Source organism: Betta splendens, chromosome 21, assembly GCF_900634795.4.
Source record: "Betta splendens chromosome 21, fBetSpl5.4, whole genome shotgun sequence".
NCBI lineage: Eukaryota > Metazoa > Chordata > Actinopteri > Anabantiformes > Osphronemidae > Betta > Betta splendens.
Genome location: NC_040899.1, coordinates 2,134,991 through 2,270,775, shown reverse-complemented (window position 1 = coordinate 2,270,775; position 135,785 = coordinate 2,134,991). Strand labels below are relative to the sequence as shown.

Below are 135,785 nucleotides of genomic sequence, written 5' to 3'. Positions count from 1 at the left end.
CCTCGGATTTATCATTTTCCAGGGGCAGATCAACATGTATCTCGCAAAGACCTGGGCGGTGGAGGCCTGGCCCACACCACAGAGCCGACGGGACATTCAGCGGTTCCTGGGATTTGCAAACTTTTATAGACGTTCATCCGCAGGATAAGCACTATCGCAGCTCCCTTATCTCTGCCAAACTCAGGTTCCAGTGGACCTCGGAGGCTGATACCGCCTTCCACCAGCTGAAAAAGAGTTTCTCGTCGGCACCCATCCTTCGGATGCTGGTGGAGGTGGACGCCTTCCAGTCTGGGGTGGGTGCATAGGATGGCATGTTGCATCCGTGTGCCTTTATGTCCCGCAAAATGTCGCAGGCCAAGAGAAACTACGACATTAGAGACCGGGAGCTATTGGCAGTGAAAGCGCACTAGAGTATTGGAGGCACTGGCTGGAGGGGGCGGAACAGCCGTTTGTGATTTTTACCAACCATAAAAACCTGGAGTACCTCAGGACGGCTAAACACCTGAACTCTCGCCAGGTGCGGTAGTGAATGTGTCGGAGCCAGCACCGATCCTGCCTCCCGGATGTGTGGTGGGAGCATTGACCTGGTCGATCGAGGCCCAGGTAAAGGCAGCAAGCCGAGACAGGCCAGTATTGCCAGCATGTTCCTTTAACCAGTTATTCATGCCTCCAGAGTTACAAGAAGTGGTGATCCACTGAGCGCACACCTCCCGCATCAGTGGGCATCCAAGAGGAGGCCGTACAGCGTTTGTGGTGGGGAGCCAGTTCTGGTGGCTTGGGTTCAAGAAGGACATCCAGGAGTCCTCACTGTGCTGCCCACAAATCATCCCATCAGCGTCCGGCGGGCCTCCTGCATCCGCTCTCGGTGCCCCATCGTCCATGGTTGCACATCGCTCCAACAGGGGTCCTCAGTTTGTCTCTTCGTTCTGGCGGGGGTTCTGCGCGTTGCTGGGGGCAGAGGTCAGTCTGTAGTCCGGTTATCACCTGGAATCTAGTGGGCAAACGGAGAGAACCAATCAGCAGTTAGAGACAGGACCTCGGATACTCTCATCCAAGAACCTGTTTAACTGGGCGTCAAGCCCGGCAGGTCATGTTGAGGGCACAAAGCATGGCATAAGGTGGCGGCGGACCGTAAGCCCTTTTCCGAGCCTCTGTATGCTTTGGGCGACAAGGTGTGGCCACAAAGGACCTGCCGTTGCGGGTGGAATCACGTACGTTGGCACAGAGATTAATTCGGCCATTTGCAATAACCAAAGTCATGCGAATCCACTCCACATTTCACGTCAGTCGCCTGTCTGCATCTTTCCACTGATTCCTCCGGCTCCTTCACAACCTCGTCCACTGGTCATTGATGACCCATTGACCCTGCTCAGGGCTCTCCTGGCTTGACGACGACGAGGCTGGGGTTGTCAGTACCTCGTCGACTGGTACAGGCCAGAGGAACACTCATGGGTTCCGGTCCAGGACATCTTGGACGCCAACCTAATCGAAGATTTTCTTTAGGCTCATCCGGACCTCCCTGGTACGTCTGAATGCTGAGTTGGTTCTCATGGCTAATTCCAATTCTTTAATTTCTTACTTTGTGATGTTACAATAATTGGTACTATATACATAGTATATTGTATGGCATAGTTACAGTATGTCTAGTTGGGAGTTGCATTACAATTGAGGCTTCTGTATATTATATTCAAATGACTGATGCATGAGAAAACATGTTCTACTGGCTCTTTTTGGTAAGGCAAGATTAAGGATTAACACTAACCCAAGTTGTTCTTTCATTATTTAAAATTGAAAGACTGTTCCCACCGAGACTCAAACCTGGGACAAAAGCATTGAAAGGAGGTGCATTAACCACTACACTACTGTACCTAAGACTTGCATAGACTAGCAGTATCTACTCATTGGTTTCAAGGTGTGTTTCTCATGCCTTCCCCTGTGGTTACGTATTAATGTGTAAACACATATTTTCCACTTTGGCTAGCCAAAGAGACTGTTGAGAACATCTGATTAATTTTCATGATTTGCAACAAAAAAGAGAGAAAGAAAAAGCAAACGCACACGGCTGCATTCTGTACCATGTCCATCAGCAGCTTGTCCGACACAAATCAAATGCTGCACGTGAGAGTGCGCACCGCTAAGTAAAGCCCCGTCTGTCTAAGCATACAGCTGCTTATTTCGGTTTTAAACTGCCATAACTTGTAAATACTTAACATTTATTAATTGGATAAACCAACTAAAATGTATTCATTCACTTTTTTTAAGTGCCTCTATTACAATTTAGTTCTGTGTTGTATGAAAGAACGATTTAAATAAATGTAGCACTATTTGTACAGGCATTGGTCCTAAACTGGATCTCACTTTACAGACGTGCTGCATGTGCACAAAGTCTTCAGCAGTGCAATTCAATGAAAGTATTATACAAATCAATTTGTTTCCAACCAATTTGAAATTCTGGTTGTACACAGCTGAGCACAGCTGGGCACTCAAATTCTAAATATGTCATAATTATTATTATTCATAAGTATTTGAATTAGACACTTTCTATCTTCAACTTCAACTCAACTTTAGCTAAGATCACAAGATACAAATACATATAGTACATATGTATTTATATGTATATGTGTATATATATATATATATTTGTATACAAATATATTTGTATACAAATAGTCTTCCCATATACTATGTATGAATGCAAATTTCCTCCCCTTCCTCCCGTTCATACAGTATAAAAAGCAAAACACTTTTTGCAGGCAATACTTTACAGTATATCATTATACATAAAGTTATACTGTATGTGACTCTGCAGAAAAAATATCACTGTGTCTACAATTTTTTGATTTGTGTAAAGATTCCCGCATTTCCCTAAATGAATGAAATGTCTCCTCAGATGTTATGCGACTCTTTATATTATGTTGGCCTCACAGGAGCCTGTCTGCAATATCTCAAGTGTGACAATTGTTTTGATGGATTTTCTGAACCAGGGGTAAAATAATGAATAGATTATAGGGTTTACACAAGAGTTAAAATACAACAAACAAATTGCAAAAGCTGACAATGAAGTGTTGAATAGTGTGTCCTGGCCTGAAAGTGTGGCACTAAAGTAAGGGCACAGGCAAATTAGAAACCCGAGTATTACAACACCCAGAGTCCTGGCTGCTTTGATTTCAGACTTCTTTGCCATTACAGTCTCTGAGCCCTGAGGACACACAGTCTTAGTGTGAGATCGCATGGCACGAGCCTGAGAGACAGCCTCTATGAACACTCTCATATACAAAACTACGATCACAGTGATGGGGCCGATTAAGGACAAAAACAGATCAACACGCCCAGAAATGTAATCCACAACAAACACACACTCTCCATAGCAGGACTTGTACATGCCTGGGTGTTCCAGGCTGTCCTTCTGCAGAAGACTGTTACTCAGAGCTGAACACGTCCAACAAAGACAAATGCAAACTTGAGCTTTTTTTTGATTGACTTTGGAGGGATAATGCAGAGGGTAGCATATAGCCACATAGCGGTCCATAGATATGAGAACCATGTTTCCTATGGAGGCAGAGGTTGTAATACAGGCCAGAACATAATACAGAGAACACATCAGGTCACCCAGGAGCCAGCAGCCACTTATTGTCATCATTTGAAACAGCATGAGAAATCCAATGATGAAATCTGAGACAGCCAGAGAGAGGAGGAGGAGGTTGGTGGGAGTGCGGAGCTGCCTGGAGAATACAACACATACGGTGTCATAAATTGTATAATGAATCAAAATACCAGTAGGTAAAGAGAATGCCTGGAGTCAAAACACACTTATACAATGATATAAAATATATATCACTACTTGAAGTGTGAGATGGAGATGATGACCAGGAGGTTGAGAGTCATAGTAAGCACAGAGATAAACGACAGCAGAGTGTAAGTGAGCAGGGTTGCAGACTGAGAGCTCTTAGCGATCCTGCACGAGGTATTGGGGAAATGCGGAAAACAGAGCTCAGTTTCCTCGAGGAGCTCCATCCCCAGAAAAAACGACGAAGCTGCTGAGCTCTGTCAGCCTTCTGATAGAAACTGTGTTGTGTGGCTCCTTTATCTATTTTCTCCCTCCTCCCTCTTGTTCGGAAGTGTTTCTCAGTGACAGGGACAGAATCTACTTGTCTAACAGTAGGTGTCCCATTTTACAAACCATAATGAAATCCACACAGTTTGTGTAGCTACAGTATATACTATAGCTTATGCTGTGACCAATTTAACCTAAAAAAAAATATCAATTTGCGATTTCAACTAACTTCTACTTTCTTAGATGTAGATTCATTTGTGAACTTCAGTAAATCATGCCCTTCCATGGCTTGAAAGACTGTAGTAATCTGTTATATTGTGCATGCTTTGATGGTCTAAAGGGACAATAACCCAAAAATAGCATTTTTATTAAAATGAAAAGAAAACGTTATGTTTACAATTCAAGTATTTTGTATTAAGTAGTGTATCAAAGATGTTGATAATCATATACTGTACATACATGTTTCACAATTTATTTTATTGTCCCTGTATTTGATGTTGGCATCAAGAAGTTTTTATTTCTGAAATATATTTAAAAAATTAAAATGTATAAAAGCATATTTATTATGTTATATCAGCCTCACAGTACTCAAGATGTGGTATGATTTAAGCAGTAGCCTGTCTTCAGTGTTGGGTTGGGTTAAGTTGTTTGCTGTTGTAAACAAAGATCACAGGACCTAAACCAGACTTAAAAGAGAATAAACACACTGTAAAAGCACAGGAGGAAGCATTTAATGTGACAGATAAAGTGCAAATACTGATCAAGACATCCAGCATTGTAATGAGTTTAACACAGAGCAGTAGTTATGCCTGCCTGGTGCTACAAAAGTGTAAACCCCCCAATGAATATAGTCCATTTTCATCATTCCATCAATGACAGCACTGTGATATTATACACATGCACTTACAGTCTATGCATATGTTATTTATTTAAACTATGTGTGTTTAGAGGGCACATTCTCCCAGTCTACAGTAACATTTCGTGTAGAGAACCGTCCATACTTTATGTTAACATTTATCTTTATCAGGATACCCATGTTATCTAACTGCATGGATTCCAGGGCTAAGTTATGTTGGTCTCACAGGAGTCAGGCTGCAGTATCCTGAGTGTAACAATTAGTTTAACAGATTTTCTGAACCAGGGGTAAAAAAAAGCATAAATCACAGGGTTTAGACAGGAGTTAAAAGAGAACAACCAAATTACAAAGGCCGAAGAGGAAGAATTCAGCAAAGTGTCCTGGCCTGTAAGAGTAACACTAAAGTATGGACAGAGACATATTAGAAATGTGACCACAACTACACCCAGTGTTCTGGCTGCTTTAATTTCTGATTTCTTAGCAGTTACACTCACTGAATGTGTGACTGTAACTACGTGCGAGCGCATGGCCCGGGCCTGAGACACAGCTATTATAAATACTCTCATATACAAAATTATTATGACAGTGACTGGACCGATGAAGGACAAAAACAGATCAATGCGTCCATTAATGTAATCGATAACAAACACACATTCTCCAAAGCAGATGCTGTACCTGCTTGGATGCTTCAGGTCAAGACCCAAAACTCCAACTACAGCAGAACACATCCACAACACCCACACACAGACCTGAACTCGTGTTTGTGTGATTTTAGTGGAATATTGCAGAGGGTCACAAATAGCCACATAGCGGTCCATGGATATGAGAACCATGTTTCCTATGGAGGTGGAGGTAACAATGCAGGCCATAAGATAATACAAAGCACACATGAGGTTACCCAGGAGCCAGCAGCCATTTATGAGCATAATCTGAAAAAGCATGACGAAGCCAATGAAGAGATCGGAGACAGCCAGAGAGAGGAGGAGGAGGCTGGTGGGTGTGTGGAGCTGCCTGAAGAGGAAGAACAGCAACGTTGACCATTATCTATTAAACGTCATCACTGAAAAACATGAAACAGGACTGATTAGGTAATAAACAGTTTCTCTACTTAAAGTGAGATATGGAGATGATGACTAGCAGGTTCAGGGTCACAGTGAGCAAAGAGATGGATGACAGCAGAGTGTAAATGAGCAGGGACAGAGAGGAAGAACGCTTGGCAATCCTGCAGGAAGAGTTGGGGAGCTGTGGAAAGCAGAGCTCAGTTTCCTCACTCGGATTCATCATCACAACCGTGCGGGCCTCTGCTACAAGCTGTATGTCACTGGTTAATATGTATTACCCTACCTTCTTCCTCCACCTGTCCCTGTGGCGTCAGGTTTGCTGTTTCATACTGTACTTGGTCACCCATCATCATCATCGTCATCATCATGAAATGAACCAATGAGGCTAAACAGATCCTTAAGTAAGTGGAGCTGCTGTATTTGCAGTCACTAACGTTGATTAACTCCCTGATCCTTATGCATATTTGAACACATTTTTCACACACCATCATTTTTAGCCAAAATTCTTAATCAGCTGTAATTTCTGTAATATGTTTTTGGCTAGCAGTAAGCTTTCAAAGGAACTTGGTTTATATCCTTTTGTACAGAATCGTCAATGATTATCTGCAGTGGTCTTATTCTCACTCATTTAATCCTCTCACTGTCTGAAAGTGGGAAATCTCATTGAAATTTGTGTTGATTATACATGTAGTCAGCGCAGTGAACGTCACTGGCAGAAGTAACAGGGGCAGCAAGTGTTTAACTGTTGTTACACTTGGCTTCAGGTGACAGAATATCTGTATCTTGCTGTGTGTTGTCAGGTCCTATAGCGACTTAAAAGACCATTATGAACTATAAATAGAACTTTCTACAAAAATAGTGGTTGGGCAAGTAAGGACAGATTTACACGCTCTCTATGTCACCTTGGCCTCACATGAGTCAGGTTGCAGTATTTTAAGTGTAAATATACATTTTACAGATTTTCTAAACCAGGGGTAACAAAAGGCATAAATGACAGGATTCAGGCAGGAGTTAAAGTAAAACAAACATATTACAAAAGCAGAAGATGAAGTGTTCTGGCCTGTGACTGAAAAACAGAAGAAAGGGCAAAGACATATAAGAAACACAAGGATAACAACACCCAGAGTCCTGGCTGCTTTTAGCTCAAAACTCTTTGCTGTTACACTGATGGAACCCTGAGGCGACACTGCTACAACGTGGGAACGAACGGCACGAGCCTGAGACAGAGCTTCCATAAACACTCTAAGATACAAACCCATGATTAGGGTGATGGGTCCAATGAAGGACAAGAACAGATCGAAAACTCCAGCTACGTAATCAATAACAACCACACACTCACCATAGCAGGAGTTATACTTGCCTGGATGCTCCAGGTTATCTCTCAGCAGAAAACTGTTACTCAGAGCTGAACACGTCCAACAAGCACAAATACACACTTGGACTCGCTTCTCAGTGACTTTGTTAGAATAATGCAAAGGGTAGCATATAGCCACATAGCGGTCTATGGATATGAGAACCATGTTTCCTATAGAGGTGGAGGTAATAATCCAGTCCACAACATAATACAGTGAACACATGAGGTCACCCAGGAGCCAGCAGCCGTTTATGAGCATAATTTGGATGAGCATGAGGAAGCCAATGAAGAAATCAGAGACAGCCAGAGAGAGGAGGAGGAGGTTGGTGGGAGTGTGGAGCTGCCTGGGGAGGAAGAAAAGTATTCCTAATTTATTTTAACCCCTATTATTTAACACTTTTTCTTTTTTACAATTAATCAAAAATTTGACTACCTGAAGTGGGAAATGGAGATTATAACCAGTAGGTTAAGAGTCACCGTAAGCAGAGAAATGCAGGACAGCCCAATGTAAGCAAGCAGAGATACAAAGTAGGAATGTGTGGCTGTCCTGCAGGAGGTGTTGAGGAGGTGTGGGAAGCACAGAGCTGTTTCTTCAAGGGAATCCATCATGTGAGAGAGCAGAGATGAGAAGCTGCTGAGCCCTGCCACTTGCCTGCCAGACACTTTATCATATTGCTGCTTTACTGTATGTCTCCTGGTCTTTCTAATCCCTCCTATTTTTTCCCTCTGGTGACACCAGATCCAACATCCATTTAGCCATAGGAACTCATTTTATTTCATTCATCAACTTGTCTATGTACATATCATTAATTTGTTAATGTCCACATTATTTTAACTTTACATTGTTACATTTTAACTTTATAAAATGAACATAAGCTAATGGTCAAAATAACAAACTGTGTATTCTATGGATAGAAGTTGTTTGCCAAGGCAGCCTCGTCTAAAAGTCACTACTAATAGCTTTTGATCGGTTTCATTGTGTATGATGGAGAAGTGGTTTCATTTCGTCTTTTAGTGATTCCTTTACACATTTCTGATGATGGAGGAAGTGACTTCCTGTAACTCTGCATTAGTGAAATGCTTTGTTTTATGTTTGTTTTCTATTCTCTATTTGATTGACTTTGTTATCTACAGTTCTGTTATCTCAGTTCTCTGTGAGGGAGGGACCTAGAAAATGTAAATGACTCAGTAGGAGGGATTTTGGTTGGGTTGGCTGAAGTAGGCTAAGGAAAGGCGAGTGAGGGAAGAGAAACAGGATAAATGACCAGACCATATGACAGATTTGCCAGGGCTCAGTAGCGTCTCTTAACATTCTGTCTGGTAATGGAGACTCCAAAAGAAACCGAGCTTTGCTTTCCACTTTTCCTGAACTCCTCCTGCAGCAAGCTGAAACGCCCACATGCTGAGGTTGTGTTTATTTACATTGTGTTGTCGTCCATTTCTCTGCTCACTGCGACTCTCAACTTGCTGGTCATTATCTCCATCTCTCACTTCAAGTAGGAAGAAATATTTGATGCTGCTCAGAATTGTAAACACTGCTTTTAGGCTTATATCTGTCTAGTACTACAGTGATTGCAGGATAATCCACATTACTCCTGTTTTTCTCCAGGCAGCTCCACACCCCCACCAACCTCCTTCTCCTCTCTCTGGCTGTATCCGATTTTTCTGTGGGCATCATTATGTGTTTTCAGATTATCCTCACGAATGACTGCTGGTTCCTGGGGGACCTCATTTGCACTCTGTATTGTACTTTAGAGTTTGTTATAACCTCTTCCTCCGTGGGTAACATGGTTCTCATATCAGTCGACCGTTATGTAGCCATTTGTGACCCTCTGCATTACCACACTAAAGTCACTATACGTGGAGTGACCAATTGCACCTGCCTCTGTTGGCTCTGCTCTGTCCTGTACAACAGTTTCATCATGAGGGACAACCTGAAGCAGCCTGGCAAGTACAATTCCTGCTCTGGAGAATGTGTGACTGTCATTGACTATATTGCGGGGGTTTTTGACCTGTTTCTTACGTTCATTGGTCCGGTCACTGTCATCATAGTTCTGTATTTGAGAGTGTTTGTGGTGGCTGTGTCTCATGCTCGAGCTATGAATCCTCATGTTAAAACTCTCATGTTTCAACAGTCAGTAGCTGTGCATATTAAGAAATCGGAGATAAAAGCAGCCAGAACTCTGGGTGTTGTCATTGTTGTGTTTCTGACCTGTCTTTCTCCGTATTACTGCTCCTCTCTTGTCGGCAGGAACACTTTGTTTGGCATCACATCTGTTCCCTTGGAGACCTGGCTATTCTATTTCAACTCTTGCCTGAACCCAGTGATTTATGCATTTTGTTATCCGTGGTTTCTAAAGTCTGTTAAACTCATTGCTACTTTTGAGATCCTTCAACCTGACTCCTGTAATGCCAACATACTGTAGACTGACACTGTGTAGTTCATGATTGTTGTATATTCTGTTGAACAGCATGAGAGCTCAAATCCATTCTAATAGAATGTTGAAAAATGCACCAGCAACGTTGTTTCTGTATGATACAATCCAAACTTTGATAATATTAACTGCTTTTTAGTTTTCAGTTTTTGGCACTCATTTAGAAATACAAACTTTACAATTAAAATATTAACCCTTTGTCACGATTCATGTCAGTTCCTGCTTTATTCTGAAAGGACTTCCTGTTCACATCTCACCTCAGCTGTTTCTGTCATCACCGGTTCCCATTACCCACACCTGTCCGTAATTAGTAAATCAACACCAGTATTTAGTCTCCACCTCTAACACACTCTAGCTGCCAGATTGTTGAATCATAGCACCACTATCCAGCGTTCTAGTCTTGTAGTTTCATGTTGCTGGTCTTGCCTGCTTTTGACCGCTTTGCTGTTTGCTCGCCTCCGGGTATAACCACGCACCGGAGCGATGGAGTTTTTTTTCCCCGAGCTTACCGGAGGAAATCCGCGGCGATTTCCAGAGACTGGCTAAGAAATATGCGGAAGCGGGCAGTCCCAAGGCGTTGTAAACGTGGCCATTGAAATTCTGGAGGACGAGTTTTGGTGGCGTGAGTACCCCGGAGTGCAGGCACTCTTTGACAGGCTCCAGCTGATGCGGAGGGATTTGGCACTCGCGCTGCGCGCTCCGGCGGCCCACGTCTCCGTTCCTGCCGCCAAACCAGCGGATCATGTTCACGTTCCTGTCGCCGCTCCGGCGGTTCACGTCTCCGTTCCTGCCGCCAATCCAGCGGATCATGTTCCCGTTCCTGTCGCCGCTCTGGCGGTTCACGTTCCTGTCACCGCTCCGGCGCCTCCAACCCAAGCTTTAAACGCCGCCGCCTCTGTTCGCCACTCGGACCCAGCTACAGAGACCCAGCCCCCGCCGCTCTTAGCGCCTCAGACGACGGTCAGCCGCAGGCGCTCCAGACGGTGTCTGCGAGGGCACGGTTCCGGGGTCCAGGGTCCAGAGACCTCGGTCGCGGTGGCCGAGCAGCTCTCCTCCCCGGCAAAGGATTCCCTCGGTTTCCCTACTGACTGTGTCATGTCGATTGCAGGCATCCCAGATAGCGTCGCACAGCGGATCCACCTCCACTGTTCTCCCCCGGTTGCGTTCCTTTTTGCCCACCTGATGGGCACTGCTGATTCGACAGCAGACCAGGGCACGAAGAAACAACTGTTCGAGGAGGCAGCTGCCCTCATCCTGAGGGAACCTGCCCTGCGTGAGGCCCTGCAACTCCCAGGCCTGCAGCCAGCAGCCACGCCTGCTCCTGAGCCAGGTCAGTCTTGTCACGCTCAGGTTCCAGTGCAGCGCTGTCACGCTCAGGTTCCAGTGCAGCCCTGTCACGCTCAGGTTCCAGTGCAGCCCTGTCATGCGTTTAGGTTCCAGTGCAGCCCTGTCATGCGTTTAGGCTCCAGTGCAGCCCTGTCACGCTCGGGCCCCAGCCCCAGTTCAGTCGTGCTCTGCTCAGCCTCCAGCCCCAGTTCAGTCGTGCTCTGCTCGGGCCCCAGCCCCAGTTCAGTCGTGCTCTGCTCAGCCTCCAGCCCCAGTTCAGTCGTGCTCTGCTCGGGCTCCAGCCCCAGTTCAGTCGTGCTCTGCTCAGGCTCCAGCCCCAGTTCAGTCGTGCTCTGCTCAGCCTCCAGCCCCAGTTCAGTCGTGCTCTGCTCAGCCTCCAGCCCCAGTTCAGTCGTGCTCTGCTCAGGCTCCAGCTCCAGTTCAGTCGTGCTCTGCTCAGGCTCCAGCTCCAGTTCAGTCGTGCTCTGCTCAGGCTCCAGCCCCAGTTCAGTCGTGCTCTGCTCATGGTCCAGCCCCAGTTCAGTCGTGCTCTGCTCATGGTCCAGCCCCAGTTCAGTCGTGCTCTGCTCAGGCTCCAGCCCCAGTTCAGTCGTGCTCTGCTCAGGCTCCAGCCCCAGTTCAGTCGTGCTCTGCTCAGGCTCCAGCCCCAGTTCAGTCGTTCTCTGCTCAGGCTCCAGCCCCAGCTCAGTCGTGCTCCGCTCAGGCTCCAGCCCCAGCTCAGTCGTGCTCCGCTCAGGGTCCCGCTCAGCCTTGTCGTGTCCAGGTCCCAGCCCAGTCCACTCACGCCCAGGTTCCAGTCCAGTCCAGTCACGCCCAGGTTCCAGTCCAGTCCAATCATGCCCAGGTTCCAGTCCAGTCCAGTCACGCCCATGTTCCAGTCCAGTCCAGTCACGCCCAGGTCCCAGTCCAGTCCAGTCACGTCCAGGTCCCAGTCCAGTCGAGTCACGTCCAGGTCCCAGTCCAGTCGAGTCACGTCCAGGCTCCAGTCCAGTCGAGTCACATTCAGGTTCCAGTCCAGTCAAGTCACGCTCAGGCCTTGTCCCAGCCAGAGGGCACCACCCGACAAACAAGTGCTATTTACACCCAATCAGGCTCGACGTCTACTCAGTCGAGCTCGGCAGCTGCAAGCAGCCATGCCGGCTCCAGGGAGGACGTCGTCTCAGTCGCTGCCGACTCCAGTGAGGAGTCCGAGAGCAGCGCTGCCGGCTCCAGTGAGGAGTCCGAGAGCAGCGCTGCCGGCTCCAATGAGGAGTCTGAGAGCAGCACTGCCGACTCCAGTGAGGACGCCGCTCCAATTCCCGTCAATCCTGTAGAGGTCGTTCCTGTTCCTGTCGGCTCCGGTAAGGACGCCGTTCCTGTTCCTGTCGGCCCTGTAGAGGCCGTTCCTGTTCCTGTCGGCTCCAGTAAGGACGCCGTTCTAGTTCCTGTCGGCCCTGTAGAGGTCGTTCCAGTTCCTGTCGCCCTGTAGAGGTCGTTCCAGTCACTGTTCCTGTCGGCTCCCGCGAGGACGCCGTTCTAGTTCCTGTTCCTGTCGGCTCCCGCGAGGACGCCGTTCTAGTTCCTGTCAGCCTCGGAGCTTCTGCCGCAGTCCCCGCCGACCTCCAGGAGGAGGTCGCGCCAGCTGGAGTTCCTGTCGCAGTCCCCGCCGACCTCCAGGAGGAGGTTGCGCCACCTGGAGTTCCTGTCGCAGTCCCCGCCGACCTCCAGGAGGAGCTTGCGCCAGCCGGAGTTCCTGTCGCAGTCCCCGCCGACCTCCAGGAGGAGGTCGCGCCAGCTGCAGTTCCTGTCGCAGTTCCGGCTGCAGTCCCCCACGACCTCCAGGAGGAGGTTGCGCCTGCCGCAGTTCCTGTCGCAGTTCCGGCTGCAGTCCCCCACAACCGCCAGGAGGAGGTCGCGCCTGTCTTGTAGCTCTGTCTTGTAGCTCTGTCACTTGTTCTTATTTAAAAGTCGTGTAATATTGTTTACACTGCTTTAAGTTAAAACGTAATGTTGATTCCTTCATGTCCGCTTTGTTGCTTTTGTCAAGATGTGGTACTTTTGTAAGTTCATATCACATCAGGACCAACACACTATAAGAAATGCAGTTCTCATGACTGTGAAAAGTGACCTACCAGCTCACCCAAGACAGGGTAATGTCAGAAAACGATGGAATAAAAACAGGGTGGCTCAATTGCTGTTAGGTGTCATTTTAATTAAAGCACCAATACTGTAAACCCACAGTGCATTTTTTTAAAGGTGACAAAAACCCCTACCTCTGCCTAACAGTAATAATAAGAAACTAAAAACAAGGGAGGAACAAAACCAAGCTATATAAACTGGCATCCTAACTCACCTACAATATCGGCATGCTTCTTGCATGCCTTGAGTCAGAAAAAAGCGGCCAAACTGTGAGCCTGGCCTCCTTGATGTGCACTTAGCCATATGTGTGTTGTTTATGTTAAACTCACAGTTCTGTAGTGAGAGGAAACAGTGTCCTGTGGAATAGACAAGAATTCCCTGTATTCTTATCTTCTGGTGAATTGCAGCTTTGTCTCTGTGGAAGCTTACACGTGGATTGCTACATATATGTCTATTGCATCTTAACTAAGAAATTATCCATATGACCTGAACCATCTCCAACTATAAGCTTTATCAAAAAGGAAGGTTTTATTCTTGCTCCTAAAGGTGGAGAGAGTGTCAGCTTCTCGGACCTAAAGAGGGCGCTGGTTCCACAGGAGAGGAGCTTGGTAGCTAAAAGCTCTGCCTCCCATTCTACATTTAAAGACTCTAGGAATCACAAGTAGCCCAGCGCTCTATTGTCATGATGACAATAAGTAAGACACAATAAATCAGTCAGCCTTATTGGTGACATAATATCATGATTTAACCAGTAAATCAAATTTAACAACTCACACCCTAGAAGGTAATAATAATAATAATACAATCTCCAAGGCCCACACTCTTTCTTCATTGCAGAGTAGCAAGCCTCCCTTGGCAACAACGAGTGGCTACATGGTACATGATTGGCTTCTCACCCTTATTCAGCACAATAGTCAAAAGAGTTTCCATTGACGCAAAGTTTGTGACTGTACAAGCCCACCAGGTCTAGGAACGACCTCACATCCTTTTTCATCTTTGGATTTGGACTTTGGCAGATGGCTTCAACCTTGCTGACTTGGAGACGTAGCTGTCCATTACCCAGGTACTGTACCTCTTGTTTGGCCCACTCACATTTCCCCACTTTCAATGTCAACTTCGATTTCATGAATGACATAGAGTAACCAGTGTCCAACAATGCCTAAAAGTTATATATTACATGTGGATGGGTTTCCTGTCACACAGCCCTGTTCCACGTTCCCCTCTCTTGGGACATGATCCATGATCTGACTGTCCAGGATGACCCCTCTCTGCCCCAAAGTGACTGTTGTATAGTGTCACGCAGCCCCCAGATCTCCTGGAGATCTCTCTCCTCCTTCTGCTAACGTCCATGCAGGAACTTTGTCATCTTCCCCAGCTGTGCCCCCTGGAGTAGTCGAGTTAACTTTTCCTCCATTACCCTCTCTGCGTCATCGTCACTGCCTTTACTGTACCTGTAAACTCAAACCCAGACTGGGTTTTCTGCAGTTTGGTGCCATTCGACAAGTAGCCATTCCACTTCCGACATCCATTCTGAAAAGTGAGCCCTACCAGCTCACCCGAAGATGGGGTAATGTCCGAAGACAACATTACCCATCTTTTTTACATCGTTTCCAGTCATTACCCCGTCTCAGGTGAGCTGGTAGGTCTCACTTCTCACATAGCAGAATGAAAGATGAGTAAGACTTTATTTAACTGAACATTTTCTTCTCTTATTAAAACTTTATTTCGAATCCTTTGAAAATGTTATTTCAATAAATTCAACAAATTTTAATGTGTGGATGATGAAGCAGTAATGATGCATGAGTAATGGAGGATGGACTTTCTTAGCATGGGAGGAAAATTACAAAACTCTAAAGGTCAGAGCTTCCAGCTTCTCTCTGATGATGATGATGGAGGAGGCTGAGCTCTGCTTTCCACAGCTCAACACCTCCTGCTGGAAGACAAAGCGCCCTCACTCTCAGACTTTGTTTATTTACACAGTGCTGTCCTGCGTCTCTCTGCTCACTGTGACTCTCAACCTTCTGGTCATTATCTCCATCTCCCACTTCATGTTTGCACATATTTATTGTGTCTCTCTATTTCAGACTTATATTTATCCTGCTGAAATAACTCATATGCTTCTCTATTCTCTCCAGACAGCTCCACACTTGTACCAACATCCTCCTCCTCTCTCTGGCTATTTCAGATTTCTTCGTGGGTTTCCTCTGGATGTTTCAAATAATGCTAATAGATGGTTGCTGGTTACTCGGGGATCTTATGTGTACTATTTATTATGTCTTAGACTATATCTGTACCTCTACATCAGTAGGAATTTTAGTGCTTATATCTATTGACCGGTATGTGGCCATCTGTGACCCTCTGCATTACTCCACCAAGGTCACACCTAAAAGAGTTCAGGCGTGCGTGTCTTTGTGCTGGTTTCTCTCCCTCTTTGTCCTCGGTGTGCTGCTTAAGGACAACCTTAGATCACCAGGCAGGTTTAATTCCTGTGTTGGAGAGTGCGTGATAATCTCAAATGTGTCTGAACGTGTTGCAGATCTTATTTTGACCTTTATTATTCCTATCACTGTCATCATAGTTCTGTATATGCGCGTGTTTATGGTGGCTGTGTCTCAGGCTCGTGCTGTGAAATCTAATATTGGAGCTTTATCACTGCAAAATCCACAGAATACTGCTATGAAATCAGAGATCAAAGCAGCCAGGACTCTTGGTATTGTTATAGCCGTGTTTCTATTATGTATTTGTCCGTACTTCTGTATCACCCTCCTTGACCACCTCTCCCTACTCAACACTTCCTCTGTATCATTTGTAATATGTTTAGTCTATTTTAACTCCTGCCTTAATCCGCTGATCTATGTCTTTCTTTACCCCTGGTTTAGAAAAGCGATTACACTTCTTGTCACACTTAAAATTCTGAAGCCTGGGTCTCGTAACACCAATATGTGTTAAAGGGGTTCTGTAATGTGACAAAGTAAGGCTTTATTACTTCTGAGCCAATAACTTTATATCTTACATACTCTAAAGTCAGTCCATAATAATAATAAGAGGAAATATTATTATTATTAGAAATAATAATAATATTTCCTATTATTCTTCTTCTTATGTATGTAGAACACATTGTGTTTTTGAGTGAGGCAGCATGTATAACACAATATATTTTGAATATTTGATGTCAGGTAAGCCACGTAAGATTACAAGACTACAGTATATATGTCACAGTCTCAGCATCGTTGTCTGGTTTCCTGTTTTATTTTGTCCACTTCCTGTTTAGTTCCTGGTCTGCTCTGGTTCCCTCCTGTCTCCCTCTCCATTCTTATGATTCATCAGCTGTAGTCAATCAGTAATCAGTCAGGTATTTAAACTCCAGTACTCACCACACTTGCTGCCAGATTGTTAGTTCATGTACCCATGCCTACTCTTCAGCGTTCATCAGTAAGTCCGGCTGTGTACCAGTTCTCTGACCTCTGTCTTGTCCCTGCCTGTACCTTCGCTGGAGTGTGTGGATGTTCTGTGTACTGACCTCCGCCTGCCTGATGACGCTCAAAATAAATCCCTTCAAGTCAAGTTCTGTCTGTGCTGTGCGTTTGGGTCTATATAAAACACTGCAGGTTTTGTCAGTGTCTTCAGTTTTCACTTTACTCCGCTTGCTTCTTACCAAGAAACACTAAGAAAATTCATTCTAGTTGTCTGTCACATGTAGAGAACTTTTTCTGGTGTTTTTCAACATTTGCACTTTCTATGTAAATATATAATGCACTATATGTGCTTTGGTTTGAATATAGTAATACATAAGATGTCACTCCCCTTTATACACCCCAGAGCTCCAAATCTGAATATGTATCAGTTAGTTTGGTGAGGCGGTGACCTACTGGGGCACAGGGTTAGTAATGCAATTGCTTCATTGGAGAGTTGTATGTTGTGTGATTTTAAGTTAATAATTAATGAACGCAATATTATTGCTAACTGAGTAAAAAAGGCAGAGGCCCTTGGCTCAGGACTGAGCCAAGATCCTGTAGGACTTCTAGATACAGACTGACAAACTGGTAATGACCAACCAACCGACCCAACTTAGTAGTGGTGGACAAATAAGAGAACAAGGCTGTAGGGATAGATGTAGCAATCCCAGGTGATAGCAACATCAGGAAGAAGGAGCACAAGAAGATCCAGAAGTAGCAAGGGCTAAAAGTAGAGATAAAGAAGATGTGGAGGGTGAGGGCACAAGTGTTACCCATGGTGATAGGAACACTCTGTCCAGAAGAGTGTAGTCCTAGGAACAGCTAAGATACTGTGCAGGACCCTCAAGCTCCCAGGCCTCTGGTAGATGACCCGAGCTTGTAGGAGTAAGACCGCCCTAAGGAAAAAGGGGGTGAGTGGGGAAATTTTATTTGTGCGTGTGTGTATACAAACACGGCCCGGAGGAGACCACGCATGCCCTTGTTCCTGGTCCTGTTTCTTGTGGTGGTCCAAGGAGGACCCCTTCTGCTCAGCTGTCACGGTGTGTCCTAGTGGTCCCCGGGAAGGGGGCTGAGCCAAGATCGTGTGTCCAAGCAATCCAGGAGTTGACCAGTCTTTTGTTTTGTGTTTATTTTTATTTTAAAACTACTGCTTTCCTAGAGCAACAGTTGTGAGAGCAACAGTTGGTATGTGGTAACGTTGTTGTTTTTATAGTCCTTTTCTTGTGTATCCTTCTTTTGATGGTGCGTCTTGAGAGAGGCGCACAAGTGCCGTCACTCACACACACACACACACACACACACACACACACACACACACACACACACACACACACACACACACATATACATATGTATATGCACGCACATCTTCCATGAAGGCTCGTGGTCAGGCAGGCAAAAGTCGGTACACAGATTGACAAGATCAAGGCAACGGTACAGACAGGGAGCAGGCAAGACTAGATCAAAATACGATCCACAATCGGTACACGGCAGGACTTACATGACATGAGCGCTGGAGGGTTGAACAGGTGAAATGAACAAGTGAAAAACAACGATCTGGCAGGGAACAAAGCTAAGTGCTGGTGGTTATATTCTAAACTAAAGACTGGATTGAAAACAGCTGTGTGGTCACGTGACAAAAACATAAAGCAGGAAAAGGCATGATGGAACAGAAACCAGGAATACTACAAAATGAAACAGGAAATGCAGGAACCCAGACCCCCCCCACAAAGCCGCCATCAGCCCCCTAACCGGCAGGGAGGAGGGAGGACAGGAGGAGGGCTTGAGGCACCCTGAACAGGGTGGGCGGAGGGAGGACAGGCGGAGGGCCACCACAAACAATCCTCAAAACGACCCCTGCAGAAACCAGACAAAACTCAAACAAAAGTCAAAACAGAGTCCAGAGCAAGTGTCCACTTCATACAAGACACACAAAGTTCAGATACTCCCTCAAGGAGGGTAGTGGCGAGAAGAGTCTCGGCTCAACAGCCGCTAGGCAGGAATGACAAACTCAGTGCCCAAGGACAAAACTGTAATCCTAGGAGGCCGGCGACTGAGCAAGGCGCCTCCAATGGCCCAACACGAGTGACGACGCCCTCCAGGTGGACGACGCTCCAAGAGGCAGAGAGACCAGGAGCTGATGCAGACGTGACCAGGACCAGGCCACCAGGAGCTGATGCAGATGTGGTCGGTACCAGACCATCAGGAACCGAGACAGACGTGGTCAAGACCGGACTACCAGGAACCGATGCAGACGCGGCCGGAGCCGAGCCCCCAGACACCGATGCGGCCGAGACCGGGACCAGACCACCAGGGACTGCAAAAGCTGCACCTGCACACAGGGAAGCAGAGGACTCAGGGATCCCGGCGGTCGTACTTGTCCTCGGTCCCCAGGAGGCGGAGGCTGGCGTGCCTTCCCTAGTACCACCAGGGGTGAGAGCAACCAGGCTCCTCTGGGGAACACCAGAACCTCCGGGGAAGACACCTGCACACAAGAAAGCCGAAGGCCCCGGATCCAGGACCGGAGTGACTCAGTTTGAACCACCAGGACGGGGAACTTGGATGTCTTCTTCATGGTCAGCGGGGACTGAGACAGAAGGCGTCTGCTCGGACCCGCCACAGGGAACGGGGCTATAAATGGCCTCCCCTTTAGAGCCGAAACAGGACAAAATGGCCTTCTCTTCGGAGCCAACACAGGGCAGAATGGCCTCCTCTTCGGAGCCAACACAGGGCAGAATGGCCTCCTCTTCGGAGCCAATACTGGGCAGAATGGCCTCCTCTTCGGAGCCAATACTGGGTAGAATGGCCTCCCCTCCTTAGCCAACACTGGGCAGAATGGAGACCTGGCTTGGCGGAACTGCAGCCATAGCAGGGGCCAGATGCGCGTGCTTTCCGGGACTGGGTTGGGGCAGGAACTTGGGTCTGAGCATCTGCCGCTGGAGCAGTAGGGTTCTTGTATGGCAGGGACACCGTTGCAGCAGAAGTCCGACATAGCAGGAGATCCGGTGCAACCTGGGTCTGACATGGCGGGAGAGCTGCGGTAGCGGCCAGGCGCCAGGGGCCTGGAACTGGCTGCGGTGCCGGCCAGTTAACAGACTGTGGTTCTGTGGCAGGACCTGGATGCGATCCTGTGACTGGATCTGCCCACGTTTCTGTGACTGGAGCGGGCTGCAATTCCGTGACGGGCTGCGGCTCTGTGACTGGAGCGGGCTGCGTTTCTGTGATTGGAGCGGGCTGCGGTACTAAGGCAGGCTGTGGTTCTGTGACTGGAGCGGGGCTGCGGCTCTGTGACTGGAGTGGGCTGCGGTTCTGTGACTGCACCGGTGCAAAAAGTCCTTCCAGAAAACTGGAGTTTGAGCTGGGCAAATCTCCAGTATTTCTTTGAGCTGGGCAGGCAGGTGCAGGCTGGGCCTAAGTCTGGCCAGATCGTACAGTCACGGTTTAAGGTGAAGGACCCACACGCACATCTTGCAGGAACTCTGGTTAGTCAAGGTTTATTCAGGCTCGTGGTCAGGCAAGGCAAAAGTCAGTACACAGATTGACAAGATCAAGGCAACTGTACAGACGGGGAGCAGGCAAAACTAGATCAAAATATGACCCACAATCGGTACACGGCAGGACTTACATGACATGAGCGCTGGAGGGTTGAACAGGTGAAATGAACAAGTGAAAAACAACGATCTGGTGACAAAAACAGAAACGAGGAATACTACAAAATAAAACAGGAATTGCAGGACACATATATACGTACATCATATATATTGACAGCATAGACATTGGAGTAATCCAGAGAGTGAATGTTAGAGGAGGGACTACAGATTACAGATTAGAACTACTACTCTATACAGTAAGTAGGAGCTTTGGTCAGAGCTGCCAGAGCTCAGCAGCTTCTCTCTGATGATGATGGAGGAGGAGGCTGAGCTCTGCTTTCCACAGCTCAACACCTCCTGCTGGAAGACAAAGCGCCCACGCTCTCATACTCTACTCTTTTACACGGTGCTTTCCTGGATTTTTCTGCTCACTGTGACTCTCAACCTCCTTGTCATTGTCTCCATCTCCCACTTCAGGTAGGCTCATTTCATTCATTATGGTGTAAATTTATTTTTGACCCAGAAACCTGGCCATAGGCTTCAATAATACCTGTTTTCTCTCCTCTCCAGGCAGCTTCGCACCCCCACTAACTTTCTCCTACTCTCTCTGGCTGTGTCAGATTTCTTCGTGGGCCTTGTTATGTTGTTTCAAATTATGCTCATCAATGGCTGCTGGCTTCTGGGTGACCACATGTGTACCCTTTATTTTGCTTTAGACTACATTTCTTCCTGTACTTCAATAGGAATCATGCTGCTTATATCAGTGGATCGTTATCTTGCCATCTGTGACCCTCTGCATTACACGACCAAAGTCACACCTAAAAGAGTTCATGTCTGTGTTTTGCTGTGTTGGATCTATTCTCTCATCTATGTCAGCATAGTGATGAATGATGATTTTAAACAACCAGGCAGGTTCAAATCCTGCGATGGGGAGTGTGTGCTCAATAACAATCTCATTCATCAGTTTACAGATTTTATTTTCATCTTCCTCATTCCCATTACTGTTACTATGGTTCTGTATGTCAGAGTATTTGTGGTGGCTATGGCTCAGGCTCGTGCTATGCGGTCTCATATTGCAGCCGCCCCACACCTGCGTTCAGTGACTGTAACAGCAAGGAAGTCTGAGATCAAAGCAGCCAGGACTCTGGGAGTTGTTATACTTGTGTTTGTTTTATGCATTTGCCCATATTTTTGCGTCACAGTCACAGGCCAGAATGCTGTGGTCAGCGCTTACTCAGCCTCTTTCGTTTTATGTCTTTATTACTTTAACTCCTGCCTGAACCCGCTGGTTTATGCTCTTTTTCACCCCTGGTTTAGAAAATCTATCAAACTAATTTTAACACTTCAGATTCTGAAGCCTGGCTCCTGTGAGGCAAATATGCTGCACTGAGACATAGAAAAGTAAACTGACCTTTTCTGTTAGAGAGACACTAATAAGATTTCTGTAAAATGACAGCTTTGCATTTTTCTGTTTTACCTTTTAGCTTTTGGATGTAAAGTGTATTTAGAGTAATGGTAATATAGTAATAAAGCAAAGTAACTTTTCATGCCATTCCTTTGTAAAACAAAATAAACTAAGCATGTTAAAATATCAAGGAATGTGTATTTAGTGTTTTATATACACAAAAAAACCCACCAGCCACGACACCGTGGATTATTATCTAGAGAGCGCTGCAAGCTGGATAAAGGTAAGGTACGTGTCCTTAACAGAGGAGGGGTTAAGGACACGTACTTTACCTTAAGACAGAGATTGTTGGTCAGAGCTGCCAGAGCTCAGCAGCTTCTCTCTGATGATGATGGAGGAGGAGGCTGAGCTCTGCTTCCCACAGCTCAACACCTCCTGCTGGAAACCAAAGCGTCCCCGCTCTCATTCTGTGCTCATCTACACTGTTCTGTGCTTCATCTCTGTGCTGACTTTGACTCTGAACCTGCTGGTCATTGTCTCCATCTCACACTTCAAGTACTCACTGTTACTAACCTATATTTCCACATATTTCCACATACTTCCACACGTTAAAGAAGTTGATATGTTTATAGGCTTCTTGCTGCTGGAATGATAACTTGTTGTCTCTCTCACAGGCAGCTCCGTACTTCCACCAACTTCCTCATTCTCTCTCTGGCTGTGTCAGATTTCTTCGTGGGCCTCAACATGTCAAATCAAATTAGGCTTGTAAATGGTTGCTGGCTCTTCAATGACCACATGTGCACTCTGTATTTTGTCTTAGACTATATTGGCACCTGTACATCAATAGGAATAATGGTGCTCATATCTATTGACCGTTATGTGGCCATCTGTCACCCTCTGCATTACTCCACCCAGGTCACACCTAAAAGAGTTCAGGCGTGTGTGTCACTGTGCTGGTTCTGGTCTCTGGTCTATGTCAGCATAGTAATGAAGGATGACATACAACAACCAGGCAGGTTTAAATCCTGTGATGGAGAATGTGTTTTTTATAATAGTATTATTCACCAACTGACAGACTTTATTTTTATCTTTCTTCTTCCTATTACTATTATTGTTGTTCTGTATATCAGAGTATTTGTAGTGGCTATAGCTCAGGCTCGAGCCTTGAGGTCTCACATTGCAGCCGTCTCACATCAGAATTTAGTGAGTGTAACAGCTGCAAAGTCTGAGTTGAAGGCAGCCAGGACTCTGGGTGTCGTTATAGTTGTGTTTATAATATGCATTTTTCCATATTTCTGTGTCACGGTCACAGGTCAGGATGCTGTGGTCAATGCTTCATCTGCGTCCCTTGTTTTATGTCTGTATGACTCCAACTCCTGCTTCAACCCCCTGCTGTATGCCTGCTTTTACCCCTGGTTTAGAAAATCTATCAAGCTTATTGTTACACTTCAGATTGTGAAGCCTGGCTCCTCTGAGATAAACATGCAGTAGAGTGAAGAGATTAGAATAAACCAGAATTCCACAGCAGCCGTAGTGTCCACCAAAGCACTGTTGCTCGTCTTTTTGGTGATAACACGTATGTTAATCCACTGCCCAGTTCTGCATCCTCTGTTTGAGAGTGTGTGGGGGTGTTTAACGTAACAGAACAGATGTTCGTGGTGGCTCAGTGTCAGGCCTGTGTGATAAGGACTTGTATTGTGGCTGTATCACTTTAACGTCAGTAAATCCTCCAGCTAAATAACCTACGAGGATGCAGCTACACTTGTGTTTCTATACGTGTTTGTGTCAGCGTGACAGTAAAAGTCTGTGTTGGATCTACTCTCTCATCTACTGTATGTCAGCATAGTGCTAAAAAATGGTTTTGAACAACCAGGCATGTTTAAATCCTGCGACGGGAGTGTGTGCTCACCAGCAATAATATTCATCAAGATACAGGTTTAATTTTCTTTTCTTCTTTTTGGTGATAACACGCATGTTAATCCACTGCCCAGGTCTGCATTCTATACTTGAGAGTGTGTGGGGGTGTTTAATGTAACAGAACAGATGTTCGTGGTGGCTCAGTGTCAGGCCTGTGTGATGAAGACTTGTATTGTGGCTGTATTACTTTAACGTCAGTAAATCTTCCAGCTCAATAGTCTACACGGATGCAGCTACACTTTTGTTTCTATACGTGTTTGTGTTAGTGTGACAGTAAAAGCATGTGTTGTATATATTCTCTCATCCATGTCAGCATAGTGATGAAAAATTGCTTCAAACATCCAGGCCTCCATCCCTGTAAGAATATTTAAAACTATGCTTGACTCTTGTGTTAAATCTGTGGTTTCATCTATTAGTGTCTGGTGAAGATTTAATATATAAATTTAAAGTTAAGCCACATTTTAAAGCAAGCTGTGCAGAGACAATAATAAGATTTCAGTAAAATAAAAACTGTACATTTTTCTGTTTTTGCTCTTAGCTTTGGAATGGAAAGTGAATTTTAGAGTAATAACTAATCAGGAACCAACATCACCTACTCTTAACAATATACTTTTATTATGACAAAATAAAAAAACATGTTCAAATATCAAAGAACACGTTATGTATTTAGAGTTTTGTGAGTCCATTGATAGTTATAGTATATAATTATATTAGAAACAGTAGTGGGGAACGATAGAGTGTCATGATTCATGTTACCTGTCACATCCGGTTTTATTTTGTTAGACTTCCTGTTACTCTCCGGTTCTCAGTATTCACACCTGTACGTAATCAGCAATCACGCTTCAGTATTTAACCTCCAGCTCTCACAGACACTAGCCGCCAGATTGTTAGTTCATGTACTCTTTCCTGCATTCTATAGTTAGCCATTCGTGTTTTGACCGTGACCGTCTCGACCATTGATTCTTGCCTGAACCCTGTTTATCCTGCTACCTGTGAAAGACCTGTGCCTGATAATCTGACCGTGAGTTTTTGCCTGATCCTTGTCTGTACTGTTGCCAAGTCTGCTCGTGTACCGAACCCTGCCTGGACCTTGACGCTGAGATTGCCTGCTCCATTGTGTATTGTCTACGGGAACGAACTGTGTATGACCTGGACCGCCTGACTCTGTATCACCGAATAAACCTGCACTTAATCACATCTGTGTTTCTGCGCCGTGCATGTGGGTCCGACACCTGCCCAAGCCTGACATAGAGGAGGGGTTAAGGACACGTACCTTACCTTAAGAGAGAGATTGTTGGTCAGAGCTGCCAGAGCTCAGCAGCTTCTCTCTGATGATGATGGAGGAGGAGGCTGAGCTCTGCTTCCCACAGCTCAACACCTCCTGCTGGAAACCAAAGCGTCCCCGCTCTCATTCTGTGCTCATCTACACTGTTCTGTGCTTCATTTCTGTGCTGACTTTGACTCTGAACCTGTTGGTCATCGTCTCCATCTCACACTTCAAGTACTCACTGTTACTAACCTATATTTCCACACGTTAATGAAGCTGATATGTTTATAGACTTCTTGCTGCTGGAATCATATCTTGCTGTCTTTCTCTCGCAGGCAGCTCCGTACTTCCACCAACTTCCTCATTCTCTCTCTGGCTGTGTCAGATTTCCTAGTGGGCCTCAACATGTTACATCAAATTAATCTTGTAAATGGTTGCTGGCTCTTCAGTGACCACATGTGCACTTTATATTTTGTTGTAGACTGGCTTGGTCCCGCTGCGTCAACAGGTGTCATGGTGCTCATATCTATTGACCGTTATGTGGCCATCTGTCACCCTCTGCATTACTCCACCGAAGTCACACCTAAAAGAGTTCAGGCGTGTGTGTTACTGTGTTGGTTCTGGTCTCTGGTCTATGTCAGCATAAGGATGAAAGATGAAATACAACAACCAGGCAGGTTGAAGTCCTGTTTTGGAGAGTGTGTTTGTTCTAATAGTGTTATTTACCAGCTGATGGACTTTATTATTAACTTCTGTTTTCCTATTACTATTATTGTTGTTCTTTATATCAGAGTATTTGTAGTGGCTATAGCTCAGGCTCGAGCCATGAGGTCCCACATTGCAGCCTTCTCACACCAGCATTCAGTGAGTGTAACAGCTACAAAGTCTGAGTTGAAGGCAGCCTGGACTTTAGGTATTGTTATAGTTGTGTTTATAATATGCATGTTTCCATATTTTTGTGTTACAGTCACAGGAAAGGACGATGTGGTCAGTGCTTCATCAGCCTCCTCTTTTTTATTCCTGTATGACTCCAACTCCTGCTTTAACCCCCTGCTGTATGCCTGCTTTTACCCCTGGTTTAGAAAATCTGTCAAGCTTATTGTTACACTTCAAATTGTGAAGCCTGGCTCTTCTGAGATGAACATGCAGTAGAGTGAAGAGATTAGATTAAACCAGAATTCCACAGCAGCCGTAGTGTCCACCAGAGCACTATTGCTCGTCTTTTTGGTGATAACACGTATGTTAATCCACTGCCCAGTTCTGCATCCTCTGTTTGACAGTGTGTGGGGGTGTTTAATGTAACAGAACAGATGTTCGTGGTGGCTCAGTGTCAGGCCTGTGTGATAAAGACTTGTATTGTGGCTGTATCACTTTAACGTCAGTAAATCCTCCAGTTAAATAACCTACGAGGATGCAGCTACACTTGTGTTTCTATACGTGTTTGTGTCAGCGTGACAGTAAAAGTCTGTGTTGGATCTACTCTCTCATCTACTGTATGTCAGCATAGTGCTGAAAAATGGTTTTGAACAACCAGGCAGGTTCAAATTCTGTGACGGAAGTGTGTGCTCACCAGCAATAATATTCATCAAGATACAGGTTTAATTTTCATATTCATCATTTCTATTACTGTTACTGTGGTTTCTATATATGCGAGTATTTCTTTTGGCTTAGACACTCTGTTTCCTAGTCAATTTAACTGCGGTAAATATTTCCTGCTTTGTTCACGCCAACACTCTGCTGTTTTCTGCGTTCCCTCATTTCTTTCTTTGCAAATCTAGATGTCCTGCTCAATGATACATTTGTCCGTAATTGTACCAGTATTTTACATTATGTCTAAATCTAATGGGTCAGATCTTGGTATTAAATCCCTGGTTTCATCCATTAGACTTAGCGTCAATTCAATTCAATTCAATTCAATTCAATTCAATTCAATTCAATTCAATTCAATTCAATTCAATTCAATTCAATTCATATAACGCCAACTCACAACAAAATTATCTCAAGGCAAGGTAAGGTTTAAAACCATACATAACTAAACCCAACAATTTAATCCTCAACACTGTTGAAGATTAAAAGTATGAACTTAATGTCAAGCCACCTTTTGAAACAAGTTGTGCAGAGACAATCATAATATTTCAGCAAAATAAAAACTTTATGTTTTTCTGTGTTCGCTTTTGAATGGAAAGTGGTTTTTAGAATAATAACTGCAAACAGGAACCATCATTACCAACCCTTCACAATATCCTTTTAGTATGGCAAAATAAACAAAATATATGAAAATATCAAGGAATGTTGTGTATTTAGTGTTTTATATTTACACACAAACCACCAGCAGAGAGCTGCCCCTAGGGAAGCGTTCGCAAAAGCAGGGGTCGAGGGGAGGAGCTGCCCAGTCGAGGCACTGCCAACAGGTACGACACGGAGGAGACCTGGAGACACCAAAGCAGAGGAGACAGGAATCAAGGCTGACGTGGTCTCCCCCTGGACTATCAGCCGGCGCGGCACTCTCTGGACTGCCCGGAACTGAGGCAGACACGGCCAGGAGCCCGAGGCAGGTTTGGTCGTCAGCGGACTGCCAGGAACCCCTGGGGAAACACAGAAGAGCAGAGGGCATAGGGACAGGAGCAGGCGTGGTCATCTCCAGACCACCAAGACACGAGGCAGGCGTGGTCTCCACCGGACCACCAGGAGCTGAAGCAGGTGTGGCCCACTTCGGACGAACGGAAACTGGATGTAAATATCCTGCCTGTGTGTTGTTGCTTGTTGTTGTTGCTGTGCTTTTCTCTCTCTCTCTCCCCTCACCCCAACCGGTCGAGGCAGATGGCCGCCCACATCCAGTCTGGTTCTGCTGGAGGTTTCTTCCTCGTTAGAGAGGGATTTTTTCCTCTCCAATGTTGCTGTCAAATTAAATGCTTGCTGTATGTGGGATTTGTTGGGTTTAGTTGTGTGAGGTCTTACATATTTGCCACATCAAGGCTACTGATATATTATTATTCACAGATCAATAATTATTTGATTAGAAAATTTTATTTGAGAATAAAACATGGACTGTGATTCTGAACAACCGCATATTAGCGAGGGTTTGATGGTCAGTTTGCTCTGATGCAGTTCTCACACACAACAAGCAGATGTCGTTGTTCTGACTGTGTCAAATGGTGTTGAGCAATGTGTCGATTTCAAACCCAACTGTGTCATAGTTGCTCAGTGATTCATGATTCGATTTCGCCATCTCTAGTTCAGCAACAAAAGCAGAGTCCCAGATTCAGAACAAAGGGAGCAGGCATTTGGGATTGGTACACAACAGGACTTACTGATAACAATTTCCCAAGCTTTGAACATCTCACGGACCACTGTTCAGTCCATCATCTTGCCTGAAGAGTATGGCACAACTGCAAACGTACGGAGACATCTGTATAATGTCCAATACTAAACGAACAGGCTGAACAATGAGAGCACTGATCAGAGATGCAGCCAAGAGGCCCATGGTGACTCTAGATGAACTGCAGAGATCTACAACTCAGGTGGGGTAGTCTGTCCATAGGACAACTATCAGTCATGCAATGCACAAATCTGGGCTTTATGCAAGAGTGGCAAGAAAAAAGCCATTGATAAAACTGCAAACAGGACTTTTTGTAGTTTTCTTTTAACAAAGGTCATGTGAATGACCCAGCAAATTTGCAGATAGGCAGGCATGCACATTCCCAGCTTTTATTCTGGGGGGGGGGGTCAAACTGTTAGAACGTACACGGACAGTATTCTTGTTTCTCTTTATAAACGTGACAAACGGCATTTAAACAAAGCATTGTGTTAAAAACGAATAAACGAGCTGAAAACAGTGTTTTCGAAACCATCTTGTTTTCCCAGCTTTTACTCTGGTGGGGTAATCAAACTGTTAAAACGTACACGGACCCGACTCACCCGACAGTACTTAAACACGAGGACATACTGTATAAAGACAGCAGCAACTTCAGCAATTGACAACAAACACTAGCGTGCATTGACAACTTGATCCAAGTCATCTGCCTATGAATAAGTTGCTCCTCAGCACCAAATCGTTGGAACGTCACATCTCTGTCTGCTTTAGATGGTGATGCCACTTCCAAGATTCTCTCGTTGCCTGCATTTGCACTTGCATACATTTCTGGTTTAGCTCTGTCTGGGCACATCATCTGTCATTTGGGCTCTTACGTTTCATTCAGTCGGAGCAAACTACAGGTCATTGCGGTCTGAGTAAATTTTAAGATTTTGGTTTCTCCACCGACTTAAAAGCTGCTTTAACGAGAGAACGACTTATTTTTTTTTTCTCTGCTTTCTTCTCAAAATGAAAAATCAACTTTAAATCCAACTCCGTGTCTTGTGTCTAAAAAACAACTCCTCTTGATTTCTGTATGTCGCTCATATCAAGAGAAACGAAAATTCAGTTTGTTTTATATTTTTTCTTCATGACCAAAAAAACAGAAGACAAGTACAGATATACATATAAAATCCATTTATAACACAGATTGATAAATAAATAAATATAGATTCCTATTTCATGTTATTATACTTATATTGTCTTATTGGATTGGCTGGAGGAGGGACTGTGTCTCTCGGCTGGCCTGGGAACTGTGTAAAAACATCAGCAGCTTCGGCAATTGACAACAAACACTAGTGCGCACTAGCGAGCAAAGACGCATAATAATCTATTATATTTAAAAATTAACTACTCTACATTTAATGATACAATAAACATGACATCGTCTTTTGTGCTTAATAATCACCACACAATGGAATTTTATCTGTACAGACACAGATAGAAATGAACAGTTGGACCTCACATTTTTGCGCCACCTGGTGGTTAAAACGAGACTAGCACCCTGATTTTTTTCAGCTGGCTGCAGGATTAAAAATCCTTATTCGGGGACACACACGTTGTGCGTTGGCGACGCACACGTACTGCGGTAAAAAAGGTGGTCGCTTTGAAGTGCTATGACTGTACGTGGTGCAGTGTAAAGAGGTCTCGACTATCCCCCCTGTATACACAATTTGCCTGTGTGACACACAACACCACTACGCTCTCTCTGCCGTCAACTGTTTCTCTTGATTCTCTTCTCTTGATCTCTCTCTTGCCACGTGTCTCCTTCTCTTCCTGCATCCACGTGGGGTTCTTTATAGACGCCACGGCACAGATTTAAATGTATGACGTGACTCTGCCCCGGAACTTCACACAAAGATCAGGACACATATCCATGCACAGAAAACACAGTGCCACGTATTGGCACGTAACACCCAATCTTTTAACAACTCCGGCTGCTGCTGATGCATGTTCTCTTCTCTTCGAGGAGGTCAAAGCTTAAACTTGTTTTCAACTTTTTTGAGGATCAAATATAAGCAGTAGACGGCTGCAGGTGGTTACGGCCTCCCTCCCGGGGGAGGGTTCGCCTCCCCTGTCGCTGAAACATGGGGTTCGCGTTGCGGCTAATCCCACTTACTCGCTATAATAAGTTCTCCTGGCTATCAGGTTGGCTTTGCCAATATTATGTAAGGTTCGCATATGAGCAGAGCCAGTGGTGGCTTTTGTTAGGGAAGAGCGAATGGTGACCAACTGGTGGAAAGTGGCATTGTGCTTTGTGATGAGTATGTTTGCGTTTCGCTGATTTTGCACCGGCCACTAGAGTTACAGTTTCAGGTGTTCCCCCCTTCATTCCCGACAAACTGCTGGGGAAGGAACTCCTTTGGTTTGGGAAGTTCGCCAGCAAGTTCAATGTGAGTTGTTCCTCATACTTAGCCACATACACATACATTTAGGGCTAGGGGTGGGCTCTTTCACTGGGGCCTGGGGCTGAGGCCAGTTGTGGCCTCGCCAACTGGCCCTGGTGGAGAAATCACCACCCAGTTTTAACTGCAAAAAGACATTAATTGTGGGGTGGGGGGCACTGTCCGGGGGACACACCGTCAGCCAGCAGTCGTGCTCCTGGAGGTGTCATCCACTTTCAGTGCACTCTCGTTCCACACACTCACGTCCAAGCTGGGTTGCAGGGTGCCTTTTCCGCTGCCCTCTGCTTCTCCCGGGTTGGGGGAGTTGGGCGGGGCTCAGGAGGAGCTGCGGTCCCTGCCAGGGGCCATGTGGGCGGCAGGCCAGAGACCTACCCACCCCACAAATGAGATCAAGCGAATGGTGTGGGTGCGAGAATGTATTTAAGATTGACTAGTTTGTTGTGAGAGAGTTTATGGTGTGTGTGTGTGTTGATGTGCGTGTGGGTGGGTGTATGCGTCTGTGTTTGTGTGAGTCTATGCGTGTGGTTGGAGTGTGGGGGGTCCGGTTTTCCGCCCAGGGTATGTTGATTGTCTGCCTGGGTGGTCTCTTTTCTGCTGACCCCCACCAATTGCTGGCCTTGTGCATGGCCGGTGTGGTGCCAGGGGGTGAGGTCGGGCCGATGGGGTGGGCCCCACTCTGCTCGTGTGGGGGTGGTGGACTGGGGGTGGGCCCCACTCTGGGCGCAGGGGCATCTCCTAGCGGGCTCCCTACGGACCATGGGTCCTCGGGCTCCACTCTTTAAGGCCGACCCTTCCACTGGGGGGAGTGTTTGCCCCTGGTTCTCATGGAGTGGGGGCTCTGTGTGGGCGGCTTGGGTCGCAACACCTGCCCTCCTGGACCTGAAGGTGTGTGGGCTCCCTGGCTGCTAGGATTCTTTCCTCTGCTTGTTGGATGGGCGTAGTGGCCGAGCTCCTCACATCACCCTGGCTTTCACAAGTGGCATTGTTCATGCACCAACGTCTGTCTCACCCTTTGGGTGAACATTGTTAAGCTACAGCTCTACTAACCTTGTAGTGGGACACTCAACACCTGAGCTGATAAACAGGCTTTCCAAACCCAACTGTAAGTATTGCTGGTACTTATCACTACCAATATCAATAATGTGTGCATATGGAAATTGTGGTGTTGTATGTCATGACTATTATTAAGTAGTATGGGATATGTATAACAATACACATGTGTATGTATATGATATGTATATGTTTGTATGAGTATGTGCACATACCTTAACACTATTATTGATATTAGTATTAATCTCCAAGGTAAACCACAGTACAACAGTTGTTTAGTTATGAATGTGTTAGCCTGAGGTACATCCCTGCTTATGTCACAGCCTGGACTCACTTCCTGTTTTATTTTCTTGTTTTTCCGGTTTTGTCTTGTCACCGTAGTTTAGCTTTACTTTGCAGTCACATGAGCAACAGCTGTTTTCCATCAACCATTATTCACTTAGTATTTAAACAATTGTACGCCATAGCACCTTGCCAGATCGTAAATCGTGTTCCCGTGTGCCTCAGCTAGCTCTGTATTCGCGGTGCGTGTGGGTCCGCTACCTTGAACGCCATGACAGCTTATTTATTTTGCACCGATTTTTTACTTAACAGATTTGCTTGGTTTCAGCAGCTGGTTGCACCCCCACCCCCCTCCCGCACACACCCCAAAGCAGAAACTTAACCTGTCCAACAACACAGCAACATCACACATATTTGGGAAAGAAAAAAAAAAGAGTTGTCGTTTAGAGTGATGTACGGCGGAGCATTTTTAGCAGTTTATGCAAGTTCAGGAAGCCTAAAATGCTTTGAGTGTGGTGATGTGGGACATAAGTGGACGTCCTGTCCGCAAAGAGTGAGGGACAGACAGTCGGAGGAGCAGCATGAATGTGATGGTAAGCGACAAGTCTTAGGCGGTCAGCAGAGGTTGAGGATTGGGACACTCAATATTAATGGAGGGAGGGACAGGGACAGCCACCGTCTTCAAGCTAATTAAGGCCAAAAGCATAGATGAACTCATTTTTCAAGAGACACAATACAACTGAAAATGAAACTGATCAGGCAGCCGAGTGGAAAGGGCAGGTTCTCCTGAGCCATGGCTCTAACTTAAGTGCAGGGGTGGCTGCCCCTTTTTCTCCATTTGTAAAGTTAACAGAGGTGCGAGTGCGTGAAGTTGTATCCGGCAGGGTTCAGGTAGTGGAGGCCAAAATTAGAGGGTTATCTTTTATGTTTTATGCACATAATTGTGGTTCACGTAAGTTGGAGCAGTTTCAGAAGCTGCGCGACACCCATGAGCAGCTCGGTGGCAGTTCTAAAGTCATTTTAGGGGGTGATTAGAACTGTACTACACACACTCAGGTAGATAGGAATACGGGGGGAACCACATTTTCCATCTGCCTCCCTGTTGTTGGGGATAATTAGTGAAGAAGACATGGTGGACTTATGGAGGGTTTTCAACCCAGACATTAAGCAATATACATGGGTCAGGGTACATGGGTGTTAGAGGGGCTAGGTTTACATATATAAGACCTACTGTAATCTGCTGACAGCATCCACAATATCACCGGTGGGGATTTGGATCACCAAAGAGAGAGGTGAGAACAGACCTGTAGCTGGTCGCACATGCTAAAGTTTTGGAGTCAGTGGAAGCTGAGAAGGGGGATCTTGAGAATCTGGGCCTCTGGTGGGGGGTTTGGAAGTCCCAGATCAAAACCTGTTGTGAACAATATACGAACACATACCTAAATTCTAGAAAGAAATTAGATAAACAAGTTGGAGAAAGAGATAAGGGTGCTGGAGGAAGAGTTAATAAGTGGGGTGAGGGAAAATGGCAAAACATTGAAGACCACAAATTATGCAAGTTTATGCATGAGAAAGCTAAGAGGGCTTTAATTAGGAATAGAATTTTAACTGTTAAGGATATGGATGCCCTGACAGCTTTTTTCTTTAATCTTGAGAAGTAAGTGCGGGATGCAAATGTGATAAAACATCTGAAACTACGGAATGAATCTTTAACTACGGAGCCTGTCATGATGAGAAGAATTGCCATTGATTTCTACACAAAGCTGTTTAGTGCAGACAGTTGCAGACCACACTGTGCAAAGGCGCTCCAGGAGGGGCTGCCAAAGCTGACATAGAGTCAGTCTTCCCTGCTGGAGCAAGAAATGTCATTGGTTGAGATGAATTCGGAAGGGATAGTTGAAAAAGTCAGTGCCCGATTGTCTAAGTGGACCTGGATCCGCCCCCAGGTATCTTATAGGGGTAGGGTGTTGGAAGGAGGCCAGGGATTGGTGGACCTAAAGAGTCGTGTGGCGACCCTTTCGCCTGCCGACTGCTTAGCGGTACCACGATCCCCCAAATGTGGACAGAAACAGCGGCAGTACTCTTCCGCAGAGTGATGGATTTACAATACGATAAACATTTGTTTTTGCTGGATCTGAGTAAAGTTGATCCTTCACGGGCTTCGCCCTTTTATCAGTCTATGATGTGGGTGTGGAGTAGGACAAAGATCAAAAGAGACTGTAAAAAGTTCTATGGATGTGTGGCAGATGAGCCTCTGTTTTTCAACCCGCTAATCCAGTGCAGGAGCCTTTTGTCAGTTAGTGTACAGAGGATGCTGGTGTCGGGCCAGTGTGACAAAGTTAAGGTGGCTGATGGAAGATGGAGATTGGATTGTAGTTCCATTACATGAGAAGGAGGTGACGGAGATAGGACAATGCTGTCTTTTCAGGCACCTGAGTTAATGGAACAATCAATGACATTGAGGAAATACTATTGGGTAGCAGTGACGGTGACCAACAGAAGCTGTCTTGTGGGTTTGCAGGAGTCGAAGTGGTCAGGTATATTGCCGCTAGGTTCTTCTCCTAGCGGCAGCTGGAGGTCCGTGTATAAGCCTCTTGTAGAGAAGCGTACTGCAGATCTACAGTGGAGGATTATACACAGGGCCTTGGCTACGAACAGACATGTGGCACATTTTGATAGAACAGTGGGTGGAGAGTTCTTTTTGTTTAACAGAGGAGTGCTTGCAGCACCTCTGGCTCGACTGTCCCAGATTTACAGTACTTCCTTTTGTTCTCTATTAACATGGTGGTTTGAGGGGATGGAGCAAGATTTAAAGGGGGAAGTTTTCACTTTTAGTCCTGTTTACAGGGCTTCCCAAAGGCAGAGGGTCTGTTTGTCAAATTTTCTCATTGGTCAGGCAAAAATGAGCATTTGTGTATGATCAGTAAAACTTCAGTTTTAAGGCCTGGTGGCCTCAGGGTTAAAAGTTGAGTTTGCCTATTATAAGATATCAGATTTAGATACTTTTGCTTTTCATTGGTGTTCGAAAAGGTGTAGAGTGTGTGGAGTTAGTGAATGAAATCGGGACTTTTCTGGACACTTTTATATTGCTCTTTTTAGATGACAAGGTAATTAAACTTGTTTTAAACTTATTTGAGGATTAGGTGTAAGCATTAGTCGGTTCTTTGTAGGTGGTTATGGCATCCCTCCCAGGGGAGGGTTCGCCTCCCTTGTCAATGCGACATGGGGTTAGGGTTGCTGCAAACCCACGCTATACAGTAGAGCAGGTTCTTTTGGCGATTGGGGAACAGATCGGCCACCCTAACATCATGTATGACTCTGGAATGAGCAGAGTCGTAGTAGCATTCGTCAGAGAAGAGACTCTGGTTCATCAGCTGGTAGAAAGCGGACTGGTACTAGATGATGAATATGTGACTATGTCGTGTAAAGTTGAGTCTTAGAGGGTTCAAGTAGTGGAGTCTGGTAATGATAGACCTGTCTTTATTAGTGCAGTGTCAGCAATGTCAATACTGGAAATTAAAAAATAAACTTTAATTAGTAGGGAATATGGATCAGGAGGACAATAAACAATACAAAACACAACTCTCTTCTGAGTTTGAGTTGGGATGAGAAAGGCTCAGAGTGAGCCTCTCAAATGAGTTAGAACTATGTTTAGGTTTAGGAGTAATTAATAAATCTGAGTTATACATTGATGCTACTACTTCACCTCTACCTGTACTTCTAGGAACATGATGGTTGATGTGACTAATTCAAATCAACTTATTTAAACTAACATGTTTATTCGGCTGCAGCCGGATTTCAGTGAGACAGATCTATATGATGGTCACTTATCAAGTCATTTAATAACAAGGATTTAGATAAGAGAGATCTGATTTTTAATAAACCACACTTTATTAACATAATGTTAATTTTTTTTGTAAGAGGAACCGTTTTGATGTTTATTAAATTCTGGTAAATGACTCCTCCTTGATTTGTTTGTGACTTGTATAGTTTAGGCGGTCGGGGAGCAGACACAGTTTCTAGGCGATGACTAAGACTAAGAGGGGGTGGCGGCTGTAGAGAACATGCAGGAAGACGTGCAAGCGACTCTACGTCCCGGGCTCCACTCTGAGCTGTCACAGAGTAGTAGCAGAGAGGCTCCGTTCAATGTGCTGTTCACACTGGGTAGGGGTCCAGAGAAAACTAAGGACTTCGACATTGTTTTGGCAAACGGACACACCGACTCAATGTTAGTTTTAGTGACTTCCAATTGGCGTAACCGGGCGTCATTAGCTCCTGCGTGTATTACGATCTTGCCGTACTTACGCTTATCCTTAAGATAAGACTCCATGTTGCCCGCTCTGGCCCCAGGCAAACTTTAAGTCCAACAACCTCGCCTCCAAATCTGTAACTAGTGTACACTTATTACAGATACCATTGCAATCAGTAAAGTAGGCAGAGGATAAGCTACCGAACAGAGTGAGAGGGAGAGGAACAGGGGGAAGCCAAAGCAGGAATGTAAGCTAGCTGATATGATGGCAGAGAAAACACAAGGTAACTGTGATTAGCAAGATTATCAGGACGTTTAATGAAAAAGAAGGATGCTAGAGCTATTACAAGTTTTGTTTTGTGACTCTAAGCAGTCGCTACCAACTACAAGTATGTAGCAGCAGCAAACCTCAGTAACAGGACGCGATATGCTTACCCACAGTCAGCCCATCCCGCCTAAAAAAACATAGCTTTCTTGTTCTTAATTTTTGACTGAGTAAGCGATTGATATGTTTATTATTATTTTTTATTATCATTATTATTATTATTTGTTTTACATTACTTAAATTACATTTTTTGATTTGTCTTTTCCTGTAATTATTTTTGTGTGAATTAAACATCCTGGTAAACGTCTCGCTTCTCCTCTCCTCTCCTCTCCTCTCCTCTCCTCTCCTCTTCCTCTCCTCTCCTCTCCTCTCCTCTCCTCTCCTCTCCTCTCCTCTCCTCTCCTCTCCGAAAAAGGTCAACTCAACTCCGGTCCATCAACGACCCCGGTAGTGATGAGGAGGAAGGAGGCGGGTGGGCGCAGCTTTAAGTTATAAACTATTTTAGGTTTTACACACTGATGATATATATCAATAGTATACCTCGTGTTTATAGTGTACCTTGTAGAAATTTCCCATCAAGAGGCAGATCAGAATGTTGTCTTTTGTGAGATTTATTCTAAAAATAAAGCAAAATAAAAATAATGGGCAAAAAAATCAAAAACATGGAGGTTAATCGTGCACATCAACAAACCCAAAACCAGCTGGGGAGATCAGTACATACACCACGAAGGTGTAATGCAAAGAGCCCGTGATCCTCAAGCTGCCTTTAACACTAGAACTACTAAGGGACGTACACCTTTACATATACCCCTAACTACGGCTGGGTGTTCACTTGTCCGCCACGCTCCAGCTGGCACCCTGCCAAGAGCCGCTTTTGTTACGTAAAGAGGGCCATCACCGACGCACTCTGTGGGGTTGGACGCCTGGGCTCGCTGACCCTGCTGCTGCCTGCAAGGCAGAGCAGGGTTCCTACTCAGGTTCCTATGAGTCTATGAGTGACATCCACTGCTACAATGTTCAACCGCTATGTGCTTGGATTTACAACGTGAAAGGACGAGTGTCATTGTTGCGGTCTCACCGAAGGAAGCAATGAAAAACATCAACAATACAATAAGACAGTTTTGCTTCTTTGCTTATTTACAAAAAACTAAATAAAGTTCACACATTATTTCACTGTAACGTTACTAAAAATTGCAGAAAAGACGACAGTACACCGCTCACCCATCTAGTTTTAACAAATGTGCAATTAAAAATATAATATAAACCAAAAAACGCTTGAAAGCGTTTCGGTTTTATATTCCATTTATTTCGTTATTTCCCCTTTCACCAGTACCACATAATAAGTCATTGCAGAGCTACAGCCATGTTTCACCAGCCGCTTTGGGCAGTGAGTCATAGACGGACGTTGTTCTGCCCGCTTTCATGTAGACACGGAACTCTTCCCAGTTTTTTTAAACGTAGATTTTGTTAATTTCGTTATTCATTTACAACAACATGCAAATGCTAAAAATTACTGAAAAGATGACAGTACACCCATTTAGTTTGGGTGAACAGAAAACGCTTGAAAGCGTTTCCGTTTTATATTCCGTTTATTTCGTTATTACTCCTTTCACCTGTACCACATAAAGTCATTGCAGAGCTACAGCCGTGTTCCTACAAAGTTAACCAGCTGTTTATTTCGTTATTCCCTCTTTCATGTCCGTCTGTTGAATGAAAGTGGGCGGGGCCATCCACGTCCCAGAGCGGTGACACTGGGGGATGGGAAACACGCATCAACACGCAGGACAAAGATCTGCGTTTCTCTGCTGCTGCAGCCTCGGCTGCGTTGGGTTGTTAGTCTCCCTTTCACCTGTACCATATGAAATGAAATGTGTTCCTACGAAGTTGATCAGCTGCTTTCAGAATCGTTTTTATTCACCGGGTTTATTTTTATTTACAAAATATAAACAGAAAACGCTTGAAACGTTTCCGTTTTATTTAATTATTTTTATTTACAAAAAAAATCCCATACGCTTTGCACTGTAACGTCACTAAGAATTAGGAAAAAAGACAGTACACCCATCTAGTTTTAACAAATGTGCAATAAAAAATTTAAACAGAAAACGCTTGAAAGCGTTTCTGTTTTATATTTCCGTTTTATTTCGTTATTTTCCCTTTCACCTGTACCACATAAAGTCATTGCAGAGCTACAGCCATGTTCCCAAGAGGTTCACCAGCTGCTTTCAGCGTGACACACGCATGGACGTTGTTCTGCCCGCTTTCATGTAGACACAAAACTCATCAAAGTAAAAGAGCTCAGAGCAGCATTTGCAATTACATGTATATTAATAACGAAATAAACGGAATGTAAAGTAAAATGCTTTATAGAGTTTGGTGTCTATATGAAAGCGGCTGGTCAACTTTGTCAACATGTGGCTCCAGTAAGTGGGGGAATAACGGCCCAAAGCAACAGGCTGAAAGAGGAGGCTGTGGCAGAGGAACACAGGTCTTTGTCCTGTATGTTGATGCGCCCAGCCCCCACAGTCAGCGCTTACCTTTGCTACGGGACTGATAGCCCCGCCCACTTTTATTTATCAGACAGATATGAAAGTGGGGATAACGAAATAAACGGGATGTAATGTAAAACGCTTTCAAGAATTTTGTCTACATCAAAGCGGGCAAATCACATGTGAACGTTTTAATTTTTTTGTAAATAAAAATAATGTTTGCCCAGTTCAAACCTGGCGAATAAAAACGATTCTGATAGCAGCTCAAGATCAACTTAGCAGGAACACATTTCATGTGGTAAAGGTGAAAGGGACACTAACAACCCAACGCAGCCGAGGCTGTAGCAGCAGAGAAACGCAGATCTTTGTCCTGCGTGTTGATGCGCGTTCCACCTTCCCCCAGTGTCCCTGCTCAGTTACGTGGATGGCCACGCCCACTTTCATTCAACAGACGGACATGAAAGAGGGAATAACGAAATAAACATCTGGTTAACTTTGTAGGAACATGGTTGTAGCTCTACAATGACTTTATGTGTTACAGGTGAAAGCAGTAATAACTTAATAAACGCAATATAAAAAACGTTTTCAAGTGTTTTCTGTTTATTTTTTATTGCACATTTGTTAAAACTTGATGAGTGTACTGTCATCTTTTCTGTAATTTTTGATGACGTTACAGTGCAAACAATATTTGAACTAGTTTTTTTGGTAAATAAACAAAGTTTCGCCACATTTGAGAAGGATCTAAAACTGTCTTATTGTATTATTGATGATTATATCTTATTGCTTCCTTCGGTGAGACCGTAACAATGACACTCGTCCTTTCACGTTGTAAATCCAAACACATAGCGGTTGAACATTGTAACAGTGGATGTCACTCATAGACAGATAGGAACTGTGCAGCCTTGCAGACAGGAGCAGGGTCAGCAAGCCCACGCAACCCACCACCTAGAGTGCGTCAGTGATGGCCCTCTTTACCTAACAAAGGCAGCTGTTCACAGATGATTCAGGGTCTCAGCTAGCCGAGCAGATCATTTGACCACCTTCTAGTGGGAATGGGTATATTTAGAAAACCCAGTAGTTCTAGTGTTAAACCTTTCTTTCCGACTACAGTGGAACGTCTGTGTAGCTAGAGTCCAGAGTCTATTAGGCAGACACAACCATTGAACAATCCAGGTGAAATGTCAAATACATAAAACAGAAGTAAGACAAAACATAAGATATTAATTGCAGAACATAAGTCATAAATCATATAATAACGGCATAGAATCTGGAAGAAACAATTTTTCCCATAACAACCTGTGGGCCTTAGCGAGACGGTGCCCAAGTCATGCACATACAATGCAGAGATCAGCCATAATTCCTGCAGGAACAAAGTAGTGAAAATTTGCCGCTCCATCTGTAAGTATTCTATGTTTTCAGTATTACACTGAAAACATACTGTAAGTTAGATGCCATTACACTGTCAGAAGCCATAAACAGGGTTAGAAACCTAAAAAAAGCACACAAATCCTGGGAATGTGACACTGCAGGCCCTCAGGTAGGCAAGTGCAGCGACGGTGGTCAACTCAACCCTGGTTCTTTAATGACCCGCCCACGGCCGCCCTGGTGTCCTATGTACAGTACAAAAAGAACAGGAACGTGATTGCCACGTACAGCTTCACGAGTAAGACGACACTGCTGTCTCGTCGTATTCCACAACATTGTCGAAGTTTCCTCCTACAACACTTTGGTTGTGTGGAGCGAGAAGTGCCCTAACTGGTTGTTCGGCAAGTGCAACCGCAGGAACAAGTGGAAGCTGAAGAAGGAGGAGGAAGGTCCTCGCAAGAGGGACTGTAAGACGACCAACATGTGCCACCGGTGCAAAATGTACGACTATGGAGACCACCTGCTTGTCTATTGCCTTCCATGTGGCTTTTCTGGGATTGTGGGAGGTTGCCCATCCAGTCCACATGTTATTTGTGGTCTTGGAGAAGGACCACTTCCCTCGTGGCATTCTTTGGGGGGTGCTCTGGGAGTTTGTAAACCGAGGCTTCTTGCTAACAGCTGTCCAGTCTTTGTACAACCGGAGCAGTGGCCTGGTTTGCATTGCCAGCAGTAAGTCAGACCTGTTATTGGTGCATGTTGGACTTTGGTAGGCCCTTTGTCACTGGTTCAATTTCTAGGCGCAAACGGGCTGGTTTGGGGACCAAAGGTGTGCGTTTCTTCTTTTTGCAGATGATGCTGTCCTGTTAGCCTAATCAGAACAGGACTTCCAGCGTGTGCTGGGGCAGTTTTCAGTTGCATGCAAAGAGGCTGGGATGACAATCATTTCCCAACCGGAAAACGGTGGTTCGTCCTCTTCAAGTTGGAGGAGCGCTCTTGTCCCAGTTGGAGGAGTTCAAGTATCTTGGGGTCTTGTTCACGAGTGAGAGATGGTTTAATGAAATTGACATGATATTTGTGGTTTAAGGGTTAATTTACCAGTTAATTTACGTTCCACATTTTACATTAGGGTGGCTGAGTGCATCCTTAGAGATAGGAGGAGAGCTCTGTCACCCAGGAGGAGCTCGTAATAGAGTCGTTGCTCCTCCACATCAACAGGAGTCAGCTGAGGTGGCTCGGGCATCTGATTCAGATGCCTACTAGACGCCTCCCTGGGGAGGTGTTCCGGACAGGTCCCAACGGTAGAAGGCGGACACCCAGGACACGCTGGATAGAACTGAGTCTCTCACATGGCCTGGGAATCCCTTGGGGTCCCACTGGAAGAGCTGGAGGAAGTGTCTGGGAAGAGGGAGTCCTGGGGCTCTCTGCTTAGACTGCTGACTAAGCAGATGAAAACTGAAGGCATTTATTTTTTATGTAGTGGCCTGTTGGCTTAGTGGATATAGCGTTGGTTGGGGAGCAGGAGCTTGTTAGTTTGAACCTACTTGATCCTATTAGGTATGTCTTTTATAGTACGACACTTCACATTAGTGTCCATTTGTGGCTGCTCGTTGCTACCTCAGGTGATGGTCAAAGGCAGAAAAGAAGGGGAACAATAAAGCATGTGTTTTAAACTGAATGAAATAGTTAACGTTAATATGAAATTACCTGGTCATCAGGTATCTGAACAAACACATAAGGCTTATGTTTAAAATTGCATTAACTTGTAAATGTAATCCTTTATTCTCGAGTTATGTAATTTAATTTAATTTGGCATAACCCTAACCTGACTGAAAGACTTTACATTACCTGTTACCTCTTACCTGGTATTTATGTGGTAAAATTATGTGGAAAATTTACATGTAATTAAACTACATGAAGTTTACATTTTAAGAATGATCATGTTTTTTGAGTGTAGTTATATTAGACACAGTAGCAGAGAATGTTAGAGGAGGTGTTAAGGACACGTACATGTAACATGTAACAGTTTTTTAAACTACTCACAATAAGTTAGGGGGTATTGATGAGTGTTTTTCGTATTTGCTTTGAATTTTAATGAAACAAATACAATTTCCCTTTGATATTACTAATAATGTATGAGAAGAAACACCATTTTTATTAGTTTAATATTTATTACCCCAAAAATTCAGACAATAACAAGGATGGTCCCGAACAAAAGCTGACAATGTCAGTAGCGGATGCCTCCAACATTTGCTGCAATGACAGCTTGACAATGACGTCTGGTGTTCCTCACTAGCCTCATGATGTTGTTTTGTTCCAATCTTCCATTACTGCTACTGTACATCCAGGTCACGGGGGAGTGGGGTACAATCATGCGGTCTCTGTTTCAACTGGTCCCAGACGTGCTTTATGGGGTTCAGGTCAAGGGACATTGATGGCCATGCAATATGAGGCACTCCAACTTCCTGATCGAGCTGTGATAATTCTGTCACGATGTGGTGGAGCATTATCATCCATGAACAGAAAATTGCAGGAGTGCTGGTGGAATTGGGGGATGAAGATGGAATCTATGATGACTCTGAGGTAAGAACGTGCAGTGACTGCGCCATCTACATCAACCAAATTTGTATTGCACTGACTGGTGATGCTTGCCAAGATTGTTGCTCCTCCTCCACTAAAGCTAACCCTGGGGACCATGTTGACCTCAGCGTATCACTGACCTCACCTTCTCGCCTTGATGGTAACGACCATCATTTCAGTGCAAGGTGACCCGACACTCATCAGTGAACAGGACGGTACACCACTGATGCATTGTCCAGGTCACATGGACTTGTACCCACTACAAACGTTCACAGCGGCAATATCCCTAATTTATTGTGAGTAGTGTATGTGTAAACTAGTGCTGGACATCAATTACAAATCTTAATCGCATTAACTGCATTCGTTTTCTGCGATTAACTGTGATTAACGCATTCAGAGAAGCATTCAGTTACAAATTCTAAAATAGTATATGGATACAGATTTTATTTCATCCTCCTCATTCCCATTACTGTTACTGTGGTTCTGTATGTCAGAGTATTTGTGGTGGCTGTGGCTCAGGCTCGTGCTATGTGGTCTCATATTGCAGCCGCCCCACACCTGCGTTCAGAGACTGTAACAGCTATGAAGTCTGAGTCTGGGAGTTATTATACTTGTGTTTATTTGAGACAGAGATGCTGCACTGAGGCATAGAAGAGTAAACTGACCTTTTCTGTTAGAGAGACACTAATAGGGTTTCTGTAAAATGACAGCCTTGCATTTTTATGTTTTGCCTTTTTTACCTTTTTACTTTTTAGCTCTTGGATGGAAAGTGAATTTACAGTAATCGTATAAAGCAACATTAAGAACTCTTCATGACATTCTTTTGTAAAACAAAATAAACTAAACATGTTGAAATATCAAGGAATGTGTATTTAGTGTTTTATATACACAAAAAAAACACCAGCCACGACACCGTGGATTATTATCTAGAGAGCGCTGCAAGCTGGATGGAGGTAAGGTACGTGTCCTTAACAGAGGAGGGGTTAAGGACACGTACTTTACCTTAAGACAGAGATTGTTGGTCAGAGCTGCCAGAGCTCAGCAGCTTCTCTCTGATGATGATGGAGGAGGAGGCTGAGCTCTGCTTCCCACAGCTCAACACCTCCTGCTGGAAACCACAGCGTCCTCGCTCTCATTCTGTGCTCATCTACACTGTTCTGTGCTTCATCTCTGTGCTGACTTTGACTCTGAACCTACTGGTCATCGTCTCCATCTCACACTTCAAGTACTCACTGTTACTAACCTATATTTCCACACATGTTAATGAAGCTGATATGTTTATAGACTTCTTGCTGCTGGAATCATATCTTGCTGTCTTTCTCTCACAGGCAGCTCCGTACTTCCACCAACTTCCTCATTCTCTCTCTGGCTGTGTCAGATTTCCTAGTGGGCCTCAACATGTTACATCAAATTAATCTTGTAAATGGCTGCTGGCTCTTCAATGACCACATGTGCACTTTATATTTTGTTGTAGACTGGCTTGGTCCATCTACATCAACAGGAATCATGGTGCTCATATCTGTTGACCGTTATGTGGCCATCTGTCACCCTCTGCATTACTCCACCCAGGTCACACCTAAAAGAGTTCAGGCGTGTGTGTCACTGTGCTGGTTCTGGTCTCTGGTCTATGCCAGCATAAGGATGAAAGATGAATTACAACAACCAGGCAGGTTCAAATCCTGTGATGGAGAGTGTGTTTGTTATAACAGTGTTATTTACCAGCTAATGGACTTTATTATTACCTTCCTTCCTATTACTATTATTGTTGTTCTGTATATCAGAGTATTTACTGTGGCTGTAGCTCAGGTTCGAGCCTTGAGGTCCCACATTGCAGCCTTCTCACACTATCGTTCAGTGAGTGTAACAGCTACAAAGTCTGAGTTGAAGGCAGCCTGGACTCTGGGTATCGTTATAGTTGTGTTTATAATATGCATGTTTCCATATTTTTGTGTCACAGTCACAGGCCAGGATGCTGTGGTCAGTGCTTCATCAGCGTCATTTCTTTTATTCCTGTACGACTCCAACTCCTGCTTTAACCCCCTGCTGTATGCCTGCTTTTACCCCTGGTTTAGAAAATCTATCAAGCTTATTGTTACACTTCAGATTGTGAAGCCTGGCTCCTCTAAGATCAACATGCTGTAGAGGGAAGAGATTAGATTAAACCAGAATTCCACAGCAGCCGTAGTGTCCACCAAAGCACTTTTGCTCGTCTTTTTGGTGATAACACGTATGTTAATCCACTGCCCAGGTCTGCATCCTCTGTTTGAGAGTGTGTGGGGGTGTTTAATGTAACAGAACAGATGTTCGTGGTGGCTCAGTGTCAGGCCTGTGTGATGAAGACTTGTATTGTGGCTGTATCACTTTAACGTCAGTAAATCTTCCAGCTAAATAGTCTACGTGGATGCAGCTACATTTGTGTTTCTATACGTGTTTGTGTCAGCGTGACAGTAAAAGTCTGTGTTGGATCTACTCTCTCATCTACTGTATGTCAGCATAGTGCTGAAAAACGGTTTTGAACAACCAGGCAGGTTCAAATTCTGTGACGGGAGTGTGTGCTCACCAGCAATAATATTTATTAAGTTACAGGTTTAATTTTCATATTCACCATTTCCATTACTGTTCCTGTGGTTCTGTTTATACGAATATTTCTGTTGGCTTTGACACTGTTTCTGAGTTAGTCTGACTGCGTTGTGTAAATTTTTCCTGCTTTGTTTGCGTCATGACTCTGCTGTGTTTCTTATTCCCTTATTTCTTTCTTTTCAGACCAGGATGTCCTGCTCAATTATACATTTGTCCATCTCCATAACAGTATTTTACATTGTAACCAAATCTAATGATCAGATCTTGTTATTAAATCCCTGGTTTATCCATTAGACTTAGCATCGGTTGAATTCAATTCAATTCAATTCAATTTAATTCAATTCAATTCAATTCAATTCAATTCAATTCAATTCAATTCAATTCAATTCAATTTAATTCAAGTCAATTTCAATGCCAACTCAAAACAAAATTATCTCAAAGCAAGGTAAGGTTTAAAACCATACACAACTAAACCCAAGAAATTCATCTTAAAAATTAAAAAAGTAAACTTAATGTCAAGCCACATTTTAAAACAAGTTGTGCAGAGACAACAATAACTTCAGTTCATGTTTTTTGGCTTTGGCCTTTGGATAGAAAGTGTATTTTAGAATACTAACTGTAAACAGGAACCATCTCTTATCTCTCTCTTACCTTACCTCTCTTATCAGCTCTTCACAATATGCTTTTACAATGACAAAATAAATAAAATATATGAAAATATCAGGGAATGTTGTGTATATAGTGTTTTGTATTCACACATAAACCGCCAGCAATGAGACCAATGAGATAGTTCAGGATTTAGGAACCCCTAGGGAAGCCTCCACAGGAGCAGGGGTCGAGGGGAGAAGCTGACTCGCCGAGCCAATGCCAATAGGAACCACAGGGTGGACACCTGGAGACACCAAAGAAGAGGAGACAGGAATCAAGGCTGACATGGTCTCCCCCTGGACCACCAGCCGACGCTGTCCTCTCTGGACTGCCCGGAACTGAGGAAGACACGGCCAGGAACCCGAGCCAGGTTTGGTCGTCAGCGGACTGCCAGGAACCCCTGGGGAAACACAGAAGAGCAGAGGGCACAGGGACCGGAGCAGGCGTGGCCATATCCAGACCACCCAGACACGAGGCAGGCGTGGTCTCCACCGGACCACCAGAAAATGAGGCTGGTGTGGTTATCTCCGGAACCACCAGGAACTGAAGCAGGCGTGACCAATTTCGGACCACCAGTAGCTGAGGCTGGCGTGGCCTCCTCTGGACAAGCAGGAGCTGAGGGCGGCGTGGTCTCCTCTGGACCACCTGGAGCTGAGGGTGATATGGTCTCCTCCGGACCACCAGGAGCTGAGGCTGATGTGGTCTCCTCCGGACCACCAGGAGCTGAGGCTGACGTGGTTTCCTCCGGACCACCAGGAGCTGAGGCTGACATGCTCTCCTCCAGACCACAAGGAAACAGGGCTGATGTGATGTGAAATGGCCCCCTCCGGGCCAACAGGGAGTGGATCTAGAGCAGGGCTGGGCAGAAGCTTGGCTTGACCATGCAGGAGCTTGACATGGCTGAACTGGAATGTGAATTTAAGCTGGAACTTAAGCCTGATGTAGCTGAGCTTAAGCTGGAGCTTGAGCTGGCCTTGACTGCTGCGCTGGAGCTTGTGCAGCAGAAGTCAGACATGGCTGGGCGACAGGTGCAGCAGGGGTCAGACGTAGCTGGGCGACAGATGCAGCAGATGCCAGATGGGGCTGGAAGACTGGGGCAGCAGCATGCTGTGGCTGGGTGTGAGGTAGCAGTGACAGGCTGAGGTTGCGTTGCATAAGGATGCAGCGAAACAGAGGCAAGAGCAGCCTGTGAAACATAGATGGGAGCAGCCGGAAAAGCTGTGGATGATGCAGCAGTGGAGGCGGATGACTTCAGGCTGGCTGGGGCAGAGGAGGAGTGGTTACTGCGGAGGAAGGTCAAGGCTGATCTGCAGCAGGTGGAGCCAAAACCTGGACTGGAGACTGCCGTGATGCTAGGGCTGGAGCATGAGCTGGTGTGGCGGAAATTTTCCATAAGGAGGCAGGTGAGAGAGTTGTCCTTTTGTGCGATTTATTGAAATAATAAAGAAAATTAAAATAATGGGGAAAGCAAATAAAAAGCATGGATGTTGATCGTGCACATCAACAAACCAAAAACCAGCTGGGGAGATCAGTGCACACACCACGAAGGTGTGATGCAAAGAGCCCACGATCCTCAAGTCGCTTCTGCCTTTTAGCTTCTCTGTCCGACTAGGGTGGAATGTCTGTCTAGCCCAATCAAATTACATGCACCATCTCCTCCCTGTCGCAGTGTGTGTGAAGATTTTTACTTTCTCACACCTGCATCGCTGACGTCCAACTATCTGTGAGAAAGGAGCACCAAGTCTCAACAGACAGAGACACAACTCCCCGACCTTGGGTTTGGGAGCTAGAGTTGAGAGTCTATCAGGCAGAGACAACCATTGAACAATCTAGGTGAAATGTCAAATGCATACAGTAAGACAAAACATAAGATATTAATTGCAGAACACAAGTCATAAATCGTATAATAACTGCATAGAAATAAGGAAGACACAATTTTTCCCATAACACTGGCGACGGAGGCAAAGGAAGACGGCAGGAGACGAGGCAGGAACTGGGGATGGGAATGAAACTGGAGCAGAAATATAGAATGGATTGTGATAAGAAATGGGAACTGGAGTCGAACCTTGAGTGGGAAGCATGAGCTGGCGATCGCTGTGACATCGGATATGGAGGTGGTGTTGAACACACAGAACGCGCTTTTGTCACAAGGGCACAACGGTGGAAGGACCCAAATACACAGTGATATTTGAGTAAAAGATTGCTTGAATAAGAACGTAGTCAGGCAGGCAATGGTCATACACAGGTTGGCAAAAACGATATCCGACAGGGCTTGGGCAAAAGAAGTGGTCAAAAAAAGGCAGAGGTCATACACGCTAGGCAGGGTTATCATAGGCTGGGCAAGAATCAAAAAGGTATTACCAAACAAGGTCATGCACGGAAACTGGAAACTCAACAATGCTGGAATGCTGGTCATGGGATGAACTCAGACAATCTGGCAAGGTGCTGGGGTGAGAGGTGGTGCTTAAGTACTGAACTAACTAACTACTGAACGGATCGGAGATGAACTCTAAGATGATATATAATCTACAGTATAAGACAGACAGGTTGAGTTTTTGCTTTGGGGTGTGTGTGTGTGTGTGTGTGTGTGTGTGTGTGTGAGGGAGGGGCGGTGGGGGGTGGAAGTGCAACCAGCTGCTGAAACCAAGCAGATCAGTTGAGCAAACCAAAAGGCACAAAGTAGGGATGTACCTTAGGCTGACACATTTATAATTAAACAACTGCTGTACTGTGGTTTACCTTTAAAATTAATATTAATACCAATAATAGTGTTAAGGTATGTGCACACACTCATACAAACATATAAATATATATCATATACACACACATATGCTTTTTTCTTTTTTTTTATTCTTATATGTAATCTCATACTACTTAATAATAGACATGACATACAACACCCCAATTTCCATATTTACACATTATTGATATTGGTAGAGATAAGTATCATTAATACTTAAAGTTGGGTTTAAAGCCTGTTTATCAGCTCAGGTGTTGAGTGTCCCACTACAAGGTTAGTAAAGCTGTACATGTAGCTTAACATTGTTCACGCAAAGGGTGAGGCAGACGTTGGTGCATGAGAATGCCACTTGTGAAAGCCAGGGTGATGTGAGGAGCTCGGCCACTACGTCCATCCAACAAGCAGAGGAAAGAATCCTAGCAGCCAGGGAGCCCACGCACCTTCAGTTCCAGGAGGGCAGGTGTTGCGACCCAAGCCGCCCACACAGAACCCCCCAGGCAGAGCTGCAGCAGCCACAGAGACAGCACCCCAGGTCAGAGTGGGCCACCGTGGGTCAACGCTGTCCGCCCCATGAGAACCAGAGGCAAACACTTCCCCCAGTGGGATTTTATTTTTTTCAATTTATTTTTATTTATATAGCGCGTGAGGGCTTTCAGAATAAGAATTGGGAAGGGATGGTTGAAAAAGTCAGTGCCTGACTGTCTAAGTGGACCTGGAACCGCCCCCAGGTGTCTTATAGGGGTAGGGTGTTGGAAGGAGGCCAGGGATAGGTGAACCTGAGTCGTGTGGCGGTTTGAATACAACATTTCTGTGGCGCCGGTGGAGAAATAGTTAGCTAACTTTACTAGCTAGCCCAAGTTACGTTAAGGTTTACGTTTCCAGGTTCGAGGTTTCCAGGTCAGATGTGGGCGGAGTTTGCATGCACTGTTTGAGGTGTTTGAGTTTGCGTCACTGATCTGAGATCAGAATTACGAGCGCTGTTTTAAGGGTAGGGGTGGGGTCTACTTGCACATCTCATGAATTTTCAGTTTTACACTGAAGAGGAGGTCATTAAGTTAATTCTTGTATGCAAAAGACCTGAAGAATTGTCCGATGGCTCTCCGTCTGTAAAGGATCAAACACCTTCTGTATCATGAGCCACAAATATGGGGAGAAAGCGGCAGTTCTCCTTTGCAGGGTTATGCATTTGCGTTTCAAGAAGCATCCTTTTCTTTTAGATGTGAATGAGATGGACCTATCACTTACCTCATGTTTTTATCAACCATCAAAACAAACTCAAACACTCAGGCCACCACTGGCAGACATACTTAAACTCACAACAGAAAACAAAGTCAAAGAAAATTCTCAGGCCACAACAGGCAGGTTACTTAAATTTAAAACAAACACATAATTAAAGAAACACTCAAGCCACAAGAGACAGACAAAAAAAAATCAAGGTAGAACCCGTTTTAAGCACAATACAACTACAACAAAAAACACTCAATGAACAGAATAATGAACAAACAAAACAAATTAGGAAGAATTATTAAAACGTAAGATAAGGCGTTGCAAGAACAAACAAGAGCTAGCAACATGGCATAAACAAACGTGGCTAAGGCATGGCAGGCATGAGCAAATGTGGCTAAGACATGAACAAACTTGGCCAAGGCATAGCATGAACAAAAAGAGGCTACTACAAAGCATAAACAATAGACAGTTGCTTTGCACGTCTTACAATATATGCCAAACAATGCTTGACTAACCGGCAACAGTACCCATCAATAGTCCATGTACGTAGTGGTGTGGTAGAGCCAGCCAAGGATCATGGCTGGTTTCACAGGAGAGGAGCTTGGTAGCCAAAAGCTTTGCCTCCCATTCTACATTTAAAGAGTCTAAGTACCACAAGTAGCCCAATGCTCTGAGAACCAAATGTTCTGCCGGGAGCAAAAGGAAATACGGATAATTTTAAATTCTGTCCTACATTTTACAGTGCAGAGAAGCTATTGTAGGATTCAGACTTCAGATTTCAGAGACACGCACCTGGGTTCGCGAGCATGAGCCAACAGCAGGAGTGGAAACAGCAGGAGCAGCGAAACTGTCTCAACAGTACCTGAATGTTCATCGCGGGACTCCTTGCATTCAACCACCATCAGGTACTGGGCGCACCAACTCGGGGGTGGAATGGGGAGGTGCAACGCCAGCAGACTCTGCACCAGGCCGGAATCCGCCAGGAGGAAGACCCAAAAATCTGGTGTGCTTTTACTGTCAACAGACAGGACATAAAGCATCTGTGTGCCCGACGCGCGAACCTAAGCTGTCGGGGTACTGTCCCAAGAGAAGGGGATGTTAAGTGGTATCCGCAGGCCGAAGTACTGGTGGAAGTACAAGGGCAGACGTACTTGCTAATGGTGGCTGTAGTGGATAGTCTACCAAAGGACATGATTTGAGCCGTGATTTGCCAGTGTTGTGTTACTTATTACAGAGCACTGAGAGGAGCGTTGGAAATGTTGACTTGGTGTTACCAGTTCATCTGTCCGACCTTTACACGGGCACAAGCCAGGGCGGGACTCCAACCTCTGCCAGACATGGACGAAAGTCTGTTGCAGGGTGGGGACAGAGCCCCAAAAAAATTACGCAGACTGAAACGTCTGGAGGAGTACCTGGGCACACCAACCTCAGAGGTTACTGCAGAGCACCCTGAGGGTATTAATTTGCAGGAACTAGAAATATACTCGGTCCCGTGGGCTGGTCACCTGGGTCAACAGAAAACATTTGCACGTGTTAGCTCAAGGTTTCATTAGCCAACGTTGTATGCTGATGTTCGCACCTACTGCAACTCTTGCCCAATCTGTCAGAAAACCAGTGCTGTGCCATGGCAACACAGGGCCCCATTGCACCCTCTCCCTGTGCTTTCTGAGCTGTTTAGGCGGATCACCATGGACATTGTAGGACCGCTGGAGGAAAGCAGTGCGGGACGCTACATACTAGTTATCAGTGACTACACGACAAGATAACCAGAAGCCTTCCCACTGCGCACAGCAACTTCACTGAACATCGTCCGTGCCCCAACTTTTCTCCCGGGTGGGAATACCTAAAGAGATCCTGACGGACCAAGGCACCAACTTTTCATCGCGGCTCATGGGCCGTTGTACCGGCAGTGACCCCATACCATCCACAGACGAACGGACCGGCACCGCGCGGACACGCCACGCTAATAAAACACTGAGTAATCCCTCACACAGACACCTAGCCGCAACCGGCAGACCAGGTCGCAGGGAAACACAGGAGAGGGAAGACCCCAAATGCACGACCCAACACAGTCAAATAATTAACATTAAAGGTTTATTTAAATACAACAAAACTCACTGCACAGCAGGATCTAGTTCTAACACAAAGGAAGTAAACTAAAAATCGCTGCAATGCAGGAAAACACTATGAAACAAACTAACTCACTAAACACTAAACGCTCCGTACACTACGGGCAAAAACCGACACATATAACACAATACATAACACAGGACAACTAACCACAGCACTGTCTAACAGGCTAAACAAAACATGCTCCGTAACACGGGCAAAATCCTAAACATGAAACATAAAACACAAGACACTCAAACCTTACGTGGTGACAGGACATCAAATCAAAACAAAGGAACTCCACTTCTATAACTCTCCTCTCTTTAAACGTAACTTGGTGTAGCATCCAGTGGCGGCCGACGGTGTAGGAGGCAGCGCCATCGTGGCAGCTGATGACGCCGAAGGCGAGGCCAGCAGTCCAAGCGACGAGACCAAGCCGTAGCAGACTGCAGACGTGAACGCAGCTCCGGGCCTCCGCTGGGCTGCAGCGAAGCACGCCGCTCCGGACCTCCGCCGGGCTGCAGGGCAGCACGCAGCTCCGGACCTCCGCCGGGCTGCAGGGAAGCATGCAGCTCCAGACCTCCGCCGGGTTGCAGGGAAGAACAGTCCTCTTTGCTGCACCCTTGCCACTGGGGCGCTCACCAGGCGTGATGCCGGAATCAGCGGTGTCCGCACCTTGGAGCTGCCGTGACGAAACGTGGCCCCCACCAGACAACCACCAGGGACAGGCGGAATCCCCTCCTTGGGACCGCCGTAATCGGGAACCGATGTGGCCTCCTCCGGACCACCACCAAGGACAAACGTGGTCTCCTCCGGACCACCAGGAACAGACGTGGCCTCCTCTAGACCACCAGTAACAGACGTGGCCTCCACCGGACCACCACCAAGGACGGACGTGGCCTCCTCCAGAGCACCAGGAACAGACGTGGCCTCCTCCAGACAACCAGGAACAGACGTGGCCTCCTCCAGACCACCAGGAACGGACGTGGTCTCTACCGGACCACCAGGAACAGACGTGGTCTCTACAGGACCCCCAGGAACAGACGTGGCCTCAACCGGACCACCACCAGGAACAGACGTGGCCTCAACCAGACCACCACCAAGGACGGACGTGGCCTTCTCCAGACCAATACCAAGGCCCTCAGAGGTCAAACGTGGCTTGGCGACAGGAACATGACGCGGTGATGCCATTGGAAACCCACGAAGCAAACCCACCCTCACACTGCTCTTGTAGGCCAGATGAGGTGCTGGAACAGGTGAGCTGACCCGTGATGCAGCAGGCAAACCGGAAGTTGCTACAATGTTCTCTGTCCTTTCAACAGCCACGATAAAATGCACCTCCGAGGAGGTAAGTTCCTTAATAGTCCGTTTAAAATCCACCATCCATCACACTGTCCCTTCAGCTCCCTCCATATACTCCGAGCCTCGGATGGAGAGAGACAAACAGCTCCGGGCACGGTCTCCATTTGAGTGACGGAAGCCGTGGGCGGAGCTACGGCAGACACCGCTGCCGGGTGAGAGTCTGTTGGCGCCCCTGAATTAAAATACTCCACCGCTGTTCTGGCCGCTGCCAAAAATCCAGACTGCAGTGCTCCGGCGAGCGTCCGGCCAGCTGGGCAGCCAACTCCTCCCGTACCGCGGGGAACCACGTGACCGGAACTCCCGGAATTGCGTGGAACTGCGGCACGACTCCAATTAGATTGTCCAACCGATTTAATCCATACAACCGGTCCCAGGGAGCCGACGAGGTGCACGCAGCCCCGACATAGTCAAAAAACAGCCCCCAGACGCGAGGGCTGATCTGCTCTGGTGCAGCCGAAGCCATGAGGACACTCCGGTGCAAAGACGAAACAAAACAGAGCAGGAAAACAAAAGCACGAATACAAAACACAGACAAGCTAACACAGACTAACACTTAGTTGGCTAGCTAACCTAAAACAAACACGAACTAAACACAAACTATGGGTCGGCTGGGATCTGGGTGGTTGGTGTGTTCTGTTACGAACTCGCCCCGTTGGTTCCGAACCGGCGGGGTTTGGCAGGGAACCTACTAAACACTTCCCCCGTCGTTTCCAAGCCGGCGGGGCTTGACGGAACCCTGAGACAGGAGAGGAGATGCGGTGGAGAGGAGCAATGACTGCAGCCGCTCCGAGCGGGGAAAACTACGGCTCTCACGGAGCCGGGGGGAGAACGCGCTCACACTGAGCGGAGGGTTCAGGCACCACGGCCGACGTGCCACCGGCACCGCGCGGACACGCCACGCTAATAAAACAGAGTAATCCCTCACACAGACACCGGCAGACCAGGTCGCAGGGAAACACAGGAGAGGGAAGACCCCAAATGCACGACCCAACATAGTCGAATAATTAACATTAAAGGTTTATTTAAATACAACAAAACTCACTGCACAGCAGGATCTAGTTCTAACACAAAGGAAGTAAACTAAAAGCAATGCAGGAAAACACTATGAAACAAACTAACTCACTAAACACTAAATGCTCCGTACACTACGGGCAGAAACCTTCACATGAACACAATACATAACACAGGACAAGTAAGAACTAAACCACAGCACTGTCCGTAACACGGGCAAAATCCTAAACATAAAACACAAGACACTCAAGGAGAAGGAACCTGTGTCAGCCATGCTGGTACGGAAGGTGATGGGTAAAGAGGAAGAGGACGGTGTGGAAGGTGCAGTAAGGGAGACGTCGCTGTTGGATCTGACTCAGCTAGACGACATGAAGTGCCAGGAGTTGCAGGGTCTATTAGACTAGTTTTCAGCGTTGCTTTGTCAGAGGCCTGGGCGAACAGCGCTGATACACCATGCCATCCACCTCACCGATAACACGGCTTCCAGGCAGAGGCCATACCGGGTACCAGAACGTTTGGTGGATCCATTGAAGGAAGAGATTAAGACGATGAAGGATCTGGGAGTGATTGAGCCCCCTACAAGCGAGTGGTGCAGTCCAGTGGTGATTGTCCCGAAGAAGGACGGGTCCATCCGTGTCTGCATCGACTTTTGGAAGCTCAACGCCCAATCCCAGTTCCACGCCTACCCGATGCCACGGGTAGATGACCTCTTGGAACAAGTGTGGAAGGCCGAATTTATAACTACTTTGGACCTCTGCAAGGGCTACTCGCAGGTTCCCTTGGATCCAGTGTTGAGGCCTTACACGGCCTTTCATGTGGGCTGTACGGGGCTCCAGCCATGTTCCAGAGGCAGATGGAAAGGGTTCTATAAGGATGTGAGGAATGGGCCGCTGCCTATCTGGATGAAGTTGTCATCCACAATAGCTCTTGGGAGGAGCATCTGTCCCACCTTTTATGAGTGCTGGAGAAGATTGCTGATGCTGGCCTGACCCTTAACATTGGGAAATGTGAATGGTCAAAACAGGAGGCACATTACCTGGGGTACCATCTGGGCAATGGAGAGCTAGGACCCCAGGTCAATAAGGTGGAGTCCATCTGCCAGAGCCCAAGGCCGAAGACCAAGAAGGAGGTGAGGTTGTTTCTGGGCCTAGTGGGATGGTACCGGACGTTCATCCATAGCAGCACCCCTAACGGATCTGCTGGGTTAGGGGGTACTAAACAGCATTTAGGGCCCTGAAGGAGAAGATGTGCTCTAGCCCATTGTAGCAGTGTCCGGACTTCCCCCAAGCTTTCCTGGTCCAAGTAGACGCGTCAGCTGCGGGTCTAGGAGCCGTTTTGGTCCAGGGGGCCAAGGGAGAAGAAAAGCCGATAGCTATTACAGAGAGAGACCCGCAATTTAGCAATAGAGAAGGAGTGCCTGGCCATCAAGTGGGCCTTGGAAAGCTAGGGGTACTACCTCTTGGGAAGGACATTCAACATCGAAACACACACACACACACACACACACACACACACACACACACACACACACACACACACACACACACACACACACACACACCAGGATTCACCCGCACCAGCTGATTGGCCGCAGAGAGCGGGTGCACACGCAATCGTGCGGGCATTTGGACATTTCACCACCATCTCATCTTGTTACGCCGTTACATCCTGGACTAACCGCATGCACTTTACACTTTTGGGTTTTGATTTCCACCTTGATTTCCAACCACCTAGTTGTCCTTATCATTTCTTTTGCTTGTTGCACCCGCAGGTTTTTGGAGCACTTGTAAATACTGCACCTCGTTTTTTGCACTGTACTTTTGGGCTGAATAAACTCACCATCTGCGAGCAAGCCATCATTCCCTTGGTTGTTTTTGCACGTTGGTCCACATCTTGAGTGAGCAGCAGAGCGAATGGGAACGGAGAAACCCACATTCAAGACTGACGGCGAAGCAACTAGTAGCTCAGTGTTCCAACATCCACAAACGGCAACTGCTATCACAGCTTGAGATTGACGAGATACAACACAAATGCTACGGCAAGGGGGAGCCAGGACGCCAGGTCAGAGGGGAAGTTCCACCATCTTCCCAACTGGAAATTGGGTACGAAGCCCCAATGAGCACAAATACGCTGAGCCAGGCAGCAACTGACCTAAAAGATAAGATCATGGCGAGATTGAACAGGCAACCCCGAAGCCAACTACGACGGCTAAGAGAAGTACCATCAGAAAGTCTCATGGAAGATGTGAATGCAGCATTGAGAGCGATCCCTACCACAACAATCACAGAAACCAATGAGCTGATATACGCTTCAGCATCAGTGATCCTAGAGGTGCTTGGCTATAAGAGCAACCATGGGAGCCACAAGAAACAATACCCACCATGGAAACGAAGGTTGGAGGCAAAAATCAAGGCAGCTCGGAGGGAAGTGAGCCAAATGACAGAGGCCCAGAGAGGTGCAATGAAAAGATCGATCCCCAAGAGCCAGATGCCCATACCTGAAGCACTCTAAACTGCCAAGCAAAGGCTACAAACCTTGGACAGCCGTCTAAAGAGATACACCAGAGATAATGAAGCCAGACGAATAAACCGGCTGTTCGCAACACATTCTGCGAAAGAGTACTCTCAATGGCAGGGTAATAACAACAGAGCAGACCCACCAAGGCTGGAAACTGAAAAGTACTGGAAAGGGATATGGGAGAGGGAGGCATCACACAACAGCAATGCACAGTGGCTGGTGAACCTGAGGGAAGACCACAGCAACCTCCCTGAACAGAATCCAGTGACTATCACAGTGGCAGACATCCAACAAAGAGTCTCAGGTATGAAAAACTGGACAGCACCTGGCCCTGACATGATCCATGCCTACTGGCTAAAGAAGCTCACTGCAATCCATGAGCGCCTGGCACCACAAATGAACCAGCTGCTAAGGGATGGGACCCACCCTGAATGGCTAACCAAAGGGCGAACGATCCTGCTAATGAAGGATCCCTCAAAGGGTACAGTCCCATCCAACTACCGGCCAGTAACCTGTCTCTCCACAACATGGAAGCTCATGTCAGGCATCTTTGCAGCTAAGATAAGTGGGCACATCGGTCAATACATGAGCGAAGCACAGAAGAGAATTGGTAAGGATACCAGAGGAGCCAAACACCAACTCCTGGTAGACAGGACAGTCGCCCAAGACTGCAGAGTGCGACACACCAACCTGTGCACAGCCTGAACAAGAACAGAGGAAAGCCGTAGTGGTGGATGTGGCAATACCAAGCGATGGCAACATCAGGAAAAAGGAACATGAGAAACTAGATAAATACCAAGGGCTCAGAGAAGAACTGGAGAAGGCTTGAAGGTGAAGGCCATAGTGGTGCCTGTGGTGATCGGAGCACTGGGGTCAGTGACCCCCAAATTGGAGGAGTGGCTACAACAGATCCCTGGAAAAACATCCGACATCTCAGTCCAGAAAAGTGCAGTCCTAGGAACAGCAAGGATACTGCGCAGAACCATCAAGCTCCCTGGCCTCTAGTAGAGGACCCGAGCTTGGAAAGTGGATGAGACCCCCTGCGGATGGTGAGAATAGAGTGGTATATACACAACCTGTTTACAGGTTGGTAAACAGGTTGAGCAGGCAAAGTAAAGGTTCAGGCAAGAAATTCCCAACAAAGGGCTAAGCAACAGGTAAGAAAGTCCAGAGCGCTGGAACGTTGTAGTATGACTCACGATCTGGCACGTAACTGGTGTAAGGCTGGTGACTAAATATGGAAACACTGAGTGCTCGATTGGCAACAGCTGAGGTTAATGAGGGGAAGTAACGTTAGCACAAGACCTGGTAGCACCAACCACCAGAAGTTGCCAAATTAAACCAGGATATGCACGTGACAGAGCCCCGGACTATGACAATATATATATAAAATGGAATAACACAACCATCAGCCACCTCCTCTACATGGATGACATCAAGCTGTATTCCAAGATTGAAAGGGAAATCACCTCCCTGATACATACCACCAGGATATACAGCAGACATTGAATGTCATTTGGACTGGATAAGTGTGGTCGCATTGAGAAGAAAAATAAAAGGTATTCAGGACTGAGGGGATAGAACTACCAGAAGACAAGATACAGTAGCAGATGTGGAGGATAGCTACAAATACTTTGGAATCCCACAGGCAAACAGTAATCACAAAGGGGCCGCAAGGAAAACAGCAACCACTAAGTACTAAGTAAAATTGCGGGAGTGCTGGCGGAATTGGGGGGGTGAAGATGGGTTCTATGATGTCTTTGAGGTAAGAACGTGCAGTGACTGCGCCATCTACATCAACCAAATTCGTATTGCGCTGACTGGTGATGCCTGCCCAGATTGTTGCTCCTCCTCCACTAAAGCTAACCCTGGGGACCATGTTGACCTCAGCGTATCACTGACCTCACTTTCTCGCCTTGATGGTAACGACCATCATTTCTGTGCAAGGTGACCCGACACTCATCAGTGAACAGGACGGTACACCACTGATGCATTGTCCAGGTCACATGGACTTGTACCCACAAACGTTCACAGCAGCGTTATCCCTAATATATTGTGTTTTTAATTTTTAATCGCATTAACTGCATTAGTTTTCTGCGATTAACTGTGATCAACGCATTCAGAGAAGCATTTATTAAAAAAATGATGGTTCGCCTTGGGGAGCTCAAGTGCTGTCATTCGTTGCCCGGGTGCATCCCCGGAAGCTGACGCCCTAGGCGAGATCAAGCTTTAGTGCCCTCTACTCACTACCTCTCCAATCCCCCCTGGGACGCGACCGTGATTGGTGAATCGGGGGACGCATAGCCGCGATTACCCCCCGGCTCACCAATGTGATTTTGTGCCGGGGGGGGCAATTGTTTCGGTGCTCTAGGCGAGATTGTGATTGTGCGCCCTTCTCCTCCGCTCCGGGCGTGTTTACGAACATGTTTTTTTCTGAAGGCTTGGAGCGGCGCGTGTTGGATCTATTCTCTCATCTGTCAACATAGTGATGAATAATGATTTTAAACAACCAGGCAGGTTCATATCCTGCGATGGGGAGTGTGTGCTCAATAACATCTCATTCATCAGTTTACAGATTCCCATTACTGTTACTGGGGTTCTGTATGTCAGAGTATTTGTGGTGGCTGTGGCTCAGGCTCGTGCTATGCGGTCTCATATTGCAGCCGCCCCACACCTGCGTTCAGTGACTGTAACAGCTAAGAATTCTGAGATCAAAGCACCCAGGACTCTGGGAGTTGTTATACTTGTGTTTATTTTATGCATTTGCCCATATTTTTGTGTCACAGGCATGGACGCTGTGGTCAGCGCTTCCTCAAGCTTTTTGTTTTATGTCTTTATTACTTTAAATCCTGCCCGAACCCGCTGGTTTATGCTCTTTTTCACCCCTGGTTTAGAAAATCTATCAAACTAATTTTAACACTTCAGATTCTGAAGCCTGGCTCCTGTGAGGCAAATATGCTGCACTGAGACATAGAAAAGTAAACTGACCTTTTCTGTTAGAGAGACACTAATAAGATTTCTGTAAAATGACAGCTTTGCATTTTTCTGTTTTACCTTTTAGCTTTTGGATGTAAAGTGTATTTAGAGTAATGGTAATATAGTAATAAAGCAAAGTAACTTTTCATGCCACTCCTTTGTAAAACAAAATAAACTAAGCATGTTAAAATATCAAGGAATGTGTATTTATTGTTTTATATACACAAAAAAACCCACCAGCCACGACACCGTGGATTATTATCTAGAGAGCGCTGCAAGCTGGATAAAGGTAAGGTACGTGTCCTTAACAGAGGAGGGGTTAAGGACGTACTTTACCTTAAGACAGAGATTGTTGGTCAGAGCTGCCAGAGCTCAGCAGCTTCTCTCTGATGATGATGGAGGAGGAGGCTGAGCTCTGCTTCCCACAGCTCAACACCTCCTGCTGGAAACCAAAGCGTCCCCGCTCTCATTCTGTGCTCATCTACACTGTTCTGTGCTTCATCTCTGTGCTGACTTTGACTCTGAACCTGTTGGTCATCGTCTCCATCTCACACTTCAAGTAATGTTACTAACCTATATTTCCACACATGTTAATGAAGCTGATATGTTTATAGACTTCTTGCTGCTGGAATCATATCTTGCTGTCTTTCTCTCGCAGGCAGCTCCGTACTTCCACCAACTTCCTCATTCTCTCTCTGGCTGTGTCAGATTTCCTAGTGGGCCTCAACATGTTACATCAAATTAATCTTGTAAATGGTTGCTGGCTCTTCAATGACCACATGTGCACTCTATATTTTGTTGTAGACTGGCTTGGTCCCTCTACATCAACAGGAATCATGGTGCTCATATCTGTTGACCGTTATGTGGCCATCTGTCACCCTCTGCATTACTCCACCAAGATCACACCTAAAAGAGTTCAGGCGTGTGTGTTACTGTGCTGGTTCTGGTCTCTGGTCTATGTCAGCATAAGGATGAAAGATGAATTACAACAACCAGGCAGGTTTAAGTCATGTGATGGGGAGTGTGTTTGTTATAACAGTGTTATTTACCAGCTAATGGACTTTATTATTACATTCCTTCTTCCTATTACTATTATTGTTGTTCTGTATATCAGAGTATTTGTAGTGGCTGTAGCTCAGGCTCGAGCCATGAGGTCCCACATTGCAGCCTTCTCACACCATCGTTCAGTGAGTGCAACAACTACAAAGTCTGAGTTGAAGGCAGCCAGGACTCTGGGTATCGTTATAGTTGTGTTTATAATATGCATGTTTCCATATTTTTGTGTCACGGTCACAGGCGAGGATGCTGTGGTCAGTGCTTCATCAGCGTCATTTCTTTTATTCCTGTACGACTCCAACTCCTGCTTCAACCCCCTGCTGTATGCCTGCTTTTACCCCTGGTTTAGAAAATCTATCAAGCTTATTGTTACACTTCAGATTGTGAAGCCTGGCTCCTCTAAGATCAACATGCTGTAGAGGGAAGAGATTAGATTAAACCAGAATTCCACAGCAGCCGTAGTGTCCACCAGAGCACTATTGCTCGTCTTTTTGGTGATAACACGCATGTTAATCCACTGCCCAGTTCTGCATCCTCTGTTTGAGAGTGTGTGCGGGTGTTTAACGTAACAGAACAGATGTTCGTGGTGGCTCAGTGTCAGGCCTGTGTGATAAAGACTTGTATTGTGGCTGTATCACTTTAACGTCAGTAAATCTTTCAGCTCAATAGTCTACGTGGATGCAGCTACGCTTGTGTTTCTAAACGTGTTTGTGTCAGCGTGACAGTAAAAGTCTGTGTTGTATCTATTCTTTGATCTATGTCAGCATAGTGATGAAAAATGGCTTCAAACAACTGGGCAGGTTTAGGTCCTGTGACAGGGCGTGTGTGCTCACCAGCAAAAATATTCATCAAGTAAAAGGTTTAATTTTTATCTGTCTCATTCCAATTACTGTTAATGTGGTTCTGTATATGTACTGTAAGTATTTGTGGTGGCTGTGACACTCAGTTTGTGAGTCAATTTCACTGCTTTCCCCTATTTCTTTTTTTGCAGGCTGCGATGTTCTGCTTAATGGTCCATTTGTCCATAACCTCTATCTTTGTAACAGCCTTTTAAATTATTATCTTGTTATTAGATCCCTGGATTCATCCATTAGACTTACTGTCTGTTGAAGATTTAAAATATAAACTTTTCAAACAAGCTTTGCAGAGACAACAATAAAATTCTACTAAAATAAAAACTTTACATTTTTCTGTTTTTGGTTTTAGCTTTTGGATGGAAAGTGAATTTTAGAATAATACCTGAACAGGACCCAACATTACCAATTCTTCACAATATGCTTTTATTATGACAAAATAAAAATACAAATGTGAAATATGAAGCAATACATTGTGTATTTATTGTTTTGTATTTATACACAGAACCACCAGCAGTCCATTGATAGTTATAGTATATAATTATATTAGACCCAGTAGTGGGGAACGATAGAGGTGGGGTTAAAGACACATACATTATAAAAACGGTTGTTGGTCAGAGCTGCCAGAACTGAGCAGCTTCTCTCTGATGATGATGGAGGAGGAGGCTGAGCTCTGCTTCCCACAGCTCAACACCTCCTGCTGGAAATCAAAGCGTCCTCGCTCTCATTCTGTGCTCATCTACACTGTTCTGTGCTTCATCTCTGTGCTCACTTTGACTCTGAACCTACTGGTCATCGTCTCCATCTCACACTTCAAGTACTCACTGTTACTAACCTATATTTCCACACGTTAATGAAGCTGATATGTTTATAGGCTTTTGCTGCTGGAATCATATCTTGTTGTCTCTCTAACAGGCAGCTCCATACTTCCACCAGCTTCCTCATTCTCTCTCTGGCTGTGTCAGATTTCCTAGTGGGCCTCAACATGTTACATCAAATTAATCTTGTAAATGGTTGCTGGCTCTTCAGTGACCACATGTGCACTCTGTATTTGGTTTTAAGCTGGCTTGGTTCCGCTGCGTCAACCGGAGTCATGGTGCTCATATCTATTGACCGTTATGTGGCCATCTGTCACCCTCTGCATTACTCCACTGAGGTCACACCTAAAAGAGTTCAGGCGTGTGTGTTACTGTGCTGGTTCTGGTCTGTGTTCTATGCCAGCATAAGGATGAAAGATGAAATACAACAACCAGGCAGGTTTAAATCCTGTGATGGAGAGTGTGTTTGTTCTAATAGTGTTATTTACCAGCTGATGGACTTTATTATTAACTTCTGTTTACCTATTACTATTATTGTTGTTCTGTATATCAGAGTATTTATTGTGGCTGTAGCTCAGGCTCGAGCCATGAGGTCCCACATTGCAGCCGTCTCACACCATCGTTTAGTGAGCGCAACAGCTGCAAAGTCTGAGTTGAAGGCAGCCTGGACTTTAGGTATTGTTATAGTTGTGTTCATAATATGCATGTTTCCATATTTTTGTGTCAGTGTCACAGGCAAGGACAATGTGGTTAATGCTTCATCTGCGTCCTTTGTTTTATGTCTGTTTGACTCCAACTCCTGCTTCAACCCCCTGCTGTATGCCTGCTTTTACCCCTGGTTTAGAAAATCTATCAAGCTTATTGTTACACTTCAGATTGTGAAGCCTGGCTCTTCTGAGATGAACATGCTGTAGAGGGAAGAGGCCTGTCTGTTATTAAAGGTTAAACCTGAACGCTACAGCAGCCATAGAGTTACCAAAGCACTGTTGCTCGTCTTTTTGGTGATAACACGCATGTTAATCCACTGGCCAGTTTTACGTCCTTTACTTGAGAGTGTGTGCGGGTGTTTAATGTAGCAGAACAGATGTTCGTGGTGGCTCAGTGTCAGGCCTGTGTGATAAAGACTTGTATTGTGGCTGTATCACTTTAACGTCAGTAAATCATCCAGCTCAATAGTCTACACGGATGCAGCTACACTTTTGTTTCTATACGTGTTTTTGTCAGTGTGACAGTAAAAGCCTGTTTTGGATCTATTCTTTCATCTATGTCAGCATAGTGATGAAAAATGGCTTCAAACAACCGGGCAGGTTTAACGGGGCGTGCGTGCTCCTCAGCAATAATATTCATCACGTTACAGGTTTAATTTTCATCTCTCTCATTCAAATTACTGTTACTGTTGGTTCTGTATATGTAAGTGTTTGTGGCGACTGTGACACTCAGTTTCTGAGTCAGTTTCACTGCGTTGCATCACTTTTCACTTCTTTATTTGCGTCATGACATTACTTCTAGAACCACAGAGATGTTGGACCCACATGCACAGCTTCAGACAAGGTTGAAGGTTGAAATGTAGCAGGATTTATTCGATACAATCACAGTCAGTCAGGCAGGGTCATACACGGGAAGGCTCAGCGACAGTACAATAAAGGTAAGACCGACAAGGGCTGGAAAGGCCTCCTCAGAACCGACAGCGGCGGAGACGGCCACTTCTGGACCGACAGGGCGGAGACGGCCACTTCTGTAGAACCAACACTGGGTGTAATGACTTCCTCCTTAGAGCCAATACTGGGCAGAACGACCTCCCTTTGGAGGCCGACAGGAACTGAGGCAGAACGACCTTCCCCTTGGAGGCCGACAAGGGCTGGAACAACCTCCTTCACTTCAGGGCCGACAGAAACTGAGGCAGGAGTGGCCTCCTCAGGACCGACTAGGATCAGTATGACCTCTCCAGGACCAGCGGTGGGCAACACAACCGCTTCCTCAGGAACGACGGGGACAGTAACGGCCGCTGCTACCAGACCGACAGGGCTGCGTGCGCCCTGCTCTCTGGAGCTGGCAGGGACGGCCTTTCCCGAATCAACAGAGAAAGGAGTCAAGACCTGGTTTGGCTGGACGGCCGCTGAGCTCGACGGGGCGGGAGCCGGACCCGACTAGGCTAGAGCTGTGTTTGACCGGCTTGTTGTGCAACCTGGCTGGGACGAGGCTGGAGCGTGAGCGTGACGTGGCTGAGCTGAGTTTGAGCTGGGCAAGATGTCTACACTGAGGTCAAGGCAGGGACTGATGGATTGGCCGAAACCGGGGACATCGGTGGTGCGACCAGGACTGGCGTAATCTGAAAGGCCGGCGTGGGGGCAGGTGTGGCGTGGAGCACGCGCTCCTCCCCTACCTCCTCCAAACAAAAAAAAAAAACGAGCTTGGAACGTACCTGGGAGCCGGCTGGGTCCAATTCTGGCCAGATTGTTCTGTCAGAACCACGGAGATGTCAGATCCACATGCACAGCTTCAGACAAGGTTGAAGGTTGAAATGTAGCAGGCTTTAGTCGATACAATCACGGTCAGTCAGGCAGGGTCATACACGGGAAGGCTCAGCGACAGTACAAATAAGGTGCAGGCAGGCTCATGTCCAAAACAGGCAAGATTGTCACCAGATAAGCAGATAAGCACGGCAGAGGTACAGACAAGGATCAGACAGGAATCAGGAGTAACGAGGATCAGGAACTGGACCGATATCAGAGGTAAGCAAACACGGCAATGCTGGGAAGTACAGTATAGTGAGTACACGCGACAATCTGGCAACTGGCTAGTGTGAGACCTGGAGCTTATATGCTGGTGAGTGATTACTAACACAGACAGGTGTGCATGATGAGAACCAGGGATGACATGAAACAGCTGAGGAATGAACAGAACAGGAAGTCCTTCAAAATAGAAACCGGAAACTTCTCAAACTGTGACAATTACCAAATCTTTACAATATCCTTTTATTATGACAAAATAATGAAAAATGAAGAAATACACTGTGTATTTATTGTTTTGTATTTATACACAGAACCACCAGCAGTAAGTCCATTGATAGTTATAGTATATAATTATATTAGACCCAGTAGTGGGGAACGATAGAGGTGGGGTTAAAGACACATACATTATAAAAACGGTTGTTGGTCAGAGCTGCCAGAACTGAGCAGCTTCTCTGATGATGATGGAGGAGGAGGCTGAGCTCTGCTTCCCACAGCTCAACACCTCCTGCTGAAATCAAAGCGTCCTCGCTCTCATTCTGTGCTGATATACACTGTTCTGTGCTTCATCTCTGTGCTGACTTTGACTCTGAACTTACTGGTCATCGTCTCCATCTCACACTTCAAGTACTCACTGTTACTAACCTATATTTCCACACATGGTAATAAAGCTGATATGTTTATAGGCTTTTTGCTGCTGGAATCATATCTTGCTGTCTCTCTAACAGGCAGCTCCGTACTTCCACCAGCTTCCTCATTCTCTCTCTGGCTGTGTCAGATTTCCTAGTGGGCCTCAACATGTTACATCAAATTAATCTTGTAAATGGTTGCTGGCTCTTCAGTGACCAGATGTGCACTCTGTATTTGGTTTTAAGCTGGCTTGGTTCCATTGCGTCAACCGGAGTCATGGTGCTCATATCTATTGACCGTTATGTGGCCATCTGTCACCCTCTGCATTACTCCACTGAGGTCACACCTAAAAGAGTTCAGGCGTGTGTGTTACTGTGCTGGTTCTGGTCTCTGGTCTATGTCAGCATAAGGATGAAAGATGAATTACAACAACCAGGCAGGTTTAAGTCATGTGATGGGGAGTGTGTTTGTTCTAATAGTGTTATTTACCAGCTGATGGACTTTATTATTAACTTCTGTTTACCTATTACTATTATTGTTGTTCTGTATATCAGAGTATTTATTGTGGCTGTAGCTCAGGCTCGAGCCATGAGGTCCCACATTGCAGCCGTCTCACACCATCGTTCAGTGAGTGTAACAGCTGCAAAGTCTGAGTTGAAGGCAGCCTGGACTCTGGGTATTGTTATAGTTGTGTTTATAATATGCATGTTTCCATATTTTTGTGTCAGTGTCACAGGCAAGGACAATGTGGTCAATGCTTCATCTGCGTCTTTTGTTTTATGTCTGTTTGACTCCAACTCCTGCTTCAACCCCCTGCTGTATGCCTGCTTTTACCCCTGGTTTAGAAAATCTATCAAGCTTATTGTTACACTTCAAATTGTGAAGCCTGGCTCCTCTGAGATGAACATGCTGTAGAGGGAAGAGGCCTGTCTGTTATTAAAGGTTAAACCTGAACGCTACAGGAACCAATTTACTCACAAAATACTTTTATTATGACAAAATAAACAAAACATATTTAAATATCAAGGAGTATGTTGTGTATTTATAATCAGCTTTAATCAACTTATTTATATGTTATTATTAGACATATTAGATATTTATATGCACACACAAACCACCAGCAGTGATTATAGTATCACTCAAATGATTCTTTCCCCTAATAAAACAGTTATAAATTTCTATTAAAATTAAAAAGAAATCATTAAAAGTTCTTTATTACTTTGTCTAATTAAATATTGTCTTTTCGTCTTATCTTGTCATTTTAAATACTACAGCATCAATCCACAGGGTAAAAAAGTAAAACTACCTGGACAACCAACATTTTGAATACAAAAATTGATTCAAACGTCTGAAAATAAGATTAGAATACCTGAAAATGCTTACATTTTCTGCTGTGTTATGAATGGCTCTGCAACTTTTTGAATCCTACTTTGCGAACATTCAGATTTACTTTTTTAGTGATTGAGATCCCATTTTTCAGACATTCAAAATTAAGCTTCACATGACCTTATTGAACCTGTTTTTACAGGCAATGTGATGATCAGCAGTGCTCCTTTCAGTTCCATGCTCTTATTGTAGGGACTTCAAGTTTTCAGTCGTCTGTTCTGGGGTAGCTTGATTGATAATCGTTTGCACCTGGCGTTCTAATCAGTGCTGTATTGAGCTTCCCACCAGTGCTTCCACTTTCGCTGAATTATTATTACACGTACATCACACGATGGGACATCAGCCAGGTTATGTTTCTTGCTAAATGTGTATTTGCAAGTTTTGATCATGTACTTTAAAGAGATCTTGACGGTCTCTTTAAAGTCTCTTTTTTGAGTCTGTTCAGGAAACAATGTTGGCATTACACACAACTGTTGGGTATGTGCTTTTGTTTGGACACCTTGTTTTTGCTTTGGAGAAATTAGGAGTGTGATTATGCACAGGTCGGACAATCTGCGCTTCCAACGGTAAATAGCGACACCTTGGACTTTGGTCGCTTTAAGGGTGGTGGCCGAGTCGCAATTAAAGACAATTTGTACTTTGCCGGCTCGCGGCGTCGTTTGTTTCGCCGTCAGTCTGTTTTGGCTGTTTATTGCTTGTCGCCTGATTCTTTTAACTTTACAGAACCGACTGCCGATACGTCAGTTACAGCGGTGCAAAAAACCCTGGACATTGAAACATCCATGGCTACTCACGGGATTTTACCCCACCGGGCCTCCATCTCAACCGCCACCCTCAGTCCTTCATCGGATCATCTCCACCTTAATTAATCCTTACAGTATATCGGTTCTGTAGTACATTCATTGGGGTCCATCTCTGCTTTGTTTGCACGAGTTGATTTTTTTCATGACAGGAAATGAAAAAACAAAGAACCAACCAAGAGGGCCTTAATGCCACGTGAGCCAGAGTGCCCTCTGGCTGTCTGGAAGCTGACTCACAACAGAGCATGCCCAGACATTGCAGGGAGGTCATACAAGCACATGGAGGCCACACACAAACTACTGGGCCTCATTTTGACTTTGATATTTTTTTTGTGTGATTTTGTATGTATTTGTACTACTATGTGCACATAAGAACATTTGAAGGGGACAAAGGTTCTGTCGACTGGCTATAGCATAGCTAGTTACTTCACACATGGGTTACTACATTTTAAACAGACAAACTAACATTTTAAAGCATAAGTATCAAGCATGTACTTACTTCAATGTGTGGATGACGGACTGTAGGAATGGATCCTTTTTTTCCAACAGGAGCCGTGAAACAAATACAGCATTGTACGCACCCTCGTTTGAAATGCACATACCTATAAATGCTGAGGCAGTGTTTCTGGCACCGGTCCGTTTAAAATAAAAGTGACCCACAAAGTCCTTACTTGTTGATCCCTTGGTAAAGTGAATAGATTTTGGTGTGGTTAAAACACCCAAGAACGGAACACTTTCTATGGAAAGACTTGGGCGCTGCCATGTTCATCTGTTCGCGGTGAGTGAGAGGGGGGAAATGGCGGAAGTCCAGTTTTGGTTTGGTATCATTGTGTGGGTGGTGGTTCAGGATTTGCAGGGAGGACTTCCTGCACCTCTGACAACACGGTTGTAACGGTTTCAGGACGATTTGAGTAGGACGAGGTCTGTCTCCATTGGGTAAAGTCTCAAAATGTGAAAAAAGGAGGAAATGCACTTCTACCGTGCTCAGTGTGTGAAAATATGACCCATAGAGTCAAAAGAGGAACGCCCCAAAATGTCTGAAAAGTGGATTTTGCATAATATGACCCCTTTAACAATGCTTTTAAACAGCCTGATATGTAATGCAATGTTAGACAGGCTTGGATTTCAGTGCAAATTCACGGTGCTTCTTGCTGATCAACACAGTCTACAAGGAGACAGATGCCCATTGTTGTTGCAGAGTCTCTCAAGATGTCACCGATACCAAAGACACGAGCAGAAAGCTTGGTCTAAGAAATCATGATTGTTTATTTAGTTCACAGCATTCACCTTCAACCGTTAGGTGACACCTGCACTGCTCTGCACCCAGTTTACTTAGGCGCTGATTGCTCCTGCCGGCAGGTAACAGGTGAGTCAGTAAAGGACAAGACGCTCCTGATCTTTCACAAAAAGCATGACACAAAACACAAGTTAAAAGCTACGCCTAATCCATAGTCGCAGAGAGCACACGCTCTAACAAACAGGTAATGTAAACATGAACATCAAACAACATCAAAGCATTGACAGGGACGGCTAACAGCCGTCCTGTTACACATGTCAAATTCACATCAAATTCTAACATGTATGGTAACTGTGTTGTGTTCCAAGCTACAGTAATTAGTCACATCTACAAAAAGTGTTGCTTATCTGGTTAGGTACCTATAGCTTGTGTGACATAGCCATTACATTTGTAGGACTATTACAGTAATACAATTTACAATAAAGGTAACATTGTCCTTTTCTATACTGTAGGAGGGCACATCCCAGTTACCCACGGGCAAGGAGGTTGTCAAAGAGAGAAATCACTGCAGACTATTAGTACACAGACATCTGCTTGGCTCAGGAGTGAAGGTATATACATTTACCAACAGTAAGATAATTTCCTGGGCAATAGAAGATCTTAATTGGTAGATTTTATATTGTAATTGTTACAGCTATGTTTACATTGCACTCAGTACTCAGTAACACCTACCCATGAAGGCAACCAGGAGGCATCCGAACTAGATGCCTGAGCCACCTCAGCTGGCTCCCGGAGGTGTAAATTAAATATTCCTCTGACAGAGGGTTCGGCCAGACGTTCCCAGCAGACCTTCATGATACATTTGGGTCTGCCAAGTCGTTCCAGGCTCCTGCCAGCGGATCCAACTCACCACCAGGTGGTGATCAGTTGACACCTCAGCCCCTATCTTCACCCGAGTGTCCAAAACATATGGCCGAAAGGTCAGATGACATGACTACGAAGTCTATCATCGACCTCTGGCCTAGGGTGTCCTGGTGCCATATTCACTGATTGTAATTCTAATTCTGAAACCTGTAAGTGACACAACAGGTTTAAAATCAATTCTGAAATGCTGAATCAAGATGAGGCAGAACGCTGCTAAGACACTGATTTGTTACAATGAAAAGAAAAATGGAAATCTTAATGCACAACTTATTTTCTAACCGTTGCATTTTGTTTTTCAGGTTTAAATATATTGTAAAAAGAAAAGGTGAACGGATCCAATCGAGATGGTTTGGGGTGAGCTGGACCGCAGAGTGAAGGCAAAAGGGCCAATAAGCGCTAAGCATCACTGAGACCTCCTAAAAAGGATTGTTGGAAGACCATTTCAGGTGACTACCTCTTGAAGCTCATCATGAGAATGCCAAGGGTGTGCAAAGCAGTAATCAAAGCAAAAGGTGGCTACTTTAAAGAACCTAGAATATGACAAAAGTTTCACACTTTTCTGTTAGGTATTTAATTTCGCATGTTTAATTCATAGTTTTGATGCCCTCTACAATTTTCATAGTCATGGAAATAAAGAAAACTCTTTGAATGAGGTGTGTCCAAATTTTTGGTCTGTACTGTATATGTACAGTAGTGGCCTGGTGGCTGAGTGGTTATAGCGTTGGTCGGGGAGAGGACAAGACAAGTCCAAGACAAGGGGGAGTGGCACAAAGTCCAGATCATCCTCTCAAGGAAGGTGGAGTCGAGGCGAGTCCTGGCCCAGCAGCCGCCAAGCCGGAATGGCACACCGAGTGCCCAAGAGCGGAATTGAAGTACTAGGAGGCAGGCGTCTGAGCAAGACGCGTCCAATAGTCCTTGAAGAGTGACGACGTCCTCCAGGCGAACATCGCTTCAGGAGGCTGAGGGGACGAGGCGACCCGCGACAGCCGAGGCTGTGCCACCGCTGTGGGAGAGGATGGCGTACTCCAGGTGGGGAGCTGTTCCGGAGGCCGGAGGCTTGAGGTGGCCGTCAACAAAGGAGGCAGCGCCACCCCAATGGTAGAAGGGTGAGGCCACCAGTTGGGCAGACGATGCAAGCATAGGGCCTTGCCAGGTCGACGAGACAAGCATAGGGCCGGGCCGGGCCGACGAGATGCCAGAACCAAAGCCGAGAGGCGAGGACAGATGAAGAGCTGGAAACCGAACGAGACACCGGAGCCAGAGACGAGGGGCGACAAGGAACTAGAACCAGACGCCAGACGAGAAATCGGAGCCAGAGGAGAGAGACAAGCCAGGAAGGAAGACAGATGAAGAGCCGGGACCAGAACCAGAGACAAGGACAGACGGGGTGCCGGAACCAGAGATGAGGACAGACGAGGCGCAAGTAAAATCCTGGAGAAGGTCTCAACTGATTGTAAGATTTAGAAAGGGAACCAAAGACGAGGACAGATGAGATGCCAGAGCCAGAACCGGAGACCAGGACAGATAAGATGTGGAGTCAGAAAACAGGCAGACGTGGTCGGTGGCAGACCAGGAAACCTGGAAGCAGCACCTGCACACACAGAAGCAGAAGGCACAGGAGCCAAGGCTGGTGCGGTCATCTCCAGGCCACTGGAGACTGTTGTTGGTGTGGCTTTCCTTGTCCACCAGGGGCGGGAGCCGACGTGTTCCTCCAAGAACCACCAGGAAACTCCAGGGAAGACACCTGCACACAAGAGAGCATAAGACACAGGGTCCAGTACCGGCGTAATCCAGTCGGGAACTCCAGGAGCGGCCTCTTCTGGGCCGATGTGGGCAGGAGCGGCCTCCTATTTGGGGCCGACAAGGCCTGGAGCTTAAGCGAGATGTGGCTGAGCTGGAGCTTGACACAGCTGGGTGGCCAGTGCAGCAGAGGTCAGAACAGGCAAGAAGCTGTGTGGTGGCTGTGATGAATGCAGGCTGAGACGCAGGGGCTGAGGCAGACTGATACGCAGGGGTTGATGCCGAGTCCGACCGCAGCTCCATGAATCCCAAGGCCTCAAAAAGTGCAGGAGTCCTAAGAATGAGGGTGTTTAGGAAGTGCGCCAGCCAGCATTGGAGACAGATCCGTTTGAAAGTGCTGTCAGGTATGCCTTCGATGACCATGGGGGGGGTGGTCTGGAGGACAGGAGGAATTCTTTGCTGGAGGAGAGGGAGACTTGGTCATGGGAGCAGAACCCTCCGGGACCTGGGCGTCAGACCTGGGATTCCACAGACGTCGTCTGGAGCGTTGATGATGGGATGTTGATTCCCTCCCCGCAGGCGTCAAGGCAGTGTTGCATGGGCCGGATCCAAATGAGAGACTGGGACAGTCGTGGACGCTAATGCTGTGGCTTGAGAAACTGGGATGGACGGCGGTTCTGTGACTGGAACAGGTTGCAAGCTCACGGGGTTGCGACGTGAGCTTGAGCCGGCAACAGATTGAGGAGCCACGGGGGAAAAGGAGAGTGAGCAGAGAGGACGAGCCGGACGGACAAAGAGAGTGAGACGAGACGAGCGGAAACAGGAGCTTGAGAGAGAGGGGGCAAACAGGAGCTTGAGCCGACGAGCGGCGGCAACAGGAGCTTGAGCCGACGAGGGGGTGGAGTGCTGGCGGGTGTTGCGCACAGAGCGCATGCCAAGTCCTTCCGCAGGGAGAGAAGCCTGTCGAAAAGCGTCCTCACGCCAGGGTAGTCAAACCACCAGTACTCCTCCTCCGGACCGTCGGGCTGGGTGCTTCCGCGTAGTCCCTAGTAAGGTTCGTGAAACACCAGCGGAGGTCCTCCTGCAACCCAGGCCAGGTGAAAAGCATGGTAAAAACAAAATGTACTCCGCAAAATGCACAATGGTCGGTACACAGGTTTAAGCAAGATCCAGGCAACGGTACAGACAGGGAGCAGACAAGGAGTGGTCAAAAACACGATCCAAAACGGGTACACGGCTGGACTTACGAGACATAAATGTTGGAGAGTCGAACTGGAGCTTAAAAACGGAGGAAATCAGAGCAAAATAGGAACTAAACAGGAAGTTGACAAAATACAACCGGTAAAGATCATGAGTACAGGACATGACACTGAAACCATGACACAGAGCACAGGCAGGAAATGAACTGAGATGACCCACACAGGAGCGCCCTAGTGGCGTGAAAGGCCAACTGCCACAACCAGGTGTGTCCTTGAGCACATCTTTTCACAACATTAGTGCCCATGTGTTGCTGCTTGCTGCAGCATGCATGTTGAGGGTCAAATGCAGAAAACAACTGGGATCAATAAAGTATGTCCTGTCTTGCAAAACAAATTTCACCTAAATATAATTGATAAAATAGTTACTATTAAAATAACATTTTTCTTTACCTGGTCATTAGGTATCATAAGGTTTGTTCAGATACAGGTCACACCATTCTAGACCACCACCATCATTAAGTTAGTAAATTGCATTCCATTAATGTAATCCTTTATTCTTAAGTTATGCAATTTAACTGCATAACCCTAACACAACTGAAAGACTTTACATTAAGTGGGAAATACCTGGTATTTATGTGATAAAATTACATGCAAAATGTACGTGTAGTTAAAGTCCAAGTTTTAGGCATTGATATTTTTTCTAACTATAGTGTTTTGTGTAGCTATATTAGACACAGTAGTGGAGAACGATAGAGGAGGGGTTAAGGACACCTTACCTTAAGAGAGAGATTGTTGGTCAGAGCTGCCAGAGCTCAGCAGCTTCTCTCTGATGATGATGGAGGAGGAGGCTGAGCTCTGCTTCCCACAGCTCAACACCTCCTGCTGGAAACCAAAGCGTCCCCGCTCTCATTCTGTGCTCATCTACACTGTTCTGTGCTTCATTTCTGCAATCACTTTGACTTTCAACCTGTTGGTCATCATCTCCATCTCACACTTCAAGTACTCACTGTTACTAACCTATATTTCCACACGTTAATGAAGCTGATATGTTTATAGACTTCTTGCTGCTGGAATCATATCTTGCTGTCTTTCTCTCACAGGCAGCTCCGTACTTCCACCAACTTCCTCATTCTCTCTCTGGCTGTGTCAGATTTCCTAGTGGGCCTCAACATGTTACATCAAATTAATCTTGTAAATGGTTGCTGGCTCTTCAATGACCAGATGTGCACCCTGTATTTTGTTGTAGACTGGATTGGTACCTGTACATCAATAGGAATCATGGTGCTCATATCTATTGACCGTTATGTGGCCATCTGTCACCCTCTGCATTACTCCACCCAGGTCACACCTAAAAGAGTTCAGGCGTGTGTGTCACTGTGTTGGTTCTGGTCTGTGTTCTATGCCAGCATAAGGATGAAAGATGAATTACAACAACCAGGCAGGTTCAAATCCTGTGATGGAGAGTGTGTTTGTTATAACAGTGTTATTTATCAGTTGATGGACTTTATTATTATCTTCATTCTTCCTATTACTATTATTGTTGTTCTGTATATCAGAGTATTTGTAGTGGCTGTAGCTCAGGCTCGAGCCATGAGGTCCCACATTGCAGCCTTCTCACACTATCGTTCAGTGAGTGTAACAGCTACAAAGTCTGAGTTAAAGGCAGCCTGGACTCTGGGTATCGTTATAGTTGTGTTTATAATATGCATGTTTCCATATTTTTGTGTCACAGTCACAGGCCAGGATGCTGTGGTCAATGCTTCATCTGCGTCCTTTATTTTATGTCTGTACGACTCCAACTCCTGCTTCAACCCCCTGCTGTATGCCTGCTTTTACCCCTGGTTTAGAAAATCTATCAAGCTTATTGTTACACTTCAGATTGTGAAGCCTGGCTCTTCTGAGATAAACATGCTGTAGAGGGAAGAGGCCTGTCTGTTATTAAAGGTTAAACCTGAACGCTACAGCAGCCATAGAGTCACCAAAGCACTATTCTTCTTTTTGGTGATAACATGCTTTTGAATCAAATCAAAGTAAAACATCAGTAAATCTACCAAATAAATAGTCTGTAATGGATGCAGCTACTGTTCAACTTTCTTCGGCTACACGTGTTTTGATCATGTGTCTGTCAGCGTCACAGTAAAAACCTATAGAACACTTCACTGGCTTGTGCTGCTCTTTTCAAATATCTGTACTATAATTTTTGCCTTTTTCACACATGGTTTGACTGTGTTGGTAAATCCTATAGTCATAAATCCTGATACGTGGATCTCAGGGAATATTGGCACTCTTACTATTACACTATTAAAGACAGACAATACGCATGCGACAGATATATGCACCTTTTTGATTTCATAATCAAAAAGTTGTAGTGTCAAGGTTCTGCACCACTTTCTGGTTTGTAACTTGCAGATTCCAAACAAATGTCATCCAAAGGTGCTGGTAGTGACCAAAGGACCTTCCTACACAGTACATGTACAGTAACTACTCATAATATAAAAGTAAGATGGGTTCTATTAAAAAGAGAAAGTTAAAAGTCATCCATTTTGCTTGTGTAATTCTGGTACCTCATCTGTGGTGCAGCACATGATGCAACAACTGATTGGTCAAAGTATACAACAAGCTTTCCAGCTGATTCATGACCTTTGAACAGCGTGATGTAAGGACATCCAAATATGATGCAACCAAAGATCACTACATACTGTAATACCTAGATCACTCACATCCTCCGCTGGGGTTTTGACTCTGGATTAATTAGCCTCCGCTCACAAAGGTTTTCACACCTGCTTTCATTGCTGTCACCAGACGACCCCACTGCAATCAGAGGTGTTAGTGCAAGATGAGTCTCCTCCATCAACAAATGATGCAATTACTAGCGTTTCATCATTTCCAGCTTAACACTAACCACTTGTTGACTCAGTTTTAATCTTTGAAAAATTCTTAGTTGTAAACATGGAGGTGAGCACTTGCACATTAATAGAGGGTTAAGGTTCTGTACTTAAAGGATGTGGAAACAGCTTCTGTGGTAGGATTCAGCAACAACATAACCCTAACAACTGTCTTATTTGTGGTATTCAGTCTTTGTAAAACTCTGAAAGAGTTTATGCTTCCAACACATCAACTGCAAAATGTAACAGTTTACATGTTGCTGTTGTAGAAAATTCTAATTCAGAATCAGAATCAGCTTTACTCGCCAAGTGTGCACAGGACAACCAAGGAATTAGCTGCGGTCTGACTCCGTCTTTGTTCCCTCGTGGAACATTTACAATGTCATTATAGTTATTTGCTCAAAAGATAAGTAAACAAATAAATAAACTGCAGCTCACTGTATCATTCTCTATCGGTCACACAATACTTAAATATGTTAGTATTTGAGTTTGCCCTCTGTGTTTTTCTCTTGTTTGCGTTTGTTGTCTCTGTTTTGCCATGCCATTGTGTTCCTGTGTGTCATCCTGTTGCAGATACGTGTCCAGGTTGGTTTGTTGCGTGTGTGAAGTCATGTCCTGTTATGTTAATGTGGAGTCCCTGTCCTGTGCTCAGTGTTAGTAATTTAGAATTTTGCATTATAAGTTAAGGCAGCGCCCTTAGTTTGTGTAATTTACTATTAACCTATTAAATTTGTAACTCTATCTTGTCTGACCTCTTTAGGTTTGTCTGGCTCGTACTAGTGAGCCTAGTAGAATTATTAGTTTCCCGGTGAAGGGATTTGTAGTACTGGACCGTTTAGTAATATTAGAGGCGTTGTGGTCAGTCTAGCCGCTGCAGCTGCCATTCCCTTGCTGTGAACTTCAGTTCTGAGGGAGTGTGCCAGGAGTGTACAGACTGCTCTTCACAACAAAGCTTTTCAAGTGATCCTAACATCTGAGGGTGGTAGGGAACCTTTAGAAGAGAGACTAGGTTGGTATGAGTTCTGGATCTGATTTCTAGGTTATATGGGTAGGCATATAGACTTCTGTGGGTAAGTGACAACTAATTAAAGCTAATTACTAGATTATTATTGGTCTGTTAAGTTAAATTTAAAGGTTTGAAAGGTCAAAAGGTCGAGGTTATGATTCAGTTACTGTATGCTGTCCTTGTTTTTAAGGTTTGAATTTTTTTCTAGGTTGTGTAATACCTGTATGTGCTGTGCATGAGCGGAGCTATCCACCATACTAGACAGGGATGAAGGACCCAAACGCACTGCTCAGGAGACTGGATGGGAATGAACGGGATTTATTAAACATGAACCAAAAACGGCAGGCAAAAAACGCGCGTCGGGCAGGCAATGGTCAAACCAGGGAACAACAACAACTACAAGCAGAGGTACGGGCAGGGACAAGGCTGAACCAAATCAAACCATGAGAGTTGCTGAGAGGTTGACAGATCGGGTGCTCAACAAAGACTAACTAACAGCGAACAAAGGGATGTGCATGTGCTTAAATGCAGGGAGGTGATTAATGATGGAACACAGCTGGTGATCACATAACGAGCAACAAAGGTGAACTAAGCATGACAGGACAGAACCGGAAGTGCATGAAAATAAAACAGGAAGTAAACACATGACTAAGTGAACCAAACTGAAGCATACAGGAACCAAGACCGGCAACACAAAAATAAAACAGGAAATGAACATGACAAACCAGAAAACACAGAAACAGCCCAGGTTCATGACAGACTCGGCCATATTTGGACCTTGAAGGTCCACCACATGCCACGTGCTGTCCTAATGGACCTGGGAGGGCCGTCCACTTACCCCTTGTTCAGGTTGAGACTGGTTGTTGAAATCGGTAGGTTACCCCAATCTGCTCAGACAAGGTTGAGAGGTAAGTTTTAGCTTCTTTAGTCCTGGTGTGCATGAGTGTGGCAGACACACAGGGAGCATGGTACCCATATGATAGCACACACTCTCCCAGAACACTTCTTGGTGGAGACAGCATTCATTCTACTGTGACTAGGGGAAGCAGGGCCACTCAGAGCAATGCTCCGAATGGATAAACCTGTCCTCATCCCCAAGTGCTCCTTTGCAGAACTACCAGGTTCAGAAGGAGACTGTAGGCTGGGCCTTTTTGTCCAACATCAATGCCTGACCTCACAAACAGACCAAGACTTTGATGCCATGGAATGTTCATGCGCATCTTAAGGCAGGTGACCAAATACATTTCATGACACAGTGCATTTAATGGCCAAGACATTCATTGAAAACCAAATTTGGTTTAATTAATTAATTAATTTCTCTCTCATTAATTAATGGTGATGAAATAATGGTGAAGACCATTACATCATATTAGAGGATGGACTAAAGTCACAGTTTATATGACAGATTGTTGGTGAGAGCAGCCAGGACGCATTGTCTTCCAGCAGGAGGTGTTGAGCTGTGGGAAGCAGAGCTCAGCCTCCTCCATCATCATCAGAGAAAAGCTGCTGAGCTCTGCTTCCCACAGCTCAACACCTCCTGCTGGAAGACAATGCGTCCTCAGTCTCATGCTACTCTTATTCACATGGTGCTGTTGATGTCTCTCTGCTCACTACCACTTTCAACCTACTGGTCATCATCTCCATATCCTACTTTAAGTAACCACTTGTTAGCCACTAGTGCCTTGTAAAGGAATAGTGTGATAATACGTAATGATACAGGTACTGATCAGTGTGTTGCTCTCGTCTCTCTCCAGGCAACTCCACACTTCCTCCAACCTCCTCATCCTCTCTCTGGCTCTCTCAGATTTTTTTGTAGGCCTCCTTTTGCTTTTCCAAATCATGCTCATAGATGGATTTTGGCTCCTTGGTGACCTTGTGTGTTCTCTGTATCGTGGTGTTGACTATGTTAATACTTCCACCTCTGTAAGAACCATGGTGCTCATATCTGTTGATCGCCATGTGGCTGTTTGTTATCCTCTTCATTACTCCAGGAATGTCACAGTGAAGACAGCTGCAATCTGTGTTTCATTGTGTTGGACGTCCTCTCTTTTCTTTTTCAGTGTGCTAATGAAAAATAATCTTAAAGAGCAAGGCAGGTATAATTCCTGTGCTGGAGAATGTGTGGTGTTCACAACATTTAATGATCAGGTGGCAGATCTTATCTTGTCCTTTGTTCCCATCACAGTCATCCTCGTTCTGTATACAGTATGCGAGTGTTTGTGGTGGCTGTGTCGCAGGTTCGGGCTGTAAGGTCTCACATTGCAGCCGTCTCGCTTCAGCAGTCGGTTCAACTTACGCCTAAGAAGCCTGAGCTAAAGGCAGCTCTGTTGCAAGTCAGCTTCAGGGCCGCCAGAGGGCACTCTGGCTCACGTGGCATTAAGGCCCTCTTGGCTGGTTCTTTGTTTTTTCATTTCCTGTCGTGTCATGTCCTGTTATTAGGTTAATTAAAGTCACCTGTTTTAGTGAGTATTTAAGTTTCTGGTTTGGCTACAGTCTTTGTTGGTTTGTTATCCCTAGTCTATAGGTGTTACATGGAGGTTGTTGTTAGATGTTGTTTGTGTCTTGTGGTCCAGTCCTGTCCCTGATCAAGGTTTGTCTAGTCTTTGTGTTGTCCTTGTGTTTTGTGCATTGCATGTTACATGTCGTCATCTCATGGTGCTCTCTGTCCAGGTTTGTGTTCGTTTGGAGTGTGTTAGGTTTTGTTGTTTTGTTGTCATGTTCTGTGTTCTTAGTAGGATCTTTTGTTACTCAGTGTAACAAAACACTGTATGTGTTAGTTTGCATTCATATTTCTGCCCTAGCCTGCATACGCAGTGACCTTAGTTTGTATTGTCCTTTCTGTATGTTTTGATTATTAAATCATTTGTCAGTCCTGTCTGTGGGTCGTTGCATTTGGGTCTTTCCTCCCAGTACGGTTTGTAGGCCTTTGTAGCCTGTTTCCCACTCATAGTGAGTGTGTTTTAGAAAATAGTTCCAGTCTAGTTTGACCTTTGCGTGTAACAAGCTTGGATGCTTGGTCTCGTCATATTTATCTTTCTCTTGTGTGTCAGCCCATATTTAAACGTGTCACTCATTATCTATGCTTTTTTCTACCCCTGGTTCAGAAAATCTATTAAACTTATAGCCACTCTTCAAATTCTGAAGCTTTGCTCACGTGAGACTCGTGTTCTGTAAAACACCAAAATGGAAAAGAGGTTTTCTTTTTGTACTTTTTAAATAGTATTTTAAGACTAAAACACTATTTACATGTGTACACATGACTGTTAGACTGATTGTCTGAGGGGAAAGCACAAAATACAATTATACTTTGTAATCAAATCCCAATGTCTCCGTGTTGCCCTGCGATGAACTGGCAACCCGTCCAGGGTGTACTCTGCCTCTCGCCCATGGCCAGCTGGGATGGGCTCCAGCACCCCCGTGACCCCGCATATGGGGTTCAGCGGTTAGGAAAATGGATGGATAGATAACAACTAATGATAGAGACACTCATTACAATTTACACAGAGAGGCAAATGTAAATATACAGTATAAGGTTAAAGGCCCCGGTATCGTTTCCACCACTCCACCAATGCTGTTCCTCATCTTTTAGCCTTTATTTTTACTACTACTACTATTACTTCTGTTAGAAGAGTAGTTTGATCTATAACCACCATCGGTTTAAAGGAAATATCACAAATACTTTTTCATTATTTACAAAATCTTTACCCCCTATACAGTATATGTTGATATACATACAATATATTACATAATAAATATTTAATATTATATGTTGTCACTTGCTGCTCATCACATAATCTTATGTTCATCTTATATCCAATATTGGTTGATTGTCACTGGAATAACAAGTAGGATAAAGATAAACTAAAGAACTGAGAAATATGTTTTTCCTTTTTCATTGAAAGATCCTCTAGAGTAAAAAGACTCATTTATGCATAGGATTATTATTAGAAGGCAAACTAATCAGCATTTACAGATCAGAGGAGGAAAACCATCATGTAATACATAGGATGGACAAGAGTCACGGAGGTTATAAGACAGAGATTGTTGGTGAGAGCAGCCAGAGCTCAGCAGCTTCTCTCTGATGATGGAGGAGGAGGCTGTGCTCTGTTTTCCACAGCTCAACACATCGTGCTGGAAACCAAAGCGTCCTCGCTCTCATTCTGTGCTCACCTACATCCTGCTGTCCTGCATCTCTCTGCTTACTGTGACTCTCAACCTGCTGGTCATCATCTCTATCTCCCACTTCAAGTAGATACATTTTATGAAACTAAAGCTAAACATAATGACGTGATCGGGGTTAGGGTTGTAAATATGCACACCATGATAAAGACATGTTGTTCTGTTTGTCTCCAGGCAGCTTCACACTTCCACCAACTTCCTGCTCCTGTCTCTGGCTGTGTCTGATTTGCTTGTGGGCCTTATTATGCTGTTTGAAGGAATGGTGATAGACGGCTGTTGGTACCTCAGTGACATCATGTGTACTATGTACTATGTTTTACAGTACATTGCCACATGCTCCTCAGTTGGAATCATGGTGCTCATATCAGTTGACCGCTATGTGGCTATTTGCAACCCTTTGCATTATTCCACCAAAGTCTCTCCTAGAAGAGTTAAAATCCTGATTCCACTGTGTTGGATTTGTTGTATGCTGTTTGTTAGTTTGCAGATGAAGGAGAATCTGAAACAAACTGGGCAGTTTAAATCCTGCGTTGGAGAGTGTGTGATCGTTTTTAACATGTTGGAGCAGGTCGCAGATCTCGTCTTGATGTTTATTCTTCCCATCTCGGTTATCGTAGTTCTGTATGTGAGGGTGTTTGCGGTGGCGCTGACGCAGGCTCGTGCCATGAGGACTCTTATCATGGTCGCCTCACGCCAGCATTCAGTGGGAGTCACAGCTAAGAGGGGAGAGGTAAAAGCAGCCAGGACTCTGGGAGTGGTTGTTGCTGTCTTCCTGTTGTGTGTCTGTCCGTTGTACTGTGTCTCACTCGCAGGCCAGGACACCTTGTTCGATGTCTCATCTGCTTCCTTTGTCATCTGTCTGGCCTACTTCAACTCCTGCTTAAATCCTCTGGTCTATGCGTTGTTTTACCCCTGGTTTAGAAAATCTGTCAGGCTTATTGTTACACTTCAGATTCTAAAGCCTGGCTCCTTTGAATCAAATATATTGAAATGAGGCATGGGCGGTCTGGAGTCAGTAGTGGATGCTGTAAAACCTAGAAACCTAGTTCTACTGTACTCATTAGCATTTACTGGGTTTAGCACTACCCAGCAGGCATTTCAATGCTGAACCATAGATGAATCGTCATATTATGGTTGAATGACCATTGGACCATGTGTTGATTTTGAAAGTTAAATCAAAGTTAATGGGGCACTGTTGATTCATCATTAATCAAACATTGTTTCAATTGTGCATCAACATCACAAAAATATTTCAACGTTCATTTAAAAGTATTTTGTTAACCGTTTTACAACCATCAGCATTCAACATTGTTTTAATGTTGCATCAATGTCACAACAATAACTGACATTATTTCAAGCATATTTTCACGTTGAAGGTCGGTTGTGTGTCTGCTGGGTAGCTTTACATTACCACTAAAATCTTTTACAGTCTGAATCATTTACTTGTCTTTGGGTCTCATCTTTAATAACAGATGGAGGGATGGGTAAGATGGAGTACTAACACTGAACAATGTTTGTTGACCACTTTTTTTAGTTTTTTACTTTGTCTCCGTCTATAATAAACCCTTTTTCCTTTCATGGAGTTATGTTCTTCTGTACCTATGTAACCAATAATGCAGGTTAGAGTTATGCTATTACAGGAAATTACATAACTTAAGAATAAAGGATTACAGTAAATTAAAGCAATTTTACACAACCATTATGTTTTGGATCAGAAACCTGATGTATAGATAATGAGGAACTTCATATTAATGTTAACTATTTCATCAGTTCATGGTTATGTGAAATAATTACAATAAATTAGTGCTGGACAGCGATTAAAATCCCCAACTGCACGAGTTTTCTGCGATTAACTGCCATTGACATATTAATATGAGAATTCAGTAACAAATTCAAATTGATTGTTCCTCAGGCCGACATCTTCCAACTCTAATCGTCTGCAGTTTGTAGCTAACCACTGCAGACTAGGGCAGAATTATGAATGCAAACTAACCACTGCAGGCAGGTTCAGGTCAAAAACAAGCAGGGGTCGTTAACACGCAGACACGGCTATGGTACAGGTGAGAAACAGGCAAAACTCAGGAACGACGATCCGGATACAGGATCGATATCAGGATGCAGACAAGGTAAGGTAACGCTGGATAGTGGTGAGTACACGCAGCAATCGGGCAACTAGTTCTGGTGACTACTGGTGCTTAAATGCAGGTGACTAAATGACTAATGTAAACAGGTGTGTAACAAGAACAGGAAGTAAGGCGGGAACTAATATGGTAAGAACTGAAACCGGAAGTGCTTTCAAGATAAAACAGGAAATAAGTCCCAAGTCGTGACAGACTGTAGCATTACCTGCAAAGCAGGAGGTATCCAGTTCAAGCTCAGTTGATCTCGCCAGATAACACAATTTCCCCAAGGGAATCAATGACGTATGGTGGCAGGCTGCCTTTGAACCAGAGGTGTGTATTGTGAAAGCAGATGAACCCAATTGTGACTTACCCAGAGAGTTAGTCTGGAGAGAGGCCTCTTTAACATCTTTAGCAAACATCACGTCCAGTGTCTTCTCACCTCTGTTGGGACAGTTCACAAACTGTGAATGTAGTGACGAAGCGACTGCCAGTTGCATCCAGAAAATCTAAACTCAATAAAATAAAAAAACAACCTGCATGTGCAGGACAATATTCATTCGACTACAAAAACAGCAAATAAAGTTTTTACGACTGCTCAAGATTTTATGTGTGTTACTGTACACCTACACACTGCCACTACCCTCACTGTCCGTTATATCTTAGTTATCCATGAAACTATGATTAGAACTATGATTATACACACAGTTGTACCACACAGAGACAGATAGAGGGAGGGGTCATTACCTTCATAAGAGCAAACACAGAGGACAGGGAGGAGAGCCAGAAGCCTCTGCAGCGTCTCCTTTGATGATGGACGTCCCTGAACAGTCTTATCTCTGCTTTCCACAGCTGAACTCTTCCTGCAGGAAGCCAACCAATCCTGACCAACAGGCCTCGTTCCTTTACGTTGTGCTTTCCTGCATTTCTCTCGTCACTGTGGCTCTTAACCTGCTCGTCATCATCTCCATCTCTCACTTCAGGCAGATATAACTCTATCAGCTGCTACTTTATGTCATGATGCTGTATAACTTCCTCTAAAGCTTGTTGTGGTGGTTATTAGTTATTTGCAGTGTGCTATAGCGATACTTTCCTTCTTGCTCCTGCATTTAGACTCTTGGTGATGATGCTCTTCTTCTCCAGGCAGCTCCACTCTCCCACCAACATCCTCCTCCTGTCTTTGGCTGTCACTGACCTCCTGGTGGGCTTCATGCTGATGCCAGTTGAAATCATCTACACAGAGGCGTGCTGGTATCTGGGTGAAACGCTTTGTGTGCTGTATTATGTTGTAGACTACACTATCACCTCGGCCTGTGTAGCCAACATGGTTCTTATATCAGTTGACCGGTACATAGCTGTGTGCAACCCTTTGCGTTACTCCTCCACAGTCACAAAGAGAAGGACACAAGTTTGTGTTTGTCTGTGTTGGCTTTGTTCTCTACTCTATAGGTTCATCCTTCTATATGAGCCCTTACAGCATCCAGGAAGGTCTAACACCTGTTTAGGAGAGTGTGTGGTTGTCATAGAAAACATTGCTGGAGTTGTCGACCTCGTTTTCACTTTTGTTTTGCCGATCACCGTCATCATAGTTCTGTACTTTAGAGTTTTTGTGGTTGCATTGTCTCAGGCTCGCGCCATGAGGCTTCAGACTGCAGCTGTGGCAGCCAGACCTCCAGGGGCTGTTGCTGTGAGGAAGAAAGAGCTGAAAGCAGCCAGGTCTCTGGGCGTTGTGGTGCTGGTGTTTCTGCTCTGCTTCTGCCCGTACTACTTCCCCACGCTGGCAGGAGAAGACACTGCTGTGGACGCTGCGTCTGTGGCCGTGCAGATCTGGCTGACACACTTTAACTCCTGTGTGAACCCTGTCATCTATGCCTTTTTTTATCCCTGGTTCAGAAGATCTATAAAGCTCATTCTGACGCTTCAGATACTGAGGCCTGGCTCGTGTAATGCCAAAATAATATAGTGCCATAAATTAATAATTTTAATTGACCATGTTCTGCATTAAAGGTGAAATGCAATAGCATAAATGTCTGTAGATGCTTATTCTGCACCTTAAGCTGTATTATGTACATTACAAACAGAACGCACAGGCTTTTATCTATGAAGCCATGCAACAAAGCTTGATTCATTGTACTTTATAAACATGAATCAAGATGAATTTGTCCCATTTCTCTGTTGACCGAGGCATCTTTCATGTGTGGGCCTGACTTTCTCACTTTCTCTTAAACTGAGTTGGCTTCTGTGTGTGAAAGTGACAAATATCCTGACTTGTGATACATACAATATGAGTGTGATAGTTGTATTTACCCCCTCCTCTTTGTAGGAGGACTAAATGCAAGATTTTACTTACACCACTGATGAAAATGTGAAAAAAATCACTTGACTTCTAGTACAATATATGTTGTTTTTCATAACCTATTGTCTACTGCATGAAACACTAAATAATATATTAATGTCTTTGCATTTAGTTGGATGAAAAAATATTTTAGGAGACCAGACAGTCAATGCAAAAACAGTTAACTAATTATTAAATCACTGTCCAGATCTTGTAAAGATTAAACCACTGATATTTGTGGGCTGCTTTAAAATCCTAACACGAAAACGAAAACCTGTACAAAGTCACAGGCTGTTCAACACATCATTGTCATTTTCTCTAATCTTGACCAATTCTTTTTCAATTAATAATAATTATTTGACATAGATGTGACGAGTAGATTTAGTTTTACCACAAACATGTTTTTTTTCTGCCATTAGGAAATAAAGCTTTAAGATAAACAAATGTCCTTTTTTTTATTTCTGCCTTTATTTGATAGTTTGCAGTAGAAATATTAATCAAGCTCTACAGTACTACAGTATGTGTACCACAAACCAGTACATGTGCTACAATATGTGTCCACATCCAGCTGATGCTTTGCTCCCAATTTGTTAAAGGCCTTTAAACCAAAGGATGTTTAATTTATAAGGTTTTCACTGTTTTCATGTGTCAAAGCATCATGTCTTGAAAAAAGCAACAGCATATAAGAAAACTCAAACATATTTGTTTATATAGACGATGCTTGTGTCATTTTTAATTGTATAAAATAACTCTCATAAACACTTTACATAATAATAATGATCATAATCTGTGTGAAGTCTTTCTGAAATCCCTTGTTTTAGCTCCCTTGTTGAGCTTGTTATTATAAGCATGTCTACAGCATGTTGGCGTCACAGGAGCCAGGCTGCAGTATCTGCAGAGTAACAATGAGCTGTAATGATTTTCTGAACCAGGGGTAGAAATAAGCATAAATGACTGGATTCAGACAGGAGTTACAGTAAAGCAGCCACACACCAAAAACAGAAAATGCCACATTGCCTGATGTATCCTGACCTATAAGAGACGGGTAGAAGTACGGACAGAAACAGACCAGGAACACAACCACTACCACTCCCAGAGTCTTAGCTGCTTTCCTCTCTGACTTCTGAGCAACTACACAAATCGAACCCTGGAGCGACACGATCTGAGACCTCATGGCTCGAGCCTGAGACACAGCAACGACAAAGACTCTCATATACAGAACAATGATGACTGTGATGGGACCAATAAATGTCAACACGATGTCTACTGCTCCTGTGATGTAATTAGTTACAAGTACACACTCCCCATAGCAGGAGTTATATGCGTCTGGGTGCATGAGGAAGTCTTTTAGCATTACACCATTATAGGAGACAGAGCAGGCCCAACACACACACACACACACTCGAACTCTTCTCTGTGTGACCATAGTGGTGTAAGTCAAAGGGTCATGAATGGCCACGTATCGGTCCACTGATATCAGCACCATGTTTCCCACAGACGATGATGTGATGATGAAGGACGCATATTGAAAAAAAACACACATGAACTTCCCTAAAAACCAGCAGCTTCCTATCAGGAGGATTCTATACGGCATCAGCAGGAGGCCTACAAGGAAGTCAGAGACGGCCAGAGAGAGGAGGAGGAGGTTGGTGGGAGTGTGGAGCTGCCTGGAGGAGGAACATGAAGAATAGAAAGATCATAGTAGCAGCTGTGGAAGATCAAAACAGATTTAATAATTAATTAAACAGCTTATTACCACATATCTTTTTAATTAGGATGTAATGTAATGAATAAGAAACTGTAACAATGATCTCATCTGAATATGTTATAATTCTATCAAATTCTTGATCTAACAACATATTTTGTACAAAGATTTGCCGATTTAAAGGTTTGTCTCATTACCTGAAGTGTGAGATGGAGATGATGACCAGCAGGTTGAGAGCTGCCGTGAGCAGAGAGATGCAGGACAGCAGGACGGAAATGAAAACGCTCTCAGCTTGATGCTGCGTCGGCCTTTTGCAAGAGGCGTTGAGGAGCTGTGGGAAGCAGAGCTCAGCTTCCTCCATGGTCACAGAGAAGCTGTGGAGCTCTGGCAGCTTTCACACCAGAGGCCATCATAAGATTGGTTCGTCTGGCTCCTCCCTCTTTTCCAATAATCAACCCAAATGCATCAGATTGGTATGTAAAGGTGAAACATATTTACAGTTAATGTGTGTCAAATGAGTGTTGGTAAGTTTATGTAAAATAATTAGCTGGAAGATTTTAAAAAAGGATTTTTTTAAACAAATGTTTCTTTAATTTTGACTTTGAATTAGGTTGATGTAATCTGAGCTAATGTGGAGTTAATAGAAGTTTACATCAGTCATGAGTCTTCATTCATTCACCCTGAAGTAGAAGAAGAGATATAAGGCAAAACTAATACTGATAAGAATTAGTGGTGAGTCCGTCACGCAGGGCCAACACAGTCCTCAGTTGTAACGTGTGAAATAAAAATTTGCATGTAGATATGAAGTGTTTGTGGAAGACTTTTAAGACCTCAATGCACCAATGAATATTCAGCTATTGTTTCAGTCATGATTGATTATTATGTCACGCTTTATCTTATTGAGTTATGATTATACTCTCTGTTAAAGTCACTGTGTTCAGACAAAGCAAAATATTTTTAAAAAAGGTCAGTCATTTAATCATATAAACACTATAAATGTGTCAAAATTTTTAGGATTCAGCTAAAACAAAATGACACTGTAAAGAAACAGAAACAGTAAGGCGGCAGACATACAGGCACAGCATAGAGACAGAGGTTAAAAGTTAGCAGGGATTTAATGTCAGGCAAAGGCAGGTTAAAAAACAGCACAGGTCAGTACACAGTGGAGCAAAGGCACAGGCAGGTTAAGGCGGGTCGGAGGTCAAAAACACGGTACAGCATTATCAGGCAACAGGTTACAGTGCTAAGGCAAGGCAACGTCAAGGTTGGATCAGAGGTCAAAACACGGGCTAGACTTACACAAGAGCGCTGGAATGCTGGCAAGGAAACGTGGAGACAGTGTGGAACTAAACCGGGTGAATGTTGGAGCTAATATACAGTACTGGGTTAATATTATTAGATTGCAGCCGGGACACCACATGACTGGAAGTAAAGCAGGACATGAGCAAAACAGACAGTTGGACACAGGAACTAACAGAATTAAACCTGAACTAGAATGCGTGATGACTAAGAAGCTGGATCTGTGACAGAACTCCCTGGTCAAGGGTGGATTCCAGACGGCCCAGGCTGCCCAGGGTGGGACCGGTGGAACTCAGTGACAGGTGTGAGTTCCAAGATGTCCCTGGCCAGAATCCAGGAGCGCTCTTCTGGCCCATACCCATCCAAGTCTACAAAGTCCTGAAAACCTCAACCCTGCTTGCAACAAGCCAGAAGCTCCCGGACCGTGTACGCATGACCATCATAAATGAGGTGAGGTGGTGGCAGCAGTGGTGTAGGAGGGACCTTGAGTGGGCTGACCTGGAATGTTGGATGGATTTTCATGAATCTAAGCAAGGAAAGTCTGACAGACGTAGGATTAATAACCCTATCGACAGAAAAGAGCTGGAGCCCAGCCGTAAATTGCTGATTTGTCTGTTCAGTCTGGCCGTTGGACACAGGGTAGTATCCGAATGACAGACTGGACGGGGCCTCAAACAGCACGCAGAGCTCGTGCCAGAACCTCTTGATGAATTGGAGACCTCAGTCAGACACAGTGCTTCATCACTGCCTGCGTGGTTTGCTGGGCTGTGGGTAGCTTTGGCATAGGCACAAAATAGGTTAAGTGGGAGAAACGGTCAGTCACAGTCATAACCACCGTGTTACCTCTGGAGGAGGGGGACCAGTCACAAAGTCCAGGGGGATGTGGGACCGAAGAACGGTAAGGGATTGGCAACGGCTGGAGGAAACCAGGGGGATGTTGATGTAAGTCCTTGTAGGAGGAACATGTGGGACAGGCTGCAACATATTCCCTGATGTCCTTGAGGACTGATGGTCACCAGAACCAGCGGTCGACCACAAAGGCGGTTTGCTGAACTTGTGGGTGACAACTAAACGTGGACGCATGAGCGCAATGAAACACCTCCCCCCGAAGCTCTGGTGGCACAAACATGTGGTTGGGTGGACAGGGTGGTATCAGTGGATGGTCTTGGCTCGCTTCGATGGTGATGGCTCTAACAAGGCAGGACGCAGGCAGGATGGTCTCAGGAACCTTGCTGTCTTCTTCAGACTTGTGGACACGGGACAATACAGCTTGATATTCTTAGTGCCTGGTTGGTAAGACAAATGGTAATTAAAATGGCTGAAGAACAGAGAGCAACGAGCCTGGCGGGAGTTAAACTGTTTAGTGGTCTTGAGGTACTCGAGGTTCTTGTGATCGGTAAAAACGAAAAAAAGATTGCTTTGCACCCTCTTACCAGTGTCGCCAGTCCTCAAGTGCCACCTTAACTGCCAGGACCTCCGCAATTGCTAAAAGTAGCTACGACATCAGTAGAGAAAGCTTACAAGACATAAAAGCACAAGCGTGCAACCTCCCACCTTCTAAATCTTGCTGGGACAGGATAGGCTCCACCACTGTAATGGATACATCGTTCCCCAAAACAAAGTGGCAGACCAGATCAGGCAATATTAGGCATAAGTGCAGAGGTGAAGCTCTGCTTAAAATGATTGAAGGCGGGATCGTCATCCAGTATCCGCTCAATCCTTGACCTGGAGGAAGTGACCAGCTAGTTCTCCACTGCCTGGGTCTTGGAAGGCTCCATTTGGACCCGACTTTGCAACACGACGAACATGATAGCGTGGATACATGGAACTCACATTTCTCTACCTTGAAATAAGGCTTATGTTCTAGTACCTTCCTAAACACTTGGCGAATGTGACAACGGTGCTCCTATCTGTGCAAGAAAAGATCAAAATGTCATCCAGGTACACAAACCCAAATCATTAATCATAAGCCTGGAACACAGCAGCATTGGTGAAGAAGGCATGGCAAGATATTCAAAGTGTCCCATCAGGGTGTTGCTGTCTTCCATTCGTCCCCCTCTCGGATACGCACAATGTGGTAGGCGTTGCATGGGTGAGAATGGTAAAAATCTTAGTCTCCGCAAGCAAGTCAAAAGTTGATGATAAAAGAGGAAGAGGGTACTGTAGGAATCTCTTACACTGACAACATTTAGGCCTCTGGGAATCAATGCAGGGACAGAGAGAGCCATTCTTCTTGTTGAGGAAGAAGAACTGTGCCTCTTTGAAGAAGATGCGTCCCACACACAGAGCGTTGTCAATGTACTCTATCACAGTTTGCCTCTTCCTGGGTGCCAGTTGATAGAGTCTCCATTTGGAAGACGAAGTTCCAGGCCTTAGGTTAATGGCGCAGTTGTGGGGACGATGTGGAGGCAACAAAGTGGGTTTCTTCTTGCCCTGAGATCCAGGTAGCACCCAGGGACTCCAGACACATCAGGCACCTCCAGCACATCGGTCGACTGCTCCAGGGAGTCCGCCTGGTCAACCTTGACATCGGATATAAAACAAGAGTCAAGGCAGCCAGTTCCCCACTCAATGACATCCCCGTTCTCCTATCAAGGCGAGGGTTGTGCTGCCACAGCCAGGTGTACTCCAGTATCAAGAAGTCCCTGAACCCACATGCACAGCACAGAGACAGAAGAGTAAAGTTTGCATGAATTTAATATCAGGCAAAGGCAGATCAAGAAACAGGCGCAGGTTACTACACAATGAAGCCCAGGCAAAGGTACAGGCAGGGTTAAGGCTGGCGGAGGACAAAAACAAGCTCAGGTCAAAAACATAGTGCAGCAGGATTAGGAAACAGGTTAAAGGGCTAAGGTAAGACAATGTCAAGGCAGAATCAGAGGTCAAAACACGAGCTAGACTTACACAAAAAGAGAACTGGATTGCTGGCATGGAAACACAGACAGTCTGAATCTCACTAAACAGGGTGAATGTTGGAGCTAATATAGAGTACTGGGTTAGTGATTAAAGGTTGCAGCTGGGACACTGCATGACCAGAAATAAAGCAGGACATGAGCAAAACAAAACGACAGTTGGAGACAGGAACTAACAAAATAAAACCAGAACTGGGATGCGTCATGACTAAGACGCTGAATCTGTGACAAAGACATCAAATCTAGAAACTGTAAAGTGTGCTTGATTTAGGACACAAACATTTCCCTTGTTTTACATGAGCCACGTCTCTACTGCAGCATGTTGGCGTCACAGGAGCCAGGCTTCAGTATCTGCAGAGTAACAATGAATCTGATAGATTTTCTGAACCAGGGGTAGAAATAAGCATAAATGACTGGATTCATGCAGGAGTTACAGTAAAGCAGCCACACACCAAAAACAGAAAATGCTGCTGTGGTGGATGGAGACGTGTCCTCACCCACCAGAGACGGGTAGAAGTACGGACAGAAGCAGACCAGGAACACAACCACTACCACTCCCAGAGTCTTAGCTGCTTTCCTCTCTGACTTCTGAGAAACTACACAAATCGAACCCTGGAGCGACACGATCTGAGACCTCATGGCTCGAGCCTGAGACACAGCAACAACAAAGACTCTCACATACAGAACAATGATGACTGTGATGGGACCAATAAATGTCAACACAACGTCTACAGCTCCTGTTACATAGTTGATGACAGCCACACACTCCCCATAGCAGGAGTTATATGCGTTTGGATTTTTCAAAAAAGTATTGAGTACGACACCATTATAGGAGACAGAGCAGGCCCAACACAGATACACACACACTCGAACTCTTCTCTGTGTGACCATAGTGGTGTAAGTCAAAGGGTCATGAATGGCCACGTATCGGTCCACTGAAATCAGCACCATGTTTCCCACAGACGATGATGTGATGATGAAGGACGCATATTGAAAAAATCCACACATGAACTTCCCTAAAAACCAGCAGCTTCCTATCAGGAAGATTCTAAACGGCATCAGCAGAAAGCCGACAAGGAAGTCAGAGACGGCCAGAGAGAGGAGGAGGAGGTTGGTGGGAGTGTGGAGCTGCCTGGAGGAGGAACATGAAGAATAGAAAGATCATAGTAGCAGCTGTGGAGGATCTACCTAAATATGAGTAGCAGCGATTTAATACACAAAACATCTCATTGTATTTATTGATTATAAATACCATAACTAATACATATTTAAATATATATATATATATATATATATATATTTCATAAAGGCCTGAGTATGACAACAGTGGATGTGTTCAGCAGCAACAAATAGTTCTTATCATAAATCAATCAATGAACTGAAGCAGAAAGAGATGAACTAAACAACAAAACACTGTTCAGACGTTTGTCTCATTACCTAAAGTGTGAGATGGAGATGATGACCAGCAGGTTGAGAACTGCTGTGAGCAGAGAGATGCAGGACAGCAGGACGGAAATGAAAACGCTCTCAGCTTGATGCTGCGTCGGCCTTTTGCACGAGGCGTTGAGGAGCTGTGGGAAGCAGAGCTCAGCTTCCTCCATGGTCACAGAGAAGCTGTGGAGCTCTGGCAGCTTTCACATCAGAGTCCATCATAAGTTTGGTTCGTCTGGCTCCTCCCTCTGTTCCAACAACAGCCCCAATTGCATCATGTCAGTGAGTGAATTGATCCAGTGATCCAGTGAATAAAGCTGAGAGGTGAGAAACAGACAGAAAAGACTAAACTCTGATTTTTACTCCAGACTCTGAGGTAGAACCGTTAAACGTGGCTGCTGGAGGAGCCCAGTTCATACAACCACCACATAAAAACCACCGGCTCATGCAACCACAACAGTTTGTTTTGAACTGTGTACTTGTTGCTCGTGGGACATTTTACATGTGGTGTCTCTTTTACTTGTCTATGGTCACGTTACAGACTTGAGGTGTTTGTTTGGTTAACCCAAAACTTAACCCACTGACTTGATTCCGCTCTTACTTTTTCTTGTATATTTTATCTTATCTTATCTTATCTTATCTTATCTTATCTTATCTTATCTTATCTTATCTTATCTTATCTTATCTTATCTTATCTTATCTTATCTTATCTTATCTTATCTTATCTTATCTTATCTTATCGTCTGGTGTACTTGCTGATGCACCTCTGCATTCACACAGTCCATTCATAACAGACACCTGTGACAGTACCTTTTAACTTTGAAGCCTCTGACATTTGGTGTCATCAGCCTTTAATGACATAAAGTCTCTGCAGGTGTTTAGTGAGTAGAAGCAGGTGTTTGGCTTCATTCTAGAGTCTATAACAACTCATGCATCATAGACCCAACATGAAGCACATCACCTGTTTACGTCTGTGTGAGTGTGTAAGAACTCATCTGAACCAAACAAGTCACAGCCATTATGCCCTTTTATTGACACCGGTAAATTATAAGATATTTGTCTTAGATCTGACAAGAAACAAGACATTTTCATACAATCTCAGGATAAATACTGTAAGTGAGGATTACAATGTTCAAAGTTCAGCTATTAGTTGGCAAACAAAATCACTATCCTCTGTCTTCCTGTTTCCCACAGCACAGGCTTTAATGCAGCACATTGGCATCGCAGGAGTCACGGCGGAGTATCTGCATCGTAACAATGAGTCTGATTGATTTTCTGAACCAGGGGTAGAAATAAGCGTAAATCAGGGGATTGAAACAGGAGTTACAGTAAAGCAGCCACACACCGAAAACAGAAAATGCTGCCGTGGTGGATGTGTATTCACCCGCCAGAGAGGGATAGAAGTACGGACAGAAGCAGACCAGGAACACAACCACTACCACTCCCAGAGTCTTAGCTGCTTTCCTCTCTGACTTCTGAGAAACTACACAAATCGAACCCTGGAGCGACACGATCTGAGACCTCATGGCTCGAGCTTGAGACACAGCAACGACAAAGACTCTCACATACAGAACAATGATGACTGTGATTGGACCAATAAATGTCAACACAACGTCTACAGCTCCTGTTACATAGTTGATGACAGCCACACACTCCCCATAGCAGGAGTTATATGCGTCTGGGTGCATGAGGAAGTCGTGCAGAATGGAACCGTTGTAGGAGACAGAACAGGCCCAACACACACACACACACACTCGAACCCGCTCATGTGTGACCTTAGTGGAGTAACCCAAGGGGTCACAGATGGCCACGTATCGGTCAGCCGATATCAGCACCATGTTTCCCACAGATGAAGATGTGATAATGAAGGAGGTGTATCGAAATAAGGCACACATGAAGCTCCCCCACAGCCAGCAGTTTCCCATGAGGCGAATTCGAACCGGCATCAGCAGGAAACCCACCAGGAAGTCGGAGACGGCCAGAGAGAGGAGGAGGAGGTTGGTGGGAGTGTGGAGCTGCCTGCAGACCAAGACAAACACCACCACTAATGTTACTGCATGTTTTCAGCTTTGAGCCTGGACATTGCAGTGAACATCCTACTACTTACAGCAGAACTACATCACAAGTAAACAACAATATCTGATCATAAATGTGCTATTTTAGGTTATGCTTATGAGTTTATGTTTTCCTGAAGTGGGAGATGGAGACGATGACCAGCAGGTTGAGAGCCACAGTCACCACAGAGATGCAGGAGAACAGGACGTAGATGAAGAACGTCTCGGGGTGATTCATCGGCTTCCTGCAGGAGGAGTTGACGAGCAGCGGGAAGCACAGCTCAGCTTCTGTCTGGGCTTCCATCACCAGGAAAGGAGACGCTGTAGAGCTGTGGCCGGTTTACAACCCACAACCTCTTTAATAAGGCCACTGGATGGCACTTCTCCCTCCCTGACCAATAGATGAACAGCAGTGATGACAGCACAGAGAATGGAAAACTCAAGGTAATCGCCCATCAGTCCCCAAGGGTCTAGTGTTAAACATGGAAGCCTCCACGTTTCATTTGAATTAGGCCATAGTTCATTCTTGGCTTGACTCTCTCTTTGGTCAACCATGAGTCATGCAGTTCACACTACAGCCTCAGTGCCTTAATCATTGTTGAGTCAGCTGTACTTTAGGTTCAGTACTTTTTTTGGCAGACCTACTTCCTGTTTGGTCCCTTTCACCAGTGCTCTGGATCGGTGTTTACCACCAGGCCTCCCACAGTCTTCTTCACTCACACCAGCTTTACCTCACGTCTCCTACATGTCCTGCTCCGCTCTAGACGTCTCATTTATACAAGAGGAGCTAATAAAAGAGTTGATGTTATTTAATACTGTCACAGTTTCGGTCTAGTCTTCTGGTCATGTTCTGTTTTTTTATTTTGAAGTACTTCCTGTTTCACTCACATCACAGCTGTTCTCTCTGCCATTACCGGTCCTCATTACACACACCTGCCCATAATCAGTAATCTACGTCAGGACATAGTCTCCACCTCACACACTCTCTAGTTGCCAGATTGTTAATTCGTGTTTGCGTGATTTCCACCACTTTCCAGCGTCGTGTACTCGTGTCTAGTCTTGTGATCCTGAACCCTGCTCTTGACCTCCGTTACCGACTTTTGCCTAATCCCTACCTGCCTTGTATGCCTTGTTCTTCGAGCCTGCCTGGTAAATGACCCTGCAAGTTAGTTTGACTACGATTCTGCCTCTGTCTGAACGGTACTGTAGCCTCGACCAACACGTTAACGAATCTTGCCTGCCCACGGAACTGAGTCTGCCTGATCCATTGGATCGTTCATCGTTGTCTACCTGTGTATTACCCTGCCTGATTCTGACCCTGTCTTTTTTGGAATAAATCCCTATTTCAACATCCTATGATGTTCTGACAAATACATATGAAGATGATCTCAGAGCTTCAACATTCACCCACTGTGTAATGATTTCACTATAATATTAGTGCATTGTTTTAAATATGTTTTAAACAAGAAAATAATTGCAAGGATTTAAGAAGAAAAGAAATTTTGCCCCCTTTTAGTTTGGTTTGCCAGCATATTTAAACTGATTGAATCTGAGTGTGTAGTACTGAGTTGTGCTTGTGTACCAGTGAACACATGGGCTATAATAATGTTCAGGTAGACTTTTATTGCATTTTACCAAAAGAAGAAAAACTTTTTTTATTTTAAAGCAATCGTCATTCAGGACATATGAGCTGAGTCATTAAAATTGACCACGTCTCTACTGCAGCATGTTGGCGTCACAGGAGCCAGGCTTTAGTATCTGCAGAGTAACAATGAGTCTGATAGATTTTCTGAACCAGGGGTAGAAATAAGCATAAATGACTGGATTCATGCAGGAGTTACAGTAAAGCAGCCACACACCAAAAATAGAAAATGCTGCTGTGGTGGATGGAGACGTGTCCTCACCCACCAGAGATGGGTAGTAATAGGGACAGAAACAGATCAGGAACACAACCACTACCACTCCCAGAGTCTTAGCTGCTTTCCTCTCTGACTTCTGAGCAACTACACAAATTGAACCCTGGAGCGACACGATCTGAGACCTCATGGCTCGAGCCTGAGAGACAGCAACGACAAAGACTCTCACATACAGAACAATGATGACTGTGATTGGACCAATAAATGTCAACACAACGTCTACAGCTCCCGTTACATAGTTGATGACAGCCACACACTCCCCATAGCAGGAGTTATATGCGTCTGGATTTTTCAAAAAAGTATTGAGTACGACACCATTATAGGAGACAGAGCAGGCCCAACACAGATACACACACACTCGAACTCTTCTCTGTGTGACCATAGTGGTGTAAGTCAAAGGGTCATGAATGGCCACGTATCGGTCCACTGAAATCAGCACCATGTTTCCCACAGACGACGATGTGATGGTAAAGGAGGTGTATTGAAAAAATCCACACATGAACTTCCCTAAAAACCAGCAGCTTCCTATCAGGAAGATTCCAAACGGCATCAGCAGAAAGCCGACAAGGAAGTCAGAGACGGCCAGAGAGAGGAGGAGGAGGTTGGTGGGAGTGTGGAGCTGCCTGGAGGAGGAACATGAAGAATAGAAAGATCATAGTAGCAGCTGTGGAGGATCTACCTAAATATGAGTAGCAGCGATTTAATACACAAAACATCTCATTGTATTTATTGAATATTAATACCATAACTAATACATATTTAAATATATATATATATATATATATATATATATATATATATATATATATATATATATATATATATATATATATATATATATATATATATATATATTTCATAAAGGCCTGAGTATGACAACAGTGGATGTGTTCAGCAGCAACAAATAGTCCTTATCATAAATCAGACAATGAACTGAAGCAGAAAGAGATGAATTAAACAACAAAACACTGTTGGTGTTCAGATGTTTGTCTCATTACCTGAAGTGTGAGATGGAGATGATGACCAGCAGGTTGAGAACTGCTGTGAGCAGAGAGATGCAGGACAGCAGGACGGAAATGAAAACGCTCTCAGCTTGATGCTGCGTCGGCCTTTTGCACGAGGCGTTGAGGAGCTGTGGGAAGCAGAGCTCAGCTTCCTCCATGGTCACAGAGAAGCTGTGGAGCTCTGGCAGCTTTCACACCAGAGGCCATCATAAGATTGGTTCGTCTGGCTCCTCCCTCTTTTCCAATAATCAACCCAAATGCATCAGATTGGTATGTAAAGGTGAAACATATTTACAGTTAATGTGTGTCAAATAAGTGTTGCAGACAGACCCAATTATGAGTGAGTTAACCTTTAGAGTTGTCGCTTCACTTTGTTGGGACACATCTAAAACATGTTTTCACAAGAGACAAGTTTACCTCTTTTGAAGAATTATTGTCCCAATACGAAATCACTAGTGCTAATTTCTTAAAATATCAACAAATTAACTAATTACTTAATGCACACACTAGGAATACTCCTATCTAGATGCAACCACCGCCAGCAATAGAACAATTTATTGACATTCCAGTGAAAAGTACAGTATCAAAGATCTATATTTGGTCATGTTCACCTGTGCAGCAATTTTGGCTAGGGGTATGTGAACACCTGTCAACCTGGTTAAGCTGTCCAATCCCAGCAGCCCCTGCACTCTGTCTTTTAGGAGATATAAGTGGGCTTGACCTAGAGACAAACTCATCATACACACTTCTTTCTGCCTTCTGTATCCCAAAGAAAATCATCTTCATGAACTGGAAAACAACTTGAAAAACGTGTTAGATTACACCACCTTAGACACATTGTCTGCTTGTTCAAATCAATAATCAAAACTAAACAGTTGATTGATTTCATTTTCAGGTAGGGATGTGTAGAGTTCCGGTGCTACGCCATGTCTGTTGTGGTGGGGGGCCTGGTGGTTGGGAGTGTCTGTCTGCCCAAAGGACAGGGGCAGTGGGGCTAGTTGATTCTGGGATGCCCGGGGGGAACTAGTGGGCTACTCGAGCTGTGGTCTTCATTGCACCCTGGGCGGGATTGGCCCTCAGTGCACAGCCGCAGAGTATCTGTGTAGGTTTGAGTGGAGCACTAAAGGGGGCGAGCATGCTTGAGCGAGAGAACGGGTAAGTCCCTGGGTCTCGTTCATCTATTCCTGGCTGGGGGTTGTGGGGGGCGGTAAAATAGGTAGGAAAAGGTAGCAGAGCTAGTTTGGAACCTGGCTCTGCGAACCCCGGTACCTTGCTTCCCAACTACATCACTCCACACTCATCCACTTAGGTCTGTGAGGGACGTCCTACTGATGGAGGGACCGGGGCTACTGGAAAGTGGTTCCGCCAAAGTCCCTTCTAAATGGGAAGCTCTGCAGTTTTAATTGCATTAGTCATACACACTCATTCAGGACTTTGGAGGGGGGCCAGTGGACAGCGCCTTTGCTTTGATGGCTCTGTCTGCTGGACCCCTCATGGAACTGGCGGTCTCCCAAAGTTCCTCATACCTAGCCACTGCCTGGGGCCACATGGGCGGCAGGTCAGAGACCTACCATGAATGAGAATAAGCGAATGGTGTGATGTGGTGCGGTTGGTGTGCGGGGGGTACATGGATCCGACGCCTGGGTGGCCTTTTCTGGCTGGGCGTAGTGGCCGAGCTCCTCCATCACCCTGGCTTCCACATGTGGCATTGTTCATGCACCAACGTCTGCCTCACCCTTTGCGTGAACAATGTTAAGCTACAGCTTTACTAACCTTGTAGTGGGACACGCAACACCTGAGCTCATAAACAGGCTTTCTAAACCTAGCTGTAAGTATTAATGGTACTTATCACTATCAATATCAATAGTGTGGGATTATGGTAGTTGTGATGTTGTATGTCATGGCTGTTATTAAGTAGTATTAGATTATGTATACAGTATTTATGTATACAATATGTGTACCCAGCAGGCACACAACCGACCTTCAACGTTAAAATAAGGTTGAAATAATGTCAGTTGTCGATGTGACGTTAATGTAATGTAATGTTGGAACAACGTTAATGCTAATGGTTGTGAAAAGGTTAACAAAATACTGATAAATGAATTTTGACATATGGTTAAAATAAGGTCAGTTGTTTTCGTGCCGTTGATGAAACGTTGAAACAATGTTTAATACTAACGGTTGTAAGAAGGTTGACAAAATGCTTATAAATCAACGTTGAGACATGGTGCAATTATTGTCAGTTGTTTTTGTGGCGTTACAAAACGAAACAACGTTTAATGCTAATGGTTGTAAAAAGGCAAAACAAATTACTTGAAATTTAAAAAAATATTATTGTTAAAATTACAGAATGTCTTCAACATATATTATCAGCCAGACTTTGTTTACTGTAGATGTAAATAATTATTTTAATTAATATTTTATTTAATCATGTTTTTTTATATAAATTATTGGTCATTATGCATTCCATATGTAGCTGTTTTATTGAGTTTTCTTAGATTGTATGCTGTTCACAATATATCTACACTAGACTATAATCTCTATAAATTCAAACTGTGATGGTAAAGACACAGAGCAACTGTTTTGGAAAGAGCACGGCGATGTGGCAGCTATTTTTAAAAAAGTAACTCAAAATGATTAAAACAAATGAGTAGACTGTTGGTCAATGCTTATGTTTGAACTTAAGTGTCCTTGACGGAATTTTGTTACATCAGTTCAAATATGCAGAATTTATAAAAATTATCTAAATGTGTGTTTTGATTTTTGTCCTTAAATGCTGTCATCACAACTTATGATACTACATTATCGAATGTATGGAAAACAATGAACACATATGCACCAGAGAGGTTAGGTGGTGGTGGAACAAAGCTAGAACTTTGAACGTTTCTGTTCCACTTTGTCTTCCAGCCTCCAGATGGCGCTTTTTCGTCCAGTATTTGTCCTGTTTTTTTATTTTTTTTGTCACGTGATTTTTACGTTTGGTTCTTATCGCGGTAACTTGTTTCACACGTGGGATTAATTTTTTGTAAGTTAGTTTGATTCATGTTTAGTGATTGTCAGTTTCAATGTCAGTTTTGAGGACAGTTATTTTTAATATTGGCGACACAATATTTAACTGACATATATGTTACCTTTACATTTTTATGTGCATATTTATTGGGTCTGTATTTATTTAATCTTCAGTGCTGGTCTGGAACAAAGTTTCATGTGTTCTATCTGAACATAATTTACTTGTGCACAAGGGAAAGCGTGTGAAAGAAAGCGACAGTATAAGACAAGACGCTAAACTTTCACAGTGTTTGTTTTGATGTATTTGACGTTTCCATTCCTACTTATGTGTGTGTGCAGCCAGTGAGGTATGATTATTTGACGTTTGTTTCCTGTCGTTCATGTACTTGTGTTTTTACTTGTACTTGTGTTTTTTTCTTTACATGATAAATGCTTAGTGTGTTACGTATATGTTGTAGTTTGACGGTGGACATTGGTGGATTTCGGTGGATGACAAGAAAAAAAGGAGCAACAAGCACGGCTCAACCAGGCGGCATGTGGACACCAGAGCGACCACATCATCATGCTACCTGAGTCTACTGCTACCAGTCAGTATCAACACTATAGGCTCTAATTTGGTAATTATCAGTTACTAATTCCATCTCATTCCTCTTTTAGGTCCACCTGCAGCCGCTAATGGATTAACCCCCCGACGACATGTCTGCCTCCTCCACCTCTCCATCGGCTCCGACACCTGTCCCAGACCTGCAAGGTTAATAAAAAGAAAACATAAATTGTTGGAAATGTAACGTTGATAAATGACCGTAAATCAATGTGAACGTAATGTTGATAGTTGACCATAAATAAACATAAATGTAACATTGATGAATGACCATAAATCAGCATAAATGTAACATTGATGCTCAACCATAATGCAACATTGAGATAATGTTACCCCAGCAGCTGGTTCCATCACCTCCCGCACACACACACACACACACACGCACAAACTCAACCTGTCCACCAACACAGCGACGTCACACATATCTGGTATGGACTAAATTAAACCAAAAATAAACCATTAATCAAGAAGAGTATATATATTTCATATATACTTGTATAAGCAAATCTGTCCATCGGCATCGGCATTCAGCCTAATAGATGCTGCTTGTTGAACTGCCAGACAGGACAAGAAAAATGGAAAAAGGACAACACAGTATCAAGTAACAGTGTTCAGAGAAAATGAAACCCTGAATCAAAGCAACCTCCCAAAGCAACAACAACAACAACAAACCGACTGACGAAGAGCTGTGTGGTGGGAGTCCTGAATTACTAAATATGGCAGCCAGGTGCAAGTGGTGACAATGATTAGACAGACATGAAGCAGGAGGAGGAAATCCCTAATCATGATCCAGAACCTCGGAGAATAAAGCTGAGAGGTGAGGGGTGACTTGAGGTGTTTGTTTGGTTAACCCCAAACTTAACCCACTGACTTGATACCGCTCTTACCTTTTCTTGTATATTTAATACTGCTGCCGTCCGTTCTATTCACTGTTCTTCCGTACTGCTGTACTGTTTGTCCTGTTTCTTTCTTGTATCTTATCTTATCTTATCTTATCTTATCTTATCTTATCTTATCTTATCTTATCTTATCTTATCTTATCTTATCTTATCTTATCTTATCTTTCTCTCCAGTAGCTGTGCTTCTCCCCCACTCTCTCTCGCTCTCTCTCTCTCTCCCGCTCTCTCTCTCTCTCTCTCTCTCTCTCTCTCTCTCTCTCTCTCTCTCTCTCTCTCTGTCCTCACCTACAGGTATCATTGGATTCAGAGCTTTGTGTCTGTGATGGGCAGCTGTGGATCAGACCATCCTGCCTGTGCTCTGTTGTTGCTTGTTGTTGCTTGTTGTTGTTGCTGTGCTTTTCTCTCTCTCTCTCCTCTCACCCCAACCGGTCGAGGCAGATGGCCGCCCACATCCAGCCTGGTTTCTTCCTCGTTAGAGAGGGAGTTTTTCCTCTCCACTGTTGCCGTCAAATTAAATGCTTGCTGTATGTGGGATTTGTTGGGTTTAGTTGTGTGAGGTCTTAAACCTTACCTTGTAAAGTGCGTTGAGATAATGTTGTTGTGATTTGGTGTTATATAAATAAAAGTGAATTGACATCTGACATTTGACCTCATCAGCCTTTAATGACATAAAGTCTCTGCAGGTGTTTAGTGAGTAGAAGCAGGTGTTTGGCTTCATTCTAGAGTCTATAACAACTCATGCAACATAGACCCAACATGAAGCACATCACCTGTTTACGTCTGTGTGAGTGTGTAAGAACTCATCTGAACCAAACAAGTCACAGCCATTATGCCCTTTTATTGATACCAGTGCATTATAAGATATTTGTCTTAGATCTGACAAGAAACAAGACATTTTCACACAATCTCAGGATAAATACTGTAGGTGAGGATTACAATGTTCAAGGTTCAGCTATTAGTTGGCAAACAAAATCACTATCCTCTGTCTTCCTGTTTCCCACAGCACAGGCTTTAATGCAGCACATTGGCATCGCAGGAGTCACGGCGGAGTATCTGCATCGTAACAATGAGTCTGATTGATTTTCTGAACCAGGGGTAGAAATAAGCGTAAATCAGGGGATTGAAACAGGAGTTACAGTAAAGCAGCCAGAGGCCGAAGGCTGAAAATGTGGTGGATGTGTGCTGGGTCACGAGAGATGGATAGAAATATGGACAGAAGCACATTAAGAACACAAGCACAACCACACCGAGCGTCTTGGCTGCTTTCCTCTCTGACTTCATGTCAGCGACGCCGGCCGAGGCCTGGAGCGTGACAGATGCAACGTGAGACCTCACAGCTCGAGCCTGAGTCACGGCCACGACAAACACCCTCACATACAGAGCTATGATCAAAGTGATGGGGCAAATGAATGTGATTATGACATCGACAACTCCTGATACGTACGTCAGGACGTTACCACACTGTCCGTAACAGGAATAGTACAACTGTGGATGAGTCAGGAAGTCGCTCAGGATGGCGCCGTTGTAAAGGACACATGTGGCCCAACACAGACACACACAGGCCTGGACTCTGCTCTGTGTGACTTTGGCATGGTAGGTCAAAGGGTCGCTGATGGCGACAAAGCGGTCCACTGATATCAGCACCACGTTCCCCACAGATGAAGATGTGATGATGAAGGAGGTGTATCGAAATAAGGCACACATGAAGCTCCCCCACAGCCAGCAGTTTCCCATGAGGCGAATTCGAACCGGCATCAGCAGGAAACCCACCAGGAAGTCGGAGACGGCCAGAGAGAGGAGGAGGCGGTTGGTGGGAGTGTGGAGCTGCCTGCAGACCAAGACAAACACCACCACTAATGTTACTGCATGTTTTCAGCTTTGAGCCTGGACATTGCAGTGAACATCCTACTACTTACAGCAGAACTACATCACAAGTAAACAACAATATCTGATCATAAATGTGCTATTTTAGGTTATGCTTATGAGTTTATGTTTTCCTGAAGTGGGAGATGGAGACGATGACCAGCAGGTTGAGAGCCACAGTCACCACAGAGATGCAGGAGAACAGGACGTAGATGAAGAACGTCTCGGGGTGATTCATCGGCTTCCTGCAGGAGGAGTTGACGAGCAGCGGGAAGCACAGCTCAGCTTCTGTCTGGGCTTCCATCACCAGGAAAGGAGACGCTGTAGAGCTGTGGCCGGTTTACAATCCACAACCTCTTTAATAAGGCCACTGGATGGCACTTCTCCCTCCCTGACCAATAGATGAACAGCAGTGATGACAGCACAGAGAATGGAAAACTCAAGGTAATCGCCTACACTACAGCCTCAGTGCCTTAATCATTGTTGAGTCAGCTGTACTTTAGGTTCAGTACTTTTTTTGGCAGACCTACTTCCTGTTTGGTCCCTTTCACCAGTGCTCTGGATCGGTGTTTACCACCACGCCTCCCACAGTCTTCTTCACTGACACCAGCTTTACCTCACGTCTCCTACATGTCCTGCTCCGCCCCATGCAAGTACAGGCAAACCCAAAGGATAAAATACACTTTTACTTGTGTTTATGGATTTTCAGCACATGCACTCACGTCAGACACAGTTTCATGTGATATTTTATTTTAATTTCAGAAGAATTATTACCAAAATAATTCATCTAAAAACTAATAGGTCAACTCAAATATTTCACAATTTAAATATTTCTGGTCATTTAGACACCGGATTCACACAAAAGGAGCTTAAAAAATTAGTTGGTGGTATTTATTAAATAGTAAGATAATCCCAGAGCTTCAACATCAACCCACCGTGTAATGGTTTCACCATAATGTTAGTGCATTAACATTTTATTGCATTTTATTGACTTTTATTGCATTTTACCAAAAGAAGAAAAACTTTTTTTATTTTAAAGCAATCATCATTCAGGACATCAGCTGAATCATTATAATTGACCACGTCTCTACTGCAGCATGTTGGCGTCACAGGAGCCAGGCTTTAGTATCTGCAGAGTAACAATGAGTCTGATAGATTTTCTGAACCAGGGGTAGAAATAAGCATAAATGACTGGATTCATGCAGGAGTTACAGTAAAGCAGCCACACACCGAAAACAGAAAATGCTGCTGTGGTGGATGGAGACGTGTCCTCACCCGCCAGAGAGGGATAGAAGTACGGACAGAAGCAGACCAGGAACACAACCACTACCACTCCCAGAGTCTTAGCTGCTTTCCTCTCTGACTTCTGAGAAACTACACAAATCGAACCCTGGAGCGACACGATCTGAGACCTCATGGCTCGAGCTTGAGACACAGCAACGACAAAGACTCTCATATACAGAACAATGATGACTGTGATTGGACCAATAAATGTCAACACAACGTCTACAGCTCCCGTTACATAGTTGATGACAGCCACACACTCCCCATAGCAGGAGTTATATGCGTCTGGGTGCATGAGGAAGTCGTGCAGAATGGAACCGTTGTAGGAGACAGAACAGGCCCAACACACACACACACACACTCGAACCCGCTCATGTGTGACCTTAGTGGAGTAAGTCAAAGGGTCATGAATGGCCACGTATCGGTCCACAGATATCAGCACCATGTTTCCCACAGATGACGAAGTGATGATGTATGAGACATACTGAAACACTCCACACAGGACATTCCCCCAAACCCAACAGCTTTCTATCAGGATGATTCTAATGGGCATCAGCAGGAGGCCCACGAGGAAGTCAGAGACGGCCAGAGAGAGGAGGAGGAGGTTGGTGGGAGTGTGGAGCTGCCTGGAGGAGGAAATATTAGTGGATCGTAAATGACTTGTCAAACGCATACAAGAATATACTGTAACTGTAATTGAAAGCAGCATGTCCACTAGTCCCTACTAGACATGTGGAGAAAAAACTGAAGCAGGGTAATGCTGGTCTTTGGATTTACTGTTATTAAATGTAAACCCCACTGCTGTGACTGGCAGTAAAAGCACAGGCGTCATATCATGCCTGAAGTGTGAGATGGAGACGATGACCAGCAGGTTGAGAACTGCCGTGAGCAGAGAGATGCAGGACAGCAGGACGGAAATGAAAACGCTCTCAGCTTGATGCTCCGTCGGCCTTTTGCACGAGGCGTTGAGGAGCTGTGGGAAGCAGAGCTCAGCTTCCTCCATGGTCACAGAGAAGCTGTGGAGCTCTGGCAGCTTTCAGACACTGACCCTCCCTGATAAGGTTGTTTTACTCCTCCCTGTTTTCGAGGACTACGTAGGAAAGGATCGCAGCCTCCTGTGGTTTTACATTTGTTCTGTTTAGAAGACTGGCAGAAAATGTCTAATTTACTTTACTTTTCTGCCTTCAACACCACAGCTTTGTGCAGGAAACAGTCTGATAGGTACTGTAGGTGGCCCAGTTGAACCACCAGCTTCCATTTTCCCACAGTGCATCTCACATTAAATGTGAGTCGCCTTCTGCCTGTGGTCCTGTTCTAGGCAAATGTTCCAATGGATCTCAGCTGTCAACGCATACCAGAAAACTGATCCCCCCACTCAGTTTGAGCTTTGAAAAGGTCAGAAATTCCATCATTAGATGAGGAAGAAACCCTCAGATTCACCTGATTACCTCTGAAACACACCTGACTTTAATAAAAAATAATTACATTGTATATTGTTTTTTTACCAATATTGCTTATTTAATCCAGTTAATTTGATCTACTTTATTAACTTAATGTATGTGAAAATATGACAATATATCATATTATCACAGACAGAATAATCCGAAGGATGTTATGACCGAAGGGCCACTGATTATGTTTTGTTTGTGGATGGCACCATCTGGAGGACGGATCCTGAACTACAACCTGCGTGTGACCCTGGCGTCACTGCGTTTCATTTGTGTGTTGTCATAAATTAAAACACTGAACTATATCTTATAGACAAAAATATGTTAAACGATTATGCTTATAAAACAGACATAAAATCACCACAAAGATTATTGAAACAACAAAAAAGTAAAAATCGGAAAGCAAAATCGCCAGTTGACCGAAACAAACAACAGAACAGTTTGAAGCTTTATACATTTGTGGTAGGTCAAAAGGTCGTTAATGGCGACAAAGCGGTCCACTGATATGAGCACCACGTTCCCTACTGAGGAAGAGGTGATGATGAAGGAGGTATATCGAAATAAAACATTTGTTTGAAGTCGTGTTCACTTTCGGAAGCGCTCGGCTGAGCCACAAGTACCTTCGGATGCTTTCGTCCGTCACGTGACCAGACTTTTTCACGTCGTAACGTGCTGTCGAGGTTTGCGCCTACAACACAGCTGCCGACGAACATCCGGGTATTCTGTCGAGATGGTCATGGCGGAGGGTACTGCAGTTCTCAGGAGGAATCGGCCTGGAACCAAGGCAAAGGTTGGTTTTCACGTCACCAAGATACTGCGGCGTTAAGGAGAATGAGCTCCCGTCACTATGTGATACTGACTTGTCCGAGTTCCGGTGCTTTACTGCGTCTTTTAACGCGTCGTTCTATGGAAGGACAGTCAACACTTAGACAGGGCCTTACCTGGAAATAGCCAGTTAAATTAGCTGTAGCTCCGTCTATTTCCTGGAGATCGTTGTGGTGACGATTATTGTTTTTATGATATTACTATTGAAGCCGGTCCGGTTGAATGATTCCCAAACGCTGATATAACTGTGGTAACTGAAGCTGGCGTCTATAGGATGTGCTAGTTAGCTTTGCAGGAAGCGGTCGCATCACAGTCCTAACTAACGCTAGCTAGCGTCAAGTTAGCTAGGGAGCTGTCAGGAATGCAGGACACTTCGGGTTGCGAGGCTCGTTGATAGCATTTAATTTCATCATTTACTGATCTTCCAACCGATTTTCTGGTAGCCAGCTCCCTTTTTCCCACTCAGACCGCTGTTTTCAGTCGCCTGAAATCCTTAAAACTATGTGTTGCTCCCTCCGTTAATAAAGCCCAGCTTCCTGATTTGGTCTAATCAGGATCAAAATAAGTCCCTTTTTAAAATGGTAACAACTAAAGAGGGTATACTCACGTAAATAGTCTGAACTTTTGTTCAATAACATCGACATGTTTCTATGACTGTTGTGCTTGTAATGATGTGAACCAAGTGACCGGTGACTAGCACTCAGGCTACAGTGGCAGCCGTGTACCCTAAACGCGTCCTTCCTCCATGTGTAGGATTTCTACAACTGGCCGGATGAATCCTTTGAGGAGATGGACAGCACCCTCGCTGTCCAACAGGTGTGTGTGTGTGTGTGGGGGGGGTTACTGCTATAGCTGCTCTTAACTTGCTGTTAGACAGACTGCTAACTGCCTCCACAGTAAATGGGGTTGAAAATAGACTTTTCTCCGTCTTTGAGTTCTTACAAATCCTCCTAAAACCATGTACATTTGTTCTGTGGCTGAGTGGGAGTTACTATCCTTATCTTTTTAATGGATTTGTTTCAGTACATTCAGCAGAACATTCGATCAGATTGCTCCAATATCGATAAAATCCTGGAACCGCCAGAAGGTCAGGACGAGGGAGTGTGGAAGTATGAGCACCTCAGGTGAGTTATTTACTCACTTCAACTCTTAAATTGAAATCCTGAGTTTTTACCAAATAGATGATAGATTGCTAATGTGAACAAAGGCAACATGCAAGGTCGGATTTCTGTGATGCTATATTTAATTGGAGGCAGCCAGTGGGTATTCAAATGTGGAAGACTACAGCATGATTGAGGTGGGATTTGGCTGTGGTTTGCAGTGGGTTGGACAAAGAGAGGGAAGTCGGTACCGTGACACAAAGCTGCACCCCTTGTGTCTGCAGGCCCTACAACACTTGACTGTCCTCCAACAAATTATTTGAATAACAAGTCTGTGCCCTTATTGTGTCTATTTCTAGGCAATTCTGTCTGGAGCTCAATGGACTAGCAGTAAAACTGCAGGTAAGCTGTGCAGCTCACCAGATACACAAATCTGTGCACTTGTCATTAAGGAATTTGACTGAAGCAATTGAGATTTTTATAGGAACATGTGCTCTTAGTGTCAGATGGGTCCTTGATTCCTTTGAGTTGAGTCTGAATGTACGTACCTAGTTAACTAACCTAGTTAAATAACTGTACCTAGTTATTTTTCAGCTGTAGTGATGCTAAGCTTTCTTCCTGCAGAGCGAGTGCCATCCAGACACATGCACCCAGATGACAGCCACAGAACAGTGGATCTTTTTATGTGCTGCCCACAAGACACCCAAAGAGGTGAGTCAAGAGCGTTTTCACATGTTAATTTTAATTTTCATGAATACAACTTTTGTGTGACTTTGTGCTGCTGCTTCCACAGTGCCCTGCCATTGATTATACCAGGCACACGCTGGACGGAGCTGCCTGTCTTCTCAATAGCAACAAGTACTTTCCAAGCAGGTTGGTCATCTTGCTCTAAGGATTATTGTAGTGTGTGTTCATGAAATTTTAACATTGCAGTGCACTCAGTAACATAATTGGTTAATTCTCACTGTTCATGTTCCCTCTGGAGTTTTAGTACCAAGCATGTGATAATAATGATAATTTGTCTTTTTAGAGTGAGCATCAAAGAGTCGTCTGTGGCCAAGCTGGGCTCTGTCTGTCGTCGCATATATAGGATATTCTCTCATGCCTACTTCCATCACCGCCAGATATTTGACAAGTATGAGGTGAGTTTCATTAGAGAAGAATTTTGACCAGAGACTTTAATGGAATAACCCCGAAACTGCTTTCTGCTCAGAAGTAGTTCAGTTTAGGGAAACATGTTGCAGGAAGAGAAGGGGCAGAAGTGTGTTGCTGAAAGTTCTCAGTCATCCAGGTGAGGTTGTCTGAAAGCTGAATCATGTCAGCTGGGCTTCTTCTTTCACAGAACGAGACGTTCCTGTGTCACCGGTTCACACGCTTTGTTATGAAGTACAATCTGATGTCCAAGGACAACCTGATTGTGCCCATCCTGGAGGAGGAAGTGCAGAACACCTCATCAGCTGGGGAGAGCGAGGCCTAAGACACAGCTGCTGCCATAAGGGAGACCCATGTAAACACACTATATATATATATATATATATATATATATATACATACATACATACATACATACATACATACATACATACATACATACATACATACATACATAACGGACACACGCTCACTCTCTCTCTCACACTACAGTGTATTACGGCTCCTGTCTAGTAACACTGTCCATGTCCTTCCTCCCTTTACACCTGTGTCTATCTCTAAGGAAGTTAGGGTAATGAATACTGGGAGCATAGTTCAGCCAGGCGTGCGGGACTAAAGGATACAGCCCTGCTCTCACAAATTCCTTAGGCAAACAGTTTTCCGTAACCTTCTTTAAGCAGCTGGATTTGCAAAAACGATGTGATCATGGTGACTTGTATTGTTGACAAAGGCACACACTGACAGCCTCCCCCTGTATATAACCCTTACTCCTCCTCCTCGCTTTCTCTTAATACACTGTCATGTCTTTTGATGGTGCTTCACTTTTTTTTGTGTCTGCTTCTGTTCTCTTACTCACTTTTGTTGCCTGTTTTGGGGGTGTCCCATAAAATGGATCACTAAATTAGCCTGCTGACTTAATAATGCTATTAAAACACAGTGTAGGTGTGTGGCTTATGTGGTAGTGAACAAAGAAAAACCTAATCTCTAGCTCTGTACGTGTTCTAGCACTCAGTTATTCTCTCTGGCCTCTGAAGTGGTGTTTCAGAGTATTTAGGAAGGTTTGTTGGCTAACTCTGATCCTGCTTTGTGACATGCCCCGTGTTAGAGCTGTGGAAATGTGCCTGATATTCAGCTTCCTTAAGCATCTGAAACAGTGACGCTGTGGGCGGAAGCACTGCTGGACGCCTCTGAGAGTTTTCAGACTAAATAACACAGGGAAGTACTGACTATTAGCTGCGTTTCAAGTATTGGAGCACAACCTCCCTTCTTTTACCCTCTTCCTCATTAAGTTATTTTGTGGGAGGAGTCTTGTCAATCCAACCCACTTTTTTTTTTTAAATGAACTAAAAAATTTTGTTACTGTTGACATTTTAATGTCTGTTAATAAAAAAACTATTATTCAGTTGGTTATGCGGGTGTTTTCATGTCCACTGAGGCAGCAGCAGTTTATAAAACTGGGCTGACATTTAATTTTAGATGCTCATATTTCAATGCACAAACTTAAGTTAATACAACTCGCATGATGATGTGCGAAATAGCTGTTTAATACAATTTAGAGAAACATAACTGACACAAAATGTACAACTCTCCAAAGATGAAAAGCTGGATGATTAATACGGACATTCAGGAAACCTGAAGGAGTCTTGTCTCTAAACACATCGGCAGTTGTTGGACTTGTACCAACAATTACTTAAATAGGACAATTAGCACTGATGAGATCTAATTTTATACTTGGCTTTATTACAGGTTTTCTTGTCACCAAAGTCTGTTTCTGCTGATAAAATGACAGTTTTTCCCTTTTTTTCAGCATCAATAGGCTGATTTAGCTTTTGTCACTAACGCAGGTTAAAACATTGGCCTTTATAATAGTCTTTTCTAAACTTGAACAGATGTCAACCTGCCTTTAAAAGGCGTCACACAAGGTTTTAGAGTTAAAACAACCAAAGCAAATGGCAGGTACCGTATGAGCTGAAGCAAAGAGCAGCTTCTGTCAGACCTTAAATACTAAAACATCATGCGAGATGAGTCCAACCATTCCTAGAATGATTAGGAGACGACACCAGTCAGACAAGGAGGCGATAAGACATCGGTACCAGAGGAAGCAGGACGAACATCTTCACGCTGACGAGAAGAGAAGCCTGAGCTCACCTGCGTCGAGGTCAGAGGGTGGGTAACCAAAGGTACAACATCCATAAGCATCACAACCAAAAGACAAGGATCCTTTTCTAACTGTCAAGCTGTGAAGTAACGTAAATACAAGCTGAAGTAAAATCGTCACCACGTTTCCTCAATGTGCAGCAGTGTTTGTGCTTTTTAATACTGTAATGTTTCCCCATTAGCACCTGAAATGAGCAAAAGCTTTCCTGTAGTAGAAATGTGTGAATCTAAGTGTGTTTATCCCTAAATAGTCAGTATGGCTTCATTAAAAAGTGCTGAGTTCATGGTGAGAATCTGTACAGTCTGTCTTTTCCTGGATGATGACGCCACCATCATCACTTTTCCTGCTTACATACAGGTGACCTCCGCCTTCCCCTCCTCCTGCTCATAGACGCCTTCCTCCAGGTGGGACAGGGCGCTGGGATAGCCTCCTCCAAACACCGGGAACCCCACGATGCCTCCTGTGGTGGGAGACGGCTCCTCCCGAGGGACGGGGCTGCCCACGGCGCGGCTCACGGAGCGGCTGGACACGGCACTGTGCACAGAAGAAGCCTGCGGACGGAGCGTGAGCGTGAGCCCCACCCTCAGACCCGGATCCACATCCACACCTGAAGGTGGACCCGGATCCACATCCACACCTGAAGGTGGACGTGCGTTTGTTTCTCACAGATAAAGGAGGACGTCGCTACAGCTCACGACAAATTCAACAATCGAAGTCTGTGAATTTTCTGCCTAAATATGACCAGAAATTTTCATTCCTTTTAAAAGAACATTCCCACAAGCGTCTTCTGTCCTAAACGAGAACCTGATCCATCTGTAAAGCAGGATTTAGTTCTGCTCCGCTCGGCGTCATGGATGAACTCAGCTGAGTCTTTTGAGCTTATCTCACATGAAGTGGATCAGGCAGCGGGAACAGAGCTTTTGTGTTGGGAAGCCTTTCAGCTCACTGCTGATCCCTCCACACCTCAGACCTGTGTCACAGCTTGTGTGGTGACTTGGCCTCTTGAAGGAGGCGTTGTGTTCAGGCGCCACGGTTCAGCTGTAGTTTGGCCTTTGCTCACTAGGGAGCAGTGATGCTCCACAATGCTGCCACACTCAGCTTGTGAAGCCTGGTTTACCTGCTTCCTGTGGTGTCCTGCTGCCTGACTCCTCACCGGCCTCTGCAGAAACACGACCTGCTTCGTGGCAAGGTTCCCATCACTGCACACAAACGCAGATGCTGGATTATGGAACAGTCTTCGCGCCGGCCCTGTCCGCGGGGTGTGGGACCTACCTGTCGTGTCGGATGATGGGTGTGGGCAGCACACACGTGAGCAGCCAGCCGAACTCGGCCAGCGTGTGCAGAAGGGGCCCGTAGTCGGTTTTGACACTGGACCCCTGGACGTAAACACACTTGTTTGTTATTGCTCTAACTTTGATTAACATGAAGAACTGGACTGAGAGCGACGCTGACCTCGATGACGGTCCACTGCTCTACGACGATGGTGTCGTTGGCCGGAGGCGACGTGCTTCTCTCCTCATATACAAACAGCCCCTCCAAGGATCTGGGCACCGGCTCGCCTGCAACATACAGCTCCTGTGTGAGCGCTCCCTGAGCAGCAGCAGCTCTCATGACCGACATTGTCTCAGGAAATGTGTCAGTGAGAGAGCGACCCACTTATTAGAAATAGTTTAATCTGTGGAAGCAGGACAGCGAGGAAGACTGCAAGTATGAGCACTGCCTGAACCAGAACACTATATTCATATACGGGAACAGAAATGGCCTCAGTTCCTATTTGACTTTGTAATGAGTGTCAACCTAACGACACGGCCACGGCACTGTCTGTCTTTGTGATGGAGGCTGTCATGTCTGCTCCTCTGCAGAGGAACCGGAGGCGAGGTCGGGAAGACGTCCAAATATAGAGCCAGTGGGAAAGAGGCGCCAAAGCAGGAAGTGTGTGTCTTTCACTGTTTTACAGGAAAAGATAATAACGCGCAGTTTGCAGGAAGAACGGCGACTAACGCCAGGAAAACACTGCACAGTAACGCTAAACCACACTAGCATCTGACTTAGCTTCACCCGACCACACGCCACGTTTCAACCAACCTTTCGCTGTGTTCCAGTAGACGAAGGAGTCCACCAGCGACCAGCCTCGGCGGTAGTAGGCGGCCGTCAGCTCCAGCCAGTCGGCCTCCAGGGCGCTGACCACCTGGCCCTTCCTGGACACGCGCATGGACAGCGCCCCCTGGTGGTACTGGCAGGCCAGCGAGTCCAGAGGAGCACAGCCAGGAGCCCAGGAGTGGAAGAACACCAGCAGCCTGAGGTCTGACGGAGGGAACCAGTGAGGGCCTCCTGAGGCCACTGGGCCAAAGCCAGTAAGAACAGGAGCGAAAGGTTCTCACCAGGACTGTAGCTGTTGTCCTCCAGCTCTCTGTCTCCAGGTGGGGTGTGGGGGGGGGAGCGACACCCCCTCTTGGGGCTGTGGACCCTGCCCTCCGTACTTCCACTCACCTGCTGGAGCACGGAGCCGATGAATCGGACGCCTCCCCGGGCGCTGCTGTTCACCTAGCAGACGGAAACTCAGCGTAAAGACGTCTCCCAACGCAGGAACAGGTTCGGAGTATGTCACTGCAGCAGGTTGAGAGAAGCCAGACTGACCCTGTCGATGAGAGCGTGGACGGTGTCGCCCGTCAGCGAGTCTCCAGGGAGCGGCCACTCCTCCACCCTCAGCACGGGCACGCTGTGACACATGGACGCCGTCTGCTTGCTGAACACACACACACACACACACACACACACACACACACACACACACACACACACACACACACACACACACACACACACACACACACACACACACACACACACACACACACACACACACACACACACACACACCTGTCAGACAGCTTCTCTGCGGCTGCAGGGGTCATAGTTCACCTGTCCTCGTTACAGAGCTGCAGACACCAACACATGGATCATCACAGGCTCAGCAGGAGGCGGCTACCAGGTAACCAGCCTGGTCGTTCAGACCCATCCAGCCTCCAGCATCAGGGCTCCTTTGTCTCCATTGGCTGCGGTGAGACCCCTGTTGTTGGGGAATTTCTAGCCAAAACCCCTCCTTCTCTTTCTACAGTCACATGACTGTGACCTGCTACACCCCTTTGCATTAAATATGCAGCTGGCTTCATGTTTGATTCATGACTTTACTAGACTGATGGTGAGTGAGGTCTGTATCTGTATGTTGAGCCCACATCCAACCCACCGGCTCCTCTGTGGCAGGACTCCACAGGTGTGACTAAAGGCCTGTGATCGACCTGTGCCTCTGCTTCTGCTTCTGTCTGAGACTCTCCCTGGGTTTGGGTTGGGGAGGATGCGGTACCTGGGCGCGGGCCGGGCCAGGATGGCGCGGTAGAGCAGGCTGAAGGGCAGCGAGCGCGTCCACCCCACCGACAGGATGATGGGGTGCAGGGCGGCCAGCACGTAGCCCTGTGTGTAGTAGGGCTGCAGGGCCAGAGGCAGCTCGCTCAGAGAGGCCACGTACTGCACCGTCGGGCGGCTGCCTGCACACACCACAGAAGAAGACATCGGACGCCGCTTTCCCTCTCGTTTAATGACTTTAACATGAAGACGCACACACGCTACCAGGAATAACAGCTGGTCGATAAAGCAGCAAAAACACATCAGACGGAGCCGCGTGTGGAAGCGTTTACTTAAACCACCAAACATGAAACATGTGTCCTGTTAAAATGTCTCCAAATAAAGGACAGTATGCGTCAGAACGGTGGTTCGTTTCTCCTCGCTCCTATGTTTGTGAGGCTGGTGCTGTTTTCTTCAAGTCCTGGCTGGAAATCCTGAGACTAACGCCGTACTTCCTGTGTCCACAAAGAGTAGCTGTTCACAGACGGTTGGCCCTGTGCCCCCTGAACGCACGCGCGCACGCACGTGCGCATGCACACACACACACACACGGCACGCACACACACACACCGCACCACGTGCGCCACAGGCACGCACACACACACACAACACGCACACGGTGCACGCACACACACACACACACACACACACACACACACACACACACACACACACACACACACACACACACACACACACACACACACACACACACACACACACACACACACACACAGTTAGGCATTTCCAACACACTAAATGAGGCGTTTGGATGCAGAGAAAGAATAAACGTGTCAAGGACAGTGAAAGACACAAATTCCTCTTTACAACCCCCCACATTCCCACGAGCTCAGAGGGACCAGCACACAGATCACTGCAGCTTCTCAATGGGCTGTCCAATAGCTGCATTATGAGCCTAAAGTCCAGCAGAACCTCAGCGATGCCACTGAAGCAGGGGCAGGACAAACATGGCTCACTTTACTGGCATTCCTGTGGGTGGAGGCTGCGCTGCATTTAAATTTAACACGCTTTCACTGTGGACATGCAGCACCAGCGTCCTTTACTTTAGTCAACACACACAGTAAACATGGCATCACACGCAGCATGTGGCAGTAGAAAAGACTGGCAGCAGAGAACGGCTCCCACGATGACCATGATGTCGTAGACCAGACCAGACCAGAAGGAGGAGCAGCCCCCCAGAGCCCAGACCCCCACGACACAGATACCGACACACACACACACACACACACACACACGCAAACCAACCAGAGACACTAAGCATTTACACACGCACACACACACACACACACACACACACACACACACGCACGCACACAAAGACGACCCCCCACACACACACGCACGCTTTTGTTGCAGCCTTTCACTCTCCCCCCAAGCTTTCAGCCCCCCCCATGTGCTGCCACTTGCCCCATCAACCTGCACAGTGAGGCCTCTGTTCAGAGCCCTGTGGGAGGAGAAAAAAGAAGGGAGGAAAATGGGGTAAAAACAAGGAGGCAGAGAGGAGAACTGGCAGGCTGAGAGTGTGGGGGCACGTTTGGGGTGAAAGAGGAGCTGTGAACAACTAAAGGGAGGAGCGATAGGATGGAATTTATGTCGTGTGACTGAGGAAGCTGAAAAGGTGTGAGAAAGAGAAAAGCTGAGAGAAGGAGCACAGAAACAGCTCAGCCTTTGGCTCCACCAGCTCCTGAATGCAGAACACCAGCCTCTACGCACTGTAGCAGCTGGTTCCAGCTGTGGTTCCGCCGCTGACAGATGATCTAGAGTGTAATTAGAGCCATTTCAGCCACTAACGTGTCCTAAGTTAGAGCCAGTCAAGGTCAACACCAGCGTAACTGCTTCCAGATGTTCCAGCTGTTCCCGCCTCACTCTGCCCTCCAAACCTCCTCCACGTTTAATATTCAAAACACTGCTCTAATCCAAAACAATCCATCAGCGAGTATTAGATTCCCAGATTAGACAGAGATTACACTGTACTTATCCCTGAAGCGCGCAGGCAGGCGGGTCCACACCGCTCCACAATCAGGACACTGGACCCGGACCCAGACAGGCCTCACGTCATGCCTCCACCCATTAATCTCTTCATGTCCACTCACTGAGTCCTGGCGCTGCTCCGTGTGACAGACACAGCAGTGACCGGGCCCGTTCTGGACCGGTTCTGTTCTGGACCGGTTCTTCGGCTGCTCTGTCATTTAGCCTCTTAACTGTGACACTGAGCTAAAAAGCTTGTTGTGCTTTAAACTCAGTTTCTTTCCTCTCGCTGATTTCCTGTTGATCAGAGTTGATCTCGTCTCTCTGGACTCTGTCATAACATGCAGCTCATCCCGCTTCAAGAACGTTTCAAGCAAACAGGAGCCATAGAAACCAAAGAGTCTTAATGCTCTTAACCCCTAGACTTTGTTTTAAGTCGTTTGCAGTCCAGACCTGTGAGACACGTTCTCCCTTCAAGAACCCACGTGTTCAATAACACTGAGCGCTTTGCACTGAAAGGATCAATAGCCACAAAGTCTGTGCTTCCTTACATCATTCACAGAGCACTATATTTAGTATGAGCCATTAGGTGCTTTGATGAGCTGCCTTTGGCTCCAGGCGCAGGTCCAGTCTCCTCTCAGTCGGACTGAAACCAGGCCAAGCTAACAGCGTGTGCGTCCTACAGCCAAGCGTTAACGAGAGCAGGCGGCGCCGCGTGTCCCAGAAACGCTTTGTCGATTCCAGCCGAGGCCGAGGTGGAGGCGGAGGCCGAGGTGGAGGCAGCGGTGGAGGTGGAGGCGAAGGCCGAGGTGGAGGCGGAGGCTGAGGTGGAGGCGGAGGCTGAGGCAGCGATTGAGGTGGAGGTGGAGGCTGAGGCCGAGGTGGAGGCAGCGGTGGAGGCGGAGGCAGCGGTGGAGGTGGAGGCCGAGGTGGAGGCGGAGGCGGAGGCTGAGGTGGAGGCTGAGGCAGCGATTGAGGTGGAGGTGGAGGCGAAGGCCGAGGTGGAGGTGGAGGCGGAGGCTGAGGCAGCGATTGAGGTGGAGGTGGAGGCTGAGGCTGAGGCTGAGGCTGAGGCAGCGGTGGAGGCGGAGGCTGAGGTGGAGGCAGCGGTGGAGGCGGAGGCTGAGGCAAAGGCTGAGGCTGAGGCTGAGGGCAGCGGGTGGAGGTGGAGGCCGAGGTGGAGGCAGCGGTGGAGGTGGAGGCTGAGGCCGAGGCGGAGGCAGCGGTGGAGGCGAAGGCCGAGGTGGAGGTTGAGGCTGAGGCTGAGGCAGCGGTGGAGGCTGAGGCGGAGGCAGCGGTGGAGGTGGAGGCGGAGGCCGAGGTGGAGGTGGAGGCGGAGGCTGAGGCAGCGGTGGAGGCCGAGGCGGAGGGGTTGGTCAGCACGCCATGAAACGCTGCCCACCTTCAGGCTTCAGCTGCTGGAGGCTGCACTAATCAAGCAGCAGCTTCTGGAGCGGGTGGAGGCCGAGTGACTAGAAAAGCTGTGATGAAGACGGGCTGCGCGTTCAGCTGTTACTGCAGTAACTCGTTCAGGTCGGAGCCGCGGGCTCGGTTCTGAGCAGTTTGAGGATCTGCCAAATGTTTCACTAGCGTTGACTCAGAGCACGTGGACCTCTTCCTCCGTCGCCTGTGAAGCCCAGAACATAAAGCTGCTACTGATGAAGCTTGAAGGAGGTCACACGCGTCCAGCTGGAAACAGCTCTCATTCAGGTCACACTGTCGCTACTCTGCAGCTGTGACTGCAGCTTCAGCCTCATCTGAGATCGTGGTTCCTGTTTTGTCTAAACACCGTCTGACACATTCATCCTAAAATTAACCAGAGGAAACATGTGAGACGGGAGTCGTCTGGAGGCAGGAATGAGCAACACCATCTGAGCTCCACCACAACCCCATCACCGTCTCCTTCAACCGTCACAGCCCGTCAGACGACCGGACCAGGGCTGAACTGGCAGCGAGCTCAAAGTGGGCTCGTGTCCCAGGAGGTGGGCCTGGAACCAGAACCGTGACCTCTGACCTGCTCCGACTGCACAGTCGGGTCCAGAACATGGCTCCAATAACAAGTGACTATAAGCTAATCACTTTAAATAGAAGCAACCGGAAGCAGCATGACGGCCAAAACCTTAACTCCCGACAGATCAGCAGCGTTCGCTTCATTTAAGACACAGAGTCGATCAATCAGTGATCCACTCAGCAGAACAATAGCAGCTGTTGATCAGTTCACTGACACAATGTGTGAGGAAGCCACAGCTGGATGGAGGCAAACAGCTGCAGGATCAAACTCTGCTCATCAAGTCACTGACGAATCCATCGTTGTCTGCTCTGCTTCTAGTTCACGACTACACGCGCGCGCGCACACACGCAGAGGCACGCACACGCACGCGCACACACACACACACACAGAGGCACGCACACGCACGCGCACACGCGCAGGAAGCTGCTGCTGATGTTGTTTCTCTGCTGCTCATTCACGTCATCACCAGCTACTTCCACTGTCGCTCCTCCACATCTAGAACTGTTACCGAACAAAGTACAGCTCCTAAACTAAACAGGCGATTTGCTTCTTGTTGTTGCTGCTTGTTTCCCACATGCTTCAGGTTGATGGAGCCCGAGTCCCGGTTCCGCCGTCTTACCTTCCAGGCTGAAGTCCAGCAGCACATACTCGTACACTGTGTCCGTTTTACTTTCCACCTGCGGTCTCTTCAGCGTGGAGTAGATCTTCCCAGGGCTGCTGTCCTCCGGGTCCTCCAGTTTCCTCAAGCCGCAGCCCATGGCCTCGGGGGGAGGGGGGGGGGAGCGGGCACCGGCGGCGCACGGACTCGGCGGCGTTGGGAAGCGGAACGGAACCGGCGCTGCGTGCTCCGTCCTCGGCCCCTGAGCGCGCACAGACGTCCGACGGAAGGTGGAGCAGCGCGAGACCCGCAGCTTCTGCGGACACGAGGACACGCGGAGACTTTAAGGCTGGCAGCGAGTGTCCGGCGTGACGCGTGGGGAGGAGGAGCGCGCGCCCTGGAGGAACGCTCCACGCGCAGCCAAGTGACGAGCAGCAAAGCCACTTCCGGTTAAAACTTCACGAGGATGAAGCGCTTCACGTTAGAACACATTGTTATCGGCGGTTTCCTGAACTTTTTTGCTTTGTCTCCATTCAGTTTTTGGCTGCTTCCGGTTGTTCACGTCAGCCTGTAGGGGTTTTGTGCTGGTGGACATCGTGGACTCGTTGTGATATTCTGTGTCTCCGTGGAGGCTTTTGGTGGTCTTTTCTAGTGAAGAGGTATCAGCCTGTACGAACCTCAGCAGCAAATCAAGGTTCCGCTTTGTTTCTTGTAAAACACCAATATCCGCTTTTATTCTGAAATGTTTCTACACATTTTCCTCTCATGTGCGAGTAAGAGTCGCTCACTTGATGTCGGTAAGTTTCTTATAGAAAAGTTATAGGAGCTGAAACACTTTGTTGTTGTTGTTGTTTGTTGTTGTTGTTGCTGTTGCTGTTGTTGTTGTTTGCATGTTGACATCATCACAAATGTACAAACTGCTGCAGAGACGGATGACGAGGCAGTGAAACATCACGGAAGCAGCAGAATGAGGACAAACACACCAGGAGGTTGAAAATACACAAACCGACAGAAAGATGAGCAAAATGAAGACAACGCAAACGAGACACGTGATGCTCCTTGAGCAGGTTTTCATCCCAGCATTTGAACGCGGGTTCCGCAGCACCGTCAGCGTGGGCCTGTCTGTGGCAGCAGGTCCTGGCTCCTCTCAGCCATCTGCTCCTCTTTGTGTTGAGGTAATTCAATCAGTGGCTGTGACTGTCGTCTGTTCACTCAACCTTCTGGACTTGCGTTTCTTGTAACTCAATCGCTCCCTGCTGCCTCTCAATGTTACCTGCAACATCCGGAGCAGAACGAGGGCCTCGCCTCAGCACCGCTGACCTTTGACCTCTGACCCCTGTCACTTAGCGAGCTCCCTCATTAGTGGCTGCAGGACCCACATCAAAGTGCCGTTTCCCTGCTGCTGTGAAAGACCATGTCTCACACCTCAGCTCCTCTGAGCTGCTCTGACTGAGTCTTAGAGAAGACTGACATCATAAACCACAGCGATGAAGCGGGTTCAGCAGAGCCTGGTAGTGATGAAGCCAGAGCCTGCTGTGACTGAAGCAGGAAACAGTGGGTAGCGCTGAGAACCTGCTCAGACACATGCTGCACGCGGCGCCGTGGAACGAAAGAATGCATCAAAACGGTTCAGACTTGACTCTGACAGGAAACCACCACGTCTGAGCAGCTCCACCCGTCGAAGACGCGCTGGGAAGGAAACGCGGAGCCTCCCTTCACTAAACAGAAGAGCTGCAGATGATTTTATCAGTGGACGTCAGATTATTATTTTTTATTTATACAGTTGCTTTAGAAAATACTCTGGTTCATTTAATGTGTGCTGCTTAGAGATTGTTAAAATAAAAAAGACATTTTATACATTAGTATCACTTCTTATCAAAATGTAGGAAAAACAAAGCGAAAGAGTTCAAAAGCGAGACCTGAAAACAGCTCCATAAAAAGCCACTTGCACGTTTTTAAATGATGAATATTAAGATTACACATGAATCATCTTCGGTTCTCGCGCTGCCATCGCTTTGTCGGCTTGTTTGTAGGCGGCGCCATCTAGTGGCCGAAAAGTGGGTTTTTTGGAGCAGCGTGCGTAAATAGAAACACTTCACGTGACCTGTTGACCCTGACCTTGGAGTTCAGCTGAGTTGTTTATGTTATTTTTGTTTTGTTTAAACACCCGGAACGCTGCTGTTTCTGGGAGCAAAGTATGAAAAACACGGTCAACATTAAAAACATTTGTTCATGTACTTCACAGCGCAGAAGTGAAGCTCTGCTTCAACCCAGAAGAGAGTCACAGAGCAAGAGTTTACAAAAGTGTGCATGCGTGTGTGTGTTTAGACAAATTTGCTTCACATGTGAGAGTAAACTCAAGAGTTCGCTTGAAAGAAGCATGAGTGTGGATGTTGTTGATGTTCATCAGTCCCATGGTCAAGTGGAAAAACATCTAAATGCTCAGAGAATGTAGAGAAACGATCAGATGAGAGTTAATTAAGCATCCAGGTCCAGGATTAAGTGTGTTTTATACTGTAGCTGTCGCAAACGTGACAGTAGAATAATTATAAAAAAATATTAGAAAACAGAGAAGAGAAGTGTTAATAGAGGTTCACAGGCAAACCTGAGCTGGGAACAGCATCACCTGCCTCCTGAGCACACACGTCATCAGACCATCAGACCTCCAGGAGTTGAGGACTCCAGGTCTCCAGGACTACCAGATTCCAGGTCTCCAGGACTCCAGGACTCTAGGACTCCAGGTCGCCAAGACTCCAGGTCACCAGGTCCCCAGGCCTCCATGTATCCAGGACCCCGGGTCTCCAGGTCTCCAGGACTTCAGGACCCCAGGCCTCCAGGCCTCCATTTCTCCATTACTCCAGGTTTCCAGGACTCCAGGTTTCCAGGCCTCCGGGTCTCCAGGACCCTGAGTCTCCAGGCCTTACCATCTCACACCCTGGTGGGAACGTAGCACCAGGGCTTGAAAGAACACTCTGTCAGACTCTGTTTTTAGCCTCGAAAGTGTTTGTTTTTTCAGGCATCTTCTATTTAACTGTCCTCCTGCAGCAGCTAAATGTCAGAGATAAGATGGGAACAACGCTTACGTTCTTCAAGGAACAAACACTGCTTCGACGCAGCCTCTGCTCTGCTACAGCCAGAACCTGAAGGCAGCGTGAGCCGGTGGTCGCTGGTCGGACACGCGCCGAGCTGCTGAAGCAGCCAAAGAACCCCACCAGAACCGAGCCCACATTACTGACGTATGGTTCTGATAGAACATGTATGAAAATGTGCAGCGACCGTTCGAGCTGCTGCTTCTGTGGTTCTGACACGGACTCTTCACAAAGCGGACCTGCAGATTGTGACAGCGAGGTGCGAGCGCCGAGCTCCTGGTGCTAATAGGCCTCACCGGCAGAACACATTCCACAGCTGCGGCTCAAGGTCCGCACGCATTCACAACACGCTCATATCTGCCTGGACGGGAACGGGGGGAGTTTAAGCCGAGGCTGGGGCTTCAAACGCTGCTCAGGGGTCACGAGGCTTCTGAGCATGTGCAAACCTCTCACGCGGGGATAGAGACGAGCACCGAGCACCAAGTATCACTCTTAAACACTGGGGATGTGACGTCATTTCATACGAGCCGCCAACGAGGCTCCAGGGACGAGGTCCGAGGTCGAAGAATAACAGCTGGACGTCTTGGTTTATGGTCTTCATCATAACGGACCTGCGTCCAGTCAGACGAGGAGCGCTACGAGCAGCGGGTGAACGGAACCGCGTCGCAGCTCAGCGGACAACGGGCACCTGCTTCTCCACACGTGCGTCTACAGCCGAGGCCTGATGTTATGATTCAGCGGTAACTTCCAAACAATCCGGGTTCAGGCAACAACACAATCTGCGCGTGTCCTGGAGCAGCGCATTAAACAGCCAGCGCTGGGGGAGTTCCTCCTCCTTCACCCTCTGAACTTCCTGGAAGGAGCCAGGAATGAAAAGGCAGTTTTCCCATTCCCGTGAATAATGTATCACGCTGTTATTAAACCTCAGCACTGGGCACGAGCCCGCTCTGAAGCCGCTCCATCTGAGTAATGAAAGGTCAGAGGTCACTGACGTTCAAATGTCCAACCTTCCGATATGATGAAGCGCTGCTGTTTGTTTGAGGCACAGCTTTGAGCGACTCTCAAAACTCCGTAAAACACAGAACTAATGCAATAACCTGTTGTCAGAGTGGACAGTTTTATCTTCGAGAAGCGCTCAAGCAAACGGGCGTTCGTTGCTACTACAGATCGGTCGTTCATCGTCTGGCGCATGTAACAGTAAGAACTATTGAGACTTTTCGTCTTCCTCGAGGTTCCGAGCGTTTCTGCGTCTCCGCTCGTCTCGTCTGAGGAGACGCGGTTCTCCACCAATCACAGCGGCGCTGGCTGTTTCCACAGCTCCCAGCGGCGCTGCCCATTGGCCCGCGCGCGCGTCAGTCACGACTGCGGCCAGCGTGTGGGCGGGCCCGGCGAGGGATGAAGAGAAGGGCGGCGCGGCTGTCAGTTTTCCTCGCGTCGTCCGAAGTGGGCAGCTGCGGCTCGGACTGCGACCAGGCGGCCGTTTCCCGGGTCCAGTCAGGGACGAGCGCGGAGCCGCCGACCGCCTCCTCCACCGGCGCGTGCGCGGCGCGAGTTCGCTCCTCTTTGCACTTTGGCTTCGCGGCGCCTCGTAGCCGGCGCTGGACTGTTTCAAAGCTCTTCTTCCTCCAAACACCGCCTCGCGCGCACTCGCTCACCGCCGGATGCTGTGACGCCTGGAGGACGAGGCGACGGAGACCTGTTGCGCGTCCGCGGGGAGCGCGCCGGTCCAGGACCGGGGAAGCGGACGCTACGTGCATGCGATGCTTTGATTTGAACGGAGGGCGTTGGAGCGGAGCTGGAACGGACTGAGCCTAAAGTCGACGCGGCCGCTGCTACTGACTGTGGGAATCTCTCCATAATCAACCGAAGCGTCATCTCCAGTGTGACCGAGCGGCTGCGCGGCTGATGCTTGAAGATCCGCTTTGTGCTTGAATGGCTCCCACGCGCAGCGGAGGCAAACTTTATTCAGGTCGAGTTCACTAATTTGCTCCGCTTCTCGTCGACATGTCTGAGCGCGAGGGCTGCGGAGACGGACCGTGCGGCGACGGAGCGCCCGAATGCGTCCCGCCCCGCGCGTCCCGCGGCCGGCGCAGCGGCGTCGTCCTCCCCGGCGGCCCCGACACGGACACCATCCTGCTGGAGTCGGTGAAGGCGGCGCCCCGACGCAGCAGCATCATCAAGGTAGAACCCTCCGCTGACCCGGGGTCGGTGTCCAGGAGCGCCAGAGTGTAGAATGTGCTTCCACTGCGAGTGGAGCCGGAGCGAATCATCTGAGGAGCGCGTTGGGGTTGATTTACGCAGGAGCGGGACCGAGCTTGTTTCGGTGTGGTCCGGTTCGTTCTGTGGTCCAGGTGTAGTGCGTTCTGGGGTTTGACGCGCACGCACACGACGGTAGCGCGTCCGGGACTCAGCCTCTGCTCAGGCTGCGTTTCACGTTCGTGGGCGCGTCACGTGCGTAATTTCCAAGGCACGGGCTTGTTGCGGTTGGAGTTTTGCGTTTTGTTTGCGTCCTCCAGTGTCGGGACAGAGACTAATGGTTTAGTGTGAATGTAAAGCTCTAGTTCGCAGATGAAACTCTCATGCTGCTGTTCTGGATGGAGCTGCAGCGGTTTGGGTTCACCTAGTGACCAGCCACATCCCAGTGACGTCACATCCCAGTGGCCTCACCTGCGCTCAGGTTCCGGGGGCGGGATCATGTTCTGGATCGTTACCTTTCATGTCTCCATATATCGGCTGAGGAGCGTCTCCCGCTGCGGTTCTGTGTCACATTTCTTGGAAGCCCTTGCGGCGGTGTAACAGAACACTGGAGCGCTCAGTGCTGCGCAGTTCACTCTCTGTCCTTCCTGGTTTCACCAAATACATCTCAGCGACACTGGGCCACAGGTTCACATGAGAATAATCACCTCAGGACGAAGCGACAATGACACAAAACTTAAAATAATTGTGGGAATCAGAGAACGTTTTTGTTCACAGATTCCACAACCTGCAGCTACTGAAGCAAATGTGTGACATTTAGTCCAGAAAAATGGAACCACTGCTTCATGATTCTGAGGCTTTAGAGCCTGAACTGACGTGTTTCAGTGTTGTTGTGGGGCGTTTGCTTCAGTGAAGGACTGCATCAGGCAGCAGGAGTTTGGAACAGATCGATGGTTTCTGACCTGCAGTCGCCGCTCACGCCGGCGCCGCCGTCGGCCCGCGCGGGTCAGCGGGTTCTGTGTGTGAGCTGCACGTACGGGTCGCGTGCCGGCCCAGCGAGCCCCATCTGGAGGAGCCGTCCCCACAGAGAGGCCTTTGAGCGCTGAGGGAGGAAGCGGATGAAAGGCGCGATGTCGGTGACAGGCGCAGTCAGCTGTGGCGGCCAAACGTTCGGACTCCTCAGAGCGACCCTGAACGCATCGGAGTGATCGGTGGAAGAGCAGCTCTAAAACAGTGAATGTGTGTAGTCACATTAGTCTGCTGCTGTTTAATACCTGTTCAGTCCGTCCTGCACGGAGGCGCTGATGTTTCCACCGCAGCTCGGTTCAGTCCAAACGGACCATTCAAACTCAGCCTGACAGAGAACACAGATCTCCCAGGATGCCGCTGGGTTTGTTGATGAGCGTCTGCAGCCGCTGCGTTAATCCATTCCATTGTCCCTCCAGTCGCTCTCAACAGAACCTGCTGCGCTGAAACCAGTCCGTATCATTTTAGTCTGGAGGAACGCTTGTAGCTACTGCTGGTTTCACGTCACCACACCACGCTTTGTTACAGCAGAGGAGCTCGAAAAGCTCCGGCAGATTGAATTCATGAGAAACGTCTGAATTGAAGCTGCTGAATGTGTTGCGGCCGTTGAAGCCTGGCGGCTGCAGCTTCGGCCTTCACAGCGGTGACTCCAGCTCATGACTCATGGCAGAGTCTCAGGCCGTGACTCCAGCAGTCTGTCGCTTCCTGACCCGGTGCCGTGAGCGCTTCCTCCTGCTTTGATCTAAATAAATAAACGCGCTCGGCTTCGGAGGAGCGCCCGCGGCCGTCCTCGAGGATGCGCCAGCGTTTAGCCAGAGCCGAGTGGCAGAGCCTCATTCTCTGTAACTGCAATCAAATGCTGGCCTGGCTAAGTAGAGGAAGGTGTTTGTGACTGAGCAGCGTTTGTGCATCAGTTTCCACCGCGGAGCTGCTCTCGCTCTCGCTCTCACCTTGTGATTCAGCCCAGTTGCTTCTTCATGCATGAGCTGGCGTTGAGCTGAAGCGTGATGTTAAACACGTTGGGTCCAGCCTCTCGTGTTCACTCGCAGCTCCACACCAGCGATTAGCCTGAAGCACTGGTGCAGGTGTCTCGGCTCCACGTTTCCATCAGAGCCTCCAACCTTTTCTGGGAGCGAACAGGTCGAGGCCGTGGCTGGAAGCTGCAGCTCTCACTCTCTCTCCTGTCACGAGCTGAACCTCAGCGCTGAGTCCCACAGATGTGCCTCTGCTCCGTTCTGGAAAGTCATGGAACAGTCATGGAATTTCATATCAAGGACGCAGTGGGAGCTGTTTATGTTTGATATGGGTTTATTTTGGTCTCTTCTCAGACTTGGTGCCATGTGGGTTCCTTATCCCTCGTGCCTCCTCTTCCCTCCCATCTGCACTCTCACTGCCCTGTTTCAAAGCCTGTTGTGTTTTGCTCCTTCTCCTTCATTCAGCTCCACTTTGATGCTGTTCATTGTTGCCGTGGTGCTATTGTTCTCACTTTGTTCCGCTCGCTGTGTTTCGCTGTGCCGCTCCACCTGCTGTGCCGAGAAACGAACAATGATTTGTTTGCAGCGTCCAGTCAAAGTGATGACAATGTCCCCTGTGTGTGTGTGTGTGTGTGTGTGTGTGTGTGTGTGTGTGTGTGTGTGTGTGTGTGTGTGTGTGTGTGTGTGTGTGTGTGTGTGTGTGTGTGTGTGTGTGTGTGTGTGTGTGTGTGTGTGTGTGTGTGTGTGTGTGTGTGTGTGTGTTGATGTACATTTGTGTGTGTGTGTGTGTGTGTGTGTGTGTGTGTGTGTGTGTCTCAGTATCACTCTGCTCCTGGTGCCACTCGTCTCTGGGCCGATCCTCACAGCTGCTGGTGAACACATTATTGTACTGGATGTGAGTGTGGCAGTGGGTTCATGTGTTGTGTGCATGTTGTGTGTGTCCTCCTGCAGACCCAACCTGAGCACTGGTTCTGTTCTGACCCGGTGTAGAGGACTCATGTCTGTTATTAGAGCTAACACCGCTGCTCTGGGACTGAGACGGTGACCTTCATGGTGGAGGCGTCAAGGTCTCCACCGCTGGAATGAAAACAGCAGAGCAGAACGAGGCTTTAGATTAGAATGAAAACACAAACTGGAGAACTAGAACCCAGAGCGAGCTCAGACTGCTTCTATCTGCACATCACTTCCTGTGTGAAGCCGTCCCTCCCTCTCTCACATCTGGCTGCACAGCTGTCCACGCTGCCATCGATCCGCTGCCAGTCGCTCAGAGAAGCCGGGAGGCGCTGAGCGTCGCATCGCAGGTACGGCAGCGTGTGCAGCAAAGCGGGCAAAGTGTGTGTGTGTGTGTGTGTGTGTGTGTGTGTGTGTGTGTGTGTGTGTGTGTGTGTGTGTGTGTGTGTGTGTGTGTGTGTGTGTGTGTGTGTGTGTGAGAGAGTTCAGCAAAGCGTGACGTCCACCTGGGGGAAAACTCAGCACGACGGGTTGTTTTGCAGTTTGGAGCTTCTCCCTAGAGAACACACACACACACACACACACACACACACACCTACACACATATATGCACGCACACACACACACACACACACACACACACACACACACACACACACACACACACACACACACACACACACACACAGAGTAAAGCACCCGAGGCCACTTCACGTGTGACTGCTCCACTTGACTCGTACGTTTCAGAACCAGAACCGGTTTCAGCGGTGGGTTAATGGACCCAGTGGACCCATCGGCGCCGCTGAGCTCTGATGACGACCTGCTGTGGCCTGGTTCTGCCACAGGTCGCTGAGGGTCCGTGGTTTGACCCGTAACGCTCTCTCCTCCGTTCCTGGACTTTTGTCACAGATGTTGAACGTGAGCTCCACGCGTGTTCACGCTTTGGAACCTGGATCCATCGAACGGCGCTGTTTGTTTGCAGCTTCTGTCTGAAAGCGCCTCGTGTGAAACGTTAAATGGTTTCAGTTCTGTCGTTTCACAAGCTGCCGTTGTGACTAATGACAGTCGTGGCTGCTCTTCGCTGGTTCTGATCTCAGACCAGCGTGTCCTGGTTTACTGCTCTGACTCTGCCGACGGGACTTCACCGGGAGATCCCGCTCTGCTGCCATGGCAACCGCTACAGGAACCACCAGGACACGTCCCCGCCCCAGATCTGGGTCTGAGGACATGACAACAGAAGCTTTAGACGGTGATGGAACGCGAGGTCACATCAGACGCAGAACAAGGCGTTCAACACACTTGATCCACGATTCCAGACCTGCAGAATCACAGCGAGACTAAAGCGCCGGTTCTCTGAGCGAACGACAGAACACAGACAACTCCTGCTGCACTTTAACACACTTTGGTTCTGGGACATTTGGGCTGTTTGCTGTGAAAACACAGAGCCTTCACTGTTGGTGCTGAACCTGAATCTAGGATCGGTCTTTGGGTCAAAGTGGACTCAGGTTCTGCTTCTGCTGGATCCACCGCCAGGTCCTGGTGAAGAACCACAGAACTTTCACCAGTGCCCGTCGTGAGCATCTGCTCCTGTGGGCGTCGGATGAGTGGCAGGAACCTGAGGAGACATTAGAAAATGCAGCTCCGCATTAGAACACGGAACGCAAAGCAAACGGACGACAGGAACGATAGGAACGACAGAGTCAGCGTTGTGACGAGGACAGAGCACGCCTCCGTGCACAATGGAAGCGGACTCTGGCTGCTGTCGCTGTGAGGCTCCTCCTGCTCCTCCTGCTCCTTCAGCTTCTTTAGCTCCTTCTGCTGCTCCTGCTCTTTCAGCTCCGCTCACTCCTCCTGCTCCTTCAGCTCCTCCTGCTGTTCCTGCTCCTTCAGATCCTCCTTCTCCTTTAGCTCCTTTAGCTCCTCCTGCTCCTCCTGCTCCTTTAGCTCCTCCTGCTCCTCCTGCTCCTTTAGCTCCTCCTGCTCCTCCTGCTCCTTTAGCTCCTCCTGCTCCTCCTGCTCCTCCTGCTCCTTTAGCTCCTCCTGCTCCTCCTGCTCCTTCAGCTTCTTTAGCTCCTTCTGCTGCTCCTGCTCTTTCAGCTCCGCTCACTCCTCCTGCTCCTTCTCTTTTGGGAGCTTTATTCAGCCTTGCAGAAGGAATTGCTGGAGAGCAGGAGAGGAGGTGGTGGAGGCTGAGAGGCTGCAGGAGGCCCATCAGGCGCGTCACTCAATCACGGTGTAGGTAGAAAACAAGGAGCAGCAGTCATGTATGAAGGCATGTGATGAGGAGCCTGTAAATAACCGTGTGCCTCCAGCAGAGGAATCAGGTGTCCTCTGCTTCTGTTCAGCCTCGTTCCTCTGTGTTAATCTAGTTTCCAGCCGTGCACCGGGTCGTTCAGCCTTTCTACCTGCTGCCATGTGTCTAATATTGAGTTTCATTTGAGTCACTTCATTCTCACTATGAGATTTATTTCCTCTCCACAGTCTGAGGTGACGTATGCTGCACATCTAATAAAGCTCCGTGCTTTTCTGTGACTATGAGCTGATGCGCATGAAAAGTTGTGTTGACCATGAACGCTCGGTTCTGTGGCTCAGTGCAGCAAACAGTGAAGCAGTGAGTGGAGTCTCTGCTCCACAGGTGACAGGTTCCAGGTCTGTCGTAGATGTGACGGATCAGAGATCAGCTGTGGATGCACCACGTACGCGTCCGTGCAAGGGTTCTCCTTCTCCTCCTATTTCTATCTAAATCCTGCTGCTGAATTCTTTACAAAAGCCTCACATGCTACAGAATGCAGCTGCTGGAGCTGCGTCCGAGGCCGCGGCATGAATGTGGCAGCGTCTGTGTCCAGAGCTCGTCTCTGCTGCCGCTCGTGTGAACACATGGAAGAGTTTCGTCTCTCTTGACCTGATGACATTCCTGAGACTTTTCCTGTGTGAACATTCAAACTGCGTGAGCAGAAGGAGCACTCTGGGGAGGCGTCGTTCTGAGCGAGTACACGGATCCTCAGAACCAAGCGGAAACACGTCAGGTTCCTGAAAGGCCAGAGCCGTCAGTCATCGCGCTGGGTAGTTGCCAGAGAGGTCAAAGGTCACTTTAATCACAGGAACAACATGTTTGGATGAACTGGTGAAAGATGGAGGCTGATAATACAGGCTAGAAACGGCCGAGAGCACGGCGCCGCCCCGGAACCGCCCCAGAACCGCCTCGGCCCAATCACCAGCATCTCTGTTTGAGAAGGGACCGGGGCAGGGATGTCGCCGTGACGACGCTCACCAGGACGACGGCGCAGACGATGCTGTTCCCAGGTCTCACACAGTGAATTCATGACAGTGTAGTTGCTGTGTGACGTCTCCTGGACGTGATGCGACAGGGAGTTCCGCTCAGTGAGACTCTGATCCGACCTTTTACAGTCCTTTCTGGATCCAAACGCGGTATCAGCGCGGCTGCTGCTCTGAGCGCCGTGTGGAGGCAGACGTGAGGTCACCGTGCTCCCAGACAGAGAAGCCTCCTCATTAGCAGCGTCCGCGCGCTCCGCTCTGTCTCTGTCACACGCTGTTGTTTCCCTCGAGCTCGAGATGAATCTCTCTCAGCAGCCATTTCCTGAACGTCAGCCGTGACCTGCAACCTCCGATGAGCACATCGCTGGGTGGTTTCCTTGGTTACGGAGAGGGAAACAACTCTGTCACACTCGCACACAGCTGTTCACACAGCTCCCACAGCGTCCTGACGGCTGCAGGAACTCCACCCGTGCCTCCTCCTCACCTCCGTTTGGAGGCTGGTGTTGATGTGAGATTGAAGCTGCTATGGATCATTGTCCAGCTGAGAACCAGCTGATCTTCAGCAGGATTCCCTCCGTCAGCGCTACCTGTTCTTCGCCTCATACGCAGCATGTTCTCATGCAGCTCGGCTCCTGTTGTTCTCCAAACACAGCTTTGGTGCTTGTGGCCAACTTGAATTTGTTCTCGCAGCGCTTCTGGTCTGTCCAGATGTTGCCTTGCAGATTTCACATCTGTGTGAGGTTTTCTTTGGAACTATCATCCATGGAAACGCGCTCTGATGTTTCCTCCCGGCCTAAAAACCTGCAGAATGGGCTTCACACTCAGTGATGCAGCAACGCATCGTCTTCTGCTGATCACTTTACTTCTTTACCTTTTAATCACTCGTGACATTTTCACGTCTGTTAATGAGCTCAGACGTAAACAGCGATTCCACTGGAGGATAGTCGACGCGTGGGACTCTCTGGCAGCCGCCGAGCACTGACATGCATGCGCTTCAATGAGTCTCAGCCCTGTGCTGCTCGCACCAGCTTTGCTTCTCTATTCTCTATTATATTGAACAAGGGCTAATTAGAATAATCACGGCTTTTCCAGCATGAATAGATTCTCTCGCTTGTTCCTGCTGCATCACTAAATAGTCTCCTCTCACCGTAGCCTCGTAGCTTCTCTGGGCCCAGAATAATAAAGTCTTGGTTCAAACGTTTGCATGCGTGAGGTTGTGAGCAGCTGAGGAGGACGATGGGAGTGTTGACCAGCATCTCTGGGGCTGCTTTTGGATGCGCGCCGCCGGCAGGGGGTCATCACTGAGTTCAGAGTCAATAACTCGTCGTGAGTGGGATGTGATGCTGAGTCTTTCTCCACATACTTAGATCTTGGTTGTTTGTGCTTCCGTGCAGGTTTGTGCTCGGTGGCATGAAGACCTGTGTGGAACACGTTGAATCTGGCGTCTGCTGCTTGTTGAAAGCTGCAGGAAAGCAGCATCCAGAGCATCGACGCTCCTGAAGTGGTGAAGTGTGTGTAAGAGTGCGACAGATTGATGGACATAAGGACTCATCCATCAGTGAAGCCATCTGTCATGGAGCAGACAGATCTGGAAGCGCTGCTCGGGGGGCGTTGCATCGCTCTGTCATTAGAGCTTCTATATGCGGCAGCTCACGCTGCGTTTGGTCGTCGACGGCTAAACGAGGCGCAGCGTCGCTGTCATCCTATTAGAGTCCTGCCCTCTGACCCATGACCTCAGCGCTCGTTAACACCTCGATGAGCGCTCAGTGCTGCATCCATGTCTCCTCTGCAGGAACAGGTGGCCTGCTAACCGCTAACCGTTAGCGTCCGGTTGCTGCGTCTCCCTCGGTCCTCGAGCCTCGTTTACGGGTTCTGACCGCCTGCAGCTCATCTGCAGGTCTGAGCTGGTCGCAAACAATGGGTCAAGCTGTTCCCGTTCTGCTCAGGCTTATAGTAAAAGCCGGGTTTAAGCCGATCATGCGTTTACATCCTCAGCTCATTACGACCTTTCACCTTCCTCCTCGTCTTCTCTGTTCCTGTTCTTCGCTTGGAGACGCGAGACACTAATTGGGATGAATTTAAACGTTAGCGGCGCCTTCGTAGAGTAAACACAAGCGTCTGTGACATTCTGTGACCAATTAGAGACTACACTGTAAAGTTAATTATGGCTCCAGGTGTGAGCTGAAAATACCTGCATCGTCCATGACAGAAGGTGGCCGCTAGTGTGTGCGTGTTTAAAGGCTCTTTGCTGCCGATGTCTGTCCAGAGAGGTTAAAACGAGTGAGAGGAGGGAATGGGACGTGAGCCGGGACCGGACTTCTCCGTCCTGGTGTGCGCTGGCTCCGATCTGACTGATCTGGCCCCTTTCAGCACACATGCGATGCCTCTGAGGATACACCTTCTCTGCTCATGCGGGTCACGGCCCTCGGCTCTGTCCGTCTGTCGCTCCATTGTGCTGGCGTCTTGTAAACACTTCAGTCAAACCCATTTATTTAGCTCCGCTCCGCGTCTGCCTGTGCACAGAGCTGTCCTCTCCATCTCTGTCTCCACCCGCCACTCGGCTCACTCGCACCACAAAACAAACACGCACTTGCCTGCTTGTTTGTTCTGGTTTCATCCTCAGTCCGTCTCTCCTCCTGTTGCCTTTGTGTCCCTCCCTCCTCTTTTAGCCTCTTTCCTCCTTATCTGGAGCTGTTGTTACATCCCACCTCCCTCTGCTCTCCCTCTCGCCTCCTGTCACTCAGACTAACACTTTTTTGGATCCAGAGGGATGAATGATTAGCTCCTTACAATGGACAGAATTAGCTGTTTTTTTCTATTGATGCTGTTTGCTCACAGTTCAGAGGTTGTGTTCATGGCAGTAGAAAACCCAGAACAGCCCAGAATCAAATAGCTTTGCTTGCGCCACTAGCTGAGAATTCAAGATAAGTCTCTTTAATTTACTCTGTGGTTTCAATTCACTCTGGGCTCTCAGGTCAGCGCTGATGAGATAAGAACCGTGTTCGCATTTGCATCGCTTCCACCACACGCGGGCTCAGACCTTATCTATGGGCTCAACGACGGTCCTCCATCACTGTCTGCATGCGATGCATTCAGGAGCCGCGGGCTCAGATGGGCGCTGGCAACACATTTATTTTAGTTTTGCACGTAATTGGAAAAAGAATATATTACACATGAAAAGAAACAATTTGTATGTAAAGCGTGAGGGACAGGTGCGCTGCATGAGTCTGATATGGGCTCTGCTGCTGAACGCATGAGGCCCAATGCAGCTGAAATGTGGCTGGAGTAGATAGAGAGTAAAGACGTGTCTCTAACCCGATGGGGACAGAAGAGGACTCTTCAGAAACAGAGCTGAGTGAATTTAAACTGATCACTGAACCACTCAAGGACCTGAACCAATGATTAAGAGCCCGTCTGCAGGGAGGCACTGATTTGTTCCCTCTTCTCATACAATGCATTCATTGAGTCGTCCTGAATTTAAACTTCTGCGTTTTCATCGGAAATCTGAATGTGGCGCGAGGCATGAATGCAAATCAAATGGATATTGGCTCATGGGACATGTGATTTCCGGGTCCTGGTGTTTGTGAGTGTACAC

The 135,785-nt window shown here is 46.4% G+C and overlaps 18 protein-coding genes and 1 long non-coding RNA gene across 21 annotated transcripts; 9 read left to right on the top strand and 10 right to left on the bottom strand.

Annotated features, from left to right (window-relative positions):
* Positions 1 to 2,905: 2,905 nt before the first annotated feature.
* On the bottom strand, positions 2,906 to 4,014 carry LOC114847751 (trace amine-associated receptor 13c-like). Its single transcript, XM_029137783.1, has 2 exons — positions 3,842 to 4,014; positions 2,906 to 3,722 (listed from the first exon to the last, which is right to left on the bottom strand). Exons 1-2 carry the CDS (start codon positions 4,012 to 4,014, stop codon positions 2,906 to 2,908), a joined length of 990 nt encoding a protein of 329 aa, XP_028993616.1.
* A 1,102-nt stretch (positions 4,015 to 5,116) lies between these two features.
* Positions 5,117 to 6,194, bottom strand: LOC121201904 (trace amine-associated receptor 13c-like). Its single transcript, XM_041068836.1, has 2 exons — positions 6,019 to 6,194; positions 5,117 to 5,921 (listed from the first exon to the last, which is right to left on the bottom strand). The coding sequence occupies exons 1-2, from the start codon at positions 6,192 to 6,194 to the stop codon at positions 5,117 to 5,119; spliced, it is 981 nt and encodes a 326-aa protein (XP_040924770.1).
* Positions 6,195 to 6,864: 670 nt separating this feature from the next.
* LOC121201903 (trace amine-associated receptor 13c-like) lies at positions 6,865 to 7,934 on the bottom strand. Its single transcript, XM_041068835.1, has 2 exons — positions 7,759 to 7,934; positions 6,865 to 7,669 (listed from the first exon to the last, which is right to left on the bottom strand). The coding sequence occupies exons 1-2, from the start codon at positions 7,932 to 7,934 to the stop codon at positions 6,865 to 6,867; spliced, it is 981 nt and encodes a 326-aa protein (XP_040924769.1).
* On the top strand, positions 7,666 to 10,862 carry LOC114847730 (trace amine-associated receptor 13c-like). Its single transcript, XM_041068855.2, has 2 exons — positions 7,666 to 8,821; positions 8,935 to 10,862. The coding sequence occupies exons 1-2, from the start codon at positions 8,649 to 8,651 to the stop codon at positions 9,749 to 9,751; spliced, it is 990 nt and encodes a 329-aa protein (XP_040924789.1). The 5' UTR covers positions 7,666 to 8,648; the 3' UTR covers positions 9,752 to 10,862.
* Positions 10,863 to 16,194: 5,332 nt separating this feature from the next.
* LOC114847715 (trace amine-associated receptor 13c-like) lies at positions 16,195 to 21,929 on the top strand. Its single transcript, XM_029137740.3, has 2 exons — positions 16,195 to 20,747; positions 20,841 to 21,929. The coding sequence occupies exons 1-2, from the start codon at positions 20,578 to 20,580 to the stop codon at positions 21,658 to 21,660; spliced, it is 990 nt and encodes a 329-aa protein (XP_028993573.1). The 5' UTR covers positions 16,195 to 20,577; the 3' UTR covers positions 21,661 to 21,929.
* Positions 21,930 to 22,126: 197 nt separating this feature from the next.
* LOC129603542 (trace amine-associated receptor 13c-like) lies at positions 22,127 to 36,815 on the top strand. The gene has a single exon (XM_055505304.1). It carries the CDS (start codon positions 22,324 to 22,326, stop codon positions 23,164 to 23,166), a length of 843 nt encoding a protein of 280 aa, XP_055361279.1. The 5' UTR covers positions 22,127 to 22,323; the 3' UTR covers positions 23,167 to 36,815.
* Positions 36,816 to 48,762: 11,947 nt separating this feature from the next.
* On the top strand, positions 48,763 to 62,157 carry LOC114847752 (trace amine-associated receptor 13c-like). Its single transcript, XM_029137785.3, has 2 exons — positions 48,763 to 60,679; positions 60,779 to 62,157. The coding sequence occupies exons 1-2, from the start codon at positions 60,510 to 60,512 to the stop codon at positions 61,593 to 61,595; spliced, it is 987 nt and encodes a 328-aa protein (XP_028993618.1). The 5' UTR covers positions 48,763 to 60,509; the 3' UTR covers positions 61,596 to 62,157.
* A 9,236-nt stretch (positions 62,158 to 71,393) lies between these two features.
* LOC114846965 (trace amine-associated receptor 13c-like) lies at positions 71,394 to 75,894 on the top strand. Its single transcript, XM_029136247.2, has 3 exons — positions 71,394 to 71,436; positions 72,244 to 72,496; positions 74,594 to 75,894. The coding sequence occupies exons 1-3, from the start codon at positions 71,394 to 71,396 to the stop codon at positions 75,408 to 75,410; spliced, it is 1,113 nt and encodes a 370-aa protein (XP_028992080.1). The 3' UTR covers positions 75,411 to 75,894.
* Positions 75,895 to 80,897: 5,003 nt separating this feature from the next.
* LOC114847744 (trace amine-associated receptor 13c-like) lies at positions 80,898 to 82,568 on the top strand. The gene is made up of 2 exons (XM_029137777.3): positions 80,898 to 81,632; positions 81,738 to 82,568. The coding sequence occupies exons 1-2, from the start codon at positions 81,466 to 81,468 to the stop codon at positions 82,555 to 82,557; spliced, it is 987 nt and encodes a 328-aa protein (XP_028993610.1). The 5' UTR covers positions 80,898 to 81,465; the 3' UTR covers positions 82,558 to 82,568.
* Positions 82,569 to 84,493: 1,925 nt separating this feature from the next.
* LOC114847718 (trace amine-associated receptor 13c-like) lies at positions 84,494 to 86,420 on the top strand. Its single transcript, XM_029137745.3, has 2 exons — positions 84,494 to 84,666; positions 84,827 to 86,420. The coding sequence occupies exons 1-2, from the start codon at positions 84,494 to 84,496 to the stop codon at positions 85,644 to 85,646; spliced, it is 993 nt and encodes a 330-aa protein (XP_028993578.1). The 3' UTR covers positions 85,647 to 86,420.
* Positions 86,421 to 86,528: 108 nt separating this feature from the next.
* Positions 86,529 to 91,953, bottom strand: LOC114846960 (trace amine-associated receptor 13c-like). Its single transcript, XM_055504861.1, has 4 exons — positions 91,927 to 91,953; positions 91,455 to 91,544; positions 90,456 to 90,517; positions 86,529 to 87,685 (listed from the first exon to the last, which is right to left on the bottom strand). Exons 1-4 carry the CDS (start codon positions 91,951 to 91,953, stop codon positions 86,872 to 86,874), a joined length of 993 nt encoding a protein of 330 aa, XP_055360836.1. The 3' UTR covers positions 86,529 to 86,871.
* LOC114846959 (trace amine-associated receptor 13c-like) lies at positions 91,874 to 93,542 on the bottom strand. The gene is made up of 2 exons (XM_029136237.2): positions 93,372 to 93,542; positions 91,874 to 93,066 (listed from the first exon to the last, which is right to left on the bottom strand). The coding sequence occupies exons 1-2, from the start codon at positions 93,533 to 93,535 to the stop codon at positions 92,244 to 92,246; spliced, it is 987 nt and encodes a 328-aa protein (XP_028992070.2). The 5' UTR covers positions 93,536 to 93,542; the 3' UTR covers positions 91,874 to 92,243.
* Positions 93,543 to 94,468: 926 nt separating this feature from the next.
* Positions 94,469 to 96,240, bottom strand: LOC114847749 (trace amine-associated receptor 13c-like). Its single transcript, XM_029137781.3, has 2 exons — positions 95,557 to 96,240; positions 94,469 to 95,387 (listed from the first exon to the last, which is right to left on the bottom strand). Exons 1-2 carry the CDS (start codon positions 95,721 to 95,723, stop codon positions 94,568 to 94,570), a joined length of 987 nt encoding a protein of 328 aa, XP_028993614.1. The 5' UTR covers positions 95,724 to 96,240; the 3' UTR covers positions 94,469 to 94,567.
* An 895-nt stretch (positions 96,241 to 97,135) lies between these two features.
* On the bottom strand, positions 97,136 to 98,659 carry LOC114846958 (trace amine-associated receptor 13c-like). The gene is made up of 2 exons (XM_029136236.2): positions 98,334 to 98,659; positions 97,136 to 97,958 (listed from the first exon to the last, which is right to left on the bottom strand). Exons 1-2 carry the CDS (start codon positions 98,495 to 98,497, stop codon positions 97,136 to 97,138), a joined length of 987 nt encoding a protein of 328 aa, XP_028992069.1. The 5' UTR covers positions 98,498 to 98,659.
* Positions 98,660 to 103,760: 5,101 nt separating this feature from the next.
* On the bottom strand, positions 103,761 to 105,037 carry LOC114847723 (trace amine-associated receptor 13c-like). The gene is made up of 2 exons (XM_029137749.3): positions 104,849 to 105,037; positions 103,761 to 104,679 (listed from the first exon to the last, which is right to left on the bottom strand). The coding sequence occupies exons 1-2, from the start codon at positions 105,013 to 105,015 to the stop codon at positions 103,860 to 103,862; spliced, it is 987 nt and encodes a 328-aa protein (XP_028993582.1). The 5' UTR covers positions 105,016 to 105,037; the 3' UTR covers positions 103,761 to 103,859.
* Positions 105,038 to 105,449: 412 nt separating this feature from the next.
* On the bottom strand, positions 105,450 to 108,198 carry LOC114847750 (trace amine-associated receptor 13c-like). 2 transcript variants are annotated; one of them, XM_029137782.3, is made up of 2 exons: positions 106,835 to 107,959; positions 105,450 to 106,621 (listed from the first exon to the last, which is right to left on the bottom strand). In XM_029137782.3, the coding sequence occupies exons 1-2, from the start codon at positions 106,996 to 106,998 to the stop codon at positions 105,799 to 105,801; spliced, it is 987 nt and encodes a 328-aa protein (XP_028993615.1). In that variant the 5' UTR covers positions 106,999 to 107,959; the 3' UTR covers positions 105,450 to 105,798. The 2 variants fall into 2 exon arrangements, 1 of the variants encoding a protein (XP_028993615.1); XR_003784257.2 differs by lacking the exon at positions 106,835 to 107,959 and adding an exon at positions 108,064 to 108,198 and having other exon boundaries at positions 106,487 to 106,621.
* Positions 108,100 to 111,922, top strand: LOC114847731 (MOB-like protein phocein). The gene is made up of 8 exons (XM_029137759.2): positions 108,100 to 108,233; positions 109,022 to 109,084; positions 109,292 to 109,392; positions 109,728 to 109,770; positions 109,993 to 110,079; positions 110,162 to 110,241; positions 110,399 to 110,510; positions 110,711 to 111,922. Exons 1-8 carry the CDS (start codon positions 108,174 to 108,176, stop codon positions 110,843 to 110,845), a joined length of 681 nt encoding a protein of 226 aa, XP_028993592.1. The 5' UTR covers positions 108,100 to 108,173; the 3' UTR covers positions 110,846 to 111,922.
* Positions 111,923 to 112,043: 121 nt separating this feature from the next.
* On the bottom strand, positions 112,044 to 121,074 carry LOC114847714 (raftlin-2). 2 transcript variants are annotated; one of them, XM_055505301.1, is made up of 9 exons: positions 120,700 to 121,074; positions 115,926 to 116,223; positions 115,316 to 115,424; positions 115,060 to 115,222; positions 114,764 to 114,982; positions 114,131 to 114,237; positions 113,951 to 114,054; positions 113,796 to 113,877; positions 112,044 to 113,229 (listed from the first exon to the last, which is right to left on the bottom strand). In XM_055505301.1, the coding sequence occupies exons 1-9, from the start codon at positions 120,836 to 120,838 to the stop codon at positions 113,026 to 113,028; spliced, it is 1,425 nt and encodes a 474-aa protein (XP_055361276.1). In that variant the 5' UTR covers positions 120,839 to 121,074; the 3' UTR covers positions 112,044 to 113,025. The 2 variants fall into 2 exon arrangements, with proteins under 2 accessions (XP_055361276.1, XP_028993572.1); XM_029137739.2 differs by having other exon boundaries at positions 116,043 to 116,223; positions 120,700 to 121,062.
* Positions 121,075 to 121,278: 204 nt separating this feature from the next.
* LOC129603543 (uncharacterized) lies at positions 121,279 to 122,535 on the top strand. Its single transcript, XR_008693492.1, has 2 exons — positions 121,279 to 121,475; positions 121,605 to 122,535. It is a non-coding gene; the product is annotated as an uncharacterized LOC129603543 (long non-coding RNA).
* The last annotated feature ends 13,250 nt before the right edge of the window (positions 122,536 to 135,785 follow it).

Excerpts from the sequence above, each read along its gene's own strand:
- LOC114847751 (XM_029137783.1), bottom strand. The coding sequence starts at position 4,014 with ATGGAGCTCCTCGAGGAAACTGAGCTCTGTTTTCCGCATTTCCCCAAT. Across the intron at positions 3,723-3,841 it reads ATCTCCATCTCACACTTCAA|GCAGCTCCGCACTCCCACCA; the intron begins GTAGTGATATAT and ends TGTATTCTCCAG.
- LOC121201904 (XM_041068836.1), bottom strand. The coding sequence starts at position 6,194 with ATGATGAATCCGAGTGAGGAAACTGAGCTCTGCTTTCCACAGCTCCCC. Across the intron at positions 5,922-6,018 it reads ATCTCCATATCTCACTTTAA|GCAGCTCCACACACCCACCA; the intron begins GTAGAGAAACTG and ends CTTCCTCTTCAG.
- LOC121201903 (XM_041068835.1), bottom strand. The coding sequence starts at position 7,934 with ATGATGGATTCCCTTGAAGAAACAGCTCTGTGCTTCCCACACCTCCTC. Across the intron at positions 7,670-7,758 it reads ATCTCCATTTCCCACTTCAG|GCAGCTCCACACTCCCACCA; the intron begins GTAGTCAAATTT and ends CTTCCTCCCCAG.
- LOC114847730 (XM_041068855.2), top strand. The coding sequence starts at position 8,649 with ATGGAGACTCCAAAAGAAACCGAGCTTTGCTTTCCACTTTTCCTGAAC. Across the intron at positions 8,822-8,934 it reads ATCTCCATCTCTCACTTCAA|GCAGCTCCACACCCCCACCA; the intron begins GTAGGAAGAAAT and ends GTTTTTCTCCAG.
- LOC114847715 (XM_029137740.3), top strand. The coding sequence starts at position 20,578 with ATGATGATGGAGGAGGAGGCTGAGCTCTGCTTTCCACAGCTCAACACC. Across the intron at positions 20,748-20,840 it reads GTCTCCATCTCCCACTTCAG|GCAGCTTCGCACCCCCACTA; the intron begins GTAGGCTCATTT and ends TCTCCTCTCCAG.
- LOC129603542 (XM_055505304.1), top strand. The coding sequence starts at position 22,324 with ATGATAACTTGTTGTCTCTCTCACAGGCAGCTCCGTACTTCCACCAAC.
- LOC114847752 (XM_029137785.3), top strand. The coding sequence starts at position 60,510 with ATGATGATGGAGGAGGAGGCTGAGCTCTGCTTCCCACAGCTCAACACC. Across the intron at positions 60,680-60,778 it reads GTCTCCATCTCACACTTCAA|GCAGCTCCGTACTTCCACCA; the intron begins GTAATGTTACTA and ends TTTCTCTCGCAG.
- LOC114846965 (XM_029136247.2), top strand. The coding sequence starts at position 71,394 with ATGGCACACCGAGTGCCCAAGAGCGGAATTGAAGTACTAGGAG. Across the intron at positions 71,437-72,243 it reads CGGAATTGAAGTACTAGGAG|GGGCGGGAGCCGACGTGTTC; the intron begins GCAGGCGTCTGA and ends CTTGTCCACCAG. Across the intron at positions 72,497-74,593 it reads TGCAGCAGAGGTCAGAACAG|GCAGCTCCGTACTTCCACCA; the intron begins GCAAGAAGCTGT and ends TTTCTCTCACAG.
- LOC114847744 (XM_029137777.3), top strand. The coding sequence starts at position 81,466 with ATGATGGAGGAGGAGGCTGTGCTCTGTTTTCCACAGCTCAACACATCG. Across the intron at positions 81,633-81,737 it reads ATCTCTATCTCCCACTTCAA|GCAGCTTCACACTTCCACCA; the intron begins GTAGATACATTT and ends GTTTGTCTCCAG.
- LOC114847718 (XM_029137745.3), top strand. The coding sequence starts at position 84,494 with ATGATGGACGTCCCTGAACAGTCTTATCTCTGCTTTCCACAGCTGAAC. Across the intron at positions 84,667-84,826 it reads ATCTCCATCTCTCACTTCAG|GCAGCTCCACTCTCCCACCA; the intron begins GCAGATATAACT and ends CTTCTTCTCCAG.
- LOC114846960 (XM_055504861.1), bottom strand. The coding sequence starts at position 91,953 with ATGCCAGCAATCCAGTTCTCTTTTTGT. Across the intron at positions 91,545-91,926 it reads CAATCCAGTTCTCTTTTTGT|GTTGACCAGGCGGACTCCCT; the intron begins GTAAGTCTAGCT and ends TCCGATGTCAAG. Across the intron at positions 90,518-91,454 it reads GGTGCTACCTGGATCTCAGG|CTACTTTTAGCAATTGCGGA; the intron begins GCAAGAAGAAAC and ends CTGATGTCGTAG.
- LOC114846959 (XM_029136237.2), bottom strand. The coding sequence starts at position 93,535 with ATGGAGGAAGCTGAGCTCTGCTTCCCACAGCTCCTCAACGCCTCGTGC. Across the intron at positions 93,067-93,371 it reads ATCTCCATCTCACACTTTAG|GCAGCTCCACACTCCCACCA; the intron begins GTAATGAGACAA and ends TTCCTCCTCCAG.
- LOC114847749 (XM_029137781.3), bottom strand. The coding sequence starts at position 95,723 with ATGGAAGCCCAGACAGAAGCTGAGCTGTGCTTCCCGCTGCTCGTCAAC. Across the intron at positions 95,388-95,556 it reads ATCGTCTCCATCTCCCACTT|CAGGCAGCTCCACACTCCCA; the intron begins CAGGAAAACATA and ends TGTCTTGGTCTG.
- LOC114846958 (XM_029136236.2), bottom strand. The coding sequence starts at position 98,497 with ATGGAGGAAGCTGAGCTCTGCTTCCCACAGCTCCTCAACGCCTCGTGC. Across the intron at positions 97,959-98,333 it reads ATCTCCATCTCACACTTCAG|GCAGCTCCACACTCCCACCA; the intron begins GTAATGAGACAA and ends TTCCTCCTCCAG.
- LOC114847723 (XM_029137749.3), bottom strand. The coding sequence starts at position 105,015 with ATGGAAGCCCAGACAGAAGCTGAGCTGTGCTTCCCGCTGCTCGTCAAC. Across the intron at positions 104,680-104,848 it reads ATCGTCTCCATCTCCCACTT|CAGGCAGCTCCACACTCCCA; the intron begins CAGGAAAACATA and ends TGTCTTGGTCTG.
- LOC114847750 (XM_029137782.3), bottom strand. The coding sequence starts at position 106,998 with ATGGAGGAAGCTGAGCTCTGCTTCCCACAGCTCCTCAACGCCTCGTGC. Across the intron at positions 106,622-106,834 it reads GTCTCCATCTCACACTTCAG|GCAGCTCCACACTCCCACCA; the intron begins GCATGATATGAC and ends TTCCTCCTCCAG.
- LOC114847731 (XM_029137759.2), top strand. The coding sequence starts at position 108,174 with ATGGTCATGGCGGAGGGTACTGCAGTTCTCAGGAGGAATCGGCCTGGA. Across the intron at positions 109,085-109,291 it reads GCACCCTCGCTGTCCAACAG|TACATTCAGCAGAACATTCG; the intron begins GTGTGTGTGTGT and ends GATTTGTTTCAG. Across the intron at positions 110,080-110,161 it reads CCCACAAGACACCCAAAGAG|TGCCCTGCCATTGATTATAC; the intron begins GTGAGTCAAGAG and ends CTGCTTCCACAG.
- LOC114847714 (XM_055505301.1), bottom strand. The coding sequence starts at position 120,838 with ATGGGCTGCGGCTTGAGGAAACTGGAGGACCCGGAGGACAGCAGCCCT. Across the intron at positions 114,238-114,763 it reads CTACTGGAACACAGCGAAAG|GCGAGCCGGTGCCCAGATCC; the intron begins GTTGGTTGAAAC and ends TGTATGTTGCAG. Across the intron at positions 114,055-114,130 it reads AGCAGTGGACCGTCATCGAG|GGGTCCAGTGTCAAAACCGA; the intron begins GTCAGCGTCGCT and ends GTTTACGTCCAG.